Below are 136,415 nucleotides of genomic sequence, written 5' to 3'. Positions count from 1 at the left end.
ACCCATCCATCCCTTCATCCTTTATCTGTCTGTCCCTGCCTTACAGCATATTCTCCCTTTTCCTGCCTCTCCCACGGTAGAGGCTCAGTCCCTCCATCTCTTCTCTTCCCACTGGGGAGGTCTGAGTGGCCTGTTTGAACAGGTCTGGCTGTGGCCAGTCTTTCTGAGCTCTGCTGGGTGCACGCTGTGTGGTCTGCCAGCTGCAGTCTGTGTCCTGCTCTGTGGGTACCTTAGTCTTCAGATGGATACAGCAGACCTGGTGTCAACAAGGGCAGCAGGATGCCTGGGGACCCCCAGTATCAAACCACCCCAGCACGAGCCGGCTGAGGACCACAGGCTGTATGAATTCAATGGCTTTATCCTGGTGTTTTCTGGACGTGTGTAAAAAGTGCTGTTGTCTGTGGGCTCAGAGGTTGGAAGCAGAGATGAGCGGTGTCAGAACTCTCACTGACACCACATACAGCTTCCCCAGGGAAAGGCACCAACCGGGCATTCCTCTGCCCTTGCTTTGTGATCTGTTTGTCCAGGTCTCACACCTGCTGCTAGTCCTCAGGTGAACCTGACTCTGCCCTGGGCAGGAAGGCATGGGAGCTGACTCTGAGCTAGGGGGAGGGGTACCACTCCCAGGACTCCTTAATGCCACCCCCTGTCCATGACCATGGACACTGGCTGTTGTGTGTGGTCCCAAGTATGACTTGGGTCTGCTGCATGGGGGATCCTGAGCCTGTACCCCGCTCTTGGATGTGGGGTGACAGAACATGACAGTGGTGAAGCTGGCTCCCAGAGACATTGCCACTAGTGAAGCCACACAGCTGAGTGGCTCTGCCCGGGTACTGGCCCCAGCTGCGCCCTTGACCCTGGCACATGCTGTTACTTTGTAGCCAAGTCCACAGGGTGGGCTGAAGCTTGGACCCAGCCAGGCTTAGCTTGCTGCCCAGCAGCCTGAGTTCCTGCTGGACTTGGGTTTTTGTGGTGGCCCTCTTTTGTCTGGGCCCATCATTACAGTGGCCCTTTTCCACCCAGTATGGTGGCTTGTCATCTTTTGGCAGCTGCCTGCTTGCATGTGGCCTCCTTGGGCAATGTGTTAGGCCAAGCTCAGTGGGCCCAGGGCAGGACACTGGGACCTGCTGGTTGCTGGCAAGGGCACAGTGATGAAGGCGATGGGACACCCCTGTGTTTCTGTGGGCCTGAGTCCTAAGAGCAGAAAAAGTTGTAATTTTTTCACATGTGTGCAGTACCTGTGGTGGACACAAGAGGGAGACAGATCCCAAGAGCTGGGGGTAGAGCTGAGTGTGGTGGGTGTTGGAAACCCAACTCAGGTCCTCCACAAGAACAGCAAGTTGTCTGTTGAGCCTTGGGTTTTTTGCTTTTTTGGGGGGGTGGATTTCAAGACAGGGTTTCTCTGTGTAGCCCTGGCTATCCTGAAACTCACACTGTAGACCAGGCTGGCCTCGAACTGACAGAGATCCTCCTGCCTCTGCCTCCCAAGTGCTGGGATTAAAGGCGTGCGCCACCACCCAGCCAAGCCTTGGGACTTAATGTTTAGAATCTGCAACTCCAGAAGGGACAGAGTCTAAGGGGTTCCATGTCGTGGGAATACTCTGTCTTCCACATGGTCCCTCGCAGCTTGCCCCCTTGCTTTCCCTCTGTTGAAGACTGTCACTGGCTCAGTTTGTGGTAGGGACTTCATGCAGCCAGCCTGGGCTGCGCTGCAGTTTTCCCTGCCCAAAAGCAGGAGTCCACATATCCGTGTGCGTGTGTGTGCGCATGTGTGACAGCCTGGGAGTCTCTGCAGGGAATGCATGAACAAGTGGGCATTCACTGTGTTCCTGGAGAGCTCTAGAGGGACCGGTGCCAGCTGAGGTCGTGATGCTGTCCAGACTGGCCTGGAACTCAGAGACCTTCTGTCTCTGCCTCCTGACCGCTGGACTTAAAGGTGTGCGCCACCACCTCCCAAGTCCCTGATATGCTCTTGTGATCCTTTGATTAAACCCAGTGTACTCGACAGCATCTGTGCCCTGGATGTGAGTGTCTTTCTCCCGTCATGTCCATCATTCGCTGTGGGCGGGGCAGGGCCTTTCCACTGAGCCATTTGCCCTGCACTGTTCCTGCCTGGGTGAGAGCTCTCACACAGCTGCTGATGTACCTTCCTGAGGCCTTCCTGATGCCGTGACCCTTTAAACACAGTCCTCATGCTGTGAGGACCCCAATCAGAAGATTACTTTGTTGCTATTTCATAATTTTGCTACTGTCATTGATCATAATGTAAATATCTGTGTTTTCTGTTCGTCTTAGGTGACCCCTGTAAAAGGGCCGTTTGACCCTTAAAAGGGTCGTGGCCCACAGGTTGAGAACCATTGGGCTGTGGGTTCACAGTAGTTTTTTGTATGTATTTAGTGTTGGGGTGAAGCTCAGGACCTCACACAGGCCCACTCCAACACCAGCCCCTCACTGGGGGATTCTAGGCGCGGCTCCACCATGACCACGCCCCCAGCCCCTCACTGGGAGGTTCTATGGGAGCTCTGTGAGCCACAGCCCTATGCCTATTTTACACCTCTAATTTACTTGGCATGGGTGTGAGCTTCACTGCATATGTGTCCCCACAGGCGCACGTGTGCATATGAATGTGGAGGCCAGAGGGTAGTGCCAAGTGTCTTCCTCCATCACTCCTGTACTTCACCGAGCCAGCCCCACTTGAGCTCAGGCTAGTTTACCAGGGACACCTGCACTCCAAGCACTGAGGTTACAGGTGGATGGAACACCCTCACCTCCAGGCGTCTCGTGGGTTTGGGTACCCGGTGTTGGTCCTCGTGCTGACACAGCTTCATTGTACCAGCACAGCTCTCTGCCTCCTGTTATCTTTCCCTTTAGCTTCCTTCCCATCCAGGACCTAATGCATGTGTCTGCCATGACCTTTGCATGCACGCTCATACGTGTGCTGGCGCAGCTGTGCATACAGGTGTGAGTGTGTAAACATACACGTACACCATACATGCCAAAGAGTTGATAATATCCTGTCCTTCACACAGTGCGGCCCTGGCTGGCCTGGAGAGGGTGTTGTTGATTTTGGGGGGTTGAGCTCTAGATGAAGCATCTGAGGAGCGATCATGTCTGCAGACACCCCTACCAGAGGGCTGGGACAGCTGCAGCACAAGTCCCTAACATTTGGGACCAGCATATGCGGTCTAGAGAGAACAGCTTCAGAGCAGCGGGCAGGGAGCCACTGCCCACTCTGCAGCTGCACAGCAGCTGTCCCCAGGGCCTCTGCCTGAGGCCAGCAGCCTTCTTGAGGCCAGCCCTGGGCGTTTCCTGCAGGGGCCAAGCGTCCAGCACACCTTCAGGTGTAGGAGGTATGGGTGGGGTCCATGCTGAAAGCAGGGTTGTGGTGACCAAGTGAGCACCCCCGGTGCTGACCATGTGTGAGCCTTGCTCGTTGGCTGCAGGGGGTCAGTGGGGATTAACCCTGACCTCGGGGGGGGCTGGTGGGGGCTGGTGGGGGCTGGTGGGGGCTGGTGGTGAGGCCCCAGGTGCCGCTGGGTCTTAGGCCATGGAAGGGCCCGGGCATGAGCAGCTGGTGAACAGGCACCCTGTGCTCCTGAGGGAGTGCCTGGTGCTCTCAGGTGGGAGCATGACCCCTTGGGATTGGGAGAACATCTGGAGGGCAAGTGGGCGGGGCTTGGAACTCGCGAGCATGCAGTGAGGAATGCCATCTGCAGGCACTGGGGAGAGCGGGAAGAGCACCTTCATCAAGCAGATGCGTATCATTCACGGGGCCGGCTACTCGGAGGAGGACAAGCGTGGCTTCACCAAACTGGTGTACCAGAACATCTTCACCGCCATGCAGGCCATGGTGCGCGCCATGGAGACGCTCAAGATCCTCTACAAGTACGAGCAGAACAAGGTGAGGGCGGGGCCTGGAGGGGCGGGGCCTGGAGGGGCAGGGCCTAGGAAATGGGGGCTGGTCAGGCTGTCATCCCACCTACCTGACTACCTGGCCACCGATGCCCTCTGGACTCCCCCCCCCCCCCCATTCAGGGTTTCTCTGTATCCCTGGCTGTCCTGGAACTTACTCTGTAGACCAGACTGGCCACAAACTCAGAGATCCACCTGTTTGCCTCCTGAGTACCAGAAAGTGTGAGCCACCGCCCGGCTTATTTTGTCTTGAAATTGGGTGGAGCCTGTTGGGTCTGAAGTTACACTGAGCCAGGCCCCCAACCCTGGTGCTTTAGAAACAAGGTCTTCCTTAGTAGTTCAGTCGGTCTGCAGCTTGCCATCCCTCTGCCTCTGCCCTTTGCCAGGTATTGTCGGAAGAACCTCGAGTCAGATCATGGGGACCTGCAGAGCCCCTGGCGTCTAGTTAGGGTCCTGTGGCTCTGGATATGTGGGGGCACCTTGGGTCTCAGCCTGCCTGATGCCGGTGTCTCTACAGCCTCTTGACGATGGTTGTCCAGGCTCTCTAGGGCAGGGAGGGCACCGTAGCCCAGTGCTGTGGGTGAGCTCTCCTTTCTGGCTCTTTCCACAAACAAGGCAATGGGGGCAGGTTCTGGAAGCTTCCTACCCTACCCGAAGGTCAGGGCAGTCACTGTCATGGTTTGGGATTCCTCCCACTTAAGGACAGGCAGATGGGCAGATGCTTCCCCCCCAGGATTGAGTGAGGCCCAGGCAGCCTGGTAGGTGCTATGTGAGCAGTGTAGAGCCAGCTTGGGAAGAGTATGATTCACACACAGTCAGGCCCTTGGGTGCTGGTGTTGTGTGATTCACTGGCTCCTTTGGCCTGGGGCTGTGGAAGGGGCCACCTCTTAGTAGCTCACAAAGAAGGGTGCAGCCCCAGTCTGAAGTTCCCTTTCTGGACTTCCCAGGAGCAGGTTCAGGGTATACTCATCTGCCATTCTAGAGTGCCAGGATGAGTTCAAGGTCAGCCTGGATCACGTGACCTTGTTTCAGAAAACAAAGACCTGCAGAAAGGGAAACGCAGATTCACCCTCGACTCCCCCAGTCCTTGCCTCCACCCACACAGTGGATCACAGCTTAGTTGGCATGGCCAGGAAACACGGGTTATGAGGCGCTTGCCCCGGTTGCTGCTGGGTTTGCTGGGTCTGTTGCCTCCAGGAGGCCTAAGCCTTGTGAACCCTAGCTGCAGCTCCCCTAACTGCTCTGCCAACTCTGCAGGCTCCCTGCTTGGCCAGGGCCCCCCAGAGTTCATGGCCTGCCCTCCCTCCGTCAGGCCAATGCACTCCTGATCCGGGAGGTGGATGTAGAGAAAGTCACCACCTTCGAGCACCAGTACGTGAATGCCATCAAGACACTGTGGAGTGACCCTGGCGTCCAGGAGTGTTACGATCGCAGGCGGGAGTTCCAGCTGTCCGACTCGGCTAAGTAGTGAGTGGGGCTGGCATGCATGGCTAACGCAAGGCCCCAGGGGCCATAGGATGGGGGTGGCTCATGTGGCCTGTCCGTAGCCTCATTGCCCACAGGGTTGGCCAGCTCTCTGCACCGCCGTCCAGATCTGTGGGAGCACACAGTTTAAGGCTGGCCCAACCCCCACTGACCCTCCTCACGCTCAGGCCTCTCAGCAGGTCCAGCAGGCCACCCTCCTTGCAGCCTCTGCCCAGTCCCCATAGCTTCTCTGGGAGGAGGCTCGGCCCTGGCTGACTGAGCATGTTTAGGGGCTGTCGCAGCTCAGGAGAGTCACACGGGTTCCCAGGTCAGCAGTGCGTGTCACCAGCGGCTGTCCCTGACTGGCTTGCCTGTTCTAAGCCCACAACCACTCTGACCCTGAGTTGAGCTTTATGAGGTGTCCCCTGTGCTGTGGGCCCCGTTCCATCTGTCCTGGGGTCATTTTCTGTTTGGGACACTTGTGTCCCTAGACCCATGTCCGCTGGCCCCTCCAGTCCCCAGTTTGTGCCACACAGTACCAAGTCCCTGTCTCTTGTGGGTATGGGATCTGTGCCACTGTCCGCAGCAGCTCCTGAGCACATACCCCTCCACTGCAGCTACTTGACGGATGTGGACCGCATCGCCACTGTGGGCTACCTGCCCACCCAACAGGATGTGCTGCGGGTGCGCGTGCCCACCACGGGCATCATCGAGTACCCGTTCGACCTGGAGAACATCATCTTCAGGTGACAGCCAGGGTGCCGTGAGGCGTATGGGCTGGCGGGCGTATAAGAAGGCCCTGAGGCAGCCCCTGCTTGGAGAGCCTGGCAGGACCCCTCCCTGGGACCCCAGTGAGCCTGTGCACCCACAGACTCAGGAGGGCCACCGTCAGCAGGGTTCACAACGAGGTCAGGATGGGTTAGGTGGCAGTTGGCCCAGTCATCTCCCTTGACCTGCAGGCATGTTGTGCCATCTCTGCCTCTCCTGCCTTTTGTACAACCCCCGACGGTGCCATGACATCAGGGCAGAGATGTGTTCCCGTCTAAGGCCTTCCCAGTGCATGAGTACACCATGTCCTTCCTTCCCTGTGGCGGCCCCTCCTAGGCACATGCCCCTGCAGCCAGGTGTCCATCTTAGACTGCCACGGCCACTCCAATGGGGACTGCATGGCCAGGTGTGGCCAGATGGGTAGCCCTGTGTTTCCCATACCACCAGCAGGTAAAGTCCATGGGGTAGAGGCTGTCACCCTCCTTGAGTTAGGCCAGAGCCACCAGCACAAATGCAGGGAAAGGATGTCCGCCCAGCTTGTGAGGGCTATGTGGTTCTGAGCCATATAGAGGGGATTCAGGTCCAAAAGTTACCCAGGTTCTGGGTAAAAACTGCCCCATCCGTGTAAGGGACTTGAACATCTACAAGGACGCCTGCCTGGTCGTCCTTCAGGAACGGGCGTGGGCTGCAGGCAGCACTCAGGAGCTGAGTTGTCATGTGGTCTCCCTTTAGGATGGTGGACGTGGGCGGGCAGAGGTCAGAACGCAGGAAGTGGATCCATTGCTTCGAGAACGTGACGTCCATCATGTTCTTGGTGGCCCTGAGCGAGTATGACCAGGTCCTGGTGGAGTCAGACAACGAGGTGACACTGGGGACACTCCTGGGGGCCAGGAGGGGCCAGGTACGGGTAGCTTGCTCACCGTGTGTGCGGCCCACAGAACCGCATGGAAGAGAGCAAGGCGCTGTTCCGTACCATCATCACTTACCCCTGGTTCCAGAACTCGTCCGTCATCCTCTTCCTCAACAAGAAGGACCTTCTAGAAGACAAGATCCTGCACTCACACCTGGTTGACTACTTCCCCGAGTTCGACGGTGAGCACTGCCCCATGTCCCCACTGTCCCCCCAAGGCCTGGCTGCCACTGACCTCAGCCCTTGCTCATTTCCCTGCAGGGCCGCAGCGGGACGCACAAGCCGCACGTGAGTTCATCCTGAAGATGTTTGTGGACCTGAACCCCGACAGCGACAAGATCATCTACTCACACTTCACCTGCGCCACCGACACCGAGAACATCCGCTTCGTGTTTGCCGCCGTGAAGGACACCATCCTGCAGCTGAACCTGAAGGAGTACAACCTGGTGTGACCAGGGTGTGGCCACCACCAGGGCCAGCTCCCTCCGCATCCCGTGACCCAAACCACGGGCCAGGGCGCACCGGGGCTGGGGTCTCTTTTCCCTCTCACTTCCTGTCCCTGTCACCGATCTTCCAGGGCAGGGGTAGCCTCTTTCTGGCCTTGACTCCTTGTGGCTTGAGTTTTTTTTTTTCCCCTAGGGAAAGAGAGAGAGAGAGAGAGAGAGAGAGAGAGAGAGAGAGAGAGAGAGAGAGAGAGAGAGAGAGAGAGAGAGAAACACATGATGAGCAGCAGTGGGCCCTCCCAAAGAGTCCCCTACGGCTACAAGGTGATCAAGGTCAGGGACACTGCAGCCCAAGCCCATGGTCCTGAGTTCGAGTCCTCCAGGAAGGCTGGAGGTTTGGGGACCACAGAGTCTCCCTTTTCTAAGTTATTGATATCCCATGTATACTCACAACCTGCACCATCTGCTCCCCAGACTCCAAGAAGTGGGGGTGGGCGGCCCCCGTGCCCACCCTGGGAAGTGCCTAACCGTTTTTTGTTTTGTTTTTATTTTTGAAGAAAAGAGAAATTCTCTCCTGCACTCTGTCTTGGCAGGGCGGGTGACACACTGCAGGTCCCCTGCTCTGAGTGGCCGTCACTTCTGTGTGTCCCCCTGCCTCAGACAGGGCCAGGCCTGCTGCAGAGCCTTCAGGGACATTGAGTCCCTGAGATCTGCTTCCCAATGGCCTGGCCAGCAAAGATCCTGGGGACCCCAAGGGGCTGTGTATAGCTGGGCAGTGGAGGCGCTGGGCAGCTGGAGGTGCCTCCTGTGTGGCTCCGTGACAGCGGGTGCACAGGGGCCTCTTCCGAATATTCTCAGGTCCGTCCCCACACATGGGCAGTGGCCTCGCCCCATGCCTTGGTCCCTGGCCCCAGTCACTGCACCATGCCCGGTGCTTCCCAAGCCCAAGGGCCAGCATCCAGGAGGTGGTGGCCATGACCAGAGAGGACACAGGCGGCCCCCTGTTGCTCATATACACTACAATGTCTGTCTGTCCGATTTCTTTACTTTTGCACGTGCATTCTGGGCTTGGATATCTGGCCATGCCTTTGTCCTGCCTGCCATGCTGGACTCCAGGCCCCAGAGTGTCCACGCAGACACACGCCAATCTGGGCAGTTGTCCACAATTGCTGTTCCAGGCAGAAGGTAACAAGGGACCAGTGGACCCGGCAGAGCCCCAGGATATGGACAGGTGGCTGTGACAAGCACCCACATTCCTGGCCCCCAGCCCGTGGACTCCCCACCTTCTCACGCTGGGCTCCCCTCCTGCCTCCAGCTGAGGGCCCAGTCTTGTGCCATCCCAACCACAACAGGGCTGTGTGGATGGCAGGGTCGTCCTGGCCACATAGCCCTTGGGAGGGCCCGGTCCCCAAAGAGTAGGGCGTCTGCTGCACAACGGGACCCGCTGCACAGCAGAAGAGGACTTGGGACTGTACAGGTGTGTGAGGGCTGGGCCTCCCCAAGCAGCAAAGTGTTAGCCCTTCTCAGTGTGCCAAGTATGCCAGGGCCTTGGGGCTGTGCTACACAGGTCAGGATGGGGACCCAGCCTCCCCACATTCAACCTGGCCCTTGCCAAGGGACCCCGACTGCAGGGGACATGCTGACTTCTCTGTGTCTGCCCTGACGCGCTGGGAGTGGCTGCTGCGCCCTTGTATATTACTGCACAGCCCCGATTAGGAGAGCACTCAGAACACTGTTTACCCTCGTCCTTTGCGAAGCATGTTCCTCGTGAGTTGGGGGAGACTTGGGCACCCAGCTCGGCACCAGGCTCCTGCAGGCCCTTGGCCACCAGGGCTGGACGCCAGGGTGCCAGCAGCGGATCGGGGCCTTGACCCCATAACCCAGAAGGTCTCGCAGAAGTCACCTTTTCATATCTTTCTCTTGGATTCTGTTTTAAAGCGGAATAAATTTTGTTCCTAAGCTCTGGCTCCTTCGGGGTTATTGTTAAAGGTAGGGGCTGGGGGCGGGGCAAGCCCATCCAGAAGGCACCTGTGGGTGTCACCCAGTGTCTTACCTCCGCCATGAGGTGCGTCATTTACATGGAGACTGAGCAGGAACAGAGAAGGGACCTGATGATCCGCTGCCGGGACCTCGCCAGGGAGGAAGGTCCACCAGGTCTCTGCTGTAGGATGCTGGGCAAGCAATTGAGAGGGTTTCCTGTGTGACAGCCCTGGCTGTCCTGGAACTTGCTGGGTAGACCAGGCTGGCCTTGAACTCACGGAGATACCTTTGCCTCCCAAGTGCTGGGATTGAAGGTGTGTGCTGTCACCATTTCTTAAGAAAAAAGAAAATGCCTTTGGGAGATGGCTGAGTGAGTAGGGTGCTTGCCACCCAAACAGGAGGATCTGAGTTCAATCCTGCCATGCTGGGCTGGGCGTGGTGGGGTGCGTCTGGGGAAGACAGATCCTGGGAGCTTGCTGACAGCCAGTCCATGAGCTGCGGTTCAGAGTGTCTCAAAAACCAAGGTGGAAGCGATCAAGGAAGACAGTGGTGGCCTCTACAGGCACGTGGGAACACAAAGTTAGAGTGTTGAGTGGCATAAAACTCATCCTTACTCCCGTGCAGCTGTCCCCAGCACCCTCCACAACTTCCCATCTCCCTGCACTAAGTTCTGTCCTCATCAGCACTGGCATCCAAGCCCTGGCACCACCTTCCCACTCCTGTCCTCGTGTGTCTTGCCGTCTGTACAGAATGACTTCTGGCTCTTGGTCGCTCTGAGTCGGCTAACAGGCACCTTTGGCTGTTTCCTGCTGCAGCATCTATGCCCTGTCACAGTCCCAACTGTGCCAGAAGGTCCCAGGCTCCTCTCCCACTCAGGCGACCTCAGGGTTCTGTGTGCCCCGCAGAGCCATTCCAATGGTGACACACACAGTTTTCACTGGGATGGTGGTGGATCCAGGAGGAGTGTGAGATGGGTTAGGGGTCAGCGGGCTGGGCCCTCTCTACAGCTGGATCTCACGGAGGCCGTTTCTTCACTGCGGTTCTTTCCTCTGATGACTCCAGCTTGTGTGAAGTTGACGTGAAACTACCCAGGTCTGTGCCACGGGGCACTGGTGGAGGTCAAAGGACAGTGTGAAAGTGGTTCTGGGAACCGAACCAACGTCTTCAGGTTTAGTGGCAATCTCCTTTGTTGGCTGAAATTTTCATTTATTTGTTTGTTTTTTGAAACAGGGTTTCCCTTTAGCTTTGGAGCCTGACCTGGAACTCACTCTGTAGACCAGGCTGGCCTCAAACTCACAGAGATCCGCCTGCCTCTGCCTCCCTAGTGCTGGGATTAAAAGTGTGCCCCACCACTGCCCTGTTGGACTAAACTCTCTTGCTGGCCCCAGGAAAGATTTTTCTGGGAAGGTGGCTGTAGTGGCTGACTGAGAAATGCCCCTGTGAGCTCACGTACCTGGCCAGTGCTAGTCTGAGAGAGGATGGCCTTTAGAAGGTATGGCCTGGGAGGTGAGGGGGGCTTGCTCTGTTTTCCCAGTGTGTGATGAATGTGACCAGCCAGCTTCTGGCCCTAGCCACCTGCTGTCCTGTCACCCCCACCATGATGGACTCGAACCCTCTGGAACCATAAGTCAAATGAAATAAACTTTCACCCATAAATTGCTTTTGGCCACACTGTTTATCACAGCCACAGAGAAGTCAGGACGCAGCGTGTAGAGGCCCCAGGGAGGGGGACGCAGCGTGTAGAGGCCCCAGGGAGGGGGACGCAGCGTGTAGAGGCCTCAGGGCGGGGGGACACAGCGTGCAAAGGCCCTGGGGTGGGAGATGTGACTGTGCAAAGGTCCCGGGGCTGGGGACGCAGCGTGCAAAAGCCCCAGGGTGGGAGATGTGGCCCTGCAAAGGCCCGAGAACAGTGTGGAGTTTAGCGTGCTGGAGCATGAAGGCCTGTGTGGCTGGAGCAGAGGGAGGAGCACCGGGCCTGCCCGCCTGTGGGATTCCGGGTGACTGCTGCGGGGGGCCATGGGCATGGCTGCCAGGGCCAGGTGGGGACCGGATGGGGGTGAGATTGGACGCGGTGACCACGGAGGAGAAAGCGTGCTTGCTTTTGCAGTACAGGTGCCTGGAATTCCTCAAGCGTCCAGCAGATGTCGCCAGACGACGTCTGCAACCATGCGGCAGCCAAGGAAGACCTTCCCGAGTTCGAGTGCAGCTGCATGGCCGGATGTGGTTCAGGAACACAGGGAGGGACGTCAGGACAGGACGTCTGCTCAGCACCAGTCACGCGGCCGGTCGAAGGTGGAGGAAGCGGCCCTGAGCGCTGACTGCTCTTCGAGAGGACCGGGGTTCAATCCTAGCACCCACACCTGTGACTCCCATTCCAGGGGACCCAACGCCTTCTTCTGATCTCTGAAGTTACAGACGCACTCGCCGGTGGCGAAGCGTCCACGCACACCAAAGAGACTTGTGATCAACTTTCTTTCTCCAGACAGGGTTTCTCTGTAGCTTCGGGGCCTGTCCTGGAAGTCGCTCCGTAGACCAGGCTGGCCTCGAACTCACAGAGATCCCCCTGCCTCTGCCTCCCAAGTGCTGGGATTAAAGACGTGCACCTACCAGGCCCTATTTATTTATTTATTTATGGAAAAATGTCAGACTTCGAGATAGCTCAGAGGGTAAAGGAGTTTGCGGCCTGAGTCTGATCCGGGAAAGGAGAGAAGCTACTCTCACAAGCTGTCCTGGGATCTCCACACCTGTGTCCTGGCATATAAAATCACACACAGCAAGTAAACAAATGTAATTTTAAAATTTAAGAAAAAAGCCTATTACTTCAGAAAGAAACAAAGAATACGCCCCCGTTGATATCTACAGTGTTTCCACAGGGGTACTGGGAACTGACTGACTAGAGTTTGTCAGCTGATCCCACAAAAATCTGAGACAGGCTCTTGCTGTGTAGCACAGGCTGGCCCAGAAGTCGCAGGATCCACCTGCAGGAACCTCCACAGAGGGTGACAGTGGGAGCCACAGAAGGTATTGGAGTGTCCTGAGAACCTGGTGTCTAGTCCCCAAAGAGCCAGGCAGGGGACTGTCTCTCTGGTCTCTGCAAGACCAGGCTCTTTCTGACACCCCCCTCACGTTCCCCCCCACACACCCCCAGAGCAAGCCGTCAGTAGGCAGGACAGCTCCACTGGCCTCAGTGACCCAGCCCAGCCCCTATCAAACTTCCCATCTGCCACAGTTTGACTCAACAGTCAACCGAAAGTCCGCCGGTGTGGGGCAGGCGTGGGCCTGTCAACCGCCTGCCGCAGACCTGGGGTGTTCCTGTGTGTTCTGGGGGTGTCACACACCTCTCTGAACCTCACCAATGCTTCAGTACTGGCAACTCAAGGAACTCCATGGCTGCTGATTGGGTGTGTGTCCGAATCAGAATGGTCTAGAAGTTTTAGTTCCAGGAGTCTGGGGTCTGAGGGACCCCAGTCCAGGGACTCAACTCTGTCTGTTAATGTCACCTTCACCGTGACCCTCTCCTGAAACCCTGCTTAAAGCCACCCCCAGCCCTTCAACCTCTCCACTTCACTTTTGTCCTAGAATTTGTCATGTCTGTGACACCCTGAGAGTTTTATTATTTTGTTTGGTTTTGGTTTTAGGTGGAAAGTCAAAGGGCACCCTGCAGAATCCGTTCTCCCCTCCCATGGTCTGAGCCCCAGGGGTGACTCAGGTCAGGCTGGGGGTGCAAGCCCCCTCACCCCTGAAACATCTTGCTGTCATCCCCAAGTTTACAAAAGTGTTCTGTTTTGTGCCATGTGGAGCAAAATGAAAGCCTTTCTGGTAAACAGTAGGTACTCCATAGATGCGAACATCAGCCCTCTCTCATTCATTCATCTCCCCAGGACCCAAGGGGCCAGGCGTGAACTATTCTGTCTCTCCCTCTCTTCCGGGACGAGCCTTGCTTTCACTCGGTGCCTCAGTTTCTTTAACTATAAAAATGGTGTGTGTGTGAGAGAGAGCCGCAGCCCAGGCAGACACGGAAACACAAAACTTCCCTTGGCCTCAGGTTCCGAAATCAGCCCTGAGCAATAGCAGTGCCCTCTGGTCGCTTCCTACTCGGGCCCAGAGGAGGGGGCCGGCTGGGGCCAGCAGCGTCAGAGGCCCGGGGCGGAGGGGGGCGAGGCCACCCTCCTCGGGAAGGAGGAAGGAGGCCTGGGCTCTGCGGGCGGCGGCCACCCCTCCCTCTGTATCCGCCAGAGCCTCTGCCACCGACCTGTCGGGCGGGCAGGGCCAGGTCTGGGCAGGTTGGAGGGGGCGGGAGCCGGCACCCAGGTCCCCGCCCTGCTCCCTGCACCCAGGCCTCTCGCAGGCCTTGCCGGGGCTCCCACGGGCCCTAGGCAAAGACATCGGGGGTCCCTGGAGTGACTCCCACGTCCACCCCACCCTCTGCGGCTGTGTGGGCTCCGAGGGGCAATGTCACCTGGTGGCTGGTGAGCCGCTCGCCATGGCCCGGTCCCTGACCCGGGGCTGCTGTCCCTGGTGTCTGACTGACGAGGAGAAGACAGCTGCCAGAATCGACCAAGAGATCAACAAGATTTTGTTGGAACAGAAAAAACAGGAACGCGGGGAACTGAAACTCCTTCTGCTGGGTGAGTGAGGGAGGCACAGGGGATGAGAGACTCGGCACCGCGGGCAGGCTCTCGCTCGCTAGTCCTCTGGCAGACCCGTTTTCTAGATGGGAAGAGCAAGGCACCAAAGCTGAGCCGCATTGGGCTGTGGGGAGGTGGCCCCGGCAGGCGCTGCTCCCGCTGTGTCAAAGGAAGGGAATGAAGGTGAGCGGCAGGCCAGCCTGGCCTAGGGAGGGGCCAGCCTCTCTCCGGCTGCCTGAGCCAGGACTCCAAGGTGCCTATCAACAGGTTATGGCCACCGAGGGCTTGGTTCTGGACTGATGAGTATCGGTGACTGACGGGGTGGTTCATTCATTCATTCACCAACTGTCCAAACGGCTTTGTGCCTATCACCCTAATACTCAAGATGCTAAGGCAGGAGGATTGTGAATTAGGGGTCAGCCTGGGCCGAGTGCGACGCGGTCTCAGAAATCAATAAAAACAGGGAGGGGCAGAGCAGGGCCTGGGGCTCAACCCACAGCACAGTCCCCGAGCCTTGGGGAGACCCTGGTTTCCATCCCAGGGCCACATGAGCCAGCTGTGGGACATGCACATCTGCCGCCCAGCTCTGAGGAAGTGGGGGCGAGAGGACCGGGAGAGCGATAGAGGAGTTTGAGGCTAGCCTGGGCTACATGACACCTTGTTTTGAAAAATAAAAAAGTCAGACATGGTGGTACACAACTGTGATCCAGGCACTTGGTTGGCTGAAACACCAAGACATCCATGAGTTCAGAGCCACCCTGAGCTAAATAATGAGACGCAGCTGCAGTCTAAATAATAATAATAGTAATAATAATAATATCATCAGCAAAGAATGGCATCATCAGCGAGGAACAAGACAATATCCATAAGCCGGGCGGTGGTGGCGCACGCCTTTAATCCCAGCACTTGGGAGGCAGAGGCAGGCGGATCTCTGTGAGTTCGAGACCAGCCTGGTCTACAGAGCTAGTTCCAGGACAGGCTCCAAAACCACAGAGAAACCCTGTCTCGAAAAACCAAAAAAAAAAAAAAAAAAAAAGACAATATCCATAGCAGATGAAACGGTCTGTACCCAATGGGTGCCGTTGAGTTCCCGTTTCTAAAAGGGAATTCTCTTTCCTTTAAGTAATGCCGGTGCGTCACCAAGCACACTACAGCACTTTAGCCCTCAGACAGGAGCCCCTGCAGCTCCCCTCATCAGGTTCCACGCAGGCTTTGCTTCCCGGCTCCACACAGAATGACCTTTGGCTCTTGGCTTACACCACTTGGTCATCCTGACACCCTGTCTTGTCTTTAAATGTTCCGTCATTTTGCTAAGGATCCATCTGAGCCCAGAAGGCTCTGAATAAAAGATGTGGTTTCTTTTTTTTTTTTTTTTTTTTTGGTTTTTTCGAGACAGGGTTTCTCTGTGGTTTTGGAGCCTGTCCTGGAACTAGCTCTTGTAGACCAGGCTGGTCTCGAACTCACAGAGATCCTCCTGCCTCTGCCTCCCAAGTGCTGGGATTAAAGGCGTGCGCCACCACCACCCGGCTAAGATGTGGTTTCTTGAGGAAGGTGAGAGGAGGGCTCAGAAGGGAGAGGGGCTTGGTGAAACCTGTGTTCAAAGTCTGGACTACACAGACGGAGGAGAAAAGAGACTCCTCCAAATAGACCCCTGATTTCCACATCCCATGACACAACTCTCCCCATTTTATGTGCCTGAAACGTCTTAGGAATGTATTCTGTATTGCACTGCTCAGGGGTGGAGCCCCGCCTAGAATCCCCAGTGAGGGGCTGGGGGCGTGGTCAGGGTAGAGCCCCGCCTAGAATCCCCCAGGGAGGGACTGGGGGCGTGGTCAGAGTGGAGCCCCGTCTAGAATCCCCAGTGAGGGGCTGGGGGCGTGGTCAGAGTGGAACCCCGCCTAGAATCCTCCAGTGAGGGACTGGGGTGCATTTTTGGGGGGAGCACTTGGATCCTTTCCTCCAGTACTGGAAAGGGAGATGGAGAACATTAAGAACACCACATTGCCTGATCCGTTCTTCCTGAGTCAGGGTTTGCATTGTTGTTGACTGAATCTGCCTCGTATTGGTCGCTTCTCTTTTCTTGTTCTCCCTTGATCCATCAAGCCTGTGGCTTGTCACTTCAGCAGTATTTCTGGGCTGTCTCAGCTTCACTGGCTCCACCACGGGGCCTTTGCGCTAGCTTCATGTGAGCTCTCAGCCTCTGGACCCTGGACAATGTGTGGCCGGGTTCTCTGCTCCATGAGAGTCTGAACAACAGGCTTCTTAGACGGCCCTGCCACTCTCCTTCGTTCTTATCATTCAGATATGTATTCAAAGTCCTCTACTTGTTTAACTGACTGTGTCTCTAACTACACGGTAGACAACAAAAGAGTGGGGGCTGAGTCTGTCTTCCTCACTCCTGCATTCCCAGTGCACATCACAGTGAGTCCACATACAGGTGGAGTTCAGTAAACACACAGTGAAGGATGGGTGGACGGGTGGACGGGTGGGTGGGTGGGTGGACGGGTGGGTGGACGGGTGGATGGGTGGGTGGGCGGGTGGGCGGGTGGACGGGTGGACGGGTGGGTGGACGGGTGGACGGGTGGGTGGGCGGGTGGGCGGGTGGACGGGTGGGCGGGCGGGCGGACGGGCGGGCGGGCGGGTGGGTGGGTGGATGGGTGGGTGGATGAGTCTATTTTCAAGATAGAATCCCCGTAGTCCTCCCCATCCTTTCCCTGACAGTCTGTTTTTTTGTCTTTTTGTTTGTTTTTTGTTGTTGTTGTTTGGTTTATTTTAGTTTTTACTTTTTGAGACAGGGTTTCTCTGTGACTTTGGAGCCTCTCCTGGAACTATCTCTTATAGACCAGGCTGGCCTCGAACTCACAGAGATCCACCTCCCTCTGCCTCCCAAGTGCTGGGATTAAAGTCGTGCACCAGACTGCCCTGACAGTCTGTTAAGGACACACTGCAACCATTGTTCATCTCTTTGCATCCCTGGCTTCCTTCTCCCTGTGGCGGGTGAGCCTAGAGACGTGTGACATGGTTTCAGAGATCTGTGCTGCGGATCTTCTCCGTCCCATCTGCTTGGTGGTTTGAAAACAGGAATTGAAGCCAAAAACATATTATTGCTCTCCTGGAGTGGGCAGGGATTTTGAGGAAGCTGGCTAGGGGTGGAGAGGGGCATGTCTATGCCAAGAGTGAGGCAGCTAGCATGTGACCAAGAACAAAAAGTCAGAATTAAGGCAAGAAAGTCACCTTTGCTGAGCAAGTTCAGAGAAGTGAAGCAACTTACCTGAAACCACACAGCCTACAGTCTCAGTCTTGTGGACCTCGTGAGGTTCTGTCAAGGACTCTAGAACCTCGATTACAATGACGACTAAGGAGACAGGCATGGGGAGGGGTCTGCAGCTTATCTGAGCCGTACCCAGAGGTGGTAGCTGTGTTCCCCAGGAGTCCCATTTCCTAGGGTGTGAGTTGATGCTGGGTCTCCTGCCACCCACATTTGGCACGACTACCCCCACATTGCTGTCCCCAGCCCAGTTCCACTTCCTCCTGCCAACTCCAGAAGGGCGCAGATACTTCCTATCTGGGTTGAGTAGTCTGGCCACAGCCACAACCCGCTATGGAGGACTCTGGAAAGAGATGAGCGGCCACAATCGTGCCCCAGAACTGCATCTGCCTCCGTGTGCTCAGAGCTTCAACAGTGACGTGTCACCGGCCGCCCCTGAGCCCTGGTGTGGGGGACTCAAGGGTGTTTCTGTCCTGGGCGTGGAGCCACAGTCTGCTTTGGTCTTCACTGAACCCGGAGCCTCATGGATTCCCTAGGTGCCAGTCCACAGTCCCAGGATTCCCGCCCCCACCCCACCCCTGTCTCTGCCTCTCCAGCATTGGGGCTTCAGTTTTAGATCCTCAAGACTGAACAACAAACAACTCACAGAGAAAAGCACCTGGTCCTACTATTGTCATTATTGTGGCCACTGGGTAGCTCTGGCTGACCTGCAACTACATCGAATCCCCCATATTTGAATCTAACTCCCAGACTGCTAGGAGTAAGGGTGTGCCCCACGAAGCTGGCCCTGCTCTGTTGTTTTAATTGATTTGTGTTTTCTGTTTTGTTTTGTTTTGGTTTTGATTTTTCAAGACCGGGTTTCTCTGCATAGCTTTGGAGCCTGTCCTGGAACTCACTCTGTAGCCCAGGCTGGCCTCGAACTCGCAGAGATCCGCCTGCCTCTGCCTCCTGAGTGCTGGGGTTAAAGGTTCTAAACGGACACTGCCTGGCCAACAAAATTTATTTTCATTGAGGTAAAATTCAGTCACATAGCATAGAGTTTGTCATTGTGCAAAGAACATGCCAGTAGCATGTGCTGTGTTTATAGTGTCCTGAGAAAAGTGAAAAGTACCTCAGTCTTTTTCTGTTTTTTCTCTTTCTCTTTCTTTCTTTCTTTCTTTCTTTCTTTCTTTCTTTCTCTCTTTCTTTCTCTCTTTCTTTCTTTCTTTCTTTCTTTTCTAGACAGGGTTTGTCTGTAACAGCCCCTGGTTGTCATGGAATTCACTCTGTAGACCAGGCTGGCCTCAAACTCACAGAGATCCTCCTGCCTCATGACAAATAAAACATAAATAAATAGAGCAGGTGGGGCAGGGGGCCAGGAAGATGGCTCAGAGGTTAGAGCTCTGACTGCTCCTGCAGAGGACCCAGGTTTGATCCCAACACCCACATGGCTACAACCCCGTCACTCCAGCTCCAGAATTTCTGACTCTGACTCCTGGCTCCTTCAGGAATTGACCACACATGGTGCAGACAGACATGCAGATAAATACCCAGACGTTAGAAACGAAACAACAACAACAACACAAAAGTCCTCTTTTGGGAACCTATTTCCCAAACTGTGTTGCCTTGCGCAACCTAAATACAAAGAGAGGCTCTTAGTCCCACCTCAGCTGGAACAGGCCATGCTTTGTTGACACCCACGGGAGGCCTGCCTCTTTCTGAAGAGAAACCCAGGAGGAGTGGATTGGGGGAGAGGAGAGACAGTGGGGAGGGAACCAGAGGAGAAGAGGGGGAGAAGAAGGAGGGGAAACTGTGGTCAGGATGTAAAATAAAAGAAAAAAATAATTAAAAAAAAAAAAAGAAAGCAAGGTGGTGGTGCACGCCTTTAATCCCAGCACTCGGGAGGCAGAGGCAGGCGGATCTCTGTGAGTTCGAGACCAGCCTGGTCTACAGAGCTAGTTCCAGGACAGGCTCCAAAGTCACAGAAAAACCCTGTCTCGAAAAACCAAAAAAAAAAAAAAAAAAAAAAAGAAAAAAAAGAAAAAAGAAAAAGAAAAAAAGAAAAAAAAGAAAAAAATTTTAAAAAAAGAAAGCAAGGTGGTGGCTCACGCCTTTAATCCCAGCACAAGGGAGGCAGCCTGGTCTACAGAGCAAGTTCCAGGACAGGCTCCAAAGCTACAGAGAAACCCTGTCTAAAACACACAAACAAAAACCAAAAAACTCAGGTCGCTGAACTACAATAAAGTGTGCAGGTATGGCCCATAACTCTTCTCTGCCCTTCAGACAAATGCAGGATGTGAGGGTTTAGGAGTGACTTGGAGGTCACAGGTCATGTCTCCTGTCCTGTGCTCCCCCTCCCCCGCCCCCAGCATCCCTGGTGGACGATGACATCATTCGGCCTGTTGTGCTAAGGGCCCGGGGACCCTGGTTCAAGGCCTAGTCAGGTGCTGTCACCCCTCTGGTTCTTTGTATCTTCTCGGAAATGGTGTAAATGCTGCTTGCCTGTAACGACTGTGCAGACATGCAGTCTCTCGGCTGGGATCTCAGGGGACTGACAGAGGGAGCACAGAGCACGTTATCATCACTACTCTAGCCGGGCGCAGGGATATGGGCCCATTATAGCATAGGAGTCAGCGCAACCCGTGGCGCACACTGGGGCCCCAGGCTTCTTGGAATGATGAACGACGTTTGTGAGTTCTAGGCTAGTGTAGAAATTTAGTGAGACCCTCTGAAAAGAAAATTGGGCGTGGTTAGGAGGAGTAACTTTCACCTAGAATCCCCAGTGAGGGGCTGGGGGTGTGGTCAGGGTGGAGCCCCGCCTAGAATCCCCAGTGAGGGGCTGAGGGCGTGGCCGGGTGGAGCCCCGCCTAGAATCCCCAGTGAGGGGCTGAGGGCGTGGCCGGGTGGAGCCCCGCCTAGAATCCCCCTGTGAGGGGATGAGGGCGTGGTCAGGGTGGAGCCCCGCCTAGAATCCCCAGTGAGGGGCTGAGGGCGTGGCCGGGTGGAGCCCCGCCTAGAATCCCCAGTGAGGGGCTGGGGGCGTGGTCAGGGTGGAGCCCCGCCTAGAATCCCCAGTGAGGGGCTGGGGGCGTGGTCAGGGTGGAGCCCCGCCTAGAATCCCCCTGTGAGGGGTTGAGGACGTGGTCAGGGGTGGGACCTTTGCCTAGGGCATAGGAGTTTCTGGGGATAACCCCCTCCAGTGTCCAGGCTGTATCCCTGGCAGCTAACACACAACTTCCTCCATCCCTCACAGCATTGCCCATCTTCCCACAAATACCATTAATAACAGATTTTCTTGACTCATCCGTCTAATAGACTGAACACCTTGGGAAACTTGAATCTCAGAGAAGAGCCATGTCTCTGCCTGAGTCGTCCACATGACCCTCAGATCTGCAGACAGAGGCACTGGCCACCTCCTCCTCCACCGAGCCTCCTATCCTTAGCAGGTCTACACAGACCCAGTCACATTGCCCCTCTCCAGCACTTTCTTTTTTCTTAGTCGGTATCTCGTGTAACCCAGGGTGGGCTTAAACTCACTGCGTCGCAGAAGGTGGTCCTGAGCTCTCCTCGCCTGCTCCCATCTATGAGTGCTGGAATGATAGGCGTGGCCTCCGTGCCAGGTTTTCAGGGTGTTGGGAATGGAACCCAGGGCCACATGCAGGGCAGGTGAGCCCTGGACCTGCGGTGCCAGCCTTGTTCCTGTTTCTGTTCTTGTAACTTTTCTCACTTCCTCCTGCGTGAGCCCCTGACCCTCATCCTGGGGAGTCTCTTGCAGTTGGTCCCCACTTCCCTTCCTTGGAAATGCTGTGGACAATGTCCAGGGGATGGACAGCTGGGGCCAACCTCTTGGTTCCAACTCCCCCAGCGGTTTGGGAGCTTTTGTAGATAAGAAAATGGGCACCGCCTCGGAGGCTCACGGACTGAGACAGCAGGGAGGTGAAGTCTGTGTCTAGACACCAAAGGGAAGATTTTAATATAATCGTTATGGACCAATCAGGAGAGCCGTGGGTTCACCTGTGATTGCCCAGACCCCGACTGCTCGGCCACGTGTTTTCTATTCACTCACTGAAGTTTATCTTCCCTCTGGACATGGTGATACATGCCTATCACCCCAGCGCTTGCAGAGCTGAGTGAGGCAGGAGTATTGTGATCACCAGACCTGGCTACCCAGAGTGCACATGCCCTCTCTCTCTCTCTCTCTCTCTCTCTCTCTCTCTCTCTCTCTCTCTGTCTCTGTCTCTCTCTCTGTCTCTCTGTCTCTCTCTCTGTCTCTCTCTGTCTCTCTGTCTATCTCTCTCTCTGTCTGTCTCTCTGTCTCTCTCTCTCACGCATGCTCACACGCACGCACACGCACGGTGCTGGAGAGATGACTCAGCAGTTACCAGCACTGACTGCTCTTGCAGAAGACCCAGGTTCAAGTCCCAGCATCCACTTCTCACTTAGAGGCTCACAACTGTCTGCAACTCCAATTCCCGGGGTCCTAAAGCCCTCCTGGAATAGTGCAGGCATTGCACACACTTGGTGCACAGACACACATGCAGGGAACACACCCATACACATAAAATAAAACAAATAAATCTGAAAGGACTGTCCTAAGCCAGACAGCGGAGGTGCACGCCTTTGATCCCAGCACTCTGGAGGCAGAGGCAGGCAGATTTCTGTGAGTTCAAGGCCAGTCTGGTCTACAGAGCAAGTTTTAGGACAGTCAGAGCGACACAAAGAAGCCCTGCCATGAAAAACCAAAACTAACCAAACAGAAAGAATTGTTCTAAAATGTCGCTCTTCCTAAAATAGATGTAGCAAAAGCAGACTCTTATAAAGACAGTTGAGTGATTCCACCACCACTGGGCCTGGCTGAGGTTGGGTATAGGGTGGAAGCCTCCCCCTCCCCCCACTCCTCTCTGCTGTCAGGATGCTTTATGAAGTCTGGTTCTTATCTCTGCCCTTTCAGCACAAACGCGAATCCGCGAATCCTTGAGTCCGTGAATCCGTGGGCCGGGTTCTGATAAAACTTTATTGGTAGCCAGGAGTATGCTCAGCTGTGGGTTCTGACCCGCCTGGGCCGCCTGAGTGAGTCACTGTGTTCCATCCAGTGCAGAACTCAGCCCAAACAACGCTGTGAATAGGGAGGTATGACGTGATGTGTAGACCAGGCTGGCCTTGAACTCACAGAGGTCCGCCTGTCTCTGCCTCCCGAGTTCGGGATTGAAGGTGTGCGCCACCTCTGCTGGGCCCCAACTTGCTTTTTGGTCATGGCGTCTATCACAATAGGACAGCAACACACTCTGCTTCACGCTGATGGTCAGCTTGACTGGTGCGGAGTCACCTAGGAGACAAGCCAACCCCCAAGTGTAAGGACCGTGGCTGGGGGCAGGGTGTTGTGTAGATGAGGGTAAACTGAGGGTGAAGACCCCACAGACTGGGGGCGTCACTGGGTAGGATGTGGGCAGGCACCTCCGCTCCTGCCACCACAGAGGCTTTGCCCTGTGTCTGAAGAGTAACTAACAATAACTAAGACGCTGGTCCACACTGAGTAGCTTCCAGCGGCATGAGCACCATGTGGGCACCACAGACTCCGTATGGACACTGCAGGCTCCATGTGGGCACAGTGGACTCTGTGTGGGCTCCGTGTGGGCTCCACGCCGGCGCATGTGGGTGCTATGGACTCCGTGTGGGCACCACAGACTCCGTATGGACACTATAGGCTCCATGTGGGCACAGTGGACTCCGTGTGGGCTCCACGCGTGCGCGTGTGGGTGCCACAGACTCCGTGTGGGCACCGTGTGGGTGCCACGAACTCCATGTGGGCACCGTGTGGGTGCCATGGGAAGGCTGGATGCGGTGTGGGTGCCATAGGCGCTGTGGGCACCGTGGGCCCTTACCTCTGAGCATGCTCGTTGTCCCCAGGACCTGGGGAGAGCGGGAAGAGCACCTTCATCAAGCAGATGCGCATCATCCACGGTGCCGGCTACTCGGAGGAGGACCGCAGGGCCTTCCGGCCGCTCGTCTACCAGAACATCTTCGTCTCCATGCAGGCCATGATCGAAGCCATGGACCGACTGCAGATCCCCTACAGCAGGCCTGACAGCAAGGTGAGCACAAAGACCCCGGGCTGTGGGACGTTTTCAGAGGTGGATGAAAAGCATTTCCTGGCCTGGCATCCCAGGAATGTCCAAAGAGCAGTTTGGTCATGTCCACCTTGATGCCGAAATGAGTTTACTAAGGCAATTGATTTATTTGGGTTTTTTGTTTTATTTTTTTGTTTTTTTGGTTTTTGTTTTTTAGTATCTATTTTTAATTATGTGTCTGTGCATGTGAGTGTGGTTCCCACAGAGGCCAGAAGAGGGCTGGAGTTAGTTATGAACTGCTCAGAGAGGTGCTGGGAACCAACAACCACCAAGCTGATCTATTTACAATGTGTCAGCGACACCCCCATTTTTATTGATTTTTTTTTAAAAAAAAAATTTTGTGCACCTGTGTGTGGGGTGGCCATATGTGTATACAGACATTGTGCAAGCCAGAGGGTGACCTCAGTGAGTCCTTCAGTTCCTCTCCACTTCCTTGATTTGGGAGGTAGGGGAGGAGGTGTTGAGACCACTTCTCTTTGTACCCTTGGTAGCTCTGTAGACCAGGCTGGCCTTGAACTCACAGAGCTCCCCCTGCCCCTGCCTCCCAGGTGCTGGGATTAAAGGTGTGCGCCATTGCCCCACGCAGTTCCGTTGTTTTTAATGGGTATATGTACAGGCCCTGTTGGAGGTTGGAGGTTGGAGGAACTGGGGTCACCAGCATATGCTGCCAGGCCTGGCTTCTTCCACAGATTCTGGGATGGATTTCAGGTCATGTTTGTGCTGGGTCAACTCTCCAGACTCTTAGGCCGTGATGACATCGCTTTCAGGGCTCCCTCTCCGTGGCATGCTGGGGCCCTGGGGTCCCAGCTTCACCATGTGAATTCTGGGGGTACAGGGTACAGCTCACAGGCAGCTACAACCTTTCTGATGGACCCTCGGGGAAGGGACCATCTCCCACCATTCCTGCTCACCACCCAGGGTCGCCCACAAGCTCCCCAGCCCAGTGACAGCCTCGTGACTATGACTTAAAATCCCCCCCACACCACCAGGTGGCAACGTGAACAACTTCCTCCCTGTCCTAAGGTGCCAAGGTCGGGGCACCCAGCGTGAGAGTTCACTTGGGAACAGTTTCCTGGGTCACCTTACAGAGCATACTGAGGAGTTAAAGGGATGTGGGGGCCCTCCTTCAACAGGCCCAAGAAAGCCTTACCCAGCAGGGATAGGGCCCCTCTCCTTGGTCCTCAGCCCCTAGACTTTAGTCTCTTCTAAACTTGGTCACATCTAAGGCCGCGTTGCATACGCCAGGTGCCAGGGAGTGACTGGGGACTCAGGTGAGGGCTTGCGACCCCTTTCCCTCCACGGCGGGTAGAAACAGTTCATAGGCCCAGCCAGGATGATCCCCTCACCCCCTCACCCCCACCCTCCCACCCTGGAAGATGGGGACTTGGGCCCTGCAGAGGAGGCACCTTTCCTTCAGGGTCCCTCTGCCCAACAGGAGAAAAAGGGCCTCGGGCCTTGTTCACACATCACAGACATGACATCGCGTCCACATGCACAGTGCAGGCAAATGCACGTCCCTGCGTGTGAATCCACTAGTGTGAATACAGGCTCAAGTGTGCAGAGTGCATTGTGAGAATGTGAACAAGGCCAGTGTCTGGGGGAGCGAACAGAGGCTTCTGGGGCTTGAGAAGGGACAGCAGGGCCCAGCGGAGGGGACTGGTGATGCCTGCCTGCCTGTCCTGGGGACCCATGCTTTTCTCTGTGCCTCGGTACAATGGCGACAATTGCAGTGTCCCACTTTATGGGGGTCCTATTGTCGGCTGACTCCCCTGGCCCATCATGGGTCAGACTAGTCCTTGGAGTAGCCCGGTGTGAGGCAGCAGAGCTCTGGGGTAGGCATTCCTGGAGGAGGGGCGCTGCTATAGGGACACTGAAGAAGGAAAGGACTTCATTATTACTGCCTCTCCTTGTGTGGGCCAGTGGACGAAGGGACGCTGGGCGTGAGGCTGCGTCAGAGCGGCGCGAAGGTGGAAAAGGGGGAGAGGGATATGTTTTATGGGTTTGGGGCCTACAGCTGTCACAGGCTGCCGGAACCTCTCACCTGTCCTTCCACAGCAGCACGCCAACCTGGTGATGACCCAGGACCCCTACAAAGTGACCACTTTTGGGAAGCCATACGCAGTGGCCATGCAGTACCTGTGGCGCGATGCTGGCATCCGCGCCTGCTACGAGCGCAGGCGTGAATTCCACCTGCTGGACTCGGCGATGTAGTGAGTCCGGGGCTGCGGGCGGAGGGGCTGTGGGTCAGAGCACTGGGAGGGGCCGTGGAGGACGTAGCTGCGGGGGAGGGGCCGAGGGAGCGTGGCACGGGGTGTGGTCGCGGAAGGGACAGGCTAGGGAGGGAAGGGGTCTGCGAGGGGGTGCCGGGCTTGGGGTAGAGTCCCAGGATGTGCAACCAGAGTGGGAAGGGGCCAGGGTGGGTGGGTCCACAGAGGGGAGAGGTTAGAGAGAGGGTGAGCGGTAGCTCTCCGACTCCGTCCGGCTCTCTGAACTTTCCAAGGAATGTCCAGCGCAGATGTCTGACCCCCAAGGAGGCTCAGTGTCCTCCCGGAGCCTTAGGCAGCATGTGACATCCAAGGTGTTAATGGAGGGAACCCCGGCTGGGGCTTTCAAGGGTCAGCTGCCCATGGCAAGGCTCCGTCTCACGGGTCTACCTCCATAGCTATCTGTCACGTCTGGAGCGCATCTCCGAGGACAGCTACATCCCGACCGCGCAGGACGTGCTGCGCAGTCGCATGCCCACCACAGGCATCAATGAGTATTGCTTCTCTGTGCAGAAAACCAAGTTGCGGTGAGCACCCAGCAGAGGCCTGGTTTGGGGGGTGGGGTCCTTGTATGGGAGGAACAAAGAAGCTGGCGCCTTGAGGGATGAATGGATGGATAGATGGATGGGAGGGTGGGTGGGTGGATGGGTGGGTGGGTGGATGGATGGATGGGTGGGTGGGTGGGTGGGTGGGTGGGTGGATGGATGGGTGGGTGGGTGGGTGGGTGGATGGATGGATGGATGGATGGATGGATGGATGGATGGATGGATGGGTGGGTGGGTGGATGGATGGATGGGAGGGTGGGTAGATGGATGGATGGATGGATGGATGGATGGGTGGATGGATGGGTGGGTGGGTGGATGGATGGATGGGAGGGTGGGTGGATGGATGGGTGGGTGGATGGATGGATGGATGGATGGATGGATGGATGGATGGATGGATGTGTGGGGTGGTGGATGGAGGGATGGGAGAATGGATGGATGGATGGGTGGATGGATGGATGGGAGGGTGGGTGGATGGATGGATGGATGGATGGATGGATGGATGGATGGGAGGGTGGATGGGAGGGTGGGTGGATGGATAGATGGGTGGATGGGAGGGTGGATGGATGGGTGGGAGGGTGGGTGGGTGGATGGGAGGGTGGGTGGATGGATAGATGGGTGGGTGGATGGAAGTTCTGTGATTGCTGAGGGATGATGCCCAGTTTAGCAACACATGGGAACCAGAGCTAATTTGTGGTCTTTCTTTGAGGGATGATCCAGCGCTCTTAGTCTGGCATAGAAACTCACAAATGATCTGGTGGCTCCCAGTGACCTGGGGTGCAGTTTAGAAAACTGATATCAGAAGTCTGTTGCTATCTGTCTGCATGTCCCCAGTTGTGTGTCTGTCCGTGTCTCTGTGTGTGAGAATGCATATGTGCATGTGTATGAGTGTGTGTGTGTGTGTCTGTGAGAATGTGTACACATGTGTCTGTGTGTTTAGAGACAGGTCCTCTCTGTGAGAATGTGTACACTTGTGTCTGTGTGTGTGTGTTTAGAGACAGGTCCTCTCTGTGAGAATGTGTACACATGTGTCTGTGTACACGTTTAGAGACAGGTCCTCTCTGTGAGAATGTGTACACATGTGTCTGTGTACACGTTTAGAGACAGGTCCTCTCTGTGAGAATGTGTACACATGTGTCTGTGTGTTTAGAGACAGGTCCTCTCTGTGAGAATGTGTACACATGTGTCTGTGTGTGTGTGTTTAGAGACAGGTCCTCTCTGTGAGAATGTGTACACATGTGTCTGTGTACACGTTTAGAGACAGGTCCTCTCTGTGAGAATGTGTACACATATGTCTGTGTACACGTTTAGAGACAGGTCCTCTCTGTGAGAATGTGTACACATATGTTTGTGTACACATGTGTGTGTGTGTGTGTTTAGAGACAGGTCCTCTCTGTGAGAATGTGTACACATGTGTCTGTGTGTGTGTTTAGAGACAGGTCCTCTCTGTGAGAATGTGTACACATGTGTCTGTGTACACGTTTAGAGACAGGTCCTCTCTGTGAGAATGTGTTCACATGTGTCTGTGTACACGTTTAGAGACAGGTCCTCTCTGTGAGAATGTGTACACATGTGTCTGTGTACACGTTTAGAGACAGGTCCTCTCTGTGAGAATGTGTACACATGTGTCTGTGTACACGTTTAGAGACAGGTCCTCTCTGTGAGAATGTGTACACATGTGTCTGTGTACACGTTTAGAGACAGGTCCTCTCTGTGAGAATGTGTACACATGTGTCTGTGTACACGTTTAGAGACAGGTCCTCTCTGTGAGAATGTGTACACATGTGTCTGTGTACACGTTTAGAGACAGGTCCTCTCTGTGAGAATGTGTACATGTGTCTGTGTACACGTTTAGAGACAGGTCCTCTCTGTGAGAATGTGTACACATGTGTCTGTGTACACGTTTAGAGACAGGTCCTCTCTGTGAGAATGTGTATACATGTGTCTGTGTACACGTTTAGAGACAGGTCCTCTCTGTGAGAATGTGTACACATGTGTCTGTGTACACGTTTAGAGACAGGTCCTCTCTGTATTTTCAGGCTCGTCTCAAGCTCAGACCTCCTTCTGTTCTGCCTCCTCAGTGCTGGGGTGCGCCACTTTTGAGGGACACTACTTATTCTGGAAAGGTGATTGTGGGTCTTTGAGACGTGTGACTGAAATTTCAGATTTGTAGATGAAGGAACCCTCTCAACTCTAAGTGCTGAGCCTGCCTCCGTTTCTCCCTCTGTGCCCTCCTTTCTCTGAGGACTCCGTTAGTGCCATAGTATGTCTGCCGTCTACACTCTGAGTAGTATCTACCGCTTGGGAAGGTGACAGTCAGATCCACATCAGTGACCCAGTTTCTGAGAAGCCACAGGAAGGGGTGACGGTCCCCGCTTCTGTTGTGGTTGTTTAAGAGAGGGTGTGCCCTCCTTGAGCTACCAAAGAGTTACAGCCATTCTGGGAATCAGCAGAGGATACGGTGGCCCATTCTCCTGCTACGAAAACCAACTCTGAGGAGGCGTGACCAGAGCCACAGCCATCGGCCGGCGCCTGTGCTACAGACAGAGTCCAGGTTCACAGACAGACAGCGTCATTCCTTGAACCCACAACTCAAGATTCTTCTGTCTCACACACTCCTAGTACCGATTAATCACATTTTTAATTATGTGTGCATGTGGAGGCCAGCAGGAATTCTGCACGTGAGTGCAGAACCCACAGAAGCTGAAAAAGACTCCAGTTGTGAGCTGCCGCTGCCCTGCGGGTGCTGGGAAACAAACTCAGGTCCTCTGCAGGGACAGCCAGTGTGCTAACCTCCTGCCGCCAAGTTCCCTCATAGAGAACACGCAGGCCTATTCCAAGGAAGAGCTTTCTGCAATTTCCGTGTGTGTGTGTGTGTGTGTGTGTGTGTGCGCGCACATGCGTGTGTGTGAGGCCAGAGGTCAGGGTCTGGTTTCTCCACTCATTCTCACCTTATCTTGGTAGACTGGGTCTCCCATGGAGCCTAAAGCTCAGCTTCCCAGCCTCCTCCTCTCTCAGCCTCCCTCCCCATTGGTGATTACAGATGAATGCTGAAAATCCAAAATCACACCCATTGCTCTCATAACAGAGGTTTAGCCATGGGGCCAACTCCCTAGCCCTGAGCTTTCTATTCTCATTCTCTCTCTCTCTCTCTCTCTCTCTCTCTCTCTCTCTCTCTCTCTCATATGTGTGTGTGTGTGTATGTATATGGGGTGGACCTCGTTCTGTAGTTCAGGCTGGCTTTGTAGGCCACCCTCACACTTACAGCAATCCTCCTGCCTCAGCTTCATGAGCACATTGTGACAGGCATACAGCAGGCCACACTGTCGTCTGTCCTGTGATCTGGTGAGCTGGGACTGGGTCACACGACCTCTTGATAGTGGGGTCTCTTTGTCTCTCTTTAGCATCGTGGATGTTGGTGGCCAGAAGTCGGAGCGTAAGAAATGGATCCACTGTTTTGAGAACGTCATAGCTCTCATCTACCTGGCCTCCTTGAGCGAGTACGACCAGTGTTTGGAGGAGAATGATCAGGAGGTGAGGGGGGCTGTCCTTACAGGCACGGTGCCTTTAGGGGTCAAGGCCCCCCCATCTGAGCGGGAAACCCCACAGGAAGCCTGAGCAGGAGTACCTTAACCCTTCACCTTTTGTGCTGGTGCATTGTGGGACCTGATCCCCAAAGCTACCTCAGCACACACAGGTCTCCCAACCTCTGCTGACCCTGCCAGAAGTACCCACTGCCACACCTATGCAAGGATGGGCAGCTGTGGTCAGATGGCATTACACCCTAAGTCACACAAGGCGACATAACCTCTGTGGGTCACCGTGGACCCCAGTCCTGATGTACCCCTCCCTCTGCCTTCCCCATCTCTCTCTCTCTCTCTCTCTCTCTCTCTCTCTCTCTCTCTCTCTCTCTCTCTCTCTCTCAATGTACCCCTCCCTCTGCTTCCCCCATGTCTCTCTCTCTCTCTCTCTCATGCATCACATGCACACACACACAGGCTTTGCTCACACTCCCAGTCCTCCCGTCTCAGCCCCCTTAGTGCTGAATTAATGGGCCTTGGCTTCTACAGCAGCCACACAGGAGATATATATATATATATATATATATATATATATATATATATATATATACACCAAGGTCCTGTGGCCACTGTGATCAAGCAGAGCAGCTCAGGTGGCCTAAAATGCAGACATCCGGTTCTTTTTTTTTTAAGATTTTTATTTATTACGTATATAGGTTTCTTCCTTCATGTATCCTACAGTACAGAAGAGGACACCAGATCTTATTACAGATGGTTGTGAGCCACCATGTGGTTGCTGGGAATTGAACTCAGGACCTCTGGAAGAGCAGCCAGTGCTCTATTCCTCTGAGCCATCTCTCCAGCCACCAGACATCCGGTTCTTATCTAGTTCTGGGAGAAGGGAGCATGAGATCATGGTGTGGAAAGAGCTGCCACCCTCCCAGACCCAGGTTCCTCCCCGTGTCTGGTGTCCTTGGCTCAGGAGCTCAGCCTCCTATGTGCTTCCATTTTCAGACAGTTCCCCACGTGAGGACACCTGTCATTGAATTCAGTGGCTCTCTGGTGACTTGTGGCTTCTTCCCCTTGGGCAATCGCACCATAGAAGACCTTCTCAGGTGTTTTCACACGCTAGCAGCCCAATCAGATGTCACTTTGGGAAGGGTGCCCTCAACTCAGAATGTGAGGCAACAGGGTACTTAGGTCCAGCCCATTGCCCGGTGGGCGAGGGCGTCCTGCTGGGGCCACCGCCTGCCTCTGTCCCCACAGAACCGCATGAAGGAGAGCCTGGCCCTCTTCAGCACCATTCTAGAGCTGCCCTGGTTCAAGAGCACCTCGGTCATCCTCTTCCTCAATAAGACAGACATCCTAGAGGAAAAGATCCACACCTCGCACCTGGCCACATATTTCCCCAGCTTTCAGGGTGAGTTGTCCTAGAAGATGCTACATTCTTCACACACACACCCCCAAAGCAGCTCTGTGGGGAGACCCAAGGCAGGGCCCTTATCCAGAGTCACCAGCTAAGCTGCTTCTGGTAGTTCATGAGCCTCAGTTTCTCCCTCTGTGGAATGGAGAGTCAGGTGACCTTAGCAGATGAATGACAGGGGCTCTTTTTGTTTGTTTGTTTGTTCTTGTTTTTCGAGACAGGGTTTCTCTGTAGCTTTGAAGCCTGTCCTGGAACTAGCTCTTGTAGACCAGGCTGGTCCCGAACTCACAGAGATCCGCTTGCCTCTGCCATCCACCCCCGCCCCGAGTGCTGGGATTAAAGGTGTGCACCACCACCGCCTGGCAAACGAGAGGTTTTATAAAAATCTATTTCTAAGGTGGGCAGTGGTGGCACATGGCCTTAATCCCAGCACTCAGGAGACAGAGGCAGGCAAATCTTTGTGACTTTGAGGCCAGCCTGGTCTACAGAGTGAGTTCCAGGACAGCCAGAGTTACACAGAGAGACCACGTCTTGTCTTGGAAAACAAGAAAAAAAAAGAACTATTTGTTTTCATGCAGATGGGGACGTGGTAGTCAGTGACTCCCTCAGTCCAATGTCCCCCCCACTGGGGATTCTAGGCGGGGCTCCACCCTGACCACGCCCCCAGCCCCTCACTGGGGATTCGAGGCGAGGGCTGTACTGCTGACCCCCACCTCTGTCCTGTGCTATAGTTTTCATGGGGTCCATCAACCCTCTTTCAGTAATATCCAATATGTTTCTTATTTGTGTAATTTTTCTTTTTTTTTTTCCTGAGACAAGTTTTCTCTCTGTAACCCTGGCTCTCCTAGAATTCAGAGATCCCCCTGCCTCTGCCTCTGGAGTGCTGGGACTACAGGCGTGTGTCACCACCGTCTTCATTAGGATGCATATTAATCAGATATATATGACGCACGTAAACAGCATTGGAAACTCACCTTCTACCTAGCAAGGCATGCCCAAAGCAGCGGGGTGGGAACTAGTGCTCATTACCTTCCCTGGAGGGGTGGGTGTTTAGAGAGTGGGGAAGTTAGAGCTGGAAGGATCTGCTTTGTTGGGAGAAACTGCCCAAGCCTCTGCCTTACTCAGGATCTTCGGGCCAGGAATTTGGTTTTCTTTCTCTCTTTCTTTTTGGAAACAGGGTCTCACTGTGTAGCTCTGGCTGGCCTTCACCTCTATAGACCAGGCTGGTCTGTACCTCTGATGCCCACCTCTGCCTCCTGAGTGTTCACCACCCCCACCCAGCTTAATGGTTAGAGATTTGGGAAGAGCTGAGCTAGGTAAATTAGTGTTCACTGGCTCATGGCTGGGATCAGAGAGCCCCCAAGGAATCTTGTGCTGTGTACACTGGGGAGTCACCCTTCCCACCTCCACTCCCCTCCCCCTCACTGCCTGCCTGATTCTGGGTGGCCAGATGTTTGCCCAGGGGGAGGGTGTCTATCTTGATCAAGCCCCAGGGACATCTATGTCACCTCACAGTCAATTGGCCAAACCTAGGTTCAAGAGAGGAAGCTGCTCTACCTAACCCTAACCGTGGAGGGCGGGAGGAGGCGGTTCCTGCCGTCTGGAGTCTCAGGCTCCCTAGCTTCCTGTGCCCAGGGCCCTATACCAACAGAAGTGAGTTCCCTGCCAGCTTAGGAGACACGGGAGCTGAAATTGGCAGCATGGAACACCCACTCTGAATCGGGCCATCGTCTGTAAAGCCGAGCAGATAAGGCTCTGGGGACCCATTACCTCAACCCTCTCTCAGTCGTGGTCCAGGCTGTGTCCATGCTTGACACCAGGTCAAAGGTCACTCAAATCCAGCTTTGGTGAACTCTGGGGCCAGGATTTTTTTTTTTGGGGGGGGGGGTTCGAGACAGGGTTTCTCTGTAGCTTTGGTGCCGGTCCCGGAACTAGCTCTTGTAGACCAGGCTGGCCTCGAACTCCCTCCCAGAGATCCGCCTGCCTCTGCCTCCCGAATGCTGGGGTTAAAGGCGTGGGCCGCCACCGCCCGGCTTTGGGGCCAGGATTTGACCACTGGCTCTGTCACTCCCGCCATGCTGTCACATTCCTCAAAGCTGAGTGGCTGAGTGGGGGACAGACGTGAAATTCTGGTCACTCTCCAGCCCCTCCAGCCCCATCATAACCGAGAAGTCCCAAGGCCGAGAGAGTCTGGAAGAAGGCGGGTGATTTGGAGACTTTTCAGCATAGACCGTCTTAATCAGTGTTCTTTCTCCATGAAGAGACACAATGAAGAGACACAATGACCATGGCAACTCTTATAAAGGAAGCATTGTATCACTGGCTTGTTGACACTTCCGGAGCGTTTGTCCACGACGATGCCGGGAAACAGACAGGCCTGATGCTGGAGCGGAAACCGAGAGCTTTACACCCGGATCTGTAGGCAGCAGGTACAGAGTGAATGAGACTGAGGGGGCTTCTGAACTCTCAAAACCAGTGACACACCTTCTCCAACTTGGTCACGCCTCCTACAAATGGCCACGCCTCCTCCAATGAGGACACACCTCCTCCAACAAGGACACACCTCCTCCAAGGAAGACACGCCTCCTACAACGAGGACACGCCTCCTCCAAGGAAGACACGCCTCCTACAACGAGGACACGCCTCCTCCAACAAAGGACAGTCTCATCCTCCCGGAACAGTTCCCCAGCTGGGACCGGTCTCATTCGTGCACCACACACAGTTTCCTGAAACCTATTCACCGCTGGCATTTCTCTGGGCTTTGCTTTCTGTGACAATTTTCTCAGTTATTTGCTTAGACTGAAATAGCCCGAGGATATAGCTCGATGGCAGGGTGCTTGTCTAGAAAGTCTAAGACCCCAGCAGGGCAGTGGTGGCGCACACCTTTAAACCCAGCATTCGGGAGGCAGAGGCAGGTGGATCTCTGAGTTCAAGGCCAGCCTGGTCTGCAGAGCGAGCTCCAGGATAACCAGGGCTACACAGAGAAACCCTGTTTGTCAGGGGGAAACAGAGCATGGAAAACTGAGCCTGGAGAGACAGTTCCCTGGCTCAACAGGTTACGGGCCGGGCGAGCGTGAGGGCCCGAGTTCAAATCCCCAGCAATATAAATAGCTAGGCGCTGCGCAGAGGTGGGAGGACCCGGGGCTCCCGGGGCAAAAGGCCAAGGTCAATAGGTGAGCGCCAAGTTCGGGGAGACCCCGTCCCCATGGCCACATACACAGCTCGACACACAGTCACACTACGCATCTTACCTGGTTGCTGGGCTTCCACCTCAGGCTCTCACGCTTGGCAGCAAGCAGTCTTCCTCACAGAGCCATCTCCTCTGCCCTGCAAGCCGGATTCGAACCCACGCTGTTTGCACATGGAGTCGTCCCCTACCGCACCATGTGACCTCTGCATTTCCCAGAGAAGACTGACTCTCAGGTCTCTGGACACTTGCCCAGCATGAGTGCGGGAGGCCCGCCCCGCCTTTGCCCTGCCTCAAGTCTCTTACAAGTTACTCCTCATTCCCATTGGCTGGGATGGCAACGATGGCGCCTGTCCATCTTTGGCAGAGCTGGTCCGGCTCTCCCCCACCCCCCAGAGGGGTCACAGGTTCATTCCCCCCAGCAGCGCACAAACCCAGCACTGGGAAGGTAGAGGCAAGACCATCAGGAGTTCAAAGCCAGCCAAGGCTACTGAGTGACCTGGAGGCCACCCTGGGCCTCATTGAGGGTTGGGGGCCAGCCTGGGCCATATAGGAGGTTCGGGACCAGCCTGGACCACATAGGGAGTTCAGGTCAGCCTGGGCCACGTAGGGCATTCTGGGCTAGTCTGAGCCACATAGGAGGTTCGGGAGCAGCCTGGGCCACATGGGGGTTCAGGGCCAGCCTGGGCCACGCACAGCTGAACAGACCCCACTCCTCTCTGCAGGTCCCCCGCGAGACGCAGAGGCCGCCAAGCGCTTCATCATGGACATGTACTCGCGCGTGTACGCGGGCTGCGCCGAGCCCCACGATGGCGGCAGAAAAGGGTCCCGTGCGCGCCGTCTCTTTGCACACTTCACCTGCGCCACTGACACGCAGAGCGTCCGCAGCGTGTTCAAGGACGTGCGGGACTCAGTGCTGGCCCGGTACCTGGACGAGATCAACCTACTGTGACCAGCCCCGGGCCTCAGTTTACCACCCGGGATGTCCCGCGGGGCGCGGGCGCGGTCGTGGTGGGGACAGGGCGCCCCCTGGCGGTCGCGTGGGAAACTGCGGGGCGAGGGCTCCCAATGTCGCTGCTCCCCACGCAGGTCCGGGCCCCAAACGTCTGCAGTTCCTTCCCTAGCCCTCCTTCTAGTTCTTAAGGAAAGGACAGGAGTCGGAAAGCGGAGGCAGGAGGATGTCTGCGAGTTCCAGGACCGCCAGGGCTACCTAGTAAAAGACCCTGTGTCAAAACCAATCAAGACTAGACAGAACCAGTCTGGGGGCCTGTGACTTCCCAGGGTCCCTGTCCACATCCTCCCGTACGATCCTCGCCCTGGGGTACGGGGGTGGGTGGCGGAAGAGCGGAAGTTCTGCTTGCTGTCTACCGACTTGCACTGAGGTAGGCGCCAGTCAAAGACCGTTATCCACAGCTGTGAGGAGCCCTCCGTCCCCAAACCCCAGCCCACGACACTACTCAACGCCACCGCACTCCAGGACCTCTGACGAAAGGGGAAACTGGGGTCCGAGATGCCTCAGCTGGAGAAGACGCTTGCGGCCAAGTCTGACAACAGGAGTTCAGTCCCCGAACCTGCCCGGTGGACACAGGGACAGAGGCGCAGAGCTGTCCCCCGGCCCCGCAGGCGACCATGGTGGGGACACATCCACCCACACAAAGAAATAAATGTAATTAACAACAAAAGAGCGAGAAATGAGGAGTAGAGAAACACTGTCCCCAGCGGCAGCGGTCGGGAGGCCGAGGCAGGAGGATTGCAGCTTTCTTGTTCTTGGCTTGTCCAAGGTCCCTTCCGTGAGCCAGGCAGGGGACATCGTACCCAGGCAACTTCAAATCTGGGCCAGAGGCTGGGGGTGGGGGCCAGGTAGATGGCTCTGTGGGTAAAGTGCTGAAGTGTGGAGACCACAGTTCGAATCCCCAGAATCCACCTAGGAGCCAGCACCGTGGTGAAAGCCTGTCATGCACCGGGGAGCTGGGGACAGCGGGAGTCGGCAGCCCCGGATTCCGTGAGAGACCCCGCCTCACGCAGGGTGGGAACGACCGAGGAAGGCACCCAACCCCGGGTTACATCACCGCGATAGATGGGAACGTAGAACTGAGCCCCCTTCTCTGGCTCCCGAGCACTGGGGTTACAGCTTGGCTGTTCTCGGGGGGGGGTCCTGGGATCCGGATGCGGGCCCCACGGAGGCGCATTACCGACCGAGTTCTCTCCGCAGCTCCCTGGCGCACACCCCGTTACACAGCTGCATTGTACTCCACTCTGGGACACGGCGTGGCTTTACCCGGGCGCGGGGGTAGGGCCAGACTCTGCTCTGCTTTGTGCACCTCGGAGAATTGCCTTCCACACAGGGGCCCGGAGCGCGGTCTCCAGGGCGAGTCCGGGACAAGAAGATGGCACCTACACAGCATGGCCTCATCTTTGCAGGGCACCCCCAGAGCTGCCGTGGGGAACACGGGTTTGCAAGCTTGGGCTCGGTATGGTGGCTGCGTCGTAACATCAGAGGGATTGGTCAGCACTCACTGCAGGGTGCTGTGCTCAGTCCTCCCGCGCACAGCACTTCAGGGCTGACTGAACTTGAACTCACCGCCAAGAGGCTGGGTCGAGGCGAGGCTGCCGCTTGGAACCGGGTCTCACCCAGGGCGAGCGTCAGCACGGTGGGGTGTGAGATTAGCCAGGCTCAGGGTCCGTCCTGGGATCAGGGCTCCGCATAGGCTAGAGGCTTGGGGAGTTCGTGCGAAGGGGCCAGGCCACCGGGCAGGGTCTGGGCCTCACGTGGATCACGGGTCAGAGGGAGAGCCGCACTCAGGTGGGATCGGGGCTTGGCGCAGGGAAGGGGCCCAGCCTGGGATCGAGCATAGTATTCCTGGTCTGGTTCAGGGTTTGACCGAACCCCTATGATTGACACCCAGGCTAGGTCCCGCCCCTCCGCGGTCTCCCGCCCCGCCCCGTTCCCAGGGGACCGTGGCTGCGGTGATCCTCCGGGACGCGGGGTGCTGAAAGTGGGGTCTCTGCCCCCTCATCGCCCTTCCCTTCCCGGGACCCCTCAAGACACCCGACAACCCCCCACCCCTCCTTCTCCCTCCCGCCCCGTCCCACCCCGCCCGCTCCCGGACCCTCCCCTCCCCCCGCTTCTCCCTCCAGCCTCAGGCCTGCAGGGCTGAGGGCTAATGACACCCACCGGCCGGGGTCGCGGATCACAGCCACCCCAGCCCCTGCGGGGACCCCGTTTCTCCATCCCTCCCCTGCTCCCGATGCGGTCGCCCACCTCTCGGGTCCCTGATGATTTAAACAACCAGATACCGCACAGCCGCCGCCTGCGGCCTCAGTTTCCCCCTCCTAGCTCGGCGGGCGCTGCGGGGAGTTACAGGTGTTCGCACGCCGACTAGGCGCCTGCTGTGTTTGGATGACATTTAATAAGCACTTGCTGTGTGTGGAAGGGCGACAAACGTTTTCTAAGCGTCCCTGCTGCAGGCGAAAAAATTTCACCAAGCACGTAGTGGGTGTGGGTGACGATTTTTTTCCCCAATGGTGACATTATTAAGCATCTGCTCTATATTGGTGGCCCATATTCATTATTATTACTGTTTATTTGCTTTTGTTTTTTCAATACAAGGTCTCACTGTGTAGCCCTGGCTGTGTTAGAACTCACTCTGTAGACCAGGCTGGCCTGGAACTCAAAGAGATCACCTGCCTCTGCCTCTTGAGTGCTGGGGTGCACATTTATTAAACATCTGTGTATACACACCAAACACGATTAGGCACCTGCTGTGTAAGAGGTCACTAAACATTAGGCACCAGAGAATGGTTCAGTGGACAAAGGGGCTTGTGGCCAAGCTGCAAAGACCAGAGTTCGGTTCTGGGACCCACAGGGTGGAAGGAGAGAACCCTCTCCTGTAAACTGCCCTCTGACCTCCCTCAGCCACCTCTGCACATCCTACATACCATAGAAAAAAACAAATAAATGTAACAAAACTTTTTAAAAATTATGAAGCACCCTGCGGTGGTGGCACACCCTTTAATCCCAGCACAAGGGAGGCAGAGGCAGGAGGAGCTCTGTGAGTTCAAAGCCAGCCTGGTCTACAGAGTGAGTTCCAGGACAGGCTCCAAAGCTACAGAGAAATCCTGTCTCAAAGAAACCAAACCAAACAACAGTCCGAAGCCCCTGCTGGGCACGGTGGCACTTAATGTGCTTTGGTGGCATTGCCCTGGCTGCACACAGTAACAAGGCCCAGGATGGGCCGTCTGTGTATGGCTGACATTTATTAAGCCCCTGCTGTATGCAAGCACACTGGGAATAGCCGGTTCTTGGGACGACCCATTGTCCCGCAGTGGCAACCTCTCCTGCACAGCCTCCCATCCTTGGGACAGGAGGTGGGGGTGCCAGAGGGCTCATCCCAGCCACCCTCAACGGTCGCTCAGAATGCCCCTCCCTGCCCTGGCCTCACCCCCACCCACCGGGGGCACCTTAAGCATAACAGGAAATTTGAAACAACAGGAAACCCAGGCCAGGCTGCGACTCCACCCTGCCCGGGGCCTCTCTGTCAGTCTGTCCCCCGGGGAGGCCATGAACATCAGCACCTGGTCCTGTCACCGGCTGGCGGCCAGCGGTCACAGCCTCCTCATCGTCCTGCATTACAACCACAGTGGGCGGCTGGCCGGCCGCGGGGGCCCCGAGGACGGTGGCGGGCTGGGGACGCTGCGGGGGCCGTCGGTGGCGGCGGGCTGCCTGGTGGTGCTGGAGAACGCGGTGGTGCTGGCCGCCATCGCCACTCGCATGCGGTCTCGCCGCTGGGTGTACTACTGCCTGCTGAACATCACACTGAGCGACCTGCTCACCGGCCTGGCCTACCTGGTCAACGTGCTGCTGTCGGGGACGCGCACCTTCCAGCTGTCCCCCGCGCACTGGTTCCTGCGGGAGGGCATCCTCTTCATGGCCCTGGCCGCGTCCACCTTCAGCTTGCTCTTCACGGCCGGCGAGCGCTTCGCCACCATGGTGCGGGTGGCCGAGAGCGGGGCCACCAAGACCAGCCGCGTGTACGGCTGCATCGGGCTGTGCTGGCTGCTGGCGGCCACGCTGGGCCTGCTGCCCCTCCTGGGCTGGAACTGCGTGTGTGCCTTCCCGCGCTGCTCCAGCCTGCTGCCTCTCTACTCCAAGGGCTACGTGCTCTTCTGCGTGGTGGTCTTCGCCCTCATCCTGGTGGCCATCCTGGGCCTCTACGGGGCCATCTTTAGGGTGGTCCGGGTCAACGGGAAGAAGTGCCCCCGGGCTCCGGCCCGCCGCAAGGCCCGCAGACTGCTCAACACGGTGCTGATGATCTTGGTGGCCTTCGTGGTGTGCTGGGGTCCCCTGTTCGGCTTGCTCCTGGCCGACATCTTCGGTTCCAACGTCTGGGCCCAGGAGTACCTGCGTGGCATGGATTGGATCCTCGCCCTGGCAGTGCTCAACTCCGCCATCAACCCCCTCATCTACTCCTTCCGCAGCCGCGAGGTGCAGCGCTCGGTGCTGGCCTTCCTCTGTTGTGGCTGTCTCTGGTTGGGCCTGCGGGGTCCTGGTGACTGCCTGACTCGGATCACCGAGGTCCAGTCCGGTGCGTCCACCACCGACAGCTCGCTGAGGACCAGAGACAGTTTTCGGGCTTCCAGGTCACACAGCTTCAGGATGCGCGAGCCGCTGTCTAGCGTTTCCAGTGTCCGGAGCGTCTAGAGCGTGGACGGGCCAGTTGCCAGGGCGAGCACAGCACAGGCCCTCCCGGGAGAGGTGAGAAGGGACTGGACACACGACCCCGGCCTGATGATGACGGGGAACATGCCAGCAGGTCCTGGGGTCTGTGCACGGAGCTGCCAGTGCTGAATGTCGGGCAGAGCAGAGTGGCTCGAGCCAGATCCAGTGGGTCTGGGCCTCAGTCTGGACTCACATTCACCAGGAGGTGAAGGGGACACACCATGTCCGAGTTCACCAACAGGACAGGTCACTGTGGCCCCGTCTTAGTCACACATGTGCGTGTTGGGGGAGGGTGGGGGTCGAAGGGGGAGGCTGCTGGAACGCGTCTCCTTGTCATTCCTAGTGGTGCTTCGGGGGTGTGCTGAGACGGGCCGGCCTGCCCCGCTTGGTGTCAATCATCTCTCTCCACAATGACTTCCCCATTGGGGCAGGCGGCCCGCACCCATGGCCCTCCCACCATCAGGTTAGTTTCTCTGTTTATGTGGGAAGAACTGACCCGCCCACCCCGGGTCTGGGGCAATATCTTGACCTGGTCCGGTAACCCCGTGGCCTCACCCTTCCGTTTCTGAACTATGGTGATGTGTGTGACAGGGGATCGCGGACCCACTGTTTGAAAGCGCAGCCTCGAGCCACGCATGGCTGCCTAAGAGTTATTAAAATGAAGGAAACCTACACATTTGGTTTCTCAGCGTATTGTAACCGAGTCTCACCGGTGGTGACTCTAAGGACGGCAGTGATTGTCACTCAGTTCGGGGCACACATCTGTTGACTTTTCTACACTTTTAATTCCAATGGGTTGTGACCTTGGTGCTTAGCATGGGGCTTGGTATACACTTGGCATCCATTTGTTGCAGAGCAATCACTCTCAGGGACAAGGCCAGCACTCTGAGTCTTAGAATCCACTTTTCCACCTAAGGCTATCAAAGAACACATCGTCCTGAGTTCTCCACAAGTTTGAGCATCTTCTAAGGCCGGCGCTTACCAAGCGCCTACTAAAGACCTGACTCAAACTCAGCTCACGCCAGTTCCCACACTGAATTCTACCCCGTGTCTTCTGGTGGGTGGGTAGCAGTGTTTGGTCATTTATTTCTTGTTTGTTGTATTCCTAGAGGTGTGAGTGACAATTTTATTATTTTTTGACAAATAATTTTAATTCACACCTTAAATTACCCAAACCTTAAATTACCCTACCCTATGGGACTGGTCAAATCCCATAGCCTTATTGAGTACTCCAAAATTAAATTTGATTTTGCAATAGGAAAACCAAAACTTTTAAGTTCAATGTGTCCCAAATATGAATAGGAATAATAAAGACCTCCCCATCATCAGCTGGTTCCATTACTGTCATAGCTATCTCCCCACTGCCACTAAAGCCTGTGCCAATTTCCTGCCTTACCTAATCTTGCCACTTGCTACGAATTTTATTTATCTATTTATTTCTGTTTTGAGACAGGGTGTCTCTGTAGCTTTGGAGCCTGACCTGGAACTTGCTTTGCAGACCAGGCTGGCCTCGAACTCACAGAGATCCGCCTGCCTCTGCCTCCGGAGTGCTGGGATTAAAGGTGTGGGCCACCACCACCCGGCACGAATTTATATATGTATTTAGCCATCTTTTCATTCATTCACTTCAGAATGCAGACACCCACTGGATGTCTTGTGCTCTAGGAACTTACAAGATGAAGATCTGAGCCCTCATTAAGTTTCACATCTGCTTTTTTTGCTCATTTTAACTCCATCCCCTTTCGCAGAGACAGAGCGACACCAGTTCCCATCATCCCAAGTCCCAGGAGAACAAGGCACCAGCCGGGCACTTTCTCATGCCCCCCCCACTTCCTTCCGGGTCGCAAGGTCACGTCCTGCACTTTCGGTTGATCGTCCTTCTTGTTAACGACTCCAAACACACGGCTTAAGCAAGCTTTACTAAAAATTATTTTTAATAGATTTTTAAACTCTCGGTGTTTTGCCACTTTGCATTCATGAGTTCAGAAGTTATGTCCACCATACCTTCATCCCGGGCGCGCCACAGCGGGACTACAACTCCCAGAGTGCTCCGCGCTCAATGACTACTACTGCGCCCTAGCATCCTTAGCGCGAGTCTCAGTGTGCCTACAACTCCCAGGAATCCCCCGCGTGCGGGAGGGCGGGGCGTCTATAACTCACATGAAAGACTACATTTCCCGGCAGGTGGTGCGGCACTCAGAGCCGTCCACAGCGCTGCCCAAAGGACCCTTGGACAGCCGCGGGCTGTCTGTGGCTCTGCCCGAAGGACCTCAGCGGCCGCCCATGCCGAGCTGAGTCCGCGAATCTCTGGCCGCTTCCCGTCGCCATCAGCCACCGCCGCCGCCGACTTTGCGGCCTGCCGTCTGCCGGAATGCTGGAGGAAGCGGGCGAGGTGCTGGAGAACGTGCTAAAGGCGTCGTGCCTGCCGCTCGGCTTCATCGTCTTCCTGCCCGCCGTGCTGCTGCTCGTGGCGCCGCCGCTGCCCGCCGCCGACGCCGCGCACGAGTTCACCGTGTACCGCATGCAGCAGTACGACCTGCAGGGCCAGCCGTACGGTGCGCGACCCCTGACCCCGTCCCCTGTCGCCGCCATCCCCCCCACTGCCACACCGCTCCCCCGTCACCGCGATCTTCCCGCTGTCATGCCGGGGATCCCCGACTGTTTCCCCGTCTCCCACTGTCATAGTGATCCCTTCCTGGCAACCCCACTCCTCCCTGTCCCTTCAGGTCCCTGCTGTCACACTGATTCCTGTCACCCCGTCACACCATCGTCACCCAGATTCTCGCCTCTTCTTGATCCCCCGTCACCCTGATCCCCTCTCTGTCACTGGTTACCCCAGGCCTACTGTCCTGGGAGCCCCCGGGGCCTTAGTTCCCACAGCACCGCCCCTGGGTTCCCTGGGTTCTCTGTCCTCACGCCTGTGTCTTGGGTCTCTCAAAGCCTCCCTTTTGCTGCCTGTGGTACCTGGCCTTCAAGAACCCTCTGGTCTTTAGTTCGCCTTCCAGCCTTGATGCTTAGTGTGTCCCTGAGCGTAAGGCCGGGTCCCCCTTGTGTGTGCCAGCCTGGGTCCATGCCTCTCTATGCCAACCCTATGGGCCCTTGTGCCAAGAATTATGTTATTTCTCTTTAAAGGAACGTTGCATCTTGGGGGGAGGGGTCATGTGGCTGCCCCTACTTGGGGATCCCGGAGTGGGTGGAGGCCAGTGCCTGCCCTGTGCCTTGCAGGGCTGAGAACAATAGTGTTCTGAAACAGTGACTTGCCTTCCAGGGCACCATAGGGTCAAGGTCAACAGGGCCAGAGTAGGTGGGTGGTCAGGGGTCCCCGGTGTTGAAGTTGCTTGTGACCTGACATTTTCTGAAGTGTCACCAGCAAAACTGTCTACAGTAGGGTACCACTGAATGGCCACATGGAGCCAGTGGCTACCAAGCTGGGCAGCATAGCTCCTTGGCCTCTAGAGTCATTCCGGAGCATTCCAGGGTCCAGAGGGCAGTTCCTAGAGTACTTATGTCCATGCCTGGCTCACACACCCACAGCCTGCATCCGCCCCTTAGCTGAGCTGGAGTGTGAATGAGCTTGTGTCCTCAGTGGACCGCACACCTAACATGGCCGTCTCTCCTTGGCTGAATACGAACTGTGGGGCTCCTGCACCCTCTCTGCACCCCTGGGAGCCCACGATGAGATAACCAGCCAGAGCAGGTCTTGAGAAACCCTGCGTAAGTCCCTTGGGCTCCCCTCAGCCCCAAACTGTTCTGCAGCCTCACTGGAGCTTGCCTTACCCAACTTCCCCTGGGTCTTTGTTGAGAAATAAATGACACTGGCGTGAGGGAGGTCCATGGTGGGGCGTGACCAGACCACCATCCCTCCTTCTGTGGACTCTGGCCTCCTTGGGACCTGCCTTCTTGTCGGCGTGAGGTTGGGACAGGACTTCCGTGTCTTGTCTGCCTCCCTAGTGGCTCGGTGGCCCTGAGTTACATCTCCACAAGCCTGGAGCCAACTAATGAAGCTTGGCCTCCCCTGCACTTGTGGATAAAGTTTTATTGACACTCGGTCACTGACACCACTGAGCTGACAAGCCAGCCATGGGGAGGAGCCTGCTGAGTGTGCACCTGAGCCTGCCCTGGGCCACCTGATGTCATTAGAGGGCTGAACTGCGGGGATGGGTCACAGGGGCCTGGCCGTCCTTCTGTGGGGAGCACTGCGGGTTTTGGGGTTCCTGGGGGCTGGTGCATGGGCAGCACTGCGCACTGGGGCTCCATGTCACCAGTGCTGCCCTGCTGCAGCTCCTGGCCTTCTTGGGGACACTGTAGAGACCTCGAGGAAGAGCTGGCATCTGAACCACCCCCGACCGGGAGCAGGTTAAAGAGGGAGAGGTGTTACTTACCCCTGTAATACGGTCCCCATAGTTGTGTGAGATCCTGGGAGGGAGCAGGGTGTCCCTGGGGTCCCTGGCCAGCCCTGCCCCCTCCCCGCCCCCATACTGTGCATTCCTGGACAATGAGAGCAGGGCCCAGGGTGTCAACTTGTGAGCTCAAGTCCCCATCACCCCGTGTGTCTGGTCAGTTACACTTGAACTGTCCCAGACCCAGCCAGTTCATCCCTTTGACACTTGGGCCTTGGTGTAATGTGGGTGTCGGCATCCAGATGACCGCCCTAGATGCCCCACGAGGATCAAGTCCCCTCTTCACTGAGCTGTGACCCACGACCTGTGTAGTCATTCACTGCCCCCTTCTGGCCATGTGCGTCCAGGGTGCCGCCTGCCGTCACCCTGGTGGGTAGCAGTTGAGCGTTTATGAAGCATCTGTTTTGTATTGCTCTACCTGGTCAGGATGTAAGTGGTTCCCAGGACCTAGGGGCTCTGGTTCCTGAGGGAGCTGCCCACTGACCTGAGGCCCATGGCCGTTCGCCTCTGGCCTATGCAGTACAGCCCCCTAAGGGCCCAACTGGCCCTTCCCTGACTGTGGCAGGTGTCCCGTGCCTGTCTCCTAAGAGCCACACCCCACAGCCTGTGTGCTGGTGTGGAGGCCCCACATGGTGTCCATGCACTGAGAGGCCTGCAACTGTGACCCCGTGTCCCCCACAGGTACACGAAATGCAGTGCTCAACACGGAGGCACGCACAGTGGACGCAGACGTGCTGAGCCGCCGCTGTGTACTTATGCGGCTTCTGGACTTTTCCTATGAGCACTACCAGAAGGCCTTGCGACAATCAGCGGGCGCTGTGGTCATCATCCTCCCCCGGGCCATGGCCGCTGTGCCCCAGGATGTTGTCCGGGTGAGCCTCTACCACTATCCCACGCTTGCCCCTCAGGTTGCATCTGGAGTGTGTCTTTGGACCAGGGGTGGCCCTGTCCCCTGAGTGCATGTACTCTCCACAGCAATTCATGGAGATTGAACCCGAGATGCTGGCCATGGAGACCGTGGTCCCCGTGTATTTTGCCGTGGAGGATGAGGCCCTGCTGTCCATCTATGAGCAGACCCAGGCTGCCTCTGCCTCTCAGGGCTCTGCCTCCGCTGCTGAAGGTGAGCCAGGCTACCAGAGGGTGTGATGTGTCTCCGTGGCAGCTGGGGCTGTCTTGGGCCTCTGTGTTCGCAGTATCCACCCCAGCCGTGGGCCCAAGTGACTCGTTCCTTCTATCCCCAGTGCTGCTGCACACGGCCACGGCCAACGGTTTCCAGATGGTGACCAGCGGAGCCCAGAGCCAGGCGGTGAGCGACTGGCTGATCACCAGCGTGGAGGTGAGTGCCCTGACCCTCAGGTCCAGGCATGCCTCTGCCTCTGCGGAATGCCAGGGGTGGTGGAGACCCAGGAACTCGCCCAGCACCACAGAAATCAGGCGTGGTAGCACCACCTGGGAGACTGAGGCATCCACGGCTGCATAGTGAGTTTGATGCTGGCCTGGTATACAGGAGACCCCTCTTTAATAAAAGAACCCCCCTATTTAGAGTTCTGGGTCAAGGGCACAGAACTTGGGACGGTGGTGGGTCGGACTGCAGGACAGGCTGCAGGAGCGTCTGCAGCGTCCTCACTGCTGCTCTCATGGGATGAGCAGGCTGTGAAGGTCTCAGAATTTGGGCAGGGACAGCCTTGCTGTGCGCCCCCATCCTGGGCCAAATGGTTTGTGCTCTTGTCCATTAGCTAGCCACCAGCCAGCATGGGCCTGTGCCTGCCCTGGGGGAAAAGGCTCACAGCATACCAGGGTGACCCTTGGGAAGCACCCAGGACCATCGTCTCTCCACAGGGACGGCTGACAGGGCTGGGAGGCGAGGACCTCCCCACCATTGTCATCGTGGCTCACTACGACGCCTTTGGCGTGGCCCCGGTAAGTACCTGGTGTGCAGTTCAAGAAGGGGCAGGGCTGCCAGCTGCTCCGGGCACCGACGTGTTGGTGATGCAGTGTGGGACTCAGAATGCCTGACCCATGGTGACCTCAGCAGCCGCATTTAGTTGGGGCTCGCATACAGTTGTCCATCATGACGGCCGGCAGGTGTGTCGCTGGAAGAGTAACTGAGCACTTCTCCTGATGTGCCGGCCAAGACACCTCACAGCCCACCCTCAGTGACACACTTCCTTCCCCAAGGACCACTCCTTGTTCCTCTCAAGTAGTGCCAAAGATGTATGACCCTCTGGGGGCCGTTCTTACGCAGACCACCACACTGGGCTCCAGTGCCACCAGGTCCCCAGCCTCCAAGGGCAGACCGGCCCAAGCGCCCCTGACTTCCCTTTGTTGGACATGGGCTCTTTGAGAGCTCTGGCTGTCCTGAACTGAGAGATCCCCCTTCCCCAGCCTCCTGGGCTGCGGTTAAAGGGGTGGCCACCACATTCCTCCCCGTGGGTGTTCACGTCTCCCTTCTACCTGCTTGTGCTCCACGTGAGGCTTGGCACCTCATGGATGGGCCTGGCCTGCAGGAGGCGTAACCAACAGGTCCTCTGCCCACAGTGGCTGTCGCTGGGCGCTGATTCGAACGGCAGTGGCATCTCCGTGCTGCTGGAGCTGGCTCGTCTCTTCTCACGCCTCTACACGTACAAGCGCACACATGCAGCGTGAGTGCCAGCCATGGGGGCGGTCCTCAGGTGACCCCACTGTACATCCCACACCAGATGCTACCATTCCCAGAAGGGCTCTGTACGGGATGCTCCTGGGTGGGGCTCTGGGAGTCCATGCCCACAGTGTGACAGCCATGTGTGTCCTGAGGTTGGCTGCAGGGCTGGTCATGTGAGAGCGGCTTTGACATTTGTGAGCTGGGCACACAGGGTGGCCCTGAGAGTGGCAGCCAGTGTGCCAGTTCTCAGTCTCCTCGGTCACAGGGCAGCTTCAGTCAGTACATGGGGGTAGCCTTGTCCTTCCTTACCACCACGAGGCAGCTGTGTTTTTTGCTCACCCCAGGCCCTCATGGCCTACACCAGTCCTGACTGGATTGATAGCCCTATGTGACAGTGGCCAGTCAGTAGTATGGGCCAGGAACAACCTGGGCTCAGTGACTGTCCTGTGTGTCATCACTGGGCAGCTTGGCTGTGGTTCCCAAGCAGGTGAGGGTGTGTGGCACCTGTGTGGCTCAGGGTCCTTCTAGTCAAGGTGAGCATCAGCTGGCCACTGGCATCTGGGAACGTGGGGGTCTGGGGATCGAGTGCTGGTCTGGGCTCCTTGGTGTGAGTGTCCTCAGCGGCCTCCCTCTGCAACATTTGGGACACATATGACTCCTATTTGGGGATTCCCTGGGGTGGTGTAAGGTGTGTCACCTGGTGGTAGGTCTGGAGAGATCTGGGGTTTCCATGTGCCCAGTCAGGGACCTGTGGCCTGACCACGTCCCGTGACACCCGCACTCGCAGGTACAACCTCCTCTTCTTCGCATCAGGAGGAGGCAAGTTCAACTACCAGGGCACCAAGCGATGGCTGGAGGACAGCCTGGACCACACAGGTGAGTGGGGCCTGGGTGGGCTCCAGCGGGGCCGAGTCTGGGTTGGGGGGGCCTCACGCCCCTGACGCATGCCTGTCCTGCAGACTCCAGCCTGCTGCAGGATAATGTAGCCTTCGTGCTCTGTCTGGACACCGTGGGCCGCGGCAGCCACCTGCGCCTGCACGTGTCTAAGCCACCTCGGGAGGGGACGCTACAGCACGCCTTCCTGCGTGAGCTGGAGACAGTGGCCACGCACCAGTTCCCTGACGTCAGCTTCTCCATGGTGCATAAGAAGATCAACTTGGCAGACGATGTGCTGGCCTGGGAGCATGAGCGCTTTGCCATCCGTAGGCTGCCCGCCTTCACGCTGTCACACCTGGAGAGCCACCGTGCAGGGCCGCGCAGCAGCATCATGGACGTGCGGTGAGCGGGCACCCGGGAGACAAGCCACTTTCCAGGTCTTTCCTGGGACCTTCCATGGGGCGCTCATTGGTGGGACATCTAGAATCTTCCCGCGGAAGGGAGGGGTGGTGGCATCTTGTAGAATGCCTTCTGTGGGGGCTAGATCCTAGGGTCTTCTCTGGGGCTTCCTTCTGGAACCTTCTGTGGGGGGCACCTTTCATCCCCTTCCAAGAAGAAAACTTCTGGGCTGGGGCAAGAGCTGCTGCTCATGAGGGGGAACAGAGCCATCTGCTGGAACTTTCTGTGGGCTGGCCACAGCTGTGTGACCACGTGGAGCAGAGCGGGCGCTTGTCCAGGGCAAGGGTGGGGCTGGGAGTCAGGAGCGGTCTGGGAGGGCAGCAGCTGGTCACACACCTGGAGCCACTCAGGCTGGCAGCCAGGTTGAAGGAAGGTCACTTGTCCACCCCCTCGCGAGCCTTGAGGTGACCATTCCCCGCAGGACGTCCTGGATCCTGCAGGTGCTGCACTGTCCCCACACCATGCCTCAGACACACTCCTTACCTGGTCCCTGTGGCCAGCCACCCCAGAGCCCAGGCACCAGGGACCGCACTCCCTGTCTGAAGAACCTATCCCTGTGTTCTCAAGGGCTCGGGTGGACTCCAAGACACTAACGCGGAACACGCGGATCATTGCTGAGGCCCTGACACGGGTTATCTACAACCTGACGGAGAAGGTAAGCCGTCTGGTCCTGGCCCTGGCCTGGTGCACACAGCCCCACTGGGCTGCCTCACCCTGTCCCTTCCCTCTGCAGGGGACTCCCCCGGACATGCCAGTGTTCACGGAGCAGATGGTAAAGTGTGGGCATGGGGTGGGACCCTGGGGACCCCTGCTGTGACCCCTGTGTGACCCCAGCCTGCACCTGGCCCTCGCAGGTCCAGCAGGAGCAGCTGGACTCAGTGATGGACTGGCTTACCAACCAGCCGCGGGCCGCGCAGCTGCTGGACAAGGACGGGACGTTCCTGAGTACACTGGAGCACTTTCTGAGCCGCTACCTGAAGGACGTGCGGCAGCACCACGTGAAGGCTGACAAGCGGTGAGCAGCAGGCGCAGTCCCTGTGGCCTCATCTTGTCCTCAGCGAGAGGGGGACAGGCCAAGGGACAGCATGGGCTGCGTCCTTCCCTAGAAAGACTTCTCAGGCAGGGAAGTTTCTAGTCCTTTTCTCAACTATTTAAAAAATATCTTGCCAGGCGGTGGTGGCGCACGCCTTTAATCCCAGCACTTGGGAGGCAGAGACAGGCGGATCTCTGTGAGTTTGAGACCAGCTTGGTCTACAAGAGCTAGTTCCAGGACAGGCTCCAAAACCACAGAGAAACCCTGTCTCGAAAAAACCAAAAAAAAAAAAAAAAAAATATCTTTAAGCCAGGCGGTGGTGGCGCACACCTTTAACCCTAGCATTCAGGAGGCAGAGACAGGAGGATCTCTGTGAGTTTGAGGCCAGCCTGGGCTACAGAGTGAGTTCCAGGATAGCCAGGGCTACACAGTGAGACCCTGTCTCAAACAATAACAAAAAACACATGCAAAAGTATTTTTTGCTTTCTGAATTGAGCTGTTGATATGTAGTCTGGGCAAGCCTCAAACCCATCATGCTCCTGCAGCAGCCTCCCAGGGAGGCCTCTGAGATGGAGCCTCAGCCAGGGAGAAGCACTGAGTAGGGCTGTTTCTCGGCAGGGACCCCGAGTTTGTCTTCTACGATCAGCTTAAGCAGGTGATGAATGCCTACAGGTGAGTGGTGGGCTGGAGCAAAGGGACCACGGTCTGTTGGGGTGACCATTCTACATCCTTGACCCCACGGACCGTCCTTCAGGGTCAAACCAGCCATCTTTGACCTGCTGCTGGCTGTGTGCATCGGGGCATACCTTGGCATGGCGTACACAGCTGTCCAGGTGAGCTGCTGTGCAGGGAACCTGGGGGGCAAGGTGGCTCTCTGGCGTCCCTGTCCCTAATGTGCTGTGCCCCCACCAGCACTTCCACGTGCTCTACAAGACTGTGCAGAGACTGCTGCTCAAAGCCAAGGCCCAGTGACGACAGCTGTGGACAGACAGCCCAGGAGGGACCGGCCCACGCGTGGGCACCCAAGCGGCTAGACTGAACCAGAGTTCACTAGGATGCAGGGACTTCTCCCGGTCTCCTTGAACTTCCTTGGTGGAGAACCCCGCCCACCTGCAAATGAGCCCAATGGAACAGATGGCCCCCTGGGCCACATGCACTGAAGGGCCACACGCTTGGCCCTGGTCCCAGCAGCCTGCTCCCCGCCCCCTCCTGTGGCCCATCAGAGGTGCCCAGGACCAGGCCACCTCTCCTGGCGCTGACTAGCACCCGACTATGGCTCCCTGCTGTTCCCAGCCTACCTTTCCCTCTGCCTGTTGCCACCTCAGCCACCCCTGGACCCACCTGGTTCTCCAGCTGGGCCTGAGCCACCCCAGTCCAGGTGCTGGGGACAGGGCAGGAGGCGGCCCCAGGTGGCAGCCTGCAGCTCTGAGGTCTCTCCACCTTCCCCCTTCCCCTTCGGTTTCCCTGCCTGTGATGAATTCTGGGGACCCAGCCCCTCTCACAGTGTGGGATGAAACAGCCAGGCCCAGCACACCCTAAGAGTCCCTGCCAACAGGAGGGAGAGGGGAGGAGTCAGTGCTGGCAGTCGACCTCAGGGACGCCGTGGGCAATCGATTCGATAGCAATATGACCCGGGAGGTATCGGGCCGGGAGGGGCAGCTGGGGCCAGCGCCTGGCATCCCTCCAGCACCTGTGGAGGCTTGGCCCACCCAGACCCTCTTCCTGGCAGGAGCAGTGGCCGCCACCCCGGTGGCCTTCGTGTCATAGGGCAGGAGGGGCCAGCCTGCCACCCTGGCCCTTGGCACTCTCGCCCCGCCCCTCCCCCATGGACTGCTGGGGTCCAGCCCCCTTCACTCTCGTCCCAGCGGCTGGTTACGGGTCTGAGGCCGGTGCCGCCCCTCACTGGCAAAGATACAAGGTGCATGTGCCACCTCCCTCTGCTCAGGCAGGGCTGGGCTGGCGGCCGGCCTGCAGTTGGTGGGTTAGAAAATAAAAGCCATATTGAAGGACCATGCCTGTGGGTGCCCCTGCCTTCAGGAACCTGAGATCCCACTGGGATCATGGGAGCATCAGCCCGCCCAGTGCCCTGCTGGCCACCGTAGCCCCTTCCTTCCCACCCTGACAACTGCTTCCTGGCACTGGATAAGTTCTCAGAGGACGAGAATTGGGGACATGTCACACGGGGCAGGGGCCGTCACTGCAAAGTCTGCCCGTCACTCAAGTCCCTGTCTTGTAGTCAGTCAAACCCCAGCTCAGCTGCTGCTGTGAGGCTGGGGTCCTGTCCACTCAGCATGGAATGGACAGCTGCTCACATCTGGACGTTGAGGGAAACGGACCCAGGTTGGCTGCAGAGGCACAGACCAGCAGACTGCGGGGGTCTGGGTTCAGGCAGAGGGCATGGCTTGTGCCAAAGCCCTGGGGCTGGTGCAATGGTGCGAGCTTAGCGCTGTGGTCCTGAGCCCAAGAGGGGAAGGGGATGCTATGACACCCTGACCGCTGAATTGGGAGGCCCTGGGGCTGAGCAGTTGTGAGTTTGCACTGAGATCTGGCTTTCTGCCTCTGCAGGGTCATGGACTCCAGGGGCCTCCGCTTGGGAGTGTCCCTGGATGTGCATGTGTGCTTGCTGGGGGATGACCGCCACAGGCCACTTTCTCCTTCCCTGCGGGTCCTGGGGATGGAACTCAGGTTGTCGGGGATGGCAGCAAGCACCTTACCCACTGGGCCCTCTCGCCACTCCTCCACCTTATCTTTTGTTTGCTTTGTTTTGTTTTTTGTTTTTCGAGACAGGTCTATTGTGGCTTTGGAGCCTGTCCTGGAACTAGCTCTGTAGACCAGGCTGGTCTCGAACTCACAGAGATTCACCTGCCTCTGCCTCCCGAGTGCTGGGATTAAAGACATGCGCCAGCACCGCCTGGCCCTCCACCTTATCTTTTGACTCGGCCTCTGACCTCTGAGCCGGGCCCTTGTTTTGGCCTCTACAACTCTGGGGTTCCATGTGCCTGCCATGTCAACTGTTTATGTGGGTGCTGTGGATCCGAACTTGGGTCATTGTGGCAGGCACCAGCTCCCCAACCTCTGCTTCTGAGGAAGTGTATCGTTGCAGTCTCTGGCATCGTGGCAATCCTCCTGCTTCAGCTTTCTAAGACAGGTCTGCACCACCACCTGTTTACAGCTGCTTTTAGATAGTGACAGGCTGGGCAAGGTGGGGGAAGTAGGATCAGTTCTGGGTCATCCTTGGCTACATAGTAAATTTGGGACCAGCCTGGGCTACATGAGACCTTGCTTCAAAAACTCAATAGCAAAGAGGTTGTCAGTCACTCCCGTTGTGGCATCCACAGATGCCTATGCTGTGCCAGGCAGGTGGGTGCTGGTGATACTGTCAGTTCCAACCAGGTTGGGACTGGTGACGTGGGTGCTGGTGCTTGTTCCTCCCCTGAGCCCTGGGAGGAGAAGCCCCTCCCATGCCCTCAAGGCTCTGAGTCCAGGTTCCTGCTGCTGCAGACTCTGCCCTCAGGGAACCCCTGCTGTCGTAGTGGGTGAGGGGCTCCCAGGGCCAAGTGTATGTGGGTCAGGTGCTCAGCACCCCAGAGAACGGTCAGCCCTGGATCTCGGCATCTGAGGCTGAGGTGAGTTCCGGAACAGCCCACACCTGAGCAGACACAAAGGCCAGGGCAAGGTGATGGGACTCCCCCACCCTGTTTTTCTGATTGCCTGTCTCCCCTGGACCAGCAGCCACAGTCTCCCGCTACATAGCTATGGTGACACCACCTGCGGGGGATTGGGGTCCCCAAACACTTGCTATTTTAGGGCTAACATGGTGCTGGGCCGAGGGGAGCACTGCCAGCTGGCCTGCCTCCTGTCGGCTCCCATCCATGTGTTTTGGGGACTGAGGTGGCTCAAGTTCGTTACTCCGGGGCTGATGCTGTGGCAGGTCAATGACAGCTGTGGGGCAGATGGCAGAACCCTCCCTCCTGCCAGGCAGCATCCCCAGCTCCCTGGAGGCCTGGTTCCCCCACACACACTTTGATACTATTTAACAGTTCTTGCAACTCAGAGCTCCATAGGGACTCCTGGCATCCTTCTCTGGTCTCCATGGAAACAGCTCATCTGAGAACCACCCTCAGCATATCCCAGCCTCCCCTACCTCTGAGAGGTGACCCATGACCCCAAGGCCTCGCCCCTCCAGCCCTGTCGAGTATGATGGTAGCGGTTCTCCATGACTGTGACGCCAAGTCCCCAAGGAGCCAGTCCCTTCTCCCGCTAGTGTTCATAGGAGATGAGGAAGTGGAGGCATGACTGCCTGCACCTTGGGGATGATGAGATCGTGGGGGGCATCTCGGCTTCCAGAGCTGCTGTGTGACCTTGCACAAGGGATCAACTGCTCTGGGCCTCCGTTCTGTTCTTTAAAACAAATTATAGGGGGCTGGACAGACAGCTCAGTGGTTAGCGTGCCAGCTGCCCCTGCAGAGGACCCAGGTTCGGTTCCCAGCACCCACAACCACACACACATGCACAGCCGTGCAGGCAACACTCCTACACATAGGTAAATCCTTTAACAAAAACAAATTATTACCAGGCAGTGGTGGTGCACACCTTTAATCTCAGCACTGAGGAGGCAGAGGAGGCGGATCTCTGTGAATTCGAGGTCAGCCTGGGCTACAGAGTGAGTTCCAGGACAGCCAGGGCTACACAGAGAAATGCTGTCCTGTAGCACGAATAATAAAAACCTGGAGTCTGATATTGGGAAAACCAGAAAAGCAAAGCAGCCAAGCCACTAGAGAAGTCTTACGTCTACCAAGGCTGGGTGACCAGAAGCTAAGCAGATAGCCTCTCTCCTCCCATTTTACCTTCCCTCTGGTGCTGGGATTAAGGGCATGTGACTCCCTAGTGCTGTGATTAAAAATGGGAGCCACCACCACCTGGATCTGTTTCTGCACTGATCTTATGTAGCCCAGGGTGGCCTTGAACTCACAGAGCTCCGTCTGCTTCTGTCTCCCAGATCCTGGGATTAAAGGTGTGTGTCACCATCGCCTGACCTCTAGTGGCTTTAGCTTTGCCTCTGGTCTTCAGGCAAGATTTATTTATCAAAATGCAAATAATATACCACTACACTGTCTCAAAATAAAAAAAAATAGGAATAAGACTTGTCTATTTAATTATTTTATTTATTTGAAACACTGTCTTATGTAGGCTAGGCCAGCCTTCAATTCTCTATTTGGCCAAGGATAACCTTGAACCCCTAATCCTCTTGCCTCTATCTCCTCTGGAGAAAAACAAACCAAACTCATCAACACAGAGGATATTTTATTGTGATAGTTAAAATGAACACATGGAAAATGTGCAATGGCTAAAATAGCACCTATTTGTTTTTGAGATAGGTCTCTGACATAGCCCGGCTGCCCTGGAACTCGCTCTGTAGCCTAGGCTGGCCTCGAGCTCACAGAGATCCCCCTGCCTCTGCCTCCCGAGTGCTGGGATTAAAGGCGGGGCCACCACTGCTTGGCAACTGTCATTTTAAGGGTACACAGCATGGGCACAGGCATCTGTGGCGCTAGGAACGTCAATTTAAAATAAAAATATGAGCTGAACCGACGTGGTGGTGCAGGACTGTCGTCCCAGGACTCAAGAACCGAGGCAAGGGAATTGCTTGCAAGGGCTGGCCTGCGCATCCACTTCTTTCCTTGAATGGCCTCTCGGCTTCTCTGCCCTCCTCCGCTGTCATCCCCTGACCCTCTTTGGGCCTTTGTGTCCACGTCACTGGCTAGCTCTCATTATTCACCTGCTGTTTGCAGGGCCACCTTCCCCATCCGTGGCTGCTCGTCTTGACAAGGCTCTTACCATGTAGCGCAGGCTAACCGGGAACGCCAGATCCTACTGCCTCAGTCTCCCCAGTATACCTGGCTGCGGGACTGATCTCATGGCTGTTGGTCACGGACACTTTAAGGATTCCAAGACCAGCGCGGGGAGACCTGTCAGTCTTTCAAATGTGCAATTCCAGCCTGCAGCTCCCTCCCACCCTTCACCCTTCACTCCCTTTTACCCTCGCACCTCCAAGACCGCTGGGCCTCAGTTTCCCTACGGCGGGCCCCGCCCGTCCCCTGCAGTTCTCGCGGCAGCCGCGGGGGGCGCTGTGGCGCAGCCGCGCGCAGGCGGGGCCGCTGACCGAGCGACGCGGCTGCACCGCAGCTCCTGCCCGGGCCTGGCCGGTGGGCGGCAGCGGGCCCGAGCGCCCCGGGGCGCGGCCCGACGGCATGAAGGACCTGGACGCCATCAAGCTCTTCGTGGGCCAGATCCCGCGCCACCTGCACGAACAGGACCTCAAGCCACTGTTCGAGCAGTTCGGCCGCATCTACGAGCTGACGGTGCTCAAGGATCCGCACACCGGCGTGCACAAAGGTGGGCACCCTCGCCCCGCACCTGCCCCTGCACCCCTGCACCCGTCCCTGTGCTCCTGCACTCTGCCTCCTGCATTTCTGAGGCCCTTTCTGTTTCCCTCTTTCTACACCTGCACCCCCCTCTTAGCCTCCTCACCCCTCCCAAGCACCTGAACCCTCTGGATCCCTCCCCCACACCTCTCCTTCTGCACCCCAGCATCCCACCACCCCGTTCTCTTCCCCCGCACTCTCCTCCGTCCTAGGGGTGCCGTTCTCGATCCAGCTGCCCCCTCCCGTCCTCCGCCCCCTCGCCCTCCCTCCTCCCCATTCCCTCCTCCTCCATCGCTCTCCGTCATCTCCCTCCATCTCCCTCCTCTCCCCGGGCATCTTCCTCTCTCTCCCCCTCTCCCTCCCATTCCCAGACCCCCCCCCATCCAACCCTGTGCCAGAAGCTCCGTGGACCCCCCCCCCCCCGCCTCCCGGTCCCCCACCCCTACCCAGTCGCTCTGGGTCTCTCTGGCCGGGACAGGAACTTCCCACTTCGGACCCGGATTCCTGCTCACAAAGCCGGGCCAGCTCGGCTGCAGCCGGACACATGTCCAGAACCTCGGGCTGAGCGGTAACTAAAAAGACACCGGGGGGAGGGGGCGCGAGGAGGTTGAGGCTGCAGCCCAGGGGATGTAGGGACCCGGGCAGCTCTCCCTGGGTGGTGCCATCTTTCTGATCTGCGCCCACCCTGGGCTCAAGTGGAACCTGGTGGAATCAGAGCTAAGGCCGAGACAATGAACGTGAGGTCCGCTAGGCAGAGCCCAGATCCCGGGTGACGAGGACGCGCGTGGGAGGCGTCGCCGGCAGGTGGTTCAAGAACCTGGCTTCCACTCCCTTGGAGGCTTCTGGGAGGGGACAGGGTCGCCCCCACTCTGCCCTGTCCCAAGCCCCAGTGTCTGAAACTGGTGGCTTTGACCAGCTCTGAGGGCAGGTGTTGGGGGACCCAAGGTTAAGACCATGGTCTCCATCCTCAACTGGACGGGGAGGGGGTGGGGAAGGGGAAGGAGCTTAGCTCCCGGATGGGCCTGTACCTGCCTATGGAATGAATGACTGGACGAGTGACTGCATGGACCAGCGGTGAAGGAATAGTCCGGGGCTGCCAGCTGGGCCTGAGGCCAGTCTGCTTCCTGGGCAGGGAGGGAACCCCTCCACACCCCAGCGCTTTTCTCAGCAACCTCATTGTGAGACTGGGGATTTAATTCCCACCAGTGACCCAGACCCCAGAGCTTAGGGTCTGATTTAAGTACTCATTTTTAGAAACTTCTGTTTGGAACCCAAAGGCTGCCTATGTGGCACCCCAATTAGGGCTTGGGGGGCAGTGATGAAGTCTGGATCTCGGGATAACACATGGGTGCTGGAGTAGGGGCCCCTCATCTTCGCTGGGAATTCCAGGCAGGAGACAGGGGGCAGCAAGGCCTGAGGACTGGAGTTATTTTCTTTCTGGGAGATGTGGGCACCTGGGAGTCTTGATATTTTGGGACATTGCTTGGGAGGTGGGAGTTTGGGTGGCAGAGGGTCCGAGGAGGGTTCAGTTGGCAGGGACTGGAGGACCGCTTACCAGGCCCCACCCGAGTGAGGAGGTGGGGATCCCACAGGTCAGGGTCTTCTATGTTTGAAGGCCAGGGACAGTGGCACACTCCTGTCAGCCAGAAACTTGGGATGCTCAGGCAGGAGGATCAGGAGTTCAAGACCATCCTCAGCTACATAGCAAGTTCAAAACTAGCCTGGATTTCATGAGAACCTGACTCAAGAGAGGTGGATCTCTTTGCTCCTCTGCTGTGTGACTGTCAGCCAGTGGCTGTCCCTTTCTGGGCTTCGGGATAATGGAGGCAGAATAAGTGGAACTGGGAATTCTTGCACACAGCCAAGAACCTGGGACCTCCCCTAAATATTTCAATGGCTTTGTTTCTGGGTGCACTTTCAAGATAGCCCACAACAGCAGGGGTGGGATTCCAGGGAGGACTAGGTCCCTAAATGCTGCAGAGCGTCACAGAAGGAGCAGGAGGAGATGGAAAGGGGGAGATAGAGGCACATAGACCCCGTGACCCTCCCTGGAGGCATCCAGGGTGGGAGGGCCTCCCTCAGCCAGGGTTCAAGGTAGAACCTGGGAGCTGACCTGGGGTCCTTCTGCCCCCAACCTCCGAGAGAGGACAGGTCACCTTTGGGGTCTCTCTGGCCCTACACGCCATATGCATTTTCATGTTAATGATGGCATTTGCCTTAGAGTGGAACACTCTGGGGGATGCTGCGGGGTGGGGGGAGGCGGTTGGCCTGCTGTTACCATGGGAGCAGCAGTGGCTGTCGGCGGCAGGAGGAGGGGGTGTGGACGTGACAAGCAGCCTTGGGGACACATGGTCTGGCACAGGTGTGGGAGGAGGCGTTGTCTCTCGGCCACAGCCAGGCGCTCTCTTGAGGCACTAGGACAATTTCAAATGAGGCACCATCCAGCTGTGTGCCTCGGTTTCCCCAGCTGCCTCAGGTCTTGGAATCTCACATCTCAGAGGAAACCACTGGGAAAGGGTATAGGGTGGTGAGATTTTTAGGAAACCCTGGGTGGAAGGCCTGGGCTCCTGTGTTCAGGCTAGAGGTATCAGCCAATGGGGAAAAGTGTTCTTGAGGCAGAGAACACCATCTACAGAGGTCCGGAGGTGCAAGGCCCTAGGAAATCTCCTCAGGAAGGAGGCTACTGTGTGCAGAGTGGCCAGGATTGCATCAGAGACAGGATGCAGGCTGGAGAGAAAGAACTGGCTTTGCTAGGGGAAAATGCATGACGGCGGATGGATGGGTGGGTGGATGTTTGGATGGATGGATGGATGGATGGATGGGTGGATGGTTGGGTGGATGGATGATGTGTGGATGGTGGATGGATGGGAGGATGGATGGATGGATGGATGGATGGATGGATGGATGGATGGATGGATGGGTGGGTGGATGGGTGGATGGTTGGGTGGATGGATGATGTGTGGATGGTGGATGGATGTGTAGATGGATGTGGATGGATGGATGGGTGGGTGATGTCTTTAGATCTCATGGAAATGTAATAATTGTCACCCTACCTTCCCCTGGGGTCAAGTGAGGTGCACTCGATATAGGGCTCGTGCATATGCTGAAGAAGTGGCAGAGGGAGGATTCCGGAAGGTTCGGAGTGAAGGGTCCACTTCTTTTCTGAGGAATGATGTCCCAGGTTGACCACAGCCTCTGATCCGGTTCTGGCAAAGGAAGGAGCTTGTATTGGAGAGCAGAGGGAAGAGACAGGCAGGGCTATGGCTGGAGGGTGGACTTGGGCCTTTACTCTGAGGAACTTGGAGCAATGGAGGGTTGTGTGCCTATGGGTACCTGTGCTTGCTGATTCAGGGGGAATGAACTGGGGGCTGAGCTTGTGTTTCCAGACGTGGGTGGGGGCCACTCAGCTTCTCTTCTTGGTGATAGGGTGGGGCCAGGTGTCCTCACAGGACATTGTTCTTGCTGTGAAGGGAGTGTCAGCTGAGCACCTGAGATCCCAGTCCTCAGGAGACTGAGGCAGGAGGATCACCTTGAGGCTAGCCTTGGCTGCAGAGTTGACCAGGAGACTGTTTCCAAAGTAAGGTGGTTGGGAGAGATGGCTCTGCCACTCAGAGTGAACACCACTCACTTCAGGGACCTGAGTTCAGTTCCCAGCACCGTCAGGTTGCTCATAACCACCTTCATCAGTTCCTTGTGGGTATTCCAGAGAGAGAATTTTCTGTCCGCCACGGGTACGCCACGGTCCCCATAGGTAAATAGATGATAAAAAGCATTTAATGTAGTCCTCTCCCATATTCCTGGAATTTTCTGCACTCGGCTGTTCACCCCAATTCCCAGCTCAAAGGCAGACGTTTCTACCTTGCTGCGTGGCTCGGGGAGGCTGCTGTGCCCTCTCTGAGTCTTGATTCACTTCATAAAGCATCCAGCAGTTTATGACTCCAGAGCGGTGGGGGGGGGGGGTTCTTTTGAGGCACTGACCACACCCAGATACAAGCACATGGCAGCACCTCCAACCTTCATGGTATGGGGGGGGGGGTGGCGGGTATTTGTTAACCATCGAGAGAGAAGCCCTCCATGGCTCCCCAGGGCTCTGACTTCCGCGGCTTCTCTGCTTGTCCCCCAGACGCCTCCACTCCGGATGTCTGTCTGTCTCTTCTACACCGGCATTTTTCCTCACTCAGTCTCTGCCCAGTCGCTCAGGGTCTTGACTCTTTCTAGTTAGCCGGGAAAGGACACCGACCTCTGTCCCCAAGGCGGACACGTGACCCAGCACTGAGTCAGATGGGGGCCCAGTCTCGGAAATCAAGGAGACCACTCCTGAAGAGCCACACTCACGACTGTCCTCCGGCTTCCGCGCATGCGCGTGGCCTTCAGCCGAGCGTGGCACAAAAGTGCCCAGGAACTTGCTAAAGACAGAGGGACGACTTTTCTAAGTGGGGTGACAGCCCTGGTGTTGGGGTTCAGCCGGCAACATGCCAGGAACCCCACCCCACCGGACCAGTGCGGCTCAAAGCTGGAGAAGGGATACGGGACCCGGCGGGGTGGGGGTGGGGCACGGGGTCCCCGACGCGCTTCAGCACCGCGGAGAGCGGCCCTCGGCTGCTGGGGCCATTCTTCGTCTCTGGCAGCTCCTCCCTCCCCGTCCCTGTCCCTCCCTCCTTCTCTTCGTCCTTTTGGGTTTCTGATGCAAGGCAAGTATGTATGCACGCACGTGCAAGTCTCTCTATGTAGCCAAGGATAGCCCCGAACTCCCGGGTGCTGGGTCGATGGCAGCGAGTTCCAGGCTGCCGGGTGGACTTGTTACAGCGACCAGGCAGGGATGGCGCACGCCTTTGATCCCAGCACTTGGGAGGCAGAGGCAGGCGGATCTCTGTTAGAGGCCAGCCTGGTCTACAGAGCGAGTTCCAGGCTACAGAGAGAAACTCTGTCTCAGAAAAAAACAAAGAAACAACAATAACAGTTGGTTAGAGTAACACACCCAGGGTCAGCCACTGTGATGTTCCCAGCTGGACTCCCTCCGTGAGTGCGCGGCCGGCCATGTGTCCCCATCTCCCACTGCCTCCACCCAGCACCGACCGTTTTCCTTCCTGTGTGTGAGTCTGTCAATGTCAGTGACCAAATAGACACGGCAGTGCCCGCCACGCTCCTCGTGTGTGTCCCCCTCTCTGCGGCAGGACACGCAGCTTCCCTTTTCATGGCTCCACGTGGATGAACATGCCCCATGTGTGAATTGTTCATCATCAACGGGGTGACATTTTCATGGTGGCTTTTGCGGATTCCAGTCCAACCACATCTGATCTGTGTTTTCAACGTGTGGGGCGAGCTCTGTGTCCCGAACAAGATGGGCGGGTTAGAGGGGGCCACGTCCTGGCTTCTGGCTTTGACCCAGAAAACTTGCCTGGCTGCTGACCTCCAAAGCTCCGCCCACAACTCTCCTGAACCCAGAGCCACAGGGGTCTTCCTGCCTCCACTTCTCCAGCTCTGAGGTTGCAAAAGCCTCCCCAGTCTGAAGTTCTGATGCTCTAATACTCCAACTCCCCATTGTCTCCCCGGTCCTCAGCACCTGAGAATTCACTTCCTGTGTCTGATTTCTCCTGCTCTGAGCATCTCCTTTCGAGGAGTCCAGGTGTCTGGTCTTTTGCGATTGGCTCGGTGGCACCAAGGCCACTGTGGGGTGTTGAAGCTTCTGTACTGTTTATGCCTGAGTAATACTCCATGGTGTGGCTGGACCCTGATGGGAATTTCCACTACGCTGGGTGCCCAGGCTGCCCCCGCCCTGCCTTTGGGTACATGGCGTTGGGTCTGTCTCCTCTCACACCCCATCTCTCCCACCAGGTTGTGCCTTCCTCACATACTGCGCCAGGGACTCCGCCATCAAAGCTCAGACTGCTTTGCACGAGCAGAAGACCCTGCCGGGGGTGAGTCTTTTGTGGAGCGGAGGGGACACTCTCAGCCGTGGGGCCTAGGTGTGAGCATCTATTGGGCACCTCTTGTATGCGGAGTTCTGTGTATCACAGGAGTGATGGTTGTGTGGGGACCACCAGGCCTGGTCAGAAATGCACCTTACTGATGGGCACCCAGCACAAAGGCCCTGGAGTGGGTGGCTGGGTGAAGATCCAGGAGACCCTTGGGACTGGAGCGAGCAGAGGGGTGATGCAGAAAGAGGGAGGAAGGGAATGTGAGGGGAAGGGGTGGGCAGGGCTTTCTGGCCACAAAGGAGAGATGAGAGTCTCTCTTCCCCCACCAGAAACAGGAACGGTGGATTGGGTGTTTGCTGGGACTCTAATACCACACTTGGGGCTGGGAAATTTATGAAGCAGAGATCATTTAGCTCACAGTTCTGGGGTTCAAGGGCATGCACTGGCATTGGCGTGGCTCTGGAAAAGTACTCGTGGTGGATGAGGTTGCAATGGGCAGAGCATCTGCAACAGATGGAAGGTTAGGGCAAGGGCTGGTACAGCCACTCTTTCTGTGAGAAAATGTGCATATTCATGCAGCTGCAAGTGTGTGTGCATGGGAGTGCATGTCTGTGAGTGCATGTGCATGCAAGTGCATGTCTGTGAGTGCGTATGCATGCAAGTGCATGTCCGTGAGTGGGTGTGCATGGCAGTGCGTGTCTGCAATTGAGTGTGCATGGGAGTGCATGTCCGTGAGTGGGTGTGCATGGCAGTGCATGTCTGCAAGTGGGTGTGCATGGGAGTGCGTGTCTGCAAGGGAGTGTGCATGGGATTGCATGTCTTCAAGTGGGTGTGCATGGCAGTGCATGTCTGCAATTGAGTGTGCATGGCAGTGCATGTCCATGAGTGGGTATGCATGGCAGTGCATGTCTGCAAGTGGGTGTGCATGGCAGTGCATGTTTGCAAGTGAGTGTGCATGTCTGTGAGTGGGTGTGCATGACAGTGCATGTCTGTGAGGGTGTGTGCATGGCAGTGCATGCCTGCAAGTGCATGTGCACATTTACCTAGAACCACCCACCTGTTTCTAAGATACATACATCTTGGCAGTAAACAGGGATAGCCAGTGAGCCCCACGAGACTTCTTGTCTCTGCCTCCCTGGAGCTGGGATTTCCAGTGTGCACATCACACATGGTTCTATACATGGGTGTGGAGGGAAGAATCAGTTCCTCCCATGTGTACCCCAAAAGCTTTGAGAAAGTTATAATGTTCTCAGGCCTAGACATCCCCTTTCATACAATACCATCCACCCATCCACCCACCCACCCAGCCCTTTGCTTGGGGAGGAGACCATGGCTTCCTGGTGCCCAGCAGAGCTGAGCACATTACCTTCCAGGCATGGGAATCCATCCCTGTTCAAAACTGACCATGTCTCATTTCTTCCCCGCCCCTGTGGGGATCCAGTGGTCATCCCTGTCCCCACCCATTCCTGCAGGTGCTCCTGGCCTCTCTGTCTGGCTTTTCTTCTTCTTGTCAGTGTGTCCATAGATCTTCCTCCCCCACACAGAGGACCGAGGCTGCCTTGAGTTTCCAAAACACAGTCACATTCACTGTGTACTGTCAAGGTGTGGATGTGCTTCTGGTCCATGATGTCAGGTGGCGGTACTGTGACTAGCTGGTGTGAGGGTCACAAGGCCGTGTGGCCGTGAGGGGTTAAAGCGCTGTGAGCAGCAGACTGTCGAGAGGAGCGATATCTTGGACAGATGCAGAGGGGCGCAGTGTCAAGATGGGGGTGTCTGACTAAAAATGGAACCAGACGGGCTTCATTGATTGCCCACTCAAGAATGCGCATCATCCCAAGAGTGACTGTCCTCTCGGGGTGACTGCACACAACACACTTGGTGGTCACACTGGAGGACTCCAGGCGTGTAAGGGGTGGAGACAGGGGACTCAGCTCAGCACCTTCAGATAACAACCCAGCTGTGCACTCACAGTATCCAGGGACAGACCCTGCTTAGAACAGGAAGAAAGAGAGAATGTTCTAGAAAAATGTTACCTTTTTAAAAATCTAGCCGGGCAGTGGTGGCGCACACCTTTAATCCCAGCACTCGGGAGGCAGAGGCAGGTAGATCTCTGTGAGTTCACGGCCAACCTGGTCTACAGAGCTAGTTCCAGGACTGCCAGGACTACACAAAGAAACCCTGTCTCAAAAAGCCAAAAAAGAAAACAAAACAAAACAAAAAAAAAACAAACAAAACAACTAAAGCTAATAAAGCTAGATATGTCTTATTGGAATTTTTTGAGAGAAACATTAAAAAATTAAAGGTAGAAATTCATTTTAATACTAGATTTTATTTTTACAAAACATTTCCCAAATCTGGCATGTTAGCATGAAGTAGATAGGGGCACCAGGAGGGGATCCCACGTCTTTTCCTCCGATTTCATTCTTCACACACCGACTGTGTGTTCTCATCAGTTTGTGCACAGTGGTTGCTACATGTAGCCCAGGCTGGCCTAAACTTGCAGAGATCTGCCTGCCTCTGCCTCCCAAGTGCCTGGCTCCTGGTAGAAGTTTTCTCAGCTGCCCGTGGACTGTGCAGCCTGTGAATCGTGGCTGACACAGGGGAGTCATGTTCCGAATTCTTCTAAGCAGAGAGTTCCCATCCGTAGAATCTGATGTCAACGTAAGCTTGACATTTATGGGCCTTACAATGGAGGTAAAGTTTGTCATCCACAGAGCCTGTGGCTGTACTGCTTGGTTCTAGAACACGCCACGGCTCGGTCTGGCACATCCTACTCCACAGACACAGCTGTGTGCCTATAAAACTACCAGAAATAGCACTCTGTGGCCAGATTGGGTGGCCCCGAGGATGGGGCTGGCAGCACCCTCAGGACCCGCACCTTCTGTGGGCCTCGCAAGGGGTGGCCTTCTGCCGCTGAAACTTGGAAGTTCTGAGCTGATGACATTTAATCCGGGAAATTGAGGCATGTGTCATGGTCACAGTGTGTGGGACAGTGAAGACATGGAACATTCTAGTCTCGGAGCCAGCTGCCCTTACACTGCAGATCTGGAACATTCTGGAACTTGAGACCAGATGAGATGACATGCTTGGAAATTAAGGACCTAGAATGTTCTGGACTAGAAGCCAGCCGCCTGTGGGATGCTGAGGACCTAGAACGTTCTGGACAGAGGCCAGCTGCCCATGGAATGCTGAGAACCTACAATGTTCTGGACAGGAGGCCAGCTGCCCATGGAATGCTGAGGACCTAGAACGTTCTGGACAGGGGCCAGCTGCCCATGGAATGCTGAGGACCTAGAACGTTCTGGACAGGAGGCCAGTCGCTGGTAGGACACTAGGAACATGGAATGTTCTGGACCAGATGGCCTGTGGGACCCTGGGGACCTGGAACATTCTGAACCGGAGGCCAGCTGCCCGTGAGATGCTGAGGACCTAGAATGTTCTAGATCTGAGTCCAGACGTCCCAGGGGGTGTTCTAGAGTGTGTGGGGGACTGTAGATGTGTTCCCACTACTGCAAACCCACCCCCAAAGATACGTGTAGGGACAGGCATGGCCCTGAGCTGTCAGAGGGGGAGGGTCCGGCCACACTGCATCAGAATACACCAAGCCTTGACATTCCGGGTCTGTCTTCATTGAGATCTGGAGTTGGTATCCAGCCACACACCTCCAGGCCTCAGTTTCCCCACATGCCACGTAGGCCCAGCAGACAGAAAGACTAAGGCTCAGAAGCAAAGACCATATGCCTGAGGATGCTCTGTAAAGGCCTCGCTTGGCGATCAGGGTTCTGAATGCTCTGCCCCCCACCCCCGCCAACGGTGTAGACAGGATTCTCCGAGAGTAGTCTCTTACCAGGGACCTGGGTTCCGGCCTAGAACCTTCATGAAAAGTCCCAGGATCAGGGAAAGACTTCTTCTTTGAAGAACCAGGCCAAGAGTGAAGCAGGACACCGAGGGGGACTCACTATGTTCAAGCATGTGCGCATGCACATTCGTGAATGACCCACCCACTAGGCGGGCGGCTCCCAGAACCCCCTTGCCTCCTCCTCCTCCCCACTAAAGGCGTCTTCCCGCGCTTTTTCGCTTTTTCTCGTCTGTGTAGTATTCTACAGTGTGATTCATCCATCCAGTCTGGTGCTCAGGGTGCATGCTGTGGGCGTCAATCTGACTGGCAAAGTGTGACGGGTTGGGGGACGAGCCAGCATCCCCCGGGAGCCCTGAGGAAGGTGTCGGTTTTGAAGAAGGGCAGGAGAGGGAGAGGGCCCCTCTGGTGGAGGCCTTGAATGCCACGGTGAGAGTCTGTAACTGCAGCCTGGATGCAATGGCGCCATGGCGGGGTTCAGGGTAGCTGAGGGCCTCGCTCCTGGTTCTGGAATCTTCCAGCTGCCAGAGAAACCTGCAGGGTCCCGACTAGACCTGCTGAGATTGTCCGAAAGCTTTGGTTTCCATGTCTGTAACACACATAGCTCAGAGATGAAATGGGTCACGACAGAGAACCCGCTCCAGCAGGAGACATGGTCTCCCCCACAGAACTCCTATCGCTGCTTCAAAACCCACCAAAGATTTTCTTCCGCCGTGGTCGTGGGCAACTTCTGGTGTTGTCCCACTGTGCGACACTAGTGAAGGTCCTCCCTGGGTTGCCACAAATCTTACACACAGGAGATGGTGTTGGGTAAATGTAAAGAGGAAGAGGGGCCGGGGAAGGGGCGGAGGTGGGAGCTGCAGAAGGTGCAGGGGGAGGGCGGTACCTGGGCGGGACAGATGGGGGAGGCAGGAGTGCGGGGAGACCCAGCTCCGGCGCGCAGCGAAGGCACGTGGTGCGGGCAGGGACGGCGCTCCGTGGTCCTTTCTCCGTCACTGTGGGGTGGAGGGGGGACCCCGGGAGCGCTGGAGACTAAGGTCGGTGATGGGGTGGGGGCGACAGAGCTGGGCACACCCCCTCCCCTGCCCTCCCTCCTCTCCCCTCCCCCTCTCTCGTCTCTAAAAGATTATATTTAAATCTCTTTTGTGCGCCACGAGATCCGAACTCGGAGGCCCCCCCTCCGAAGAGGCGGTTTCCATGGCAGCGACAACTGCCGGCTTCCGCGGGGTGAATCAGCGTTGCCATGGCAACCCCATCTTCATCTGCCCAAGGTGCTAGGGAGGATGGCAGAGGGGGAGGGCTGGCGGGGGCGTGTGGGAGGGGCCGTGGGGGGCGGAGAGGCTAGATCTGGGGGACCCCTCCCCTGCTTCGTCCCCCCCACCCCTCCTGTGCGCCCTGACCCCAGAAGCAGAACTATCCGGTTCAGATCGCCTTCCCCCCACCCTGGGGTGGGGTGTGGTACCCAGGTGCAGAGGGGATGGGGTTGGGGGGAATCTGGCTGTTTTGGGGGGCAGGGAGCAGAGCAGGTAGTGCGGGTCCCTGTGAGGGTCTTAGGAGAGGAGATGGTCTCCCAAAGTGGGGGCGAGAGGAGAATTCTGGAAGGGGAAGGGACCGGAGGAAGTCGGAAGCACGGGAGGGGAAGGGGTGTGGAGAGGGGTGGCAGGGAGGGGAGGGCAAAGGAAGGGGTGGGGGGAGGGGGGAGGAACGAGGTGGGTGGAGAAGGGGAGAGGTGAGAGGTAAGGAGGGGGAGGGGAGGAGAGGGATGGGGGAGGGGAGCTGTGCTCTAGGAGGACTAGGGCCTCTCATCTTGGGGGTCCAGCACTGGAGGGAAGGGTGGGTGCAGGTGAGGACGTTCAGGGGAGGAGGCCAAGGTGGGGGGTGCGGGGATCGCTGGGCTGGTCCGGGACTGTCAATCAGGTGGGCGCAAAGCGTAAAGGGGTAGCCTGATCTGACTCGGGTGGGGACCCCACTCCCTGCTCTTGGGCCTTCTTGGGCCCCTCCTCCCTTACCCCTAGAGTGGGGTGATGCTGAACTCCCCGTGTCTGGAGAGAGAGCAGAGGCAGGAGGCAGCGAGGAGCCCTGAGGAAGGGGAGATCACTGCTGGGACTTTTGAGTTCAGTTTTGTTTGTTTGGTTTTTTTTGTTTTGTTTTGTTTTTTTTTTTTTTTTTTTTTAGACAGGGTTTCTCTGTGGCTTTGGAGCCTGTCCTGGATCTAGCTCTGTAGACCAGGCTGGTCTCCAACTCACAGAGATCCGCCTGCCTCTGCCTCCCGAGTGCTGGGATTAAAGGCGTGCGCCACCACCGCCCGGCTTTGAGTTCAGTTTTGACGTTGAGTAGGAGATCACTCGTGCGAATCTCCCAGTCAGGAGGATGACTCCGTCAGGGACAGGGGACCCATGCCATCAAGTGCCATTTTCTGGGGTGGGACGCCCAAGAGCCCAGAGCAGTGGGTCCAGGTATCACTTGGCTACTGAGCAGTAATAAACACTCCCAATCATTTTACTTGTTTGTGGTTCTCTGGGTTAGCAGAGACAATTGAAATTCTTCAGAATGTGTCCTCCTGTGAGCTATCCCAGGCTGGCACACTAGGACTCTGTCCAGAGAGTAACAAGCTCTCTAGCACCGAAGGTTGCAGCTGTGGCTTCATTTCCAGCATGTTCTGTACTGGAGGAAGTCACTCAGCCAAGTCCAGACTGACTTCTTGAAGACAGAAATCGCAATGCGAAATCTACACCCAGGGCATTTCCAAAGACAGTCCTGGTGGGGGGGATAATTATCATTGGGTTTTGACGGCTAGCTAAGAGTTTACCGGCACTGGGCTTGGTTGCTTGGGTGTGTGCCAAGACAAAGGGGAGCACCTGGCGCCTGCGCCCCACTCGGTTCTCTGCCACCCTGACTCTGTTTTCCCTTTCCACAGATGGCGCGGCCGATCCAGGTGAAGCCGGCGGACAGTGAGAGCCGTGGAGGTAGTAGTAACCTCCCCGTGGCCGTGGCCTCTGCAGCTTCAGGGTTGGGGCTCCGGCCTGCTCTGGCCGCTCCCCCGGAGTTCAGACACCCCACACCTTTCCTGTTCCCTCACGGGTGCCCGAGGACTGCAGACTTAGGGCGTGGGGAGAGGTGTGGGCAAAGCTGTTGGGACGCCCTGTATACGTAGGAGCTCGGTAAAGCCCAGCATTGCCAGTCCTTGTCACTCTGGCTGTCTTGGCTGTCAATCGGGACAGGTAGTAGACCCCTTCTCTCGCGATTCTGACTGTACCCCAGTTTCCCGTCTCTTCCTCCCTGACGCCCCCTCCCCACGTCTCTACTTCCTCGCTCTCTCATCCCCGAGCGACGGGGAGCGACGGGCAGTGTGGCGGCCTGAGCAAAGGTCCTGGGGCAGCACGGGTCTGGGCGAGGGTCCGCGGGCCTAGCGCGGGCTCAGCGGGGCCGTGGGCCGGGGCTCCGCCCACAGGGGACCGGAAGCTGTTCGTGGGCATGCTCAATAAGCAGCAGTCGGAGGAAGATGTGCTCAGGCTCTTCCAACCCTTCGGTGTCATCGACGAGTGCACAGTGCTGCGCGGACCCGACGGCAGCAGCAAAGGTGACTGGCAGGCGATGGGGCGGAGCCTCGGTGAGGGGAGGGGCTTGGAGGGCCATGGGGCGGGCGGGGGCGGGGCTTCGGTGAGGAAGCTTCGCTTGCGTGGTGGGTGTGACTTTAGGAAGAGCTCCGCCTACGGTGGGCGTGGCCTGTGGGAAGGGGTGGAGTGGGTGGGGTGGGTCTGGAGGGGGATGGCAGGGGCCTGTGGGGAGGGCTGAGTGTGCACCGCGGATGGTCATTCTTGAGGATTTTCATATCCTAGTCCTGAAGTGGAGGGAGGAGAGTAGGGGTGGGCAGGGAGGGGAGCCCAGCACAAGGCTGTCTTTAGGACCGCCCGCCTGCGTCCTGGTACCTGTCACTTGGTATTTTAACTGTGGCTTGCAAAAAGAGAGGAACTGGAGGGGGAGGCGGGGTCCTCGGGACTACGGCCCAGGCCTCTCAGCTTCTCTCCCTGAGTGTCTCAAGTTCTGTCTGTCTTCATGTGTCTATCTGTCCGACTGTATGACTGGCAGACTGATACCGCCCTGGATCCATGGTGTATGACCCTGGCTGAGGTTCATCTGCCTCGGTGGCCACCACATGACTGTGTGTGTCCGTCTGTCTGACCGGCTGCCAGGATCCACAGGTTCCAGTACACCCTCTGCATCCTGGAGGTCAGGGCTGGTGACCCTTCAAACATTTGTCTCACTCGTTCTAATGGGACCTCCTGGGGCCCAGCCTGCATCTGAAAGTGTGTGTGACTGCCTGGGTCTCAACACAGAAGCTGGCACTGAGCTGACTTCCTACTCTCTGATCACGTGGATGGACAGATGGACGGACGGACGGATGGATGGATGGGTGGGTGGATGGATGGATGGGTGGATGGATGGATGGGTTGGTGGATAGACGGATGGATGGATGGACGGGCGGATGGACGGATGGATGGATGGGTGGATGGATGGATGGATAGCTGAAATGAGTTAATGAGTGGGGGCAGATGACTGACATCCTATTAGTCTGAATCCACTGCTGACATCGACATCTCTGTCCCCGAAAGATGACGGCGTGTCTTGTCTGTTGGGGCCTTCTCAGCCCTCCCCAGGTCCGTGTGGACGGACTCCTGTCTACTGTCTTTCATGAGTGGCAACCAGGGCCTCTGTCTCCCCCTTGTTCCCCACCTTCTCACCCTTCAGTCCCTCACCTCCACCTCCCTCCCTCCCAGGCTGCGCCTTCGTGAAGTTTTCTTCCCACACAGAGGCGCAGGCCGCCATCCACGCCTTGCATGGCAGCCAGACCATGCCGGTGAGTGAGAACTGCCCTCGCTGCCATGGCGGGTGGGGGAGATTGGGTGACCGGAGTGATGGGTGGTGGTGATGTTGCCCCTCTCAGACTACTTCAGACAGGAGGGCAGAGGCCGTGCTCAAAGCTGTGCGAGCAGTGTCCCAGTGCATTGTGGGACAGCTGGATGACATGTAGAGACCAAGGACTCCATTCTAGGGCAGTGGAGACCCACAGTGGGCACCAAGGGAGGAGGCTGCTGGGCCATTTGCATGGATTTTCTTAGGTCAGGTCCCCCCTGAGTGGCTGAGGGCTGCTCTGAAGAAACTGTGCTGGAGACCCATTAGGCCAAGGGGAAGTGAGGGCCAGGTGTTCAAGGTCCCAGGTGTAGAACCACCCAGGTATGGCTGTGGTCACCCCTAGGGAGGGCCCCCAGGGGTCTTCACTATAGGTAAGCTGAATCCCTGGCCTTACAGCAGCGGCTGTGTCCCTAACATGGTTGGGCAGGTTCAGGTCACCGCCAGGCTGACTCCCTCACAACCAGAGCCAAGGAACGGGTTGTCTGTCCACGGGGATGTCTACACGCCTGGCTAGGAGCATCTGGGCCCAGTCACCAAGAAAGACCTGGCTGGACACTGGATCCTGGCCCCCAGTTCTTCATAGACTGATCCCTGAGCCCCCACTGAGCCCCAGTTTCTGACTTAGTTTAGGAACATGAGTGATCCATGCACCATCAGCCTTCATGGCCCCTGGCGATGGGGAACCTCAGCTGGTCCCAAGTGTGGGCCGCCCCAAACTCCTCCACTGTCCCTCGCTGACCGGATATAGTTACAGCTAGAACCCCAACACACCACTGTCCCATACGTGAACCCTGGGCCTGCGTGCTCCACCTCACTGTGGCTGTGGCTACCTCGCAGACCCCACGGCCACGTCACTGCACTGCCAGGCCCAGGAAGAGAGTCCGACGCACATCTCGTGTGGTCCTGGCTCTTCTGATTGGGGATCAAGTAATGGCTGGCATCTCCACTCTCATCCATGGGGTGCCCCTGTTCTACGGCAACACCACACACTCTCCTTACAGGGAGCCTCCTCCAGCCTGGTGGTCAAGTTCGCCGACACGGACAAAGAGCGGACCCTGAGGCGCATGCAGCAGATGGTTGGCCAGCTGGGCATCCTGACCCCGTCCCTCACCCTGCCCTTCAGCCCCTACAGTGCCTACGCCCAGGCTGTGAGTGATCCCCGCATGTGGGCACTGAGTCTGGGGCTCAGCCACACCCTATCACTCATTCCAACTGACCGGGGATCTGGTCCTGGGCGGGGCTGAGCCTCACACTCAGCAGGGTGAACTGAGCTGCGGTCCCAGGCTGAAAGCCTAGGTCTTGACAGACAGCTCTAAACACAGCCACCGCCCTGACTGACCCCCTAATCCCAGATGTACCCCGACTGTGGGCAGAAGGCTAATGTCTCTACTCAGTTGGACCCAAATGGCTGGAGCCTAGATCCCACCATCCCTAAATCTGCATTTGGTCTAGCTCTGGCTAAATCCTCAAGGCTGATCCCAGGCTGAGCCTCAAGGTCTACTTGCCTTGTTCCTGGGCAGATCTGACCTTAATCTGTATCTAGATATTGGAGTTCTGTTTCTAAGTAGAGTTCTTAGTCAAGGCCGAGCCAGGATCCTGTGCTGACCCAGGTCCCATACCCTAGACTGATCTGGGATTCCAGGCTAAACCCTGATCCATAACTGAGCCTCAGTTTCTAACTTAGCCCGGAACCGAGACTGAGCCCTGATCCCAACCTCAGTCCTAATGCCTGGCTGATCCCTGATCCCAGAATGAACTTCGACCCAAGTATCAGCCTCCATTTCTGAGCCCCAAATCTCGGCCTTTTCCCCAGGCCGACTGCTAATGCTTACTGAACCCTTGCTGTGGCCGGCTTTCCCCGAGCCCAGCTTGAGCCGTGCACCCAGAGGGGTCCTTCCCCACTCCCGAGCCGCGGTGGGGCCGGTCCCACTCACACCATCTCTTCCCCAGCTCATGCAGCAGCAGACCACAGTGCTGTCCACCTCCGGCAGCTACCTGAGCCCCGGCGTGGCCTTTCCTCCCTACCATATCCAGCAGATTGGCGCTGTCAGCCTTAACGGTCTGCCTGCCACGCCCATCGCCCCTGCCTCCGGTGAGAGCAGCTTCCCAGAGGCCTCGGGGCAGGCGGGCAGCACCCCCACCCCGTGTCTGACCCTCTCCCCCTCCTCAGGACTGCACTCGCCCCCACTGCTAGGCACTGCCGCTGTTCCTGGCCTGGTGGCACCCATTCCCAATGGCTTCCCAGGCGTCCTGCCCTTCCCTGGGAGCCACCCTGCCTTGGAGACCGTCTATGCCAATGGCCTCGTCCCCTACCCAGGTAACTCGCAGTGCCTGGAGTGGGCACAGCAACTGGGGGACACACCGAGGTCCCCACAACATGACATTTTGGGGATCTAGACAGGTGAGGGAACAGAAAGAGGCCGAGAAGGAGCCTACATGAGAACCATGCACCAAGCCAGCTCTGGGTTCAAATTCCATTTCAGCAATCTAGCCAGTTTCCCTAACTGGAAAACGGGAGAGCTGAAGTCCAGAGCTGGCCGGGGGAGTGGGTGCAAGGAGCATTTGGCTAGTATTAGGCTCGTGTCTCTCCTTGTTTGTTGAGATGTAGTCCAGGCTGGCTTTCAATTTCCCCGTGAAACCCAGGCTGCGCCTAGACTCCTTCTGTAGCTCAGGCTGGTCTCAAAGTCACTCCTTAGCCCTGGCTGGTCTTAAACTAAGGGTGGTCCTCTTGCCTCCACCTCCCAAGTTCTGAGGTGACAATCGGGGCTGCTGCACCTGATTTAATTCTTCTGTAGTCAGCTAAGATTCTGGACATTGTAGAAATGGGGCAAGGTGGGCCTGAGCTGCAATGCTAATGACCCAAACCAGGAACTGGGTGCACTATGGGACCTTGGGGGTCCCCACAGGTTGGGGTGGTCTGGGCAGGCGATAGGGTATGGGGGATGACTTGGTGCTGAGGGGTGATGGGCACACAGATTCATTTGGTTTCTGTCATTTGCTCTCCGGGGGCCCTGGGCAAGCTCATAAACCCTGTTTCCCTGGCTTCCAGCAGAGGGTTAACACAGAAGGGAAGCACCCCGTTTCCCTGGCTGCCAGCAGAGGGTTAACACAGAAGGGAAGCAGCGTGGTTGCGTGGCTTCCAGCAGAGGGTTAACACAGAAGGGAAGCGCCGTGGTTGCGTGGCTTCCAGCAGAGGGTTAACACAGAAGGGAAGCGCCGTGGTTGCGTGGCTTCCAGCAAAGGGTTAACACAGAAGGGAAGCACCGTGGTTGCGTGGCTTCCAGCAGAGGGTTAACACAGAAGGGAAGCGCCGTGGTTGCGTGGCTTCCAGCAGAGGGTTAACACAGAAGGGAAGTGCCGTGGTTGCGTGGCTGCCAGCAGAGGGTTAACACAGAAGGGAAGCACCGTGGTTGCGTGGCTTCCAGCAGAGGGTTAACACAGAAGGGAAGCGCCGTGGTTGCGTGGCTTCCAGCAGAGGGTTAACACAGAAGGGAAGCACCCCGTTTCCCTGGCTTCCAGCAGAGGGTTAACACAGAAGGGAAGCACCGTGGTTGCGTGGCTTCCAGCAGAGGGTTAACACAGAAGGGAAGCGCCGTGGTTGCGGGTGTCAGGACTCAGTTTCTCCTCTGCCCCACAGCTCAGAGCCCCACTGTGGCAGAGACCCTACATCCTGCCTTCTCTGGAGTCCAGCAGTACACAGGTAGAGGCAGCCCTGCCCTGACCCTGTGGCAGACAGTCCTGGTCAAGCCTGTGCCAACTGTGACCATTCACCTCGGGGTCTCATGCCCTGCTCGAGGCCCTTGTCCTTCGCTCGGTCTCTCTACCCCTCCGTGGGTCCCTTAAGCCTGGTGCTCTCTCTGAGTCAGGGCCTGACCACCTCCCCAAAGCCAGGGCTGCACCTGGCTGTTCTCTGGATATAGCCCTGTCCCACCCAACTTTGTGAATCTGACCCCACCTCTTGAGACATAAGCCCACCCAGCGCCTCGCCCGTGAGCCCCACCCAGCGCCTCACCCGTGAGCCCCACCCACTGGGTTCTTCAGAGGTTTCCATCCGGGTCCTCTACTGAGTCATGGCCCTGTTCTCCATCATGACCCCCATCCCTGTCTGTCTTCAGCTCTAGTCCCTACCGCCAGGGACCAGGACATGGGGGTAGAGCTAAGGCCTGAGGAGTGGGCTCAGGGCACAAGGAGGTGGAGGTGCAGGGCCCCAGCTGATGAGGAGCCAGGATGAAGGGCAGAGGCATAGCACAGGGCAGGGACATAGAGCAAGGGGCGGGGCCCACTGCTCAGCCATGGACTAGTCCCTCTGACTATGGCCTCATTCCTTGTTTTTTTGCTACTATGGCTCTGCCTATAGTTCTGCCTTTGTTAGGCCATACCCCGGCCCTGGACCTCATGCAGCCTCTGCTCTGGCCCTGCCCTGCTTGTCCCAGTAAACACATACACCCTGCCGCCCCCCGCCCCAGTTCTTGCTGTGCACTGACCAGGTTCTGGCCCCAACCAGCCTTTCCCACATTTCTGCTTTGCCCCCCTCACCTCTAGCCCCACCCCATCCACGTTCTCACCCTTCAAGTCCAAATGCCATCCCTCAGTCATTCCTCCACTCCAACTATACACCCTCCCAACCCACCCCTCAGCCCCGGGTCCTGCCCCTTCAACCCCGCAATGCCCTCTGCCCTGGCCCCACCACTCAATGCAACCTCCACTCTCTGCCTGGACCCACCCTTTACTTCAACCCCGCCCTCAACCCTGGCTCCGCCCCCTCACTAAGCCCCGCCCTCTAACCTGGACCCCTCACTTCAGCCCCGCCAACTACCCTGGCTTTGCCCCTCACTCAGCCCCACCCGCTGCACTGGACCCCTTCACTTCAGCCCTGCCCACTACCCTGGCTCTGCCCCTCACTCAGCCCTACCCTCTGCCCAGGACCCTTCATTTAGCCCCGCCTTCTGCCCTGGCCCCTTCATTCAGCCCCGCCCTCTACCCTGGACCCTTCACTTCAGCCCCGCCCTCTGCCCTGGCCCCTTCATTCAGCCCCGCCCTCTACCCTGGACCCTTCACTTCAGCCCCGCCCTCTATCCTAGACCCTTCATTCAGCCCCGCCCTCTATCCTAGACCCTTCATTCAGCCCCGCCCTCTACCCTAGACCTTTCACTCAGCCCCGCCCTCTACCCTAGACCCTTCACTCAGCCCCGCCCTCTACCCTGGACCCTTCATTTAGCCCCGCCTTCTGCCCTGGCCCCTTCATTCAGCCCCGCCCTCTACCCTAGACCCTTCACTCAGCCCCGCCCTCTACCCTAGACCCTTCACCTCAGCCCCGCCCTCTGCCCTGGACCCTTCACTTCAGTCCTACCCTCTACACTGGCTCCGCCCCTCACTCAGCCCTGCCCCTGCCTTGGACCCTTCATTCAGCCCCGCCCTCTACTCTGGACCCCTCACTCAGCCCCGCCCCCTGCCCTGGACCCTTCATTCAGCCCCGCCCCCTGTCCCGGACCCCCTCACTCAGCCTCGCCCCCTTTCCCGGACCCCCTCACTCAGCCCTGCCTCCTGCCTCTGCTCTCTGCAGCCATGTACCCCACCGCGGCCATCGCGCCAGTGGCGCACGGCGTCCCGCAGCATCCGCACCTCCTGCAGCAGCAGCGTGAAGGTGAGGCGACCCCTGCCAGCCCCGCCCTCACCTGCACCGCTGACCTCGCCCCTCCGTGGAACGGCGGCCCTTGCGTTTCCCATCCCCTATGGACAAGCGAGGAAACCCCATTTTTGGTGCGCGTTTGTGTAAGGAGGCATCTTGGGTAAACTGAGGCCTTCCCAGTGAAGCACGGCCTATGGAGGGCATGCGGGAGGAAGCAGGAGTCCGGAGTCCGTGGAGGTATCTTGGGTAAACTGAGGCCTTCCCAGTGAAGCACGGCCTGTGGAGGGCATGCGGGAGGAAGCAGGAGTCCGGAGTCCCGCAACCTAGAGCCACTCTCATCGTTTTCTGGCTGGGCACTGTGGCCAGTGCCTCAGTTTCCCTATCTGCTGCTTTGCTCAGGTGTCCTGTCCCCGCCTGTGTAGGCCAGGAGGCATTAAGAAGCTCCTGGTGTCCCCTCCTTTACCCACTGCCTGTGGAGCACGAGGGGCTGGGGAGAGGTGAAGCCTCAGACCAGCCCTGTGGCGCGGGTGCCCGAGAGGAAGGACCCGCCCTCAGCTGTGAGGAGGAGCTGGGCTTGGAGCCTAGTTCTGGCCTTTGAGGGACAACCCATGTCCCTGGACTATTCCACTGTGGGCCACATCTTGTCTCCCAGACACTGTGCGGCTAAAGCCACCAGGAGGACATTTTTATCTGACTGTTGGGGACTGCCTCCTTCAACTCTAGGCCAGGATGGCTCAGCAGGAAAAAGCTCTAAGCCATCAAGACCCTGAGTAGTTCGGTCCCCAGAGGCCACATGGTGGCGCCTCATGCGGGTTGTCCTCTGACCTCCACACAGGCACTGTGGCACACGCGCTACAACTAAAATTAGACAGACAGACAGACAGACAGACAACCTCTATACCTCCCAGCTACAGCCCTGTCTCCATCGTCTAAATGAATTCTCTCTCTCTCTCTCTCTCTCTCTCTCTCTCTCTCTCTCTGTATGTGTGCACACATGTGTGTGTTTGTGGGTGTGTTTGAGACTAGGTCTCACTGTCTGGCTCACACTAGACTCATAAACACAGCAATCCTCCTGCCTCAGCCTCCCGAGTCTCGGGATGACTGACATGCGTGTGCCATCATCTTGGCCTCCAGGCTTTGAAATATTGTCAGGGGTGTCTTCGACAGCACAAGGCCCACAGGGTCACCGCTGAAGCCCCCGCAGCCTCCCCCATAGCCCCACCACCTGCCTCCGCTGACCTGGCCTGGAGGAGTTTGGGGAGTCTGGGAGGGTTCAGGGTGGGGAAGGAGAAGGGTCTGGGTTTGGCTCTGGCTGGGTGAATGGCATATGGGAGGGATCAAGGCTCTTCAGGCTCACCTCTGCTCCCCACCATTCTATCGGGGAGTCTCAAGAAGCCCCCCACTGCATCCACAGTCAGAGACAAGGACTGGACCCCAGCCCAGGGGGGGTCCACCTCCTCTCCTTGGGGGCTTTATGTCTTTCTCTCCCCCACCTACAGGTCCCGAAGGCTGTAACCTGTTTATCTACCACCTCCCCCAGGAGTTTGGAGACATGGAGCTGACGCAGATGTTCCTCCCCTTCGGCAATATCATCTCCTCCAAGGTGTTTATGGATCGGGCTACCAACCAGAGCAAGTGTTTCGGTGAGTGGACCGGCCTGGAATCCCCAGTGAGGGGGCTGGGGGCGTGGTCAGGGTGGAGCCCCGCCTAGAATCCCCAGTGAGGGGCTGGGGGCGTGGTCAGGGTGGAGCCCCGCCTACAATCCCCAGTGAGGGCCTGGGGGGGTCAGGGTGGAGCTCCGCCTAGAATCCTCAGCGAGGGGCTGGGGGCATGGTCAGGGTGGAGCCCCGCCTAGAATCCTCAGCGAGGACTGGGGGCGTGGTCAGGGTACTGTGCCTGCCTGGTGTGTATAAGATTCTAGGAAATTCCTCAGTACCACATCAGTGTTATAGGAAGAAAACAAGACTGTGGCCCCATATCACATGGGAAGTTTACTGGGCTGGATGGGGTGGGGGTGAGGTCCCCATCCCTAGGGACATACCCGATGCCGGGACCACTGCCCCTCACCAACTCCAGTCACTTTGTCCCTTCAGGATTCGTGAGCTTTGACCACCCGGCCAGCGCGCAGGCGGCCATCCAGGCCATGAACGGCTTTCAGATCGGTATGAAGAGGCTGAAGGTGCAGCTGAAGAGACCCAAAGACCCAGGACACCCGTACTGACCATGCCCACAGCCCCTCCGCGCTGTGGGCCTGGCCCCAGGTGAGCCGCCAGGCGGCCCTGTGCCCTGCCCAGCCCTGGTATCATCTAACTAACCGTCCTCCTATCCCAAGCTCACTCTCCCAATCCTGGGGGCGGGAGTGATGCACCAGGAGGCCACCTGGGGATAAAACCCTCCCCCATCACCTTGCGGCTTGGGTGGCCCAGAGGGTGGAGAGGAAGCTAGGCGCTCCCACCAAGGGGGCTTCCCAGGGAAAGTTCACTCCAGAGGTGGGTTTGTGGGTCTGGGGTGCAGAGTGTGGTGGAGCTTCTAGCCAGTCCTCTGAAGCTGTTCCCCAGCCGAGAAGCCCTAAAACAGAGAGGAGACGTTCAACACACACTCAGGTCTGGGTTCCTAGGTCTTGACCTTGGAATGTTTGGCCCAGAACTGAAGCAGAGGAGATGGGGACCCCCTATGTCACAGCCTTCTAGTCCCCCACCTCTGTCCCCACCAGCTCCCACAGCCCTGTCTTCTAATTTCATGTCCATTGCGTTAACAAATCCCAGAGCGTATGCCACTCACCAACTCGCAAAACAAACAAAAAGCCAGATCTGCCCCAAACAAACAAAATCCCAAATTCCAGTTCCCATCAAAGCCACATTCTCAGCACGTCTCTGGGACTGAACAAATACGAGGCAGCATCACCTGTACACGGTCTCATGGAGGTGACAGCTCGGCCACCTCATACAGCCCAGGAATACGTTCGTTTCTTTCTTTCTTTTTTTTTTTTTTTCTAACCACCTCGCCCAGGGTCTGGTAGAGCTGAGCAGTCTTTAGTCCTTCAGTGTTTTTGTTTGTTATCTGGGTTTTGGGGTTTTATTTATTTTATTTTAGTTTCCATTAGGAAACCAGTCAATCAGGAACAAATCCCCAGGACATCTGCCAGGTCTTCACTTTTCACCCAGTGTCCTGGGCTAAATGTCCCCAAACTGATGGTGACTGTCAGAAACTGTGGTTTTGAAAACACTGGGGTTTTCTTGCCAGGACAAATGGGGCAGGGTGTTCTGTACCCCACTCCCCTCCCTTCCACTGTTCCCTAATGCCCCCCCCCCCACATCCTCCCTGGGTTGAGTGGTTCTGCTTCCAACTACCCCAGGACATTTATGTAAATTACAGCCAAGTTTGAACACCAGCCCTCCCAGTGACTCCCCCTTCCCCATCTGTCTCCCTACATAGGCCCCCCCAATTCCAAAGCCACCAAGAGCCACATGGGGCACAAAATGTCTCACGGCATGTCATGGGGGGGGACAGGAGTCTGAGCCCGGGTCTGAGGGGTCCATACACTGCCAATCTCCACCCGCCCCTGGACTCGGGAACACACCCCCCGTCAGACTCGGTGGCTTTCCAGGCCAGCTAGTACCCCCTTAGCCAGAACCCCACTCCCCGTTCCCTGTAGCTGCGTGTGAGAACACACAGCATAGACTATGTATTTTTGGAGTATGAACCACAGGGGCCAAACAGCTCTGAGCCGGCCACGCATGGGACCAAGGACAGAAGAAGAGGCCGGCCGGCTGGAGGCCGCCCCACCCCCGGACGCCAAACCAGGACCCTGCCAACACCATATACCTCCAGTTCTTGGGGTCCCCACGGCTGCTACCACCTCCCGCGTCTAGGGCTCCCCTCCACACACACCCTTCCCGCTTTCACAGCCTTACTTGGGTGACCAGGTGTCCTTAGCTTCCCACTGGGGAAGCCTCCTGCCCCCAGATTGCCTGCCAAGTGTCCCCTCCCACCGCCCCCAGGTGCTCCCCACTGCCTCCAGCTGTTCCTCCCATGTCCCCCACGGCCCCCGTGCCCCCGACTGTCCTTCAGGTGCCCCCTCCCCCATCCTCCAATCACCAGCCTTGAACTGAAGGTCTCTACCGAGGTCGCCCCAAGTCGGTCGGACGTGGCCACACAGACCGCCAGACCTGGTTGCTGGCACCGTGGATCTACACTCTGATTTATTTTCTTTCATTTTTGCTTGTGGTCCTTTTCAAGACCACAAGGAAGGGCGGGGGGTGGGGAGACTCACTAATAATCCGCTTCTGTTTCCTAGCTGGGGGATTGGGAAGACTTTGGTGGGGAGCCCCCCTGTATATTACCCCCTGCCCACGCACGCACCCACTGCTAAGCACAGAATCCTTAGTTTGGACATCCCACCATGGGGAGGGGAGTCCGGATCCCTTCCGACGTGTCCAAAAGCAAAACAGAAGAGATTTTAAAAAAATAAGGTTAAAAAATGCAAAAACAGATTTTTTCAAAAAAAAAAAAACTTTTTGTTTCTACCAACATGTTTGTTGACTTAGCCAAAACAAAGGGGAAAAAAGTAAAAAAAAAAAAAAAAAAAAAAAAAAAAAGAAATCCCCTCCCCGATTCTGCCCACCTTGTTTCGCGTCCCGGTTCTGAACATTCCTACAGTGAGACTGTGTTCCGTCCACGTGCGAGTGTGGCCCCAGGGTCACCCGCAGAGTGCGTGTGGCGTGCGCTGGCGTGCGCACCGTCATTCATGTTTACGAGCTGTAAATACATTTTTATACTCCACTCGAGAGACCCTATGTGATTTGTACGACGGCCTTTATTTCTGGTACAATGAATTTCGTGAAATCTCAACTTCAGACTGAATTTTGGAGACAGCAGAGAGAGGATGGGGGCGGTGGAGGGTGGAGAGGATATATGGGCGCTAGTCCCCCTGCCTTCTGTTTGTGTGCGGAGGAGCTAGGTCTCAACGTCAAATCACCTCTCTTTGGTCTGAAAAAGAAAACAAAAAAGCTAAAAATTTATTTAATAAAAGTTTTACTTGTTAGCAGCGATTCTCTCTCCCCGTGTTTTCCTGTGTGTGGCACTGTCTGGGCCTGAGTAACAGCCCAGTGTGTGAATAAAAGACTCTTATGAGCTGCTTCATGCTGGCGCACATCCTTAACCCCAGCAGTCGGGAGGCAGAGGCAGGAGGATCTGTGAGTTTGAGGCCAGCCTGGTCTACAGAGTGAGTTCCTGAACAGCCAGGGCTACAGAAAAAAAACCCTGTCTGGAACACACTCCCCCCCCCAAAAAAAAATAAAAAGTTTCTTCCCATTTATCATCTGGGCATTTCTTCTGTCATTTGGAAATGTGGCTCAAACGTCTGTGAACATTCACCAGCAAGTTTCTTTGTGGAATTGTTTCAGGATTCACCTGGGTGACGGAGAAGTAAAACTGGCCCTGCCCAGAATCCCCCAGTGAGGGCTGGGGGCGTGGTCAGGGTAGAGCCCCGCCTAGAATTCCCAGTGAGGGCTGGGGGCGTGGTCAGGGTAGAGCCCCGCCTAGAATCCTCCAGTGAGGGACTGGGGGCGTGGCTTTGCTGGTCACTTCAGACAAGAGGGCTTTTGATGAACATGCCCTGAGCTCACTCCACCTTCTCCTGAACACCCCGAGTTTGAATCCAGGTAAGAACCCCTCTTGGCTGCGGAGCTTATGAGACTCAGTTTACCCCCTCTGAAAAAAGCGGATTGATGTGTCAGCACTTCGAGCCTGCAGCAGAGGCAGCAGACAGCGTATCTGAGCGATGGAGGGAGCATTTGCTGAGCGCCTGTTGTGTGCAGCACACTGGTTTGGGGCAATTTGTGTAGGCCGTGTGACAGCAAAGAATAACCATGCCCAAAGCTTTAGCGGGTTCCCTAACGTTTGCAATATCAGCGCCACCTCCACCCACTTCTCCAGCCCCTTTCTCCCAGGCGCCTTCTTCCCACCCGGAGGAGCAGCGACTGTGTCCAGGGTGGGCCTGCGCAGGCGGCACTCACCCTTCGCCCGTAGAAATAATGTCATCGGGCCAAAATAAACGTCCCCTGGGAGAGACGGAGGCCGGAGGCCGGTGGGATGCAGACCAGCCTGGGCAGCACCATGAAATCCGGACTGAAGACAGAATGACAAAGTGGAAAAGACGAGGCTGAGTGAAAGAAAATAAGTAAATTTTAAGATAAATTTCAAAGTGAAATTAAATTTTGAAACAAAGCAAATTCATTTCAAAAGACAATTAACTAACTTTTCAGATAAACGACCTACAAAATGCAGGCGACAACCCGCACATAGAGTTAGGTCACCTGTGGCCATGGCTCTGCCTTCGCAGCTATGAATCCGCTATGACATCATCAGGGTTGTGTGGAGGTCAGAGGTCAGAGATGAATGTCCAGGTCTTTCCCGGTCGCCCCACACTCTTTTTTGTTTGTGTTTTTGTTTTTTGTTTTGTTTTGTTTTACGAGACAGGGTTTCTCTGTGGCTTTGGAACCTGTCCTGGAACTAGCTCTTACAGACCAAGCTGTCCTCGAACTCACAGAGATCCACCTGCCTCTGCCTCCCGAGTGCTGGGATTAAAGGTGTGCGCCACCACAGCCCGGCCACTCTTGTTTTTTGAGACAGCGTCTTCCTGAGCCTGCAGCTCATCAGTTAGCCCAGGATGGCCCGCAAGCCCGAGTTCTCTTGTATCTGCCTCCCACAGCCACACCTGGGTTTTGACATGGACACTGGGGATTCGAACTCTGGTCCTCATGCATCACCGGAGCCACGCCTAACAAGTTCCTCCTGGTCTCTGCAGGGTCCCCCAGTCCCCCTATTACTGCCTTTGACCCTCAGTCTGGTCAGCCAGAGGGAGGTTGGGTGTCCCCCGACTCCACCCCCTCCTTCTACAGCTGGGGAAACTGAGGCCCAGATGTGAGAGGGCTGGTAGCCCTGGACTATGACGTCTCTCTGTTCCCTCCCCACGGCTCTACATCTGGGGTGACTATGGGGGAAGCCGACGACCACAAGATGCCAAGGCAAATTACAGCTGGGGGGCGGGTGTGCAGCTGGGGGTCTGGGTTTCGACTGTGGGTGTGTGAGGCTGCATAGGGGTGTGGCTGCGGAGGGGCATTGCGACTGCAGGGGGGAGGGGGGAGGCTGGGGGCATTGCACCTACGGGGGGTTGAGGTTAGAGGGGCATTGCGACTGCAGGGGGGGAGGGGGGAGGCTGGGGGGATTGCGGGTGCGGGGGGTGAGACTGGGGGGGCATTGCACCTACGGGGGCTTGAGGTTAGAGGGGCATTGCGACTGCGGGGGTGTGAGGTTAGGGAGCATTGCAGCTGCAGGGGTGTGAGGTTAGGGGGGCATTGTGGCTGCAAGGGGGTGAAGCTGGGGGCATTGCATCTGCGGGGGGGCTGAGGCTGGGGGGCCTTGCAGCTGAAGGGGCCATTGCAGCTGCAGGTTGGATTGCGGCTGTAGGAGGGGGCATTGCGGCTGGGGGGTGAGGCTGCAGGGGGCGTTGCAGCTGCAGGAGGGGGGGGCATTGAGGTTCAGGGGTGAGGCTGCAGGGGGTCATTGCGTCTGCAGGGGTGAGGCTGCGTGGGGGAGATTGCGGCTGGGTGGGTCAGTGAGGCTACAGGCGATGGTTTGGACTGAGTGTCCGGGTTTTGGGGTGTGGTTGCAGGCGGGGTTGGGGTGATTCAGAGGGGTGAAGCGGCTGTGGGGGGTTGGGGGGCTCCCGGCTCCTCCCTTCAGGTTGCCAGACCATGTGATATGGAGAAGCCTCTGTGGTAACCAGAGGATTGTCCAGTGTTAGCAAAGCTCTGCTCCATGACTCAGTCCAGAGGGCAGAGCGCTCATTCTGTGGCTGGTGCCAGTCCGGGTGCCCATGGGGATGTGGCACTTACCCCCTCTGAGACTCAGTTTCCTTTTCTGCAAAGTGGGGACAGAGGGGAAACGCGGACCGGAGCACAGCAGCTGCCGGACCGGAGCACAGCAGCTGCCGGACCGGAGCACAGCAGCTGCCGGACCGGAGCACAGCAGCTGCGCTCCCCGAGCTCCGGACTGAACTCTGGGCCTCCCCATCCTGTTAGGATGCCTCAGGCGGAGGAGGGCAGGTCTGGAGTGCTGAAGAATGCACCGGGGCCCTCGGGTGCTGAACAGAAGAAAGGAGAACCCGGACGAAGGACGAGCCCTGTACCCAGCATGTCCCTGTCCCTCATCCACCCCTCACGGAAGAACAGAGACCAACTCGCCAGGGCCACTGCTGCCTTCCTGCTGCGCACGCAGAGCCAAGCCATGCGGTCGTTTGAGCCACAGCAGAGCCCTTGTTCTCTGCGTTGGGGACATCGTTGATGTTCCATACACACCGTGAGAATAAGCAAGGAGATTGAGTCCACCGCCTCCGCAGCCATCTCTGCCGTGACTCTGGGAGGATGAAGAAAAATACAGACCAACAGAACATCGATGGTGCTTTTGGGGAGGAGGGCATTTTTATTTTTGAGACAAGCTTTTGAGTCCTTCTGACTGAGGCCCCACCCCAATAGCCACTGGGTTCCCTCCTCCCACAGGATACCCAGAGCATGCCCCTGTTACCCACTGCACTGATCATGAAGCCACTGGCCACTGCCATGTGTGTTGCACACGTACCACCACGCCCTTCCTGACGGACACCCTAGGGAAGATATCCAGCTGTTCCTCAGACCCGGGGCTGGTGGTTGGTTTTGGATTCGTGTTGACTGTTGATACTTATTTACTGTATAAATATAATTTATCATTTGTATCAAAAAAATAAAAAATAAATAAATAAATAAATAAAAAAGTAAAAAGAGACAAGCTTTTGCTAGGTAGCCCAGGTTAGCCTCAAACTTACAGCAATTCTCCTGCCTCAGCCTCCTACACGCTGACATGACAGGCCTGTGCCACTACACACTGGGCTAGTTCCTACTCTCACCATTTAAACACAGGCATCCAGAGAGGCCAAGTCACTCACCCAAAGTCACACAGCCTGGGCACACACACCCCCCCCCCACCCCACCGCCTTCCCTCACCGATATCCCTGGACTTGGAGGAGCCCTTGGTGTTCTTGGTCCAAGTCCCCAGCCTGTTGGAGGCGGGAAGGCCCTGGGGCGCGCTGGCCCAGCTCAGCAAGGGCAGGCGGGGGCAGCGGTGGTGCTTCCGGGCGGGGGGGGGGGCTTGGGAAGAGGGGGGGCTCATTCACAAATCCCAGGCTGCCGTGATGGCAGCCGCCTGCCTCTCGGGCTGTGGGTGGCCTCTGTCCCCGCCCTCCAGCTCGCCCTCCCTGGCCGTGTCCCCCCTCCCCTGTCTGTCTCCGACTCACTGGGCTCCTTGGGAGCCGAGCACCGGGACCTCCGGGGACATTGTGGCCCAGCATGGAGGTGCCGGGGCCCCCCGTGTCCGGGAAGCCAGGGGAGACGTCGGTCAAATGGCAACTGTGCTTCGACGTGACGGCGAAGACGTGGTGGATGGTGAGTGCTGGCCGGGCCCCTCTGCGCGCTCACGGTGGGGACACAGACAGGGAAGGCGGCCGAAGCTGCTAGGCCTCACCTTGGGGCTTCGCGCGATCCCCGGGTTCCCAGGGGCTTGTGACCCGCTCAGGGCAGAGATGTGCCGGGATTGTCTTTCTGTCGGGTGGATGTCGCCCTACACTAGGAAAATTTCTGGAAGCTTCTGGGGGGATCCAGGGATGGACTCAGCCACGAGAGAGGGCAGCCGCATGGCCTGGTCCGTCCAGCTGCCCAAGATCCTCTAGGCTGACTGTCCCCTCGGTGGGCCTCCGCCATGCGGTTCCGGGTCACACACTGCTCTGTGACCTTGCGGTGTGTCCCACCCAATCTAGGCCACAGCTTTCTCAGCCGGGATGTGGCCTATGGCCAAGACTTGTGGGGCACCTAGACTTCTGCGGGTCCTGGAGACAGCTGGGCCTTGAGGTGGGATGAGGGGCCTCATGGCCGGTACTGATCCCCCTCGTAGCTACTTTCGGGAGACAATGTACGCAGTAGGCGCTCCTGATCCCACCGTGCTCTGTCAGCATTTATTGAGCATCTACTGTGTCCCAGTCTTCCCCACCAGAGGGGTGCGAGAACTAAATAAGGACAGGAAATAGATGGAAATACTTAGGGTGGAGGGACCTAGAGGGATGCAGGGGACTGGGGTGGCCCCGCAGAGGGAAGTGGGGTGTTCTCAGACCACAAACTAGGAGAAGCCAGGGGACTGAGCTGTCAAAGCCACACACAGGGAGGGCTGGGGTCGGAGGGGGTCCGGGAGATCTGGAGATGGTAGAAAAAAGCCCAGTCCCAGCATCCAAAAGAAAGAGACTAGGGGATCTCTGTGAAGGACAGCCTGGTCTATGCTGCAGCAAGTTCAGGACAGCCTAAGCTACACAGTGAGATCCTATGTCAAAATAAAATAAAATAAAATAAAATAAAATAAAATAAAATAGGGGCTGGACAGTGGTGGCGCACGCCTTTAATTCCAGCACTCAGTAAGCAGAGGCAGGTGGATCTCTGTGAGTTTGAGACCAGCCTGGTCTCCAGAGTGAGTTCCAGGGCAATCAGAGCTACACAGAAAACCCTGTCTCAATTTTTTTTTTTTTTTAAAAAAAGGTAAGGGGGCTGGAGATGGCTCAGCGGTTAAGAGCATTGCCTGCTCTTCCAAAGGTCCTGAGTTCAATTCCCGGCAACCACATGGTGGCTCACAACCATCTGGAATGAGGTCTGTGTGTATGTCTGGCCTGCAGACATACACACAGACAGAATATTGTATACATAATAAATAAATAAAAATAAAAAAAGGTAAGTAAAATAAAATATAAATAAATAAAACCAGAAGCGGCTGGAGTGTGCGTGAGTGGCAAAGCATCTCCCCGTCATGTGTAAAGGCCCTGGAGCCACTGAAAAATAGAAAATAGAACCCAGCCAGAGGGGGAGGGGACTCAGGGCTGGGCCGGTCAGCATGCTCTTGCATGGAAGGACTGACCCGTGGGTCGTCGTCTATCACCCATACCTTACCTGTAAGGTGGAGCCTGTCTGTCCTGAAGCTCTGTGATTGGCCCTCGGGTCCGCCTGTCCCCGCCTGCCTCGCTGGGGTGGCTGTGGCACCTTTAACTGGAGCTCCTGGACTCGAACCTGGGTCTGCGAGCAGCAAGACAGTCACCTGACCGACCTAGAGTCTCCCTGCTTTACTCATTGGCGACAGGAGACCTTGGCCGAGGCAGCCTGTCCCGTGCACCCCCTAACAGCGTCCCTGCCTCAGTTTCTTTAGCCACTCGCGTGGGGGATGGGTGAGGGACTCCGTTTCCATGAAGGGCTGGCTCTCCACGGGGTGGGTCGGGATTGTGCAACAGTCCCAGGAACCAAGCAGGAGGATTTGTGGTTAGATTCCAGAAGGACTTCCCCTGGCCGCCTTGATTGGCCACCGGTCATGTGTTCTGAAGAGTGGTACCCGGTCCGCCTGGCCTGACTTGTTGGGGAGATCAGAGATCCGAAGTAACCAATGCTTTTGTCAACCTCAGATCCAGAGCGCTCTGAGAAGGGTGAGGATAGGAGCGCACGTGATTAGGAAGAAGTGGACAGCGACGAAACAGAAGCCCAAGGGCGGGGGGACCCAGCGTGCAGAGGCCCTGGGGCAGGATAGAGCCAGGCATTGGGGAGGAGCTGGGAGGAGGCCCCTGTGACTTCAGCCCTTGCTTGCATCCAGGGGCCCAGACCGAGGAGGGGGTGGGAGGCAGAGGTCGAGGCGGACTGCATTGCAGCCCATAGAGCCATGGAGGACTGCACACAGGTGGCTGTCTGCTGCCTTCCGCGGCTGGTCTGCGCCACCCACCACCTCCTGCGCCACTATGCAGCGCAGGGTCCCTGGTCGCTGTCTCCCCAGCCTGCGCCCGCCAGGCCGCCGCCCACTCTGCCCACATCTGAGGCTCCGCGGAGCCGGACAGTCTGCTGCAAACCACGGAATGTTCCCCGGAGCGCCCAACGGGATGTTGGGGGACAGAGGGAGGCGGGAGACCCAGTTGAGAGACAGAGCAGGGCCAAGTCGGGGCCACGGGGCAGCATCGGATCTGTTGACACCCACAGCCCCAGACACAGGAAACAGGGATGCTGTGAAACACTGTGGAAAACTCGGAAATGGAGCCGTGAGGGACTGCTCTCTGTCCACAAGGATGGAACAGGAGGCAGGGATTTGAACCCAAGCCTCTGAGGAAGGAAGGAGCTGAGAAACCACGGGGTAGAAACTAGTCAGACACAGTAGAGAAGATTTCATGAGTGGGGTGGATGGGTGGGTGGGTGGGTGGGTGGATGGGCGTGTGGGTGGATCAGTGGACAGATGGACACGTGAGTGGTGGATCACTTTGTCGTTATTTCTTGTTGACCGATCGTTGTGCTCAGCTTCCCAGCTAAAGCTTTCTCTCTGTTTGCTGGTGTTTAGAATCCTATCACGGAGGAGCACACCTCTAATCCAGCTCTCTCAGTAGGCAGATGCAGGTTGATCTGTACGAGTGTGAGGTACAGCCTGCTCTACAAAGAGAGCTCCAGGGCAGTCTGGGCTGCACAGAGAAACCCTAGGGGAAATTTTTTGTCTTGTTTTGTTTTGTTTTTCAAAACAAGGTTTCTGTGTGACTTTGGGAGCCTATCCTGAAACTAGCTCTTGTAGACCAGGCTGGCCTTGAACTCACAGAGATCTACCACCGCCCGGCTTTTGGTGGTGGTGATTTTTAAAAAGGAATAAAAGAGTAAGCTTGCATTGCCCTTGTCCATACACTTTCTGTCCCTGAAATTCAGTCCCAGACTCCACATGTGAAAGGAGAGAGGGTGCCCAGAACCGTGACTGCCACTCTCTGGTTCTTGCTCTGTGGATTGTGTGGTTGGCTGCACCGAAGGCTCCACCTGCTGCCACGTGTGCTCCCCTCGGCTGCTCCTCCTCTCTCTGTCGGCTATGGGCGCTCTCTGAGGTGATGCCCCCCACACTAGGCTCAGGACCCACCACAGCGAAATCAGTGGAAAATTAAATGCTGCCTGTGTGCTTGGGACTGGCTTCTAATGACCTGTTCCTGGGGATTGTTCCCAGCTGGTGCGGCCGGGGTTGGGGCTCCCCCCTTGCCACCCAATTTGAGGGGCACTGGCAATCTTGCAGCTGCAGTAAAGGCTGCATGTGATACAGCCCATGGCCTCGGCGGAGTTGGAGGCAGGGGGATGCTTTCCAGGTTCTGGGGACGGACCCCCTTGGACTCCACCACCCCAGTTCTCATGCTCTCCCTGCCTGTCACCTCCAAACCATGACATCTGCCCCCTGTCTGCAGGGTCTACACGCCCGGCCCGCTGCTGTGTGTCTCTGGGTAAATTGTGGTCCTATTCTGTGCCTGTATCCATGCAGGGAGTCAGGTGCATGAACTGGGTTGTGGGGCGTCCGCTGCTTAGGGGCCCTTCCCGTTCTGACCTTCCGAAAGAAACCTGCAGATTATTGAGGAACCCACATGTGTGCACTGGTGGACCTCAGTGGTCAGAGCGCCTGCTCTGTACCACATGATCATGGCGACGCAGGCCAGCCTTGGCTATATAGTGAGTTCCAGGCCAGCCTGGGTTACGTGACACTGCCCGATTTGGGAGTCCCAACCCATCTCAAGCCGAGTACACAAAATGCCACCAGAGATGCTCCACGGATGTTGTGTATATAAAAAAACCAGAAATCAAAGGTGTGGAGCCAGGCACAACTGAACCCAGCGTCGGTGTGCACTTCCCAGGACTGAGAGATAACATCTCCTGCAGACTGATTTTATGTTCAACTGGGGCATCCTGCACCGGGCCCCAGCAGCTACATAAGAATTGGTGTATCCTATCCGGGGCGGTGTAGAGCGCTGCCCACTCAAACCTGCGGCCACGGTGCAATGCTGGATGAGGACGCTAGAGGGCAGCGCAGGACCGCGAGCCGCCGTCCGCAACTGAGGACGCTCGGTGTGCAGGGGGGGCTGCAGGTGTCTGTGGGTGACGCAGGTGTCTACGAGTCACTGTACTTCACTGTAGGGGACGTCAGGTGACTAACCCACGAGCATTTGAAAAGCAGGTGATCTTCTGTGTTTGAGTGACTGTCCGGTTTGGAGCCAGGTGTCCTACATTGTGTATTTTATGCATGGTTAACTTTTAAAAATTTTTTTTGTTATTATTTTATGTTCACTGGTGTGAGGGTCGGATACCCTAGAACTGGGGTTACAGACAGTTGTGAGCTGCCATGTGGGTGCTGGGAATTGAACTCAGGACCTCTGAAAGAGCAGCCAGTGCTCTTAACCGCTGAGCAATCTCTCCTGCCCCTGGTTGACTTTTTTCTTCAGTTTTAAGCATGAATCCAGGGTCTCCCTCAAGTTAGGCAGGTTCCGCCACTGACCACGCCCCCAGCCCCTCACTGGGAGATTCTGGGCGGGGCTCTTCCCTGACCACGCCTCCAGCCCCTCTGCTGGGGGTGGAATTCTTTGTGGAGCTCTACCCTGAGTTATGCCTCCAGTCCTGAGTCCTGGTTTTCTTTGCCCAGGCTGGTCTAGGATTCATTATCATCCTACCTTAACTTCCAAAATATCTGAAAGGATAGTCCCGTTTGTCCCCTGGTACTCGTTTCTAAGCTGGCTGTCACAAAGGCTTCTCTTGAAGGAGAAGCTTAGCGCTGGGAGCTGGCTCTGCCGCTGACCCCACAGGAGGCTCGCCACCGTCTGTCAACCCAGTTCCAGGGGATGTGACATCTTACCATGTCGGGGAAACACGCACATCAGGAAGGATAACTGTGGCCAAATCGTGCCCATGACAACCACACATTGGCTCTGTCAGAGCAGAGGACAAAATACAGAACGAGTGGTGTGGCCATTTACCAATAAAACTTTATTAATAAGCTGGGTGTCCGTGATCTAGGGGTGGAACTCCTCTGGCGAACTCAGTGTATGGCCAGAAGTTCTCGCTGATGAGACTAGTCCCCCCACCCCCATGCGGTCACCATCCTTTGCCAATGGACACGGAGTCCATCTTGGCGGCAACAGGTAGACCCCTGCGGCTGTAGTTTGACACATGATTCTGCACAGATGAAGAATTCCTCATCCAAGCTGCTTAGGACAGTTTACTGGGTGGGGTGGTACTCACATGTTGTGTCTCCAACCCCAATACAAGTTTCTGGGTTGTTTGCTATTATTTAGTGTGCCAAGTGTATACACACATGCAGTCATTTAGCTCCTACCTTACTCCTGGCTTTTAACTCATTACGCACACATCCAGGCTTTGCAAATCCATTTCCCAGGGACCAGGCCTTGGGTTGATTCAAGGTCCCAACAGGCCTCACGGCCGGCCCTGCTCGCTGCTGAGCCAGGTGAGACGGTTCCCAGGGCGTCGAGCCCCTGTGCCCAGCCTTCCGACCTGGAACCTGGCCAGCTGGACTCAGCCTTCTGTACAAATATCCCCCGCAGAGGATGGGGGAGGGTGGGGAGGAGGAGGGCAGCCCCCCTCCCAAACCCGTTGCAGAAACCCATCCCTGCTGCTGTTTGTTCTGCTCTCGGGTAGTGGGGTCAGGACAGGGAGCCCCGGGCCACACCTCTGTGCCCTGGCCACTCCTTCTCTGTACCCCTACAGTGACCCCTCAGACCGGTCACATCTGAGCCTCAGTTTCCCCCCAAAGAGGAAGCATATTTAATAGCCTTGAGTCCAGTCTGCAGAGTGTGTATTTAGTGCCAGTTACTCTCCTGATCATCGGTTACTGGAGGCCACCTATGTGCCTGGCACGCAGGTTATTTAGGCAACTGGCATGCCAGGCTTTCCCAAACAAGGGTGCTGAAAAAGCCATACAGTAAGAATTCACTTAACCCCAGGACGTGTCAACGCCCGTCCCCACCCCTTGGTAGGACACCTGGGTGGAAGTGAGCCTCCGGCCTGCTGTAATGCATGGCAACTAAGGTGCAGGTTCAACATGCTTGTCATTCGCCGACCAGAAGTAGCAGCTGCCCCACAGTAGGACAAGCCGGGGGTGCGGGGGGCAGAAGTGAAGCCCTGGGACTGTCACACAGGAATCCAGGTGTTTCTGTACCCTGAGGACCCTGTATGAGGCCTCAAGAGCCCCATCTCCCTCGTTCCCCAGGGTTTAAGAACCTGGAGAATGATGGTCACTGCTTCTGACACCTCTGCTTGGTCCCTCTTAACCCACGGAAAGCGAAGGCAGGGAGATCAGGAGTTCAAGGCCAGCCTGGGCCAGTTAAAGGCACAAATCTTAAAAATAAAAGTGGACTGGGGGCGTGGTCATAGTGGAGCCCCGCCTAGAATACCCAGTGAGGGGCTGGGGCATGGTCGTGGTGGAGCCCCACCCACAATTCCCAGTGAGGGGTTGGGGGCGTGGTCAGGGTGGAGCCCCGCCTACAATTCCCCAGTGGGGGGCTGGGGGCGTGGTCAGGGTGGAGCCCCGCCTACAATTCCCCAGTGAGGGGCTGGGGGCGTGGTCAAGTCAGACTGGGTTTCTCAGAGCTGGGGGGTTACTTTTCCTGTGAGCAGAGCTGCGTCTTGAGCCCGCCGTGGGGTGCCATCTGTCCCTCACCCCTCAGCCTGGTGCCCGGTGGTCCCCAGAGGTGGAGCATTAAGGTCACCGTGTCTGTCCTTAGTTCACTTAGGAGTTTCAGCTTTTCCCCTCAGCCACAGCGCTTCTGGGAGTCTGAGTGACAACTTCCGCCCCTGGGGCAGCCCCCCAACTTCCTGCCGTGGCTGCTTACCCCAGTGCCAGCCCCTGCCCCGCCTGCGTCCTCCAGGACCATCGGATGTCAGGACAGTCCACACATGGGGATACTGAGGCACAGAGCGTGACTTTCGGGTGGCAGCGCCACAGGGGCTGGGGTCAGGGGAGTGAAGGACCCATGGCATCTGGCTGTCATGTCAGCACCTCCTGCCTCAGTTTCCCTATGCGCGGTGAGACGCCAGGCGGACGTGCCTGGAGCTGGCGAGGGGGGAACCCCGGAACCGCGCTGGGCGGACCCCGGCGTGTGCGGGCAGCTCTGGGGCTGCAGGCGGCTCTGGTGCCTACGCCCAGGCGTGTGTGCCAGGCCCGCCGGGCAGCAAGGCCAGGAAGATGTGCTTGGCTCAGCTCAGCTGCCTCCTCCTTCGCTGCAGAGAAACGTGAAGAGAAGAGGGTGCAGTTCCTCTCCCGCTCCAGACACCCCCACAGCTGGAAGTTCTACTAGCTGTCTAACTCGAGTCGTCGTCCCCCCACTTTCCAGGTGGTTTAGAAAATTCCAGAGGGAGGAGGGGTCTCACAAAGGAGGTCAGAGAGTCCTCGCCTCCTGGCCCGCCCAGTTTCCACGTGCGAGCCAGGGTGATCTGCTTGCTTCAAGCAGCCAGAGCGCTGGAGAACACCCGGCCTCAGTTTCCCTATCTGCAAAAGGGAGGCAGTGGTGCTGGCGAAGTCGGGCGCACTAGCTGACACCCCTCCTCAACCACAGGGCGGATTCGGCCCAGCTTCCGCTCAGGGAGGCTCAGAGGCAGCGACCCCCAGAGTTCACGCCGTTAATCCCTGCGCAAGTGAGGGCAGCACCAGAAAAAAAGATGAAGTCGGCGACGTCGGGGGCAGCTGCCAGTGCGACCAATCAGAGGCCGCGGAGCTGCACTCTGGCCAATCAGAAGCCAGCTCAGAAGGACCCCAGCCATTAGTCTCCCCCGAGGATCCGGGTCCCGCCCCCAGGTGACAGGCATGGGGAGGAGCTCGTCCGCAGAGCTAGCCTGAGGCCGGGTTCCCCGCCAGACGCCCCCGTTCAGATTCATTCACACTCAACTCTTTGCTTTTGAGTTGAAAAGACTCACATAGCCCAGGCTGACCTCCAATTGTGTAGCCCGAGGATGACCCTCCAGCTGGGGTGATGGGACCCCCCTGCCCAGACCTGCGGGTCATCTGAGGCTGAGGACTCTGCTGGGGGACTGTAGCCGGTGATAGCTCATGCGCCCACCATTCACTCCTGAAACACGTGTGCCCACGTCTGCCTCCCCAGCCGCGAGGCTCACGTACAGGGATCTGGAATTGAAGGTCAGCCTGGGCTACACAGTGCATAGGGCAGCCTGGGCTACACAGTGGATAGGGCAACCTGGGCTAAGTGATCAGAACTTGTCCCCCAAACTGAAAGTCAATAGAGAAGGTTCCGGGAGTGCGGCTGTGGGGTGCTTGCAGCGCGTGCGCCGTTAGAAAAGTCCTTCAACCACAGAAGAGTTTGGCCTCCCACCCTGTCGGTCTTTTTGTAGTAAAGAGTTTGAAGGTCACAGGGTCTAGCCAAGTTCGAACCCCCGGCCCAGCAGTTCTTTGCTGTGCGACTTTGGTGCCATCTGTCACCCTCTCTGTAAACTTGGTCTTCGGCCCAGGCTGGCTTTGAACCTAAGCTAATCCTGCTGCCTCAGGCTTCCCAGTGCTGGGATGACAAGTGTGTGTCACGACCGGGGCATAGTTGAGAGACACAGGAATCTCCTGCCTCAGACGTGAAAATATTTACTCTCTGGTTTTTGCACAACAACGACAGAAAGTTGACTGACCTCGGAACTAATGCGCCATCATGGAGAAGGCATCTCGGTGCCCAAATGAGTTGGTATTTGAAAGACCTGGTGGCTCAGGCCTGTCACCCCAGTGCTCAGGGGGTGGAGACAGGAGGGTTGGGAATTCAGGGTCATCCTTAGCTACCCATGGAATTAAATGTGTGGTCTTATGGCTATCCTGGACTACATGAGACCCTACCTTTAATAAATACATACAGTCTGGTGGCAGTGGTGGCACACTCCTTTAATCCCAGCATTCAGGAGCAGAGACAGGCGGATCTCTGTGCGTTCAAGGCCAGCCTGGTCTACAGAGCGAGTTCCAGGACAGCCAGGCTACACAGAGAGAGACCCTGTCTCACAAAAACAAATACACAAATAAAAATGAAATATCTAAAAAGGGCTTAACAGCGAAGAAGCAAATGTGCTCTGCGGACACAGTTACCCCACCGGCCCCCGTGTACAGAGGTGCAGGCTGAGGCTAGGCTATCACCCGGGACTGTAGAGCACAGCACCCTCCACAGTGGGTGGCGGCGCCCCACGGTTGTACCCCGACTTGTTTGCCTGCGAATGGGGAGATGTCCCGCACCCGGCTGCCCTCTGCTCCGGGCACCCCACCCTGTCTGTGCCTGCTGGGATTAAAGCTCTGTAGAATCTACCTTGGCCTAGGACTCACTCTGTAGCCAAGGTTGACCTTGAACTCCTGACCCTCTGGCTTTACTTGGCGTTGGGGGGGGGGGATTGAGCCAATGCTCGGCCCTCTCTGGGCCATTCTATGCTGGGGGTGTGCCCCACCTGGCCACGCCCCTACTCACCCCCTCACTGGAGGGATTCTGGGCGGGGCTCCGTCATGACCACGCCCCTGACCACGCCCCAGTCCCTCACTGGGGGATTCTATGCAGTGGCTTCTTCCTGACCACGCCCCCAACCTTGTTTTGATTCAAGCATCTTCACCCTTCCTGACCACGCACCCTGCTGCTGGTCTTGAGCTTGCCATCCTCCTGCCTCCAGCCTCATCCCTGCCTGGCTGCTCCTCCATGCCCTCTCCTCTGCTCTGGCCTCTGTCCAGAGATTGGGGATCAGACTGGGATTAGTCAAACAGGATTAGAGGTGAAAAGAGAAGGGGGCGGCTCCTAGCCATCCGGTGGAGAAGTGCCCCGCCCCCGTCCTCCCCATCAGACACCACCACCGAGCCCTAGAGATGGCAGTGCCGGTGGTGCGCTGCTGGCTTCTCCATGCTGTTCCACCTCAGGGAGGGGAACCGCCCTCTCTGAGCCCCAGGGACTCCGCTGCACGGGAGAGCGGGCTTGGAGTGGGAAGTAGGCCGGGAGTAGCGGGAACCTCCCTGGGGAAGGGATGAGGGAAGGTAACGCGTGTCAAAAGCCCTGAGCAGGTGCAACTTCTAGGTCAGGCTTCTGCCCGCAACCCGGGGCCCGGGCGAGCGGCGGCGGCGGATGCTCGGGGAGGCGCTGCGGCGAGGCGAGGTACGCGGCACTCCGATCCCCGGGGGCGGGGGCCGCCTGGCCGGAGCTGAGCCTGCAGCCCTGGCACCTGTCACTCCTCTCCACAGCCCGGAGGCTCTGGTCGGTGTCGCCTGCACGCGTGTCCGCGACCGCGAGTGTGCACGAGCGCGCGCGCGCGCCCGCCCGCCCGCCCGCGGGAGGCGGACTGGCGGCTGGGGATGCAGGCGCGGACGCCGGAGCAGTGGCAGCCTCGGTCTGCAGCCGAGGACCGACCGGAGCCCCGGCTGTGGGGGGGAGAGGCGGCGGGGGGCGGGCCGGGGGAGGGTCCGCGGGCGGGGCGGGCGGCTCCCCACGCGCCTCCCCACGCACCTCCCCACGCGCCTCCCCGCCGGCCGTCGCCTCGCCGCACCGCGCCATGGTACGTCTCCGCCCCCGCTCCCACTCCGTGCGGGGGGACTTTCCTGGGGCGCCGCGCGTGGGGTCGGGCGTGGGGGGGCTGCGGTTTCTGGGAAGAGGAGGGAGAAGGACGGTCCGCGTCTTCCTCCCGCCCTCCCTCCCTCGGGGGCGGAGCCGGGTCCGGGCGCCCAGGGGCCCCCGAGCGCGGCGAGGGTCCCCGGTGCGGACGGCGGGGGTGCGCGAGCGGCTCTGCCGCGCGCCCCTCGTCCTCCCGTCCCCCCTGCCCGTCCCCACCCGCGTCCGGGGCTCTCGGCGGCGGCGCGCGCAGCTTAGCGGAAAATGGCCGCTGCCCCGGTCGCCCCGCCCACCGCCGCCGCCGCAGCCCCGGCTCCGCGCTCTGGAGGCCGCCGTTCGGCGGGCGGCGCGGGTGCGCGTGCGCGCGGGAGGAGGCTCCGCGGCGGTCGGGGCGCCGCAGCCGCGTCCTTGGCTGCTCGGGAGGGGAATCCCCGCGCATTTTCGCGGCTCCTAGCATCTTCTAAATATAGATCCGCGCGGCCGAGGGCCGAGCCGGCAGTCGCCGCCCCCGGGGCTCGCACCGCGGCGCAGACGGGCGGGAGCGCACACACGGGTCCCCGCCCCGCAGCCTCGGTTTCTCATCTGCAACCCGGGAAAGGCTCTCCTGGGGACCCCCAGCCCTGTCACCGCCCTGTCTGTCGTGGGAGCCTGGCACAGGCCTGGCTGGATGGCCCCTGTGCCGCTGCAGTGTGGTGTCCCCCGGTAGTGACACCTCGGAGGGTGGAGGGTGGGCAAAGAGAGAAGCACTCTGGGAACTTTAGTTCATTCTCGAAACTTTGTTTTGGGGAAAGCTCGGGGCGTGGTCACAATGGAGCCCCAACACAGAATCCCCCAGCGAGGGGCGTGGTCAGTGATGGAGCCCCGCCTAGAATCCCAATGAGGGGCGTGGTCGGGTGGAGCCCCGCCTAGAATTCCCAGTTGGAGTCTGGGGGCGTGGTCGGGGTGGAGCCCCGCCTAGAATCCCCGGGGGGTCTGGGGGCGTGGTCGGGTGGAGCCCCGCCTAGAATCTCCAGGGGGGGTCTGGGGGCGTGACCACTGGCCTAGTCCGCAGAAGGCCTGGGGTTGGCCCTGGAAGAACCGGAATGCTACAGAAACATCCACAGGCATAGTCTGCTGTCCCTGGAGGGTCCCCATTCACCTTCCTCTTCTGCTCAGAGCCCAGTTGTAGCCATTGTGCAAGTCACACAGTCGGTCCTTTATAAAGGATCCGGGCAGACATGTATTCTTTTAAAGCTGCCTGTCTTCCTGGCGGCTCTCAGGCGTAGGCAGCAGATCCGGAGGAGCTCAAGGCCGGCCTGGGCTACAAGTGACCCTGTCTGAGAAAACCCAACACAAAAAGAAAGTGAAACTCCTCTTTGGGGTTGAGTTCTAAGGCCGGTCTGCAGCTGTGGGTCTCAAACAGGAGGGCTGCCCTGGGACTTGTCACTGCCGCTTGGAAGTCAGGGAGTCTGAAACACCCTGTCCCAAACTCCACAGGGCTGAGTTGGCGACCTACCCGGGTGGCCCTTGGAGGCGTCTCCAGAGAACAACCACCTTCCCCAGCTATTCCAGGTTGTCACCTGAGTGGGCTATGGAATGTTTGCCCCTGTTCAGTTGTTGGTGTTAAGGTTCTTTCATTTATTGCTTTTTTTTTCTTTTAATTTTTTGTATTTTCAGACAAGGTCTCATTATGTAGCTCTGTCTGAGCTGGAAATTCACTATGTAAACCAGGCTGGCCTTGAACTCACAGAGAACTGTCTGCTTCTGTCTCCTGAGGGGAATTAAAGGTGTGCGCCCCCATACCCACCCAGCTTGCTGTTAAGGTTCACATTGGTGGTCACCCCCTCTCAGTGCCTCTGTTAGGAACAACAACAAATGTATTTTTTTTTCTAAGATAGCATCAGAATGTGTAGACCAGGCTAGCCTAGAACCCAAAAAGATCCGCCTGCCTCTACCACCTGAGTGTTGGGATTGAAGGTGTGTGCCACCACCGCCTGGCTTAATTTTTATATTTAGTTTCTATTTCTATTCTTGTGCAGTAGAGGCCAGGAGGGACGCGGGGTGTCCTAGAACCGGACTGACTTCCACGTGGGCCCTAGGAGAGCAGCAGTGCTCTTGCTGCTAGGCTGTCTCTCTGGTCACCTCACTTTTTGTTTTTAACAAATGAGTCATGCACTATGGAGGTACAGTCTAGTGTCCACCTGAGCTGCCCGCCACGCCCTCGGCATACTGCCCCCTCACTGCAGGTTGTCTCCACAGCCCAGGGCGTTAGCCACCCTCGGGACGGAGCCACACCCCCACACTGCATGTGTGTTGAACCTACTGTGTGCAGTCCCCCGTATGGGGAGGTGCCCAGGATGAGCTCACTCAAGCCCAGGCTTTTACATCCATCCACTCTCTGTGATGGGTTGGCCGGTGTTTGTGGGTGCCCCTCATGTGTTGGCTGTTGTTGGGGTCACGGTGACCAGGTGACCCGCTCTGTCCCCAACATTCCTGGGAACTGCCACCCCAGCCAGTGGCTTCCTTCTTTGGGTCTCAGTTTCCTTGGTGTGACATTGATAAGGGCTCAAAGCCTCTTCTTAGGGTCCCCCTGCCGGTCTCCAGTCATGCTGAGCCTGCGCCTGCTGCATCCCTAGCCCTTGGGTCCTGGAAGAGAAATGGCTGAGAATGTCCCGGTCTTGTAAAAGCGCTGTGGACGCAGGGGCCTGGCTTGGCCAAATGTCTCCTTCGGAAAGGTGGCCTCTGGCTGGGCATCCCAGGAGGGTCAGCTACAGAGTGAGTTCAAGGCTAGCCTGGGCTACATGAGACTCTGTCTTGGAAGTAGAAATACTGGAGGGAAAAATGTGAAATTGGAGTGGGACTTCCTTGTGCCTCAATTTCCCCATATATGAAATGGGCAGCCTTAGACAGGCGGTGGTGGTGCACACCTTTAATCCCAGTACTCAGGAGGCAGAGGCAGTTGGATCTCTGTGAGTTCAAGACCAGCCTGATCTACAAGAGCTAGTTCCAGGACAGGCTCCAAAGAAATCCTGTTTACAGAGAAACCCTGTCTCAAAAAAGAAAAAAGAAATGGGCAACGTAGACACTAAGCTAAGCTTGGGGCCTGGCTGCTGGGAGCCCAGGTGGCCCAGGTTATGCCACTTGCCCTTTAGCAAGCAATAGTTTCAGCGTCTAGCCTGGGGTCCTGCAAGGCACCTTCCCTGGGGACCCCCAACTACCTCCAGGCCACTTGCTAGCCGTTTAAGGGGAGACCCCCACCCTGCTCCCCTCTTCCCGGCTGTCACTGGCTGGCTTGGGGACACAAGTGCAGTATGGGGCAGTGGGGGGCACAGGTGGGGTGTAGGGGGCATCTGGGGCACAGGTGGGGTGTAGGGGGCATCTGGGGCACAGGTGGGGTGTAGGGGGCAGCTGGGGCACAGGTGGAGTGTAGGAGGCATCTGGGGCACAGGTGGGGTGTAGGGGGCAGCTGGGGCACAGGTGGGGCGTAGGGGGCATCTGGGGCACAGGTGGGGTGTAGGGGGCAGCTGGGGCACAGGTGGGGTGTAGGAGGCATCTGGGGCACAGGTGGGGCGTAGGAGGCAGCTGGGGCACAGGTGGGGCATAGGGGGCATCTGGGGCACAGGTGGGGCGTAGGGGGCAGCTGGGGCACAGGTGGGGTGTAGGGGGCAGCTGGGGCACAGGTGGGGCGTAGGGGGCAGCTGGGGCACAGGTGGGGTGTAGGGGGCAGCTGGGGCACAGGTGGGGCGTAGGGGGCAGCTGGGGCACAGGTGGGGCATAGGGGGCATCTGGGGCACAGGTGGGGTGTAGGGGGCATCTGGGGCACAGGTGGGGTGTAGGGGGCAGCTGGGGCACAGGTGGGGCATAGGGGGCATCTGGGGCACAGGTGGGGTGTAGGGGGCAGCTGGGGCACAGGTGGGGCATAGGGGGCATCTGGGGCACAGGTGGGGTGTAGGGGGCAGCTGGGGCACAGGTGGGGTGTAGGGGGCATCTGGGGCACAGGGGTATGGGAGGCAGCTGGGGCACAGGTGGGGTTTGGGGAGCAGCTGGAGTATGGGTGGGATGTGGGGGGCAGCTGGGGCACAGGTGGGGCATAGGGGGCAGCTGGGGCACAGGTGGGGTGTAGGGGGCAGTTGGGGCACAGGGGTATGGGAGGCAGCTGGGGCACAGGTGGGGCATAGGGGGCAGCTAGGGCACAGGTGGGGTGTAGGGGGCAGCTGGGGTATGGGGCACAGGTGGGGTTTAGGGGGCATCTGGGCCACAGGGGTATGGGAGGCAGCTGGGGCACAGGTGGAGTATGGGGGGCAGCTGGGCACAGGTGGGGCGTGGGGGCATCTGGGGCATGGGTGGGGCATAGGGGGCAGCTGGGGCATAGGTGGGGTGTAGGGGGCAGCTGGGGCATAGGTGGGGTGTAGGGGGCAGCTGGGGCATAGGTGGGGTGTAGGGGGCAGCTGGGGCACAGGTCGGGTGTGGGAGGCAGATGGAGTGCAGGGGGCATACGGAGGCACAGGTTCGGGGGGAGCCGGGATTCAACCCCATCTTGCCCTGAACCCGGTTGCTGTGTCCTTACAACCCGAGCGCAGATGCACAGATTTGGGGGGACAGGACTAGGGGGTCCGCAGGCTACAGTTTGTTTGCTGTCGGCGATTTCTTTGAAAGTTGGATGCGGGCGACTGAGAGGGAGCGGGGGCGGGCGGGAGGCGGCGCGGGGCGGAGAGGACGGCGGAGGGAGGAGCGGGAGGAGCGGCTGCAAAAATGACTCAGTAAGTTCGGCGGCCGCTCGGCCTCTGCGCCTCCGGTGCCAGCGCCCCGGGATGTATTCCTCCCCGCTCTGCCTGACCCAGGTACGCACCCCGCGCCCGCTCGGCCCCTGCCCGCACCCCGGCTCCTCCTGGAACCGCAATTTTGCAGACTGGAACCTCCCCTCCGCAGCGGGGGTGGGAAAAAAAAAAGGCGCGCGCGTCTTCCTTACCCACCCCCTTCCAGGCCAGGATGTTCCTGGCATGGACCTGGGGTGCGGGCAGCTCTTGATATAGGGGATCCCCTCCCCATTAAGCTTGGATGTGCACTTGAAACCTCGTATTCTGGACCCCCACTTTGATTTGAATTCCCTAACTGTTCTTGGGACTCTCCCATCCTTCCCCTCCTGGCTGGATGTGTGGGGGAGCTGGCGTCCTCCCCACAGCCCTCACCCTTTGCCCCCAGGAAGCCTGGGGTCCTCTCCAGATGGAGAAACTAAGTGGGTATCTGCAGAAAGCCCCCTCCCACCCGTGGGACAGATCTTAGGGTTCCATGCTGTACCCATGGGTTCAGTGACTGTGCGGGAACGGGACCCCGGCTGTTGTTCGCGGGTCCCCAGTTTCCCAGGTGGCCCCCCCCAACTGGCCGTGGCCCCCTCCATTTCAGGCCCACGTGCGCGCGCGGGGGGGAGGGGCACACGAAGTTGGCGCGCAGGGGGGAGGGGCGGCCTTGCCAGTGTCCGTCGCGGGTCCCCCCTTCCCTGGCTCAGCTCCCCCAGCTCTGCATTGATTCTTGAATTATTGAGCTGAGCAGTCGCTACCAGGCGGCTGGCGGGAGGAGCAGAGGCTGGGGCTGGAGGAGGAGGAGGAGGAGGAGGTAGAGGCAGGGGACTGGCCCACACTGTGGGCTGCGGACTAGGTGACCAGGCCAGCACCTGCCCCACTGCTCCCCTCTGTCTGGGTTCCAGCATCTGAGGGGATGGGAGGAGGGGGCATATCCATCCTGCCAGAGACCCCTCCAAGGAGCCCCCTGTCTCTGTCCCCTCTGGGATCCCAGGCCTTCTTCCTTTTCCGACTCTACAGCCCTCTTCTGATTTTTTTTTTCTGTATGACTCCGGGGCCTCAGTTTTCCCCGAGAGAGAGAGAGAGAGAGAGAGAGAGAGAGAGAGAGAGAGAGAGAGAGATCTCCAAACTGTTAAGTGCGATGCTGGAGGTTTGTGATTGTCCAGTGTCCTGAGAAGTTTGTAGGGGACTCGGTTGTTTTCGCCAGGGAAGGCCCAGGTGGATGGTTTCAAGAACAAGTTCTCTGGGGTCCCCTGTTCCTGCCAGGTTCTACTTGGCAGGTAGAGTTCTTCAGTCCCCAGGGGAGGCCCCTGGATTGAGGGAACCCCAGCCTGCCCTACCTAGGGTTCCCTGGTGACCTTGGTTAAATGCCTGCCCCTCCGCAGACCTCAGCTTCTATTTCAAGCCAGATTTGGGGAGGGGGCACCCCTACAGCCTAGGGCAGGCATCACTTGGTTGCTGGCCAGACCGACAGTTGGGATGGGATTGCTGTGTGTCCCCGGGCAGACTCTGAGGTCTCTGTGTTGACTGTTGGGCTTGGTGGCTGAGAAGCCTGAGGTAGACGTGGCTGGCTGGAAGGCCGCCTGGGCACGTGGAATTCCCCATCCTGGCCTTCTGGAGTCCGGCCTGTGTCCAGGTTGCTGCTGGGAGCTGGGGGTGGGGGCAACCCCAGTGCTGGCTCCTGCCCAGGGAACTTGCTGTGTGGCCTTGGCCTCAGTTTCCCTTGTAGGAGGGTGTGGGTTGGACAGGGGTGGAGGGGCAGCCTCGGGTAGCAGGCGAGAGAGGAGAGGACAGAGGCAGAACAAGATGGAGGGTATCCCAGGCTGCTTTGGGTTTGGGGTCCCCCAGCCCTATGATCTCACTCACTACTCTCCTGGTCTGGGGGGACACTGGGACTTCCCAGAGTCCCCTGAGCCCCAAGTGTGGCCTCTCCCTCTCCACCCAAGCCCAGTCTCAGAAGGACCCCAGAAGCAATGCTGCAGTCCCCCGAGCCCCCTGTCTCGCGGCCCTTCCCCCACACACCACTCTCCGTGTCTGCCTTGACCTGTCTCTGCCTCTCTGTGTCTCCCTGTCTATGTCTCTGTCTCTCCTCACTCAGCCCTCTGAATCGGCTAATTTTAAGCCAGGGTTCAGCCTGAAATAACTCCTTTCTGATCTAACCGGATCCTACCGGGATCCTGACCCGGGGCGGGGTTGGCCCTGATGTCAGCCCTGGTGCCAGGGCTACCAGGTGCCCGGGAGGATTCTGGGAGCCCCCGTGGGTCCCCTGTCCCGCCTGTCACTCTGGGCAGTGACTCAGGCCCCTTTTCACTTTTACTCTCTGGAGGAATCAGCCGTTACTTCCATGAATCCCGAGCTGAGGCGGCCTCCCCCTCCCCCTCCCCCTCCCTCCCTCCTTCCCGCCCTCCCTCCCCACGTTAGTTATTCCGGGTTTGGGGCCAAATCCCTGTTGGCTGAGGTTGAGGATTCCCTGGGCCTGGGCTGAGGCCACCTCCCTCCTTCATTCATTCCCTCCTCATGGCTTCGCTCTCTCTGCTGCCATCCTGGCAGTGGGGAAACTGAGGCAGCACACGGCACCTGACAATCAGGGTTCCGTCCCAGAGGGGGTTGGGGGCGTCAGAGAGGTTGAAAACCGGCCCGGTACAGCACGGCATGGGCTCGGTTCCAGTGTGTCCCCGAGTGGACTCCGGCGATAGCGCCGTCCCCGTCCCCGCCGCCCCCTCCTCGCTGCAGAGAAGGTGCCTCTGCCTGGGCCGAGGCCTGTAAATCAGGGTGCTGGATTCTGGCGAGTCAGCGTTCTGGCCTCTCCCGCTGCAGTCGCTGCTCCCTCTCCGGCTCTTCCTGCCGCCCTGCACCAGACACGGGAGCCTCCCGCTCCTTCCTGTCCCCTCCCGCAGAACTCCGTGCAGCCCCCCTCCTCCCGGGTACACAGGGACCCGCCGCCACCGGTCAGATGATTTACCCCCATCCCCGTATCCCCAGAAATGCAGGAATGGGAGCCCCTCACATCAGCCCAGAATCCCGGTGACATATGGCCTCAGGTTTTTTTGGAGGGGGTATTTCTTATGTACTAGGGCATGACACACAGTAGGAGCTCAATAAGTGCTATCAAGCATAGGTGAAGGCACACAGTAGGCATTCTATAAACGTTCATTGCTTAGTAAATGGCTGTTAGTGTGTCATCTCACACAGAACAAGGGAGACAGGATAGTGTCTCCTGCAGACAGCCACACCCATTGTCCAGAGCTAGGTATACAGTAAGCACCTAATAAATGCTGCTGCCCAGGCCCGTGGCTTGGCCGGTAGGCATTTCATAGCTTCCCTTCACCCTGTCAGTTAAGTGACACAGACTTGAGGTGAGTGAAGGCACACAGTGGTGACCCCCAAATGTTAGGGCACATGTGGAGGTCAGAGGTCACCCATAGGCAGAATTTGAACTCTGGTCCCGGTACTTCCACACTGGCAAACCCCCCCCCCACATATACACTCACAACTCAGTCTTAAGTCTGACCAGCCCCTGGCAGCTGCAGGGTTTGATAAGTTAGGGTGCCTGTGTGGGGTGAATTGGAAGAAGGCAGGTAATATAAGATTCACCAGGTATGGTGGCATGCACCTGTGACTTTGGTACTCAGGAGTCTGAGGCAGGGGGATTATCATGAGTTTGTGACTTCAGACCGAGTAGAGGATCCACAGGGAGCTGTGTGAGCGTGGGGACGGGGCATAGCCCTCCCTGTCTTCCCCACTCCTCTGCCACCCACTGCTCCAGGCAGGACCTCTGCACTGGCTGAGCCCTCGCCGTACCAGGCTGGCAGAGAGTCCCCTGGGGGCTTGGTGAGAGCTTGCCACAGGCCCCACGCTCTGAGTGCAGATCAGGAATCTGGAGTGTGGGGGTAGACATGGCAGGTTCTCGGAGCTGCGTGGTCACTTGTGTGAGGAGGACTGTGGGTTCAGATGGCCCTGGACCCCCCAGTTCAGAGGGGAGGGTGGGAGTCACAGGACTGGCCCAGCAAGAAGCAGTGCAGGGGCCCGGTCGTGGGAGCGGTCTTGTCTGACACCCTCCTTGGCTGGGAACGAGGGTGGCCACATTGAAGCTCGAGAGAAAAGCCGCATGAAGGGGGCACTGGGGACAGGGCGTCGGGACTGTGGAGGGATCGCCGGGCTCTTGTGCAGGTGTCCTGGCTTTGGCTGGTCTCGTGGGACAGAGAGCTGGGCCTGCCTGGCCAGCAAGGACAGGGAGCATGACCAGCAGGTCTGTGACCCAGTCACTGCTGTTTACCCTCCTACCTTGCTGACCAGCCGGGGCCACAGTGACTGTGCTGTGGGTGCCCACCGTGGCCTCCCCTGGGTGGAGCCTAGAGGGCAGAAACAAATGGGACCCGGTGACAGGGGTGCTCAGGGTGGATTGGATCTGGGTCGCAAAGCCCCCACTGGCCTCCACCCACCCAGTTACTGTACCCACTGGCCCCCACGCTGCCGCCCAAGCCCCTCCACCCCCGCTGAGGTCTGTGTGACCTGGTTCCTGCCTGTCTCTGATTTCACAGGTCAGTTACCATCCTGACCCACGAAGAGGCTCCATGAGCCTAGCCCAGTCCCCCATCTTCTCCCCAGACTCGCAGCCAGCATGGGGGAGGGCAGGAGCACCCCCCCCCCCGAGGTCCAGGCCACAGCTGTTCAGTGACTCACACCTCACAGGACATTGGCCTGGGGGACGGGGTGGCCCGGCCTGGCCTCCTCTGTCACACCCGCTATTTTCAGAGGTTTGGTAATAGGTGGCATTTGGCATCCTGGCTCTGGGGTGCGGGGCAGATGTGGTCTTGGGGGGGGGTGAGCCTGCTCAATGAACTGGGGGTTCCAGAGGAGACCTCCTGATTCAGAACTGTCATTAGAAGAAACAGACCAGCCACCTGTGGCCTGTCTACTTGAGGCCAGTGGGGACCTCAGGCGGATCTTGGCAAGGTCTGGGCCTCAGTTTCCCCACAGGTAGCGGAGCTCTGGGGGTGCTCCCCTCCACGTGATTATGTGGCTCCCGTCCCAGATGTCGCTATCCCCCCAGCAGAGAGACAGAATTTTATCTTCCCTCACATCCCCTGTAACACTGAGGGTCCTCTCGGTTTTTCCTGGTGGACACTGCCAGCCTCAGGGTGACCCCTCCCATTCAGGGAAAGACACCCTGTGCTGCTCCCAGGGTGGCAGAGGAAGTCTGAGGCCCCCCCCATCTCATTGGGGACACACCCGGACCTGCGGCTCCCGCATGGTTTGGGCGCTCCTGTGCAGCTGGGGACCCCTGTGGCTGGCATTTGGGGACACTTTGTGTCAATAAAGCTTTATTGTAAGCCACCTGTGCTGTCGCATTTCCCTGGCACACATCAAGGCACTGGCCTCAATCTTGGACAGTTCTCTTCCCAGAACCTCATCTTCCCATAGGGGACATGAGTATCCCCGGTGTCCCAGCTCCGTCGTTTACTGGGAGCTCTGGTTGCCTGTCTAGGGCTTCATCTCTAGACCCCCCCTCCATCTGTGGTGGGACAGTCTGGGCCTCAGTTTCCCCACCTGGGCAGTGGCTCCGAGTGTACCCGGCCTCAGTTATCCCGCCTTTCCGCAGGATGAGTTCCACCCGTTCATCGAGGCGCTGTTGCCGCACGTGCGCGCCTTCGCCTACACGTGGTTCAACCTGCAGGCGCGGAAGCGCAAGTACTTCAAGAAGCACGAGAAGCGCATGTCCAAGGACGAGGAGCGCGCGGTGAAGGACGAGCTCCTGGGCGAGAAGGCCGAGGTGAAGCAGAAGTGGGCGTCCCGGCTGCTGGCCAAGCTGCGCAAGGACATCCGGCCCGAGTGCCGCGAAGACTTCGTGCTGGCTGTGACCGGCAAAAAGGCACCAGGCTGCGTGCTGTCCAACCCTGACCAGAAGGGCAAGATGCGGCGCATTGACTGCCTGCGCCAGGCTGACAAGGTGTGGCGCCTGGACCTGGTCATGGTCATCCTGTTCAAAGGCATCCCGCTGGAAAGCACGGACGGCGAGCGGCTGGTAAAGGCGGCCGCGTGCGCGCACCCGGTGCTGTGCGTGCAGCCACACCACATCGGCGTGGCCGTCAAGGAGCTGGACCTGTACCTGGCATACTTCGTGCGTGAGCGTGGTAAGTGTGGGGGGCACACGTGGGGCATGGGGGCATGGGGGCGGGAGCCGGGTTTGGCCGTGACGGGGCGTAGTCTGGTCAAAGGCGTGGTCAGAGTCAAAGGAGCTGGGCCACGGCCATGGTCAGGGGTGGGACCATATTCAGGGTCATCATCAAGAGCTGGGCCGTGGTGTGGCCATGATCATTGTCAGTCAGGGACATCGTAATGTGGTCGTGATCGCAGTTAGGAGCTGAGCCATGGCGTGGCCAGTGTCGTGGTCAGGTTCAGGATCATTGTCACAACAAGGTCATGTTTAGGGACATGGTCAGGAGCGGGCCCGTGGGCACTGAGGGATAGGTCCATGCGCTGGGGCAGGGTCAGTCAGGGCCGTCAAGGATCAGCACCGTGAATGCCTGTCGTCCTTCCAAGTGGAGCTCAGCGAGCACAGCCCTGCTCAGGCCTGGGGGAGGAGGGCCAGCGTCACGTGTGGAACCACAGGAAGGAGCAGCCACGAGAGAGGGCTAGCCTCCACCTGACTGGGCCTTGGCGCCTGTGGAATGTGGGGCTGTGACCATGGTGTCCACAGACCTGATTGGCCTGGATCTGAGCAATGCTGACCTGGAGCTGGGAAGGGGGTGGGGCCAGGCTATGGATCTGCTTTGAATAGGAGCTGGAAGTTAAGGACCCAGGCCAGGGGATGTGGCCCTACTTGTGGGCAAGCGCGTAACCATGCCCCTTCTTACTTCAGACTGCTGCTGAATGGGAGGTGCCTTTCACGTGGGCGGGGCCGACCATGGCTCCGCCCACTTCCGACTTCTGCTGAATAGGAGTTCCAGGGAGCCAAGTCCATGGGGTAGTCTGGCAGGACTCAGGCAGAGGCAGGGGGATCGCTGTGAGGTGGACAAAGGCCCGTGCTCCATCTGAGAGTCAGCCACGTGTGTCATCTGCGAACCAGGGTTCCAAGAACCCAGCTAGCACCCAGGCAGGTTGCCCGGTGATAGCCCATCAGAGAGGACAGCCCTGGGCCGGGTGGGTCACTCCTGGCTGCGTGGATCCACCTCTTCTCTGTACCTCAGTTTCCCCCACCAGTTGGGGGTCCCCAGTGTCACACAGAGTAGAGCCAGTGGGGCCTCTCCCAGCCCTGACCTTGAGTCTGGCTGCAGGTGACCTTAGCTTCTGGCCCAGTCCCGCCCCCACCTCCCGCCAGCCCCCAGCTGTGTGGACCAGTGGGTCAGAGGCTGTGGGTGACCACCGTGGGCAGGGGCAGGGTGTGGCCTGGAGGTCCTGGGCTCAAGGGTATCCAAGTCCCCATTGTTACCCCCACCCCCGCCCCGCCTCCTTGGAACTGTGCTGATAAATTTTCAAAGGCACTTTCTGCTGCGTCAGCACCATTTCCCCGCGTCTCCCTCCCCCACCCTCCTCCTCTGCCCAGCGGCGGGCAAGGCCTCTGGGCCTCCCTGAGATGCCTTCCCACGGGTCACCCTGGTCAGCCACCTGCGTCCCTGGAGGCTGGGACAGCCAAGGTTGGCCAGTCCTATAGCTCGGTTGCCAGTTGGCTGTGTGACCCAGGCAACTCATCCTGTCTGTACTTAATGTCTGTATCTATAAAAGAGGAAGCTCACACATAGGCTCCAAGGGAGTCGCCAGGAATCCTTCAAAACAAAAAACAAAACCTACCCGGATCAAGATGCAGCCATCCCAGACCAGGGCGGCCATCACTGCCTCAAGCCGTTGCCTTTGCCGGCTGTTCCTGTTTCCCAAAAAACTTTTCCCTAAGCGAAAATCCTGAGTGTATTTCAAAACCCTGACTCGCAGCTCCACCTCCATCCATCAGACATTTTTCTGGAGGTCTTAGGTTGCTCTGTAGCTCAGCCAGGCCTCCTGCCCCGGTTCCCATCTCAGCCACCATGTCTGACCAGGGAGGCAGAAGCCAGAGGGTCAAAACAGAGACCAGCTCTATCCCAGACAGCCTAGCCTGAGCCACCAGTGCCCCTACCCCCAGCCCGGGCACCAAAAATGGAGTCGCTGTGCCCATCACTGAGGTCCCCGTGAGGTCCCTGAGAGACACCACCCTGAGCCCTGTCCCCCAGTTCCTCTGGTCGGCCCAGCTCATCTGGCTTCTGAACCAGCAGTTGGGGAGTGAGGGATGGAGGAGGCTGCCCTTGTCCCCCTCCTGCCTCAGGGGTCCCCAGGATGGGGGTCACTACCTGTGATGCTTAACATGGGGGTAGCAAGCTTGGATTGAGCTCTTGAGGGGCACAGGGGTTTGATGTGAGACCTCTGAACAGTGAGGGTGCAACAGTTTAAATTAGTGAGGGGCTCAGGCTGGCCCTGGGTTCTGTCCTCGCAACCCTGGAGGTCAGGTCTAGCCTCTGCTACATGCTAAGTTCAAGGCTGACCTGTGTCAGAGGAAGAAGTGGGTTAGTGGAGGAAGTGGAGAGCCCGACAAAGTCTGGAGAGAGCACACCAGGCTGGAGGGGTGCTCAGGGACTGCAAAGATCCTGGGGTCACAGGAGCCAAGGAGATAGAGGAGACTGGGGTGCTGGGGTGGAGGCCAGTGGCGGGCGAACGCAGCCCAGGCTCCCAGGCTTGGCCTGCTTTCGGGAAGGAGTCTGGGAAAGCTGGGCCGAAGGAGAGGTGGCTGCCAGCCGGCCGCCCTGCCCCCGCTGCAGCCCGCGAAACCCGAAGCGCGGGCGGGCACCGTGCCAGGGGGGGAGGGGTGCCAGGCCCGCCCAGGCCGGCAGCTGCCAACCCAGATGGTGCCCATGTGCTCGCCATGGCCGGACTCCCTTCCCGCCAACAGCCACAGGGACAGCGTGGTGGCCCCAGCAGGACCCAGAGTGGGAGTGTGGTCGCCTTGGGTGCCAGGAGGTGGGGGCCGTGCTGCCAATGTTGGAACTAGGGCCTGGAAGGGCTCACTCTTCCTCACTGGGGGATTCTAGGCGGGGCTTCACCCTGACCACACCCCCAGCCCCTCTCACTGGGGGATTCTAGGCGGGGCTCCATCCTGACCACGCCCCCAGCCCCCTCACTGGGGGATTCTGGGCGGGGCTCCATCCTGACCACGCCCCCACCCCTCACTGGGGAATCTAGGCGGGGCTTCACCCTGATCATGCCCCCTGCCTCTCACTGGGGGATTGTAGGCGGGGCTCCACCCTGACCACGCCCCCTGCCCCTCACTGGCCCAGTCTTTCCCATCTTTAGGGGAGGGGGTCTTTGAAGCACAGGTGGTGTCTTTCATGTCACTGGCTTTCTAAGAGACAGAGCTGCAACCCTAAAGAACACAAACTCCTGAAAAAAAAAATCAACGAACAACCAGCCCATCCACATGTCCTGTGTTCCCCAGGGTAGAGACAGTGGAGGTCTGAGGTCAGGGCCAGCCTGGGCTACAGAATGAGACTATATCTAAAATGCCCAGGCTGGGCTCACTCCATTCCGGATTCTTGAACCCCTATGTCCCCACTAGAGGCAAGGTGGCCCAGGGGCTGTGAGGCCGCAGGTGTCCAGAGGGGAAGGGGAAGGGGGACCCCGCGGCCTAGTCGTGGCCACTGATCCCAGCGGACGGCAGAGACAGATGGGCAGTCATGGTCGTCCATCCTCCCCTTGGTGGCGCTGCGCATCCCTGGGCAGGTGGCCGGACTGCTCTGGGCCTCTGCAGGAAAGGGCTACTCCCGGGCTACTCCCGGCATGCTGTGCAGCCCCGGGGAAACCTGAGGAGCATCTCTGGTCTCTGCCACTTCCTTGCTAAGAAAGGTGTCAAATACTATCGCGCCTGCGGCGCCGCGCATACTGGCAGCGTCGGGCAGGTCACCCTGGGGCTCCGAGTCCTTGTCCCCTGCACCGTGCCCGCCACAGTTGGCTGGGAGCGGATCGGGACATCTCCGACCCCTACACAGCTGCCCGCAGCCCTGCCCATGCGTAGAGCTTTGAGGAGGATGGGCAGGACCCGTCTGTGGACATGGGGAGTCATGACAAGTTGGGGAAACTGAGGCCCCGAAAACTCCATCTGGCCTCATTTGGGTTTTCGGGCAGGGTCGCATGTAGCCAGGCTGGACTCAAATGTGCGACTTGGCTGAGGATGGCTCAGATTCCTCGTCCCCTGCCTCAGCCACACAGAGGGGGACCCCTAGACCAGCGCTGATGTCCCATCCTCTGGTGGGAACCATACAGAACACTGCCCCCGCATGTTCTGGAACATCCTGAATGGGCTAAGCCGCAACTGCGGGCTTTGGCATGCTGAGGACCCACAGCCCCCCCCAGCTTGGTGTTGATGGGCAGATCGGTGGCAGGACTTCCCACAAGGTCTACACCCTGAAGGCTGAGGCAGGAGTGTGGTCATGAGCCCCTGTTGGAGTTGGCTAAGCGCCGACTTATCTACACTGCCACAGACAGGACAGTTATCACACTTAACCCTCCTGAGGGCTGAGGCTGGGAACGGAGCCCAGCAGGCAAGATTCGAACCCACAGCTCAGATTCCCAGGGAGTTCCCAGAAGCACCTCAGCCCCTCGGGCCTAAAAGCTGGTTCGGTCGTGGAAGTTTTGGGGTTGGGGGTCAGCAGTGAGGGTGCAGAGGCGGGGGTGCAGGGCGTCTGACTCCAGGTGTCCATCTGTCCTCATGCCCAGTCTGCCCGCCAGGGCCCGCCCCCTGCTCTCCCTTCCCTCCTCCTCCTCCTCCCCCTCCTCCTCTCCCTCCCCCCCCCCTCAGAGCTGAATGGGCCCCTTGTTCCCGGCCACACCCTCCCCCGGGGTCACTCTGGGACAGACTCAAGCCGCAGACCGCCTTAAAGGGCCAGCGTCAAGATGGGCGCCCAGAGGCTCAGGGTGGCCAAGGCCCCACCCCAGACACTTGGGGGGTGGGCGGAGCTCCAGATTCAGTGCAGTAATAGGACACCTGCTGCTTCCGGATGATTTAGCTTGCGGGGGGGGGGGGGGGGGTGGTTCAGGCCCCCTGTTTCACTTCCTCTGTGACTCAGTTTCCCCTCTAGGAGAGCCAGAGGGCAGTCCGTCTATGGAATGTAGAAGAGGCCTAAAAGGTCACCAGATGTGGCAAGGATTGCATTTTTTGACTACCTACTGTATACCAGGCCCTGCTGAGAGAGGTGCAGAGCACGGAGGGGGGCGGGTCATGGTGCCCTGAGGAGGCGCCCAGGGGTGGCCGGTCAGGTCAGTGCTGTGCAGCCCCGGGCTACACGCAAACCCTCTCTGGGAGTCGGTTTCAAGAGTAATGGGAACAGAAAGGGTCTCTTTCTGTGAACCAGTAGGGACTGGTCACTTCTGGGTGCTGCAGGGAGTGGGGGTCCCCAGGAGAGAGCCGACGGGAGGGGGTCCCCAGGAGAGAGCCGACGGGAGAGGGGGTTCGGCAGGTGGGAGCCGACAAGAGGGGGGTTCAGCAGGTGGGAGCCCTGGGAGGAATCAGGGACCTGGGATTGCACCCTCTGCGGCAGCCGGGCTGCTGATGTGGCCCAGGTCTGCAGTGCAGACGCCCCGACTGGTCCCTGCCGGATGGAGCTGCCTGTTCCTTATGTAACTGGGTTATGCAAGGACAACGGCCCAATTACATAAGGAGGCGGCCGTGGGGGAGGGGCTTAAAGGGGCCGTGTTCCGAGACTCCCGCCCCCAGCCCTCCTCCACATTGATGGCAGTCATCCCTCCCAGCCTCAGTTTCCCCATCTGTAAGTCAGCCAGGGCCTCGCCAGTCTGCCTCTGAAGCCCCTAATTGTGCCAGGAACTGTCAGTCCATGAATGAGAACGGGGTGGAGGTGAGGGTGCAGCTGAGTGGACAGGTCCCTGGGGCCGCAGCCTGGGGGAGCGCAGGACAAGGCGGACCCCAACTGAGGAGACACCTGTGGTGACCTCTGATGTGAGCTCTGGCCTTTGGGGGTCGCCACTGTCCCCCATAACCAACCTCATGTGTGTTGCACTCTAGGGAAAGGATGAAGAAGGGAAACCACACCACGGCAGCATTTATGGCGCGGGTCCTGTATACGCAGAGCAGAGAGGAAGCCCCTGTGGAAGGAGCGGAGGGACGAAGGGGGTGCACGGCAGTTGAGGGCGCCAGGAAGGTGGCGAGGGGGCACAGGGGGAGGGACCCCCCAATGGGCTGCTGTTGGGGATGACTGGTTGGGGGTTATCGGTGAGCCCCAGGGGACTCTGTCATGCCTCACTTTTCCTATCTGTATGTACATTAGGAGAGTGTATATGAGCATCACAGGGGCCAGAATAGTTGATACCAACTTGGTGCTTAACAAGACAGGAAACAGAGGAAAAGGATTCACACTCGAAGCCAGGGTGCACCAGGCTGGATCATGGGGGCAGGATTTGAACCCCGTGTGTGGTCTCTGCAGAGAGTGGGCCACGAGCCTGGGGACCAGGAAGGTTCTGGCAAGTGGGCACCGGTGCTAAAGGGGTTACAGCAGCTCAGCATCTCTGACAGCCAAGGAAAGGACCAAGGAAAACCAGAGAGGATCTCAACAAAAGAGTCATTCAGAATTCCCCAGGTGTGGACCCCCCATCAGGCACCATAGACCTGTGCCTGAGTTGTGGGACCCAAGACAAGCGAGCCTCCCCACCTGGACTGAAGAGCTGCCCCCACTCCCCCAGCCTCCCATAAGGGGCTGGGGGCGTGGTCAGGGTGGAGCCCACCTAGAATCCCCAGTGAGGGACTGGGGGCGTGGTCAGAATGGAGCCCCGCCTAGAATCCCATAGTGAAGGACTGGGGGCGTGGTCATGGTGGAACCCCGCCCAGAATCCCAGTGAGGGCCTGGGGGCGTGGCTTAGCATCCATGCAGGTCCCAGCTGTTACGTCCTGTCAGGGTGGGTGGGGCTTGTTCTGTCCCCACACCCATTTTCCTCCCGGTCACTGTAGGTTGCTGCCTCTGATGCCCCCAGCCTTCCTCAGGTTCCCACTCCTGGGAATGTTTATTCTGTCCCTGTTCTGTGTCCACTCACACAGCAGCAGCCAGCACTGGCACTGCTGAGTGCCGGCGGCGTGTGCTTCCTGTGCACCGACTGTGTGTTTAAACATGAGAGGTGACGTGTGTCGTGTGTCTTTCCTCCATTGTGGGAAGCCATGACAGAGACAGGAAGGGATCGTCTCTTTTTTTTTTTTTTTTTTTTCCGGTTTTTCGAGACAGGGTTTCTCTGTAGCAAAGGGATCATCTTGAGTCTATTTCTAGTTCAGAGATGCTGGAGCTGGCCTGGAGCCACACAGCACAGGATCGTCTTCCCACCTCCTGGTCCAGGCTTCTGACCTGTGACCCTGTGGGGTGGTGGAGAGGGACCCTTGGAGTCCCCTGTGGTGGCTTTGGGTGTCCTCAGGGCTGTGGCCTGGCTCTGGCCCCCTTGCAGCCACAGATGGATTCCTAGGACTGGCTAGGAAGTGGAGGGGGGGACGGGGAAGCCAGGAATTCGCTGAGTGTAAACATGGGTTATTTTCAGCTCCTCCCGGCTGGCGGGTGACACATTTGACTTTGGAGAGGACCAGGGTCTGTCTGGTATTTTTAACCTCACATCTCACAGCCCAGGAGCCACCCGGGTGACAGGCCACAGTGTGTCACTGCCAGACTGGGGGTGAGGCCCAGGCCATGACCACCTGGCCCCATTCCCACCAGGACCACCTGCACCTGACCCATCCCCACCATGACCACCTGCACCTGACCCATCCCCCACGACCACCTGCACCTGACCCATCCCCACCATGACCACCTGCACCTGCACCTGACCCATCCCCACCATGACCACCTGCACCTGCACCTGACCCATCCCCACCATGACCACCTGCACCTGCACCTGACCCATCCCCACCATGACCACCTGCACCTGCACCTGACCCATCCCCCACGACCACCTGCACCTGACCCATTCCCACCACATCCACCTGACCCATCCCCCACCGTGACCACCTGGCCCCATCGGGACCACCTGCACCTGGTCCCACCCCCACCACGACCACCTGTCCCCACCACTGTCCCCTACCCCATCCCCCACCGTGGCCACCTAGTCCCATCCCCCACCATGGCCACTTGGCCCTGTGTCCCAACCTGGCACCTACAGTTTAACCCTGGAGGCTGCTGAGTCCACCATGCCCTCTACCAGGGTCCCTTTTCCTGGTCACCCCGACTTGGGGAGGGGTTGGCTCTGTGTCCCAGCCTCCACCAGATGGCCCTCCCCAGCCACAAAATGGCCGCCTAGGCCACAGAAGCATCTGGAAGCCCAGGGAAATGGCCGCCCAGTCGATGATGTCACCAGCATGTGCCTCCTGGGCCACATGCACCAGGTGACCGAGCCCAATGTCCCCTCGGGGTCCTTGGGCTCCATCACCAACCAGGGCAGCAGCCAGGGCAGCCCAGAGTGGCCCAGTGGGGTGGGGAGGACTCTCCGGAGGACTTGGCTGAGAGGACCTGTTGGCGCTGGCCCAGGCCGGCTGGAGCTGGAAAGAGCAGGCCAGCCCGGGAGGTCACCCCACCCGGTTGCCGCCTCCTCGTCCCCAGGGTTCCCCGCGTGTCCACAGTGGCCATCTGGTTGGTCCCCACTTTTATTTACGTAACAGTGGAGAGGCGGGAGTTTTAAGCACCATCCGCCCTTGTCCGCCTGTGGCAGGACCAGGGAAGTCCACCTTCAGTCTAGCCTCTGGTCTTCCTGCTGTGACTCCTGCCGATTGGCCAGGAACCCGCTGGAACAAGGCTTGTGTTTACAGCAAGCGTCAGATGTGTGCAGAATGAACTGACACACATTCCCAGGCCAGGCTCGCACAGAAACCAGCAGTGGGTGGGCCCCGAATCCCGGACAGAGCTTGTTGGAACAGAACCGGATGTGTGTGGGAGGAGGAAGGGGATTTCCAGGCTTCCCGAGCCTGAACACGGCATGCTGGGAAAAGGGAGCACCAGAGAGAGGCCGCTGCCCTGTGAAGGTCCAGGGCAGGACAGAGCCTGTGCCGCTCGGGGGAGGAGCCCAGGGGCTGCAGGGAGGACTGACTCCTGCTCACGGCCGCCTAGTACTCCCTGCGCTTGGCCTCGCTCCCAGACGGGAGAAACTCAGTGCAGGACTGAGTCCCTATTTTTACACCTCTAGGGACCTGTGCAGGAGCGGGATGCGTAGTCACGTGACCATCCCTCCCCTGAGACCTTTAAAAAGGACAGTTGAGTCACAGCTGTGGGACATGTCCTCCTGACATGCATATTCGCAAAGGTCCATCTGTCCATCGCTGCCGGCCATTCCCCTGGCCCTCTCCAGCGTTCCTGGAGACTGTAGGAGTCAGACCACAGGGAAACCATCCTGAGTCTCCCGTGTCCTTCCCACCCTGTCCCTGCTTCTGGGGCGATGGCTGCCCCATCACCCACAGTCTATGTACAAACTGGGAAACTTGAGGGAGGTGACAACCAGGTCTGCAAAGGAGGACAGGTGGGACAGGAAGTGAAGTAGGGGCTGGCAGGTGATGCTGCAAAACACACCTGCCAACCAACGCAACTTTCCCTCTTACACAGCATAACTATGGTTCTCTTTCTTACTGGGGTGTGGTCGGGGTGGAGCCCCGCCTAGAATCCCCAGTGAGGGGCTGGGGGCGTGGTCGGGGTAAAGCACTTTCCCAGGATGCATCCCACTGTGGTTCATCTCCAAAATTTTACAAGAGATGCTGCAACTGGACCAGCCCATCTTGGGGATGACCCCTGACCTCCAGGCCCACACTGACTGAGATGACCTTGGGACTCAGAGCTTCCTTAGGAAGAATCCTCCCTCCCTTCCCATTCCTGAGGCCACCTGCTGAAGCCTTGGAGCTGGGACCCTTCCCAAAAGCCTCCTGCCAGGCTGATCTGCTAATCCCCTCTGCCACAGGGAAAGTAAGGCCCAGCTCTTGACCTTCCGCCCTCTGTACCCTCCCCCTCGGGCCTCAGCGGTCAGCTGAGCTCAACACCTGGCAGGCCCCCAGTCTACCAGGGAGGGAATTACCTCTAGATAAAATGGAAAGAAAGTACAGGGGAGGAACTGGTAGCCAGGGCAACGTGTGACACTGGAGGCCCCAAGACCACCCGTGTCCCCAGTTCCCTCATCTGTGACATGAGAGGCAGCCTGGAGCCCAGAGGCTACAGAGGTAGCAGAGCTAGGATCTGAACCCCCAGATCTCTCACACCTTGGCATCAGTCACTGCAATGTTGTATGGTCCGTACCACTACATGTGCTATGGTACTACACCTGTAGATTGACACACAGAGGCAGAGACGCAGGTCCTCCTCGAAACAAGAACACCCCCTTTAGTGTGTTCCAGGGTAGCCACGCCCCTGCCAAACCCACCAGAAACCACTCCCCTGCCATCAGGAACTCCGGAGGGTCTCGTGCTCAGAGCAACTGCAAGCGTAACAAGTTGTTTACAGAAAATTCAGGGTCTGGGTCCACAGCCCCCAACACAAGGTCACAAGCTGTCCTCTCTTCTCTTTGCAGATGCAGAACAGAGCAGCAGCCCCCGGACTGGAGTGGGCTCCGACCAGGAGGACAGCAAGCCCATCACCCTGGGTGAGTCCTTGGCAAGCTGAGGCAGGAGGATTATGGCTTCAAGGGTAGCCTGTGCTAAGTAATGAGTGTCTGTGAATAGTCAGCAGAGCTGGAGCCTAGAATCCCCCAGTGAGGGGCTGGGGGCGTGGTCAGGCTGGAGCCCTGCCCAGAATCCCCAGGGAGGGGCTGGGGGCGTGGTCAGGGTGGAGCCCCTGCCTGGGTGAAAGGGGCAGTGCTGTCTCCCATGGGGCCTTTGCGGACCCCGACACCTCCTCGTGGACTGCCATCTTCCTCGTCTTTGGGCAGCACTTGGCCTACATCAGGGTCTTTCGCTGCCATCACAGATTGTGCCTGGGAGTAGGGTGTGGAGGGGGAGCGCAGGCAAAGAGAGAAGCACCGATGGTGGCAGCCTCCGTGAAGGGAGAGGAACAGGCCTGAGCTAGGCAGCTGCTCCATGCCACGGCTCGTGACCAGGTCCATGACCCGGGAGCTCCCCAGCCTCTTTCTGCCTCTTCCCTTCCAGCCAGAAGGAGGAGGAGGGTGGGGTCCCGGGAGGATCCCAGTCCTTGGGACTCCCCTGCCTCCGGACATGGACCCCGGTGGCCTCTGTACAAACAGGAAACTCCCGGGGGAGGAGCAGGAGGCTGCAGCCACCATGTGGGTCAGCAGGAAACGGTTGGGCGGGCCACTTCCCGTGGACACCGCAGGGCCAGCCCTGAGCCACATGGTCACTGCTCAGTGAGTGTGACTGTGCTGCCCCCTGGGGGCCGGTCCCACTACTGCTCCGCTCGGGTTCTTCCTGCGGCAGGCATTGGCCTGGGCTGTGAGTGTGTGTACTCGCTGTGGTTGGTGTAGCCTTAGCCCGTACCTGCCCTCACCGCAGCGAAGCCCACCCTGTAGGTCCAGAACCTTCCGTCCGACCCAGTCCCAGTCTACAGGCTCCTCCCGCCCCCACCCTGTGTCAGTCAGGCAGTTCGTGGCTGCAGGTACTCTACCGTGGCTGCGTCAGAGTGTGCAAGCCAAGGTGGTGTAGACAGGGCCCGGCAGGCAACATACTTGCCACCATCATGGGGATCCGAGTTCGAATCCCGAGTATCCATGTGACAGCCAAGCAGCTGTAACCCCAGCCCAGGAGTGGGGTGCGAGTAACTGGGTCACATGACCTTCAGGACTCAGACAGGGGCGGAGGCTTGTCACAGGGCGGCGTGGGCATCACCCTGGCTGCAGGTATGGAGGAAGGAGGTGGCTGCTGACCTCTCACCCCTGTGTGTTCCAGACACCACGGACTTCCAGGAGAGCTTCGTCACATCTGGTGTGTTCAGCGTCACGGAGCTGATCCAGGTTTCCCGGAGTGAGTATCTCCGTCCTGGGGCCGTCTCCGCGGGAGGGGGGTCGCGTGAGGAGCACGCCCCCCTGACCTCTCCTGTCCTCTCTAGCACCTGTAGTGACAGGAACCGGACCCAACTTCTCGCTGGGAGAGCTGCAGGGCCACCTGGCCTACGACCTGAACCCGGCTGGAGCTGGCATGCGGAGGACTCTCCCCAGCACATCCTCCAGTGGGTAGGTGCCAGGGTCGCCGCTGGCGCATCGGCGTCTCAGCCCCCTTCCCCCCTGCAGCAGGCCCAGGTTCTCACCCCCTGCCCCCCCTGCAGCAGGCCCACGGTTCTCAGCCCCTTCACCCCTGCAGCAGACCCAGGTTCACTCGGAGTAATCATTTGTCCTATACACGTGGGCTCATCTTCAGAAGCCTAGTTCCAGTCGCCCAGCCCTGGTAGGCTACAAAGGCTAGCCTGAAGCCTGACAAATTCTTCCAGAGATCTTGGGACATTGAGCTGATCACGTGGTGTGCCTCTGTTTTCCCATCTGTAAACCGAGTCTTAGCCCTGGGTTTTGGTGCAAAGACCGGTGTCGCGTCCACCTCTGCCTCCCTCGGGGAGTCCCAACCAGTCGACTGGCTGCAGTTCCCTTGATGTTTCCTGATAACACCCACTACAAACCGGAAGCTAGCCAGTCCCCATCTCCATGGTAACCAGCCTGCATCCTGCATCTCTCTCCCCTCCCCCATCCTCGATCGTTCGCTTAGGAGCAAGCGGCACAAGTCGGGCTCCATGGAGGAGGATGTGGACACGAGCCCCGGCGGCGACTACTACACCTCGCCCAGCTCGCCCACGAGTAGCAACCGCAACTGGACCGAGGACATGGAAGGAGGTAGGGCCTGGCTGTGTGGGTGCAGAGGCAGTTAGGACTACCAATCCCGGCGAGCTCTGCGCTCTCACCCAGGGCAGGAGCTAGGCTAAAAATGCAGGGCCTCTTGGGAGTTGTAGTCCGGCAGTATATTACTTTCGCCTAGACTAGCTTTCTAGCGGGAGCTGTGCAAGTGCCATGTATCAGAAAGAAAGCAGCCCGGGTTGCAGGGCCTCCTGGGAGGGAGTTGTGAGCGAACGGTCTGTAGTCAGGTCCCGAGACAGCGTGTTCCCGCCGCTCTTTGATTCCGGTGCCAGAATCCCTGCCTCCCGGGCGTCCCTGCCGACTTCTTCCCCCTTGAAGGCTCTTGTAGAAGCATTGGAGAGAAACGACCCCGGTGTGACCACAGCCAGTCTCTGGTCTCTGATAGTGTCGGAGGTGCTGCCTTCCCAGAACTACCCCAGGCCAGGGTATAGCTCGGGGAAACTGAGGCCGGTAGCAGGCTGGGGCTCTGGGGACCTGGCCTGGCGCTGGCAGGTCCTGAGGCTGGGGACAGACATGCCGTGCTAATCAGCTTAGTGACCTTAATGAGCCGGTAATTGGGGACAGTCTAGACAGGAAGGGAGGTGAACCGATACCGTCCGGGGGGACCCTGGGTAAGATGTCTGACCTGGGCGGTTGGAGGGGACAGTGGGGGCTGGGGCTACCCATGCCCAAGCGGGCATGCTGCCCCTCCCGCGCTGGAAGGTGCTGTGAGGCACTTTGGCCACGGTGCTAATTCTTGAGACTCTGACGTCATCCCCTCCAGCCTGCTTCTCGGATGCTGCCTGTCCCCCACCACCACTCCGACGGGGTGGCAAGCCCAGGGTGGTGACAGCAGATGCAGACCGTAGCTGGTACCCCAGCACTTGGGAGGCTGAGGCAGGAGGATTGCTATGAGTTGGAACAGGTTACAAGTACCTGACCTCTGTGGTCAGGACCAGCATCCCTAGGGAATAAGAAAAGCGTCCGAGGACAGAGGAGACCCTCCCCTAAAGACGCCTGTCAGGGCCTGTGTCTGTGGTTGTGTTATTTCGCTGTGCTCTCTCCTGAACCCCCACCCCCACCCACAGGCATCTCGTCGCCGGTGAAGAAGACCGAGATGGACAAATCTCCGTTCAACAGCCCGTCCCCCCAGGACTCCCCCCGGCTCTCCAGCTTCACGCAGCACCACAGGCCTGTCATTGCGGTGCACAGCGGTGAGTGTGGTCCCTGGACGCGCGACGGCCACCGGCGTGGCCACACAAGTTCTGCCGGCTTTCCAGCCTTTGGTCCTGTTACTGTAACCCTCCAGCCAGGAAGAAAGAGTTAGTATGGTGTGGTGGAGATGGCCTGAACTGGCGAGGGGCAGGCTGTAGGGAGCACCCCTGTCACCTGTACAGCCACCTGGCTAGGTCCGGGGTCAGCTGACGGTGGCCCTCCTGCTGCTCGGTTCTATGTATAAAGTTTTATGGGCACCTGGCCCCAAGCAGCCTCTTCCTGTAACCCCAGCTGTTTGCCCACCACATTGATAAAGCCTTCTGCGGGAAGACACACGCGTGACCATCTGCCTGGGGCCGGGATGGGGTGGCCACCCGAGAGAGGGGACTCGGCCCTGTCACAGGAAAGGGGCCCTGACACCTCGCGGCATGAGGGGCCTGTGAGAGACCCAGACGCACAGTGTGGGCCCTGTGACAGGAAGTGTCTAGAACTCGGGGCTCCGGAGATAGGAAGTAGAATTATGGGGGTGTGGAAGGGGCAGGGCGGTTGTCATAGCATAATTCCACAAAGAGAGTAGAGATTATATCTTGAGCACTTGGTTTTAAGGGTCTCACTCTGTAGCCCAGGCTGGCCTTGAACTCACAGCAGTCCTCCTGCCTCAGCCTCCTGTGGTTCTGCGTGTGCTGCCCAGCACACCACCTGCTGCACCCATGACCTGGTTTTCCTCTTTTTGTGCCCCTTTTTTACATTTTACTGCCTGGTTCTCTGTCGTAAACGATTTTAGGACACAGGCTCCACTCACCTGTCATGTGCTCTGCTGGGGACCACAGTGGTGCCCTTGAAAAGCTGAAGTTCAACCCAGACTGGGTCCCATTGACCCCATGACCACCCTGTGCCTCTGTCCACAGGGATCGCACGGAGTCCCCACCCGTCCTCAGCCCTGCACTTCCCCGCGACATCCATCCTGCCGCAGCCGGCGTCTACCTACTTCCCCCACACGGCCATCCGGTACCCACCACATCTCAACCCCCAGGACCCCCTCAAGGATCTGGTGTCCCTGGCCTGCGACCCGGCCACTCAGCAGCCTGGACCGGTGAGTGGCCGGTGTGGCCTCAGGGTTGGCATAAGCCCCCTCTGCTGTAGTTGGAGGTACAGTGGAGCCTGGGGGAGCAGCAGCCATCACCCCTTGCAGCCTGATGCATGCAGGCTACAGGGGATCCGGGCACTGAACCCCATTCCATGGGCTCGTAAAATCTAAGACCTAAGGGCATCAGCGTTGGTTTGTGTGAAACACAGAACATGACAGAGATTCAGATCATTTGGGAGGCTGAGGCAGGAGGATTGCTTTAAGTCTGAGGCCCCTCTGGGCCATGCAGTGGTAGAAAGCATGTGGGACTTGGGGCTCTCGGATTTGGAGAAAGATGGGTACGAGGTGCCACTGACTGAAAGGGTCTGTGGGTGCGGGTGTCCCAGGGGCATCTGAGCAGGTGTGTCCACCATGTCCCAAATGCCAGCTGACTTTGGGGCCTGCAGCCTTCCAGACCTGATGTTCCCAGCACCCATAAGTCATCAGTCCCCACATTGGCTGTGGTGCAAAGGCACCTTTCCAAATAGCTCACATCCTGCGTGACCTTGGGCAAATGTCTCTCCCTCTCTGTGCCTCAGTTTATATACCTCTAATAAGTCAATCTGTGGAAATCCCCCCAGTGAGGGGCTGGGGGCGTGGTCGGGGTGGGACCTCTGCTTGGTATACAGCAGGAACTTGGCAGTGGCGCTGTCTCCTTCCCCCCTGGGGCTTTATTGCCACTCTGCCTTTCCTACTTCCCCAGCTCCTCATCCTTTTCTGCCCCTGGTCGGTGTGATTCTTTCGTCCCTGGGCGCCGAGGTTTTGGCCCCAGATAAGATGTGGCGGAGACAGGTATGAGAAGCAGGGCGTGGAGGCACAGGACTCTCATCCTGACACACAGAGGGCTGAGGCCAGAGGATGACTGTAGGTTCAAGTCTAGTCAGGGCTACAGAGAGATTCTGCCTCAGAAAAGAACACCACCAGCCAACTAGATGATAAATAGATCTGCACAGACACTCCACCCACCCTACACTCTTTACGAGGGGAATCAATAAATAAAGCGTACTTAATAATTGATGGCGTCCTACGCGGGACACCGCCAGCCTGGCCGCGACTAGTCCTGAATTATGCACAGCGGACTTTAATTATTAATATTTTATTCGCTGCCCCAGCCCAAGGCTGAAACCTCACCTTCCCTACCACATAGGAACCAGCCAGGATCCCCAGGACCCCAGGGTTACACCCTTGGGAGAACCATGAGGGCTCCGACTGGGTGCAAAGGGAAGGCTGTGTGACCCCCGGGCAGCAGACACCCTTTCTGGTCCCGGTGCCCTAGTGCTAACGGGCTCTGGTCTCTCTCCTCCCCACAGCCTGCTCTCCGCCCGGCACGTCCCCTGCAAACCGTCCCTTTGTGGGATTAGGATGGAGGGATCCTCTTGCGGGACAGGTAGGGGCCGAGAGGCCGGCTGGGGGGTGGGGGGCGGGGCAGAGGGGCCGGCCGGGGGGTCAGGGACAGTCGGCCTGCTGGCCATAGCCCCCAGGGACATCCAAGCCAGCCTCTCGCTCCTGACCCAGGCCTTGAGCCCACCCTGTGGGTGTGAGGTCTCCCTCCGCCCTGTCCGCCTTCAGGACCCCCGAGACAGAGCACCCCGGGGCTGCGGGGCACATAGTTGGGGAACCCGAGGCTCAGAGAGGAGAGACGAACAGCCCAGGGTCACACAGCGCACTGCAGGTCGGGACATCCCTGCGCCCCTATCCCAGTTCTCCAAGCTAGAGAGTCCAGAGTGGGAGGCAGAGGCAGGAAGTTTAGGGTGCAAGAAGAGGCTCAGAGAGGGCCGGCAAGTTGTCTATGGTTGCACAGCAGCGTGGATTTGTCTCCATCCCCACGTTGCCCTGCAGCTGCCTTGGTACCCTCTCTAGCGTGCAGCTCCCAGAACCACCCCCACCATCTCTGGTAGCTCAGTAGGTCATCGGCCCAGCCACCTGGTCACAGGCCAAGGCCTCTGTCTCACTCCTCCATGGGTCCAGAATGCACTCTGACAGATTGATGGCTCCCTCTGCCTTCTCCTCTGGGTCAGGGCAGGCAGGGCCAAGGTGGTTAGCCATTGCTGGCTAAAGACGGAGCACAGTGACCCAGTGACCAGGCCTGGCCCACAGAGGACGCGGCCACACTATGTGGGCTAGGCAAGGGCGAGCAGGCGTGGCCGAACGCAGGCCTCACCCCAGGCACACTAGCAAGCCACGGAAGGCTGTGAGGGGGCAGAACTTCCTGACAAGATCCGCACCTCCACCAGGGAAATCAGGAGGCTGCAGGGCTCTCCCCCCGTCCAGGCCCCTGCCTCAGCTCTGGGCCTCAGCTCATTCGGCCCCGTCAGCACTTCCAGGCTGTCTACATTGTTATTCCTGGCTCAGCTTCCTTGGCAGCCTGGCTCCCTGCCCCCCCCACATCTGCACACCGAGACCGTGGTCGGCCCCCCACCCCAGGCCCCTTCATATCTGAGCACACAAATAACTAAAGGGCTGAGGCTCTGGCTGCCTCCCACTGCCTCGGTCTCCCCCTCTGCCGGCTTGGCAGACTGGGGGTCCCTAGGGAGGCGGAGGCGGAGGCCATGGTCCAGCACCAGGCCAGGGTCACACCCCGGCCTGTCTGGTTGCCAACGGAAACCAGACATGAAGTAAGGGACACAGAGCCTGAACTTGGCTGGGCGAGGCTGAGAGAAGCGCTGCCCCTCAGGACACCCTGCCCCGCCCCCTGCAGGCAGCCCCTGGCCTGTGCTCTCAGGTCCCAGGCTGGGACACACACACACCCGCTGTGGTGACTGGACGGACTTTGCCACAGGCTAGCCCTCATTTTTACGATAGTGCTTACTGATAGCCCAGGGACCTTGGAGGGGGACAGAAAGAAAAATCTGGAGCCAGACCATTGCAAGCTTGCTCTTGTCTACCCTCTGGGCCCACCCGGCAGCTTCATGGCTGCTGAGGCAGGGGCATGACTGCTGAAAAGCCAAGCCCAGCGTGGCACTAGGGAAACTGAGGCAGGAGGAGCACCTCTCTACCCGAGACCATGCTGGGTACACAGTGAGTTCTAGGCTAGCCTGGCCTGGCACTGAGCCACAGATGATGGAGCCACCCGCACGTGCCCCTTTCGCAGGCTCCACAGTGGGGGGGGTCGAATTAGCAAGGCAAACAGGAGTGTCTCGGCCACCCACGCACTTAATGCCATACGGAGTCTCTGACATCGCGCGGTCCCTGCAGGAGACTTACTTATGTGAAGTCCCATATAGCACGGGCGTGCTTACACCGAGTATCTGACGTCACCAGGGTTGAGAACCAAGTCCCTGATGTTGCTACCGTAGGGTGTACTTATGCTGAGTCCTGTCCTCACGGGCAAACTTACGCCGAGTCCCTGACCAGCGGTTGTAGGGGCAGTCGGGTGGAGGTGGAGGCCATAGGCCAGCGTCACACTTGGTATTATGGTCTGCATTCAGGGATGCGGAGTGCAGTGGGGGGTGGAAGGAGGCAGCCTGCTCCTGACACCCCGTTTCTCTCTCTCTCTCCCTGTCTCCGCGGACCACACAGTCCTGGTACCTGGGATAGCTGGGATAGCGGAGTTGGCCCTCCCACGCCTGCATTGCGGCGGAGTCCCGGAGGTGATGGCTCCCGCCTGCGTTTTCAGTGGAAATTTAGAAGGAGCGAGAAGCTCCCTGCCGACTCCCAGCGCGACGGAAAAGACAGACCCACAGGAGGAGAAAAGGACAAAAGACAAACAGGAAAAAAAAGAAAGAACCTTCCCAACCAAGATGACAAAAGGTGGGAGCTGCGGGTCTCCGTGGTACCTGCTGCTGATGGACGGCCGCCTGCTGCCCTTCTGCGCCCGAGGACCCTGCCGTCACCCCCAGTACAGACGAGCCTGGCCTGGCACCCATGCCCAGCATCAACAGATGGACAGCGTGTCCGGGGTGGGCCGCCCAGCCAGGCCCTGTCTCCCCAGACCCCTGCCGCCAGCCACCAGCGCCAGCCTCGGGGACCTCCGCTGGTGGTCCCCACCGACGGTGTTTGCCAAAGACAGGGTGCTGGAGGCAGTGCTGGCGGAGGAGGTGGGCGTGACCCCCGGCGCGGGCAGCAGAGGCCTGGAGAGCACGCGGAGCCGCCCAGCACTGGCCCTGCTGGACAGACGGTGCCACAGGTACTTTGGGACCCCCGGGAGGGTTCTGCGCCAGCCTCCGCCTCAGCCCTCTGGTCCCCTCTCCTTGCGGACCTCGTTTGGAAGGACACATCTCTATGCAATTTGTCCCCAGCCCCACCCCGGCATGAGAGGCCTCGCAGCTCCCCACCCCCGGCCTCCTCCTCTCACACATGGGAAGTATCAGCACTTTGAGAAACAGAGGTGGGGGAGCAGGAGCCCCCACGCCGAGGCCCCCGGAGGCGGGAGGTGCCACTAAGTGCCTAACCCCTCCGCCCACCCGCCGACCCCCTCATCCATCAGGGACACAGAGTGGCCGGGGCACCCCCACCCTCGTCCCCGCCCACCCCAGCCCCTCATCGCCGCCTGTACCCTCCAAGCTAGAGAGATGGGACCCCAGGGGTAGAGCTGGGTGTCCCTAAACCCAGGCTGGGGCCGTGTGCTGTCCCCCAACACTTCTGCCAGTGCCTTACTTCCTGGAGACCCACCCTGGGGTGCCCCACTGCAGGGGATGCCCCCTTTGCACTTTGACCCCCTGATGACATGGGGCCCGGCACAGGGACCAAGAAGGCTGGTGGAAGTGCGCTCGGACCCGGGTGGTGGGGGGGCTGTGCAGTGATGGGGAGACTGGGCGGCGGGTTCCCCATCTGCTCTGCCGACTTCACTGACCTAACAAAACACTAAAACGGGGCGCGAGGTGCGTGCCCCAGACCCCCGCTCTGTAGCTCCCATCCACACCCACCCGGGTCCCCATCTCTGGTGGACCGCCCTGGGAGGGGAGGTTGGGTTTTTTTAGGGTCACTGAACCCACAAAGGCTCCTCTTCCCCAAACCCCCCATCTTGGCCTCATCCTGCCTGTGTCCCTCCCCTGCCTACGGAGGCCGCAAGCCATCGCCGCAGCGGAGCCCCAGGGCCAGGCCTCATCCACCCACCTGTCCGTCTGTCCTCAGGGACCCTCCAGCAGGGGGACCATTGGGGACATCGCGGGGGTCACTGTCCAGATGTGGGGCTCGGGCCAGTGAGTGTGGGACAGGCTACACCCAGGGTGGACCTGTCGGTCCCCTCTGACCCCCCCCAAGCCAGCCAGCCGGGTCCCCCAGGGGTCAGGACAAAACCAACTATTTACGTAACTGCATGGTGCTTAAGGCCCCCCGCCGACACCCGAGAGTCCCCCGGGCTGCTGCGTGCATGACAGCTCCACCCGGTCTGCCCCACCCGCCGAGCCCCTCACCGCCTCTACTAAAAAAGGAAAAAAAGGATACACAAAAAATATATATATATATCCTTACCAAAAAAAAAAAAAAAAAAACATTATTTCCGAATTTGCACGAACTTTTTACCACAACATGTGCCTTGCTCTCCCGAGGACAAGTATTAACTTTTAAATAATATCCGCGCACACAGACGCATGCCCTGCACGCATAGTTACAAACAGACAAGCAATTACATGAAATAAAAAATAAAATCCAAAAGGGTGGTATTTCTATTTGTAAAAGAAATCAAAAGAAGAAAGAAAAACAATTTTATAAAAGAGAAAAAAAAAAGGCTGGGCGTGGTGACACATGCCTGTGATCCCAGCTCTTGGGAAGCTGAGGCAGGAGGATAGCTGTGGGTGCCAGGTCCAACCTGTGCTACAGAGTGAGATGCTGCCTCAAGAAAAAGAAAGGAAGGAGAAGGAACCAAAAAATACAAACAAGAAAAACAATACTATTAAGGAAGTCACAATATTGGTCATGGTTTGCGACCCCGCCTCACCCCCCTCAGCCCTGCCCTTACCCTCACCCCGCGCATTGGGGGGAGGGACTCTCCCTGGTGCTCATTCCCTGCCACCCCAGCCCTGAGGGGGCCCGGAGTCCCCTGCCTGGGGATGAGACTCTCAGGCCCTTCCCCACCAACTCTCCCACCCCAGGGATAATGGGGGGTGGAGTGGGGGTGGCGTCCCGTCTTCCAGCCAACCCATGAAGCTGAGTATATGCAATATCTGTCTGTTTGTCTTTGGGTCCAGCTCAGCTGTGGGACGTCCCGGCAGGGGCAGCGGGGACACAGCGGTCTCCGTCCTGCCACTGGGCAGGCCATTGTCATGTCCGTGATTTCAGTTTTTCTTTCTCTTTTTCCTTTTTGGTTTTGTTGTTTGTGGTTACCTTGGGTTTTTGATTGTTTTTCTGTCTTCTGTTTACTCTTAAACTTCACCAAAGCTGAGACAATAGCCAGGGGCTAGCAGGGCAAACAGGGGTCCCAGCTCTAAGCCATCCCCCTGCCTCCGACTCCCCACCAAGCAGCGGGAGACCCCAGCCCACCTTACCGCCCACCCTGGCCTGGGCAGGGCCTGTCTGTCAGTTAACCCTGCGGCTGGCTTCTGGCTTTTAACTTTGTCCTTCCCCAGCCTGTGTCCTCCACCCCCAGAAAGTAGGAAATCCACGTGATGACCCCTAGGGAACCATCAACACGAGGAGCAGTGGGTGAGGCAGTGTGCCTGGTGGCAGGTTGGGGGAACTGCTCATTACCCCCATTTCTCAGATCTCCAATTCCCACCCAGGTACCCGGCCCCCGCACTGGTCCTCAGATGGTGACTTTAGGTGGGACAGAGCGTTAAAATTTTGGCTTATTTTTCTGCATGTAAAACTAACACTTTCAAACCTGTCCCCTCCTTAGGCCACCAGCCCTTGTCATCCCCAGACCCAGCATCATGTACTGGTGAGGCCCCCACAGCGTACCACTTGGGGTCTAGCCTGTGACCCTAGAAGAGATCTGGGGTCCTGAGCCCTCAAGTCTTGAGCTTGGTAATCAGGAATGTCCGTTGTGCTGGGAATGACACCAGGAGGGTGGGCTCCTCCCAGCTCCCCTCAAAGACAGCGCCAGGATCACCTCACTCCCTTCCCCAGACAAGACACCCCAGGCCACCAGCAGATGTCCTGGCCAGTGGGGTCAGCCCTCCCCGCCGCCTGGCCTGAGCAGGCCAGGGCTGCACACATAGACAAGCATTTAGTTAGGAGCCTCTCAGTCCCCTCCAGTGCTGAGCTGTTCCAATGGTTGCTTCTCCTCCTGGGCGCTGGCCGCCAGGTCCAGTCACTTATTCTCCCCACCGACTGTTTTGTTGTCTTGAAACAGGAGGGTCTAGCCAGGTAGCCCAGGTTGGCCTCCAACTCATGGCAATCCTCCTGCCTCCATTTCCCAGTTCTTCTGACGACAGGTGTGCACCGCCATTCCTGATTCCCCGCCCCCGCCCAGGCCTCAGACCCCACCTGTCAGTGACTGTCCTCTCCCTTCCGTCCATCTGTCCCTTCCGACAGGCACCTGTCCACCCATCACAGGGCTGAGGTGGGAGGACTCACAGCAAGTCCCGATCTTGTAGCCATGATACCAAACCGTCATCTCCCGATCAGTGCCTCATACGTCCGATGGTGCAGTGTTGGGGTCCTCCCGTGCCTCCCCTCAGTCCCCATTCCAGGAGAGGACTCAGCAGGTGTCCTGGGAGGGGAGAAAGGCACGTACCCCCAAGCCACCACCCCTCCCCAAGCACCCAGCCTTGCTACCCCAGCTTGGAGGACCCAGTTGGATACCCCCAAAACCTCACAACCCATCCAACCTCAGATCCCAGCCAGGCAGCCATGTCTCCACAAAAAGAATTCCCTTTGAGTCTGAGGTCCCCAGTGTGAGCACCCCCATGTCCCCTGCAGCGCCTGGACAAGCATTGGGTTTGAAGGATTAGACAGGGCGGAGCACGCAGGGAGCATGGGGACGGTTTCTCTCTCTTCACTTTCTCTCTCCCCTGTCCCCTCGCCTTGTTTTCTGGGTGGTAAGGCTGGCCATTTCATTCTCCTGCCGAGATCTTTTGGTTTTATTTTGAGATTTTTGTTTCCTTTCAACCGTTTTGTATTTTACTCCTGGGTTGTTGCATCTCCGACCTTCAGCTTTTCATAAATGCGCCTGCGCGGCCTGTGGCTCCCTCTCCGCTGTCCTCCCCAAGCAAGCAGGGGTCTGGATGGGGAGCAGAGGGCACCCGGCCCAGCTTCCTCCATCACCCGTGCCCACAGCAGACTCCAGTCATAGCCTCATATATTACAAACTCATTTTGGTTTCTGGTTTTTTGTTTTGTTTTGTGGATGCGCCTAAGCACTAATGTCTGCCTGCTGTTCTGTTTCTCCCTATGCAAAAAAAGAAAAAAGAAAAAAAAAAGAAAAAAAAAGAAAGAAAAAGAAAAAAGTGAAGGGGGGGTCCATAAAAGATTCAATAAAAGCCAAAAAAAAATAAATAAAAGAAAGAAAAAATGTAAAAAAAAATTAAACAAGCTTAAGCTTCAAGTGTTTCAAACTGTCTTGGGTCTTCCTTTCTGTGCGTCCACAAGGGCTCTGGGTGGATCAGGAGGGGACGGGTTATCCCCACACCCCGTACACACGCTGTGCCTTCTGCCCACAGCGCTGGACGGTGCTCACAAGGCCAGGCCCACTATGTAGCCTCCCCCCTCCCCCCTGCACCCCCCACTGCGGAACCTGCTCACCCAAACACTGGGAAGCAGACTTCTAATTCCCCACACGTCCAGCTCCACCATAGCTCTGGACTCTTCCACCAAAGCCCGAGGAACTGTGGTGGCTCAGGCCTGTCTAGAGGCAGGAGGATCAGGAATTCAAGGTCATATTTGACTTCATGGAGAATTTGAGTCCAACCTGGGCTACATGAGGCCTCGTCTCAAAGAACCCAATCTCTTTACCTAAAGTGAAGAGCCGGGGGTCCCCTGTGACCTCCTAGTTCCGTGGGAGGCTACAGGGAAAGTGTCCCAGGACTCTGTCTCCTGGTCACTGCTGAACAAGGGACTTCAGAGAGGTTGAGGCACCTTCCCAGGACCACACAGCATAGCGGAGGAGTCCAGGTGAGTCTGAAAGCTTCACAAGAGCCTACTAGGTGCCTCCGCTGACAGACCACCTATGCCCAGCTCCTTGGTGGCCCGGGACCACCAAGAGCTGCACTGGGCTCTGGCCTGCTAAGCCTACACAAAGGGACCAGCAAGAACAGTAGGGTCTTTATTAAGTGAAGGGGCTGGAAGGAAGTATCCTCCGAAAACACCTCCCCTGATGACATGAAGCAAAAGCCCCCTTGGAAAACTGTCCTCAGCAAGAACCAGATGACCATGGGAGAACAGTCCAGAGAAGATAGACCCTGGCTGAAAGAGTGCGGGCCACAGGGCATCCCTTCCAAACACAAATTCCATTAGAGGGCTCAAGGCCTTCCGGGAGCTGCACAGGAGCTCAGGGGCTCAGGGCCATCGGAAAAGAGGAAGGGTACAGTTGGGTGGCGAGTGGCGTAGCTGTGGCAGGGGATGACTGAGGGCTGGAGGGCAGAGGTGAGGGTGTGCACGGGGGTGGGTGACAGATGGACATGTGGCCGGCAGGGCTGGCTTCCTTGTTTGAAGACAGTTTTGAGATCCAGGTGATACTAGTCTGGATTCTCCTGGCAGCTGCGACTGTGGTTTGCAGGAGCTCCCACAGGCTGCAGGAGACTTCACAAGACTGTTTTCTTGCTTCTCTCGTCATCTGAGGATTCCTTCTCCTCCAGCTCCAAGCCCTCGTTGCTGTGACCACCCTTCTTGTCCACCTGCTTTTTCTGCTTCTTCTTGTTTATTTTACTGTGGGGTTCAGGGACCACAATGAGAGCCTGTCACTGCTCATGGGATGAAAGGATCAGACACAGTCTCTGGGGCTGCAGTGACCTCAGGGTAACTCACCAGGGAAGGAAACATGAACTCCGTGGAGAGAGATGGCTGATGGACAGATGGGTGGATGGATGGATGGATGGATGGATGGGTGGATGGATGGGGGATGGATGGGGGGATGGGGGGATGGATGGATGGATGGGTGGATGGGTGGTGGATGGGTGGTGGATGGGTGGGTGGATGGATGGGGGATGGATGGGGGATGGGGGATAGATGGATGGGTGGGGGGATGGGTGGGGGATGGGTGGGTGGATGGGTGGGGGGATGGATGGGTGGATGGGTGGATGGATGGGGGATGGATGGGGGGATGGGTGGATGGATGGATGGGTGGGGGGATGGGTGGGTGGATGGGTGGGGGGATGGATGGGTGGTGGATGGGTGGGTGGATGGGTGGGTGGGTGGATGGATGGGTGGTGGATGGGTGGGGGGATGGGGGGATGGATGGGTGGGTGGATGGGTGGTGGATGGGTGGATGGATGGGGGGTGGATGGATGGGTAGATGGGTGGATGGATAGGGGGGTAGATGGGGGGGTGGATGGATGAGGGGGTGGATGGATGGGGCGGTGGATGGATGGGTGGATGGATGGATGGATGGATGGATGGATGGATGGGGGGTGGATGGGTGATTCAGTGCATGAGTTGATGTTTTGTTGGAAAGGTGTGTGTTTGGGTAGATGTTGGAGTGATGGAAATTGTGCAGAAGAAATCATGTTGTACAGCGGGCACACAGCCATGTGCTTGGCAGTGGTCTGGGCACAGGGCCCCTGTTAGCCTCTCACCCCTCCCTTCCCCCAGAAATCACTCAGTATCACAGAGCTCATCTGCCTGTTCCAGCTCTGTGCCCTGCACCTCTTCCTCCCCTGCATCCAGAGCTTGCATTAGGGATTCCTGTACAGGAGCCCACTTGCTTGGCGCTATTTCTGCCCCAGCTGATCTCCCAATTCTGTCTAGCTAAGTGTGGTCACCCACAGAGTACCTTGGCTCCACGTACTCGTTATCAGTGGACTCCATTCTGACTCTCGCCTCTTCGTCATCTGGTCTGCACACACAAAAAGACAGGTTTGTGTGAAAGCTGTAGGCTGTTCTTAGCTTCGCGTTCCCTCCTGAAGTCATGAACTCCATAAACCAGGAGAGCTGAACAGAGGGTGGGAAGCAAGGCAACCTCCAGGCTGACCCGGGAGGGACCAAGAGGGTTCAGAGGCCACTGGAGGCGCTGGGTGGGTAGAGTTCAGTCCTCACCTGGGTTTAGAGCACCAGACACGGTTGACCAGCATGAGGACAAAGACTATGAACAGGAAGCCTACAACTGCGGCCAAGCCCACCAGCCAGGGTTTCAGGCGGCGCTCTGTGGCTGTGGAGAGGGGAAGGGGTCAGCAAGAGAAAGGCGGGGCCTGTGGGAGAGGAGGGAGGAGCCTGTGGGAGTGGGAAGGTCTTAACGGAAGGATCAGTTCCCAGAGGACAGGGCTTAGAAAAGTCAGGATGAGGTGGGACTCAGAAAGAATGGGCACCAACAGCTCTCGGGGGGCCTCAGAGGAAGGGCTAGTGAGGAAGGCGGGGCCCCGCAGGGAAAAGAAAGGGCTTCTGGAGGGTGGGGCTCTTAGAGAAATGACTGGGGCGCCTTCATAGTCACCCTGAGGGACTCAGAGGCCCAGCTTGCAAAGTGCCATGGCCTCAGCTTGGGGCTCTCGGAGATGAGATAAAGGTACTAGATAGAGCATGGGCCCTGGGGAACACCCTTCACACCTTCTCTTCTTCCTATGCCCTCTGTGTGCCTCAGTTTCTCCTAGGGGAGAACCCAGCCCCAACCCTAGTTCCCATCACCTCCCAGGGTGTGTTCAGCACCCCAATCCTACCCTGCTGGGCCTCGGCAGGTGCCAGGAGCAGTGCGGCCAGGAGGAGTAGCCTGCCCATGGTGCCCATGGCCAACGCTGAGAACAGGTCGGCGTCCAGCTGCGGGTGTGAACGGCCAGAGGCCCGGGTGGGGTTAAGACAGGGCGGGTGAGGGCGGGGGAAGAAGGGGGCGGAGAACCTGCATCTGTGGCCTGGCCTCCTGTGCCTGCCCGGCTGGGCCTCAGGCCCCCGAGGGCAGAGTCTGAGGCTGGTTTAATATTAACCTGGACTGTCCACACACACCTCCCACCCTGCCCTGGAGACGGCAGCCCTGAGCCAGCCACGAGTGACAGGTCTCCAGCATCCCCTGACAGAGGTCAGACTGCACCAACACGCTCTCCCACGCCCTCACAAGAGCATTCAGCTGGGTGTGGCAGTCAGGTTTGTGGCTGGAGCAGCAGGATCGCTAGCTAGGTCAGAACCAGGCCTTTAGGCCAATGTACCCGTGCTCCTCTCCTGCCCTCAACCTTGGGCCTCAAGCTGATCAGATAGTGAGCCCCACCTGGGCAAAGGGACACCCCAACCCGGAGCGGCACAGGGGCAGCCACAGCCTGGGCACGTGAAAAAAAGATTCTAAAGAAACAGAGCTTGGGTGCCATGTCTGTCACCCCATACACGGGAAGCCTGTGGCAGGAAGATGGCCTAGCCTGGGCTCCAGAGCAGAAATTATGCTGGAGCTGCGCTCACAGGGCAAAGCATTCTCCCAGAATGCACTAGGTTCCATCCCCACTGTCCCCAAAGCCAGGAGAGGTGGCATAGGCCTTCCAGCCCACCACTCAGAGGTGGAGCCAAGGGATCAGGACTTCAAGGGTCATCCTCAGCTCATACCATCTGTGAGGGTCATCCTCAGCTCATACCATCTGTGAGGGTCATCCTCAGCTCATATCATCTGTGAGGGTCATCCTCAGCTCATACCATCTGTGAGGGTCATCCTCAGCTACATATCATCTGTGAGGGTCATCCTCAGCTCATACCATCTGTGAGGGTCATCCTCAGCTCATACCATCCGTGAGGGTCACCCTCAGCTACATACCAAGTGTGAGGCCGGCTTCACACCATCTGGGGAAAAATGCTTTTTGTAACAGGGTTTCTCTGTGTAGCCCAGGCTGTCCTAGAACTTCCTCTGTAGACCAGGCTGGCCTCGAACTAATAAAGATCCACCTGCCTCTGCCTCTGCCTCTCGAGTGCTGGGATTAAGGATAGGTACCATGACCAGCTTGAAACATTTTTTAGAAAACTTCTAAACCAAAAGATTTAAAACTGTTGTGAGCCGGGCGATGGTGGCGCACGCCTTTAATCCCAGCACTCGGGAGGCAGAGGCAGGCGGATCTCTGTGAGTTCGAGACCAGCCTGGTCTACAGAGCTAGTTCCAGGACAGGCTCCAAAGCCACAGAGAAACCCTGTCTCGGAAAAAAAAAAAAAAAAAAAAACTGTTGTGAGAGCATTTATAGAGCGCCCTGTGTATACCCAGTGACAGACAGAATCAAGGATTGTTCAGATAAATACTGGGCACAGCCAGAAAAGACCTGCTTCACCCATCCAGGTATTAAACTCCTCCTGTATGCCCGGCAGGGCTAAGAAGGCTCAGTCCAGATAGTACATGAGGAGCCCAGACCGGCAGGCCTGGCAGGTGAGGTGGATATGTCTCCTTTTGCTCCGAAGGCCAGGCTGGCCTAGAACTCGCCGTCCTCCCCCATTATCCTCCTGAGTGCTAAGGATGACAAGCCACTAACGCTGAACTCCTCCGTGCTGTGTGGCAAGCTTCCTGAGACGTCAGCCTGGACAGTTCTCAGTAACCTGTCTCAGTTTCCTGTCTGTGCCGGAGGGTGACATGGGAGTGTCTGGGGCTGGACCGAGAGAGGGAGGTGGCGCTGCAGAGTTGGACACTTTTATTTTTAAAGATTTATTTATTTATTAGGTATACAGTGTTCTGCCTTCAGACCAGAAGAGGGCACCAGATCTCATTACAGATGGTTGTGAGCCACCATGTGGGTGCTGGAAATTGAACTCAGGACCTC

At 57.9% G+C, this 136,415-nt stretch overlaps 7 protein-coding genes across 17 annotated transcripts in view; 6 read left to right on the top strand and 1 right to left on the bottom strand.

The window, feature by feature from the left end:
- The window catches only part of LOC130876042 (guanine nucleotide-binding protein subunit alpha-11), a 16,140-nt gene extending 6,684 nt beyond the window's left edge, over positions 1-9,456 (top strand). Inside the window, exons 2-7 of the mRNA XM_057772461.1 lie at positions 3,717-3,901; positions 5,225-5,379; positions 5,994-6,122; positions 6,877-7,006; positions 7,083-7,236; positions 7,316-9,456. Coding sequence (XP_057628444.1) covers positions 3,717-3,901; positions 5,225-5,379; positions 5,994-6,122; positions 6,877-7,006; positions 7,083-7,236; positions 7,316-7,506 — 944 coding nt within the window. The 3' untranslated portion in view covers positions 7,507-9,456. The remainder of the gene's footprint in view (positions 1-3,716; positions 3,902-5,224; positions 5,380-5,993; positions 6,123-6,876; positions 7,007-7,082; positions 7,237-7,315) is intronic.
- A 4,222-nt stretch (positions 9,457-13,678) lies between these two features.
- LOC130875705 (guanine nucleotide-binding protein subunit alpha-15) lies at positions 13,679-36,065 on the top strand. 2 transcript variants are annotated; one of them, XM_057771771.1, is made up of 7 exons: positions 13,679-14,105; positions 23,260-23,444; positions 25,539-25,690; positions 26,143-26,271; positions 29,691-29,820; positions 31,074-31,227; positions 35,143-36,065. In XM_057771771.1, exons 1-7 carry the CDS (start codon positions 13,961-13,963, stop codon positions 35,367-35,369), a joined length of 1,122 nt encoding a protein of 373 aa, XP_057627754.1. In that variant the 5' UTR covers positions 13,679-13,960; the 3' UTR covers positions 35,370-36,065. The 2 variants fall into 2 exon arrangements, with proteins under 2 accessions (XP_057627754.1, XP_057627753.1); XM_057771770.1 differs by having other exon boundaries at positions 25,536-25,690.
- Positions 36,066-38,936: 2,871 nt separating this feature from the next.
- Positions 38,937-40,371, top strand: LOC130876111 (sphingosine 1-phosphate receptor 4). The gene has a single exon (XM_057772543.1). The coding sequence runs from the start codon at positions 38,979-38,981 to the stop codon at positions 40,116-40,118; it is 1,140 nt and encodes a 379-aa protein (XP_057628526.1). The 5' UTR covers positions 38,937-38,978; the 3' UTR covers positions 40,119-40,371.
- A 1,980-nt stretch (positions 40,372-42,351) lies between these two features.
- On the top strand, positions 42,352-51,549 carry LOC130876218 (BOS complex subunit NCLN). The gene is made up of 14 exons (XM_057772686.1): positions 42,352-42,691; positions 45,218-45,408; positions 45,512-45,656; positions 45,778-45,872; positions 46,376-46,456; positions 47,075-47,178; positions 47,965-48,053; positions 48,137-48,455; positions 49,080-49,167; positions 49,246-49,284; positions 49,367-49,527; positions 50,164-50,217; positions 50,300-50,378; positions 50,458-51,549. The coding sequence occupies exons 1-14, from the start codon at positions 42,508-42,510 to the stop codon at positions 50,515-50,517; spliced, it is 1,689 nt and encodes a 562-aa protein (XP_057628669.1). The 5' UTR covers positions 42,352-42,507; the 3' UTR covers positions 50,518-51,549.
- Positions 51,550-55,695: 4,146 nt separating this feature from the next.
- Positions 55,696-81,439, top strand: LOC130876006 (CUGBP Elav-like family member 5). Of its 8 annotated transcripts, none has more exons than XM_057772387.1 (12): positions 55,696-55,941; positions 61,806-61,888; positions 68,662-68,710; positions 69,196-69,324; positions 70,523-70,602; positions 71,660-71,806; positions 72,609-72,750; positions 72,829-72,975; positions 74,296-74,358; positions 76,222-76,302; positions 77,828-77,930; positions 78,381-81,439. In XM_057772387.1, exons 1-12 carry the CDS (start codon positions 55,797-55,799, stop codon positions 78,394-78,396), a joined length of 1,185 nt encoding a protein of 394 aa, XP_057628370.1. In that variant the 5' UTR covers positions 55,696-55,796; the 3' UTR covers positions 78,397-81,439. The 8 variants fall into 8 exon arrangements, with proteins under 8 accessions (XP_057628370.1, XP_057628367.1, XP_057628369.1 ...); XM_057772384.1 differs by having other exon boundaries at positions 77,787-77,930; XM_057772386.1 differs by having other exon boundaries at positions 68,662-68,713.
- Positions 81,440-96,604: 15,165 nt separating this feature from the next.
- LOC130875442 (nuclear factor 1 C-type) lies at positions 96,605-128,125 on the top strand. 3 transcript variants are annotated; one of them, XM_057771229.1, is made up of 10 exons: positions 96,605-96,698; positions 107,132-107,663; positions 118,078-118,149; positions 119,405-119,479; positions 119,565-119,688; positions 120,212-120,336; positions 121,425-121,550; positions 122,460-122,644; positions 123,988-124,064; positions 126,197-128,125. In XM_057771229.1, exons 1-9 carry the CDS (start codon positions 96,696-96,698, stop codon positions 124,036-124,038), a joined length of 1,293 nt encoding a protein of 430 aa, XP_057627212.1. In that variant the 5' UTR covers positions 96,605-96,695; the 3' UTR covers positions 124,039-124,064; positions 126,197-128,125. The 3 variants fall into 3 exon arrangements, with proteins under 3 accessions (XP_057627212.1, XP_057627211.1, XP_057627213.1); XM_057771228.1 differs by lacking the exon at positions 96,605-96,698 and adding an exon at positions 101,465-101,571; XM_057771230.1 differs by lacking the exons at positions 96,605-96,698; positions 123,988-124,064 and adding an exon at positions 101,465-101,571.
- Positions 128,126-131,869: 3,744 nt separating this feature from the next.
- On the bottom strand, positions 131,870-134,427 carry LOC130876549 (small integral membrane protein 24-like). The gene is made up of 4 exons (XM_057773146.1): positions 134,361-134,427; positions 133,747-133,858; positions 133,484-133,546; positions 131,870-132,420 (listed from the first exon to the last, which is right to left on the bottom strand). Exons 1-4 carry the CDS (start codon positions 134,425-134,427, stop codon positions 132,297-132,299), a joined length of 366 nt encoding a protein of 121 aa, XP_057629129.1. The 3' UTR covers positions 131,870-132,296.
- Positions 134,428-136,415: the final 1,988 nt, after the last annotated feature.

The sequence above is a fragment of the Chionomys nivalis genome, chromosome 6 (genome assembly GCF_950005125.1).
Source record: "Chionomys nivalis chromosome 6, mChiNiv1.1, whole genome shotgun sequence".
NCBI classification, from domain to species: domain Eukaryota; kingdom Metazoa; phylum Chordata; class Mammalia; order Rodentia; family Cricetidae; genus Chionomys; species Chionomys nivalis.
This window is presented reverse-complemented; position numbering and strand designations above follow the sequence as displayed.

Bases quoted from the DNA above. Each gene is read 5' to 3' on its own strand.
- LOC130875705 (XM_057771770.1), top strand. From the start codon at position 13,961: ATGGCCCGGTCCCTGACCCGGGGCTGCTGTCCCTGGTGTCTGACTGAC. The intron at 25,691-26,142 runs GTGAGTCCGGGG...CTACCTCCATAG, and splicing joins CTGCTGGACTCGGCGATGTA to CTATCTGTCACGTCTGGAGC. The intron at 31,228-35,142 runs GTGAGTTGTCCT...TCCTCTCTGCAG, and splicing joins ATATTTCCCCAGCTTTCAGG to GTCCCCCGCGAGACGCAGAG.
- LOC130876111 (XM_057772543.1), top strand. From the start codon at position 38,979: ATGAACATCAGCACCTGGTCCTGTCACCGGCTGGCGGCCAGCGGTCAC.
- LOC130876218 (XM_057772686.1), top strand. From the start codon at position 42,508: ATGCTGGAGGAAGCGGGCGAGGTGCTGGAGAACGTGCTAAAGGCGTCG. The intron at 49,528-50,163 runs GTGAGCAGCAGG...GTTTCTCGGCAG, and splicing joins CACGTGAAGGCTGACAAGCG to GGACCCCGAGTTTGTCTTCT. The intron at 50,379-50,457 runs GTGAGCTGCTGT...TGCCCCCACCAG, and splicing joins TGGCGTACACAGCTGTCCAG to CACTTCCACGTGCTCTACAA.
- LOC130876006 (XM_057772383.1), top strand. From the start codon at position 55,797: ATGAAGGACCTGGACGCCATCAAGCTCTTCGTGGGCCAGATCCCGCGC. The intron at 61,889-68,661 runs GTGAGTCTTTTG...CCCTTTCCACAG, and splicing joins AGCAGAAGACCCTGCCGGGG to ATGGCGCGGCCGATCCAGGT. The intron at 70,603-71,659 runs GTGAGTGAGAAC...CTCTCCTTACAG, and splicing joins ATGGCAGCCAGACCATGCCG to GGAGCCTCCTCCAGCCTGGT.
- LOC130875442 (XM_057771228.1), top strand. From the start codon at position 101,542: ATGTATTCCTCCCCGCTCTGCCTGACCCAG. The intron at 118,150-119,404 runs GTGAGTCCTTGG...TGTGTGTTCCAG, and splicing joins CAGCAAGCCCATCACCCTGG to ACACCACGGACTTCCAGGAG. The intron at 121,551-122,459 runs GTGAGTGTGGTC...CTCTGTCCACAG, and splicing joins TGTCATTGCGGTGCACAGCG to GGATCGCACGGAGTCCCCAC.
- LOC130876549 (XM_057773146.1), bottom strand. From the start codon at position 134,427: ATGGGCACCATGGGCAGGCTACTCCTCCTGGCCGCACTGCTCCTGGCA. The intron at 133,859-134,360 runs GTAGGATTGGGG...CCCTCTCCACAG, and splicing joins ACCTGCCGAGGCCCAGCAGG to CCACAGAGCGCCGCCTGAAA. The intron at 132,421-133,483 runs GTACTCTGTGGG...TGAACCCCACAG, and splicing joins AACGAGTACGTGGAGCCAAG to TAAAATAAACAAGAAGAAGC.